Source organism: Prunus dulcis, chromosome 3 (genome assembly GCF_902201215.1).
Source record: "Prunus dulcis chromosome 3, ALMONDv2, whole genome shotgun sequence".
Taxonomy (NCBI): Eukaryota; Viridiplantae; Streptophyta; class Magnoliopsida; order Rosales; family Rosaceae; genus Prunus; species Prunus dulcis.
The window spans coordinates 22109164-22232357 of NC_047652.1; the positions used below are offsets into that span (position 1 = coordinate 22109164).

The 123194-nt window shown below is 38.1% G+C and overlaps 16 protein-coding genes and 2 pseudogenes across 20 annotated transcripts in view; 11 read left to right on the forward strand and 7 right to left on the reverse strand.

The window, feature by feature from the left end:
• Nucleotides 1–6994: 6994 nt before the first annotated feature.
• LOC117623271 (cullin-3B-like) lies at nucleotides 6995–10897 on the reverse strand. Its single transcript, XM_034354182.1, has 2 exons — nucleotides 10154–10897; nucleotides 6995–9185 (listed from the first exon to the last, which is right to left on the reverse strand). The coding sequence occupies exons 1-2, from the start codon at nucleotides 10312–10314 to the stop codon at nucleotides 7145–7147; spliced, it is 2202 nt and encodes a 733-aa protein (XP_034210073.1). The 5' UTR covers nucleotides 10315–10897; the 3' UTR covers nucleotides 6995–7144.
• Nucleotides 10898–15327: 4430 nt separating this feature from the next.
• On the forward strand, nucleotides 15328–17504 carry LOC117623272 (40S ribosomal protein S9-2). Its single transcript, XM_034354183.1, has 3 exons — nucleotides 15328–15450; nucleotides 16152–16533; nucleotides 17107–17504. The coding sequence occupies exons 1-3, from the start codon at nucleotides 15423–15425 to the stop codon at nucleotides 17291–17293; spliced, it is 597 nt and encodes a 198-aa protein (XP_034210074.1). The 5' UTR covers nucleotides 15328–15422; the 3' UTR covers nucleotides 17294–17504.
• Nucleotides 17505–19717: 2213 nt separating this feature from the next.
• On the reverse strand, nucleotides 19718–21749 carry LOC117623273 (tubulin alpha chain-like). The gene is made up of 4 exons (XM_034354184.1): nucleotides 21470–21749; nucleotides 21141–21375; nucleotides 20664–21034; nucleotides 19718–20580 (listed from the first exon to the last, which is right to left on the reverse strand). Exons 1-4 carry the CDS (start codon nucleotides 21560–21562, stop codon nucleotides 19927–19929), a joined length of 1353 nt encoding a protein of 450 aa, XP_034210075.1. The 5' UTR covers nucleotides 21563–21749; the 3' UTR covers nucleotides 19718–19926.
• A 4332-nt stretch (nucleotides 21750–26081) lies between these two features.
• Nucleotides 26082–33364, forward strand: LOC117621127 (ABC transporter B family member 19). The gene is made up of 10 exons (XM_034351432.1): nucleotides 26082–26637; nucleotides 26739–26793; nucleotides 27019–27194; nucleotides 27712–27912; nucleotides 28168–28427; nucleotides 28522–28838; nucleotides 28930–29153; nucleotides 29255–30074; nucleotides 30205–30446; nucleotides 31975–33364. Exons 1-10 carry the CDS (start codon nucleotides 26392–26394, stop codon nucleotides 33181–33183), a joined length of 3750 nt encoding a protein of 1249 aa, XP_034207323.1. The 5' UTR covers nucleotides 26082–26391; the 3' UTR covers nucleotides 33184–33364.
• Nucleotides 33365–41652: 8288 nt separating this feature from the next.
• LOC117621258 (transcription factor PRE6-like) lies at nucleotides 41653–43166 on the forward strand. The gene is made up of 2 exons (XM_034351628.1): nucleotides 41653–42058; nucleotides 42693–43166. Exons 1-2 carry the CDS (start codon nucleotides 41939–41941, stop codon nucleotides 42846–42848), a joined length of 276 nt encoding a protein of 91 aa, XP_034207519.1. The 5' UTR covers nucleotides 41653–41938; the 3' UTR covers nucleotides 42849–43166.
• Nucleotides 43167–46195: 3029 nt separating this feature from the next.
• On the forward strand, nucleotides 46196–49710 carry LOC117623480 (binding partner of ACD11 1). Of its 2 annotated transcripts, XM_034354475.1 has the most exons (6): nucleotides 46196–46401; nucleotides 47278–47405; nucleotides 48080–48155; nucleotides 48361–48471; nucleotides 48932–49331; nucleotides 49507–49705. In XM_034354475.1, the coding sequence occupies exons 2-6, from the start codon at nucleotides 47290–47292 to the stop codon at nucleotides 49563–49565; spliced, it is 762 nt and encodes a 253-aa protein (XP_034210366.1). In that variant the 5' UTR covers nucleotides 46196–46401; nucleotides 47278–47289; the 3' UTR covers nucleotides 49566–49705. The 2 variants fall into 2 exon arrangements, with proteins under 2 accessions (XP_034210366.1, XP_034210364.1); XM_034354473.1 differs by having other exon boundaries at nucleotides 48932–49710.
• Nucleotides 49711–52238: 2528 nt separating this feature from the next.
• On the reverse strand, nucleotides 52239–54480 carry LOC117620594 (uncharacterized protein At5g39865-like). Its single transcript, XM_034350710.1, has one exon. The coding sequence runs from the start codon at nucleotides 53869–53871 to the stop codon at nucleotides 52510–52512; it is 1362 nt and encodes a 453-aa protein (XP_034206601.1). The 5' UTR covers nucleotides 53872–54480; the 3' UTR covers nucleotides 52239–52509.
• A 5724-nt stretch (nucleotides 54481–60204) lies between these two features.
• LOC117622274 (homeobox-leucine zipper protein HAT7-like) lies at nucleotides 60205–62401 on the forward strand. The gene is made up of 3 exons (XM_034352882.1): nucleotides 60205–60616; nucleotides 60748–61154; nucleotides 61701–62401. The coding sequence occupies exons 1-3, from the start codon at nucleotides 60496–60498 to the stop codon at nucleotides 62091–62093; spliced, it is 921 nt and encodes a 306-aa protein (XP_034208773.1). The 5' UTR covers nucleotides 60205–60495; the 3' UTR covers nucleotides 62094–62401.
• Nucleotides 62402–66235: 3834 nt separating this feature from the next.
• Nucleotides 66236–71598, forward strand: LOC117621114 (probable serine/threonine-protein kinase PIX7). 3 transcript variants are annotated; one of them, XM_034351414.1, is made up of 6 exons: nucleotides 66236–67169; nucleotides 68510–68847; nucleotides 68968–69103; nucleotides 69995–70134; nucleotides 70214–70337; nucleotides 71005–71598. In XM_034351414.1, the coding sequence occupies exons 1-6, from the start codon at nucleotides 66986–66988 to the stop codon at nucleotides 71520–71522; spliced, it is 1440 nt and encodes a 479-aa protein (XP_034207305.1). In that variant the 5' UTR covers nucleotides 66236–66985; the 3' UTR covers nucleotides 71523–71598. The 3 variants fall into 3 exon arrangements, with proteins under 3 accessions (XP_034207305.1, XP_034207306.1, XP_034207307.1); XM_034351415.1 differs by having other exon boundaries at nucleotides 69998–70134; XM_034351416.1 differs by having other exon boundaries at nucleotides 70214–70353; nucleotides 71005–71273.
• A 410-nt stretch (nucleotides 71599–72008) lies between these two features.
• LOC117622508 (3-dehydroquinate synthase homolog) lies at nucleotides 72009–74779 on the reverse strand. Of its 2 annotated transcripts, none has more exons than XM_034353200.1 (10): nucleotides 74660–74779; nucleotides 74286–74555; nucleotides 73864–74030; nucleotides 73636–73734; nucleotides 73441–73509; nucleotides 73222–73362; nucleotides 73023–73112; nucleotides 72736–72903; nucleotides 72400–72484; nucleotides 72009–72286 (listed from the first exon to the last, which is right to left on the reverse strand). In XM_034353200.1, the coding sequence occupies exons 1-10, from the start codon at nucleotides 74715–74717 to the stop codon at nucleotides 72159–72161; spliced, it is 1275 nt and encodes a 424-aa protein (XP_034209091.1). In that variant the 5' UTR covers nucleotides 74718–74779; the 3' UTR covers nucleotides 72009–72158. The 2 variants fall into 2 exon arrangements, with proteins under 2 accessions (XP_034209091.1, XP_034209092.1); XM_034353201.1 differs by having other exon boundaries at nucleotides 74654–74761.
• A 664-nt stretch (nucleotides 74780–75443) lies between these two features.
• Nucleotides 75444–78048, reverse strand: LOC117622510 (aldose 1-epimerase-like). Its single transcript, XM_034353202.1, has 5 exons — nucleotides 77671–78048; nucleotides 77453–77502; nucleotides 76566–76689; nucleotides 76349–76456; nucleotides 75444–76234 (listed from the first exon to the last, which is right to left on the reverse strand). The coding sequence occupies exons 1-5, from the start codon at nucleotides 77852–77854 to the stop codon at nucleotides 75600–75602; spliced, it is 1101 nt and encodes a 366-aa protein (XP_034209093.1). The 5' UTR covers nucleotides 77855–78048; the 3' UTR covers nucleotides 75444–75599.
• A 2287-nt stretch (nucleotides 78049–80335) lies between these two features.
• LOC117622002 lies at nucleotides 80336–82553 on the forward strand (annotated as a pseudogene).
• A 532-nt stretch (nucleotides 82554–83085) lies between these two features.
• On the forward strand, nucleotides 83086–85270 carry LOC117622754 (polyvinylalcohol dehydrogenase-like). The gene is made up of 3 exons (XM_034353521.1): nucleotides 83086–83737; nucleotides 83887–84490; nucleotides 84638–85270. Exons 1-3 carry the CDS (start codon nucleotides 83163–83165, stop codon nucleotides 85073–85075), a joined length of 1617 nt encoding a protein of 538 aa, XP_034209412.1. The 5' UTR covers nucleotides 83086–83162; the 3' UTR covers nucleotides 85076–85270.
• Nucleotides 85271–87292: 2022 nt separating this feature from the next.
• On the forward strand, nucleotides 87293–103624 carry LOC117622003 (annotated as a pseudogene).
• Nucleotides 103625–103772: 148 nt separating this feature from the next.
• On the forward strand, nucleotides 103773–106186 carry LOC117622946 (polyvinylalcohol dehydrogenase-like). Its single transcript, XM_034353764.1, has 4 exons — nucleotides 103773–103879; nucleotides 103962–104449; nucleotides 104935–105535; nucleotides 105632–106186. The coding sequence occupies exons 1-4, from the start codon at nucleotides 103790–103792 to the stop codon at nucleotides 106085–106087; spliced, it is 1635 nt and encodes a 544-aa protein (XP_034209655.1). The 5' UTR covers nucleotides 103773–103789; the 3' UTR covers nucleotides 106088–106186.
• A 640-nt stretch (nucleotides 106187–106826) lies between these two features.
• On the forward strand, nucleotides 106827–111321 carry LOC117623390 (translation factor GUF1 homolog, mitochondrial). The gene is made up of 12 exons (XM_034354346.1): nucleotides 106827–107284; nucleotides 107703–108453; nucleotides 108629–108785; nucleotides 108898–108952; nucleotides 109247–109314; nucleotides 109390–109494; nucleotides 109595–109666; nucleotides 109835–109948; nucleotides 110101–110241; nucleotides 110320–110379; nucleotides 110467–110676; nucleotides 110857–111321. Exons 1-11 carry the CDS (start codon nucleotides 106934–106936, stop codon nucleotides 110630–110632), a joined length of 2040 nt encoding a protein of 679 aa, XP_034210237.1. The 5' UTR covers nucleotides 106827–106933; the 3' UTR covers nucleotides 110633–110676; nucleotides 110857–111321.
• Nucleotides 111322–111484: 163 nt separating this feature from the next.
• On the reverse strand, nucleotides 111485–113392 carry LOC117623391 (probable WRKY transcription factor 72). The gene is made up of 3 exons (XM_034354347.1): nucleotides 112856–113392; nucleotides 112595–112708; nucleotides 111485–112450 (listed from the first exon to the last, which is right to left on the reverse strand). The coding sequence occupies exons 1-3, from the start codon at nucleotides 113375–113377 to the stop codon at nucleotides 111686–111688; spliced, it is 1401 nt and encodes a 466-aa protein (XP_034210238.1). The 5' UTR covers nucleotides 113378–113392; the 3' UTR covers nucleotides 111485–111685.
• Nucleotides 113393–120616: 7224 nt separating this feature from the next.
• LOC117623143 (plant cysteine oxidase 2-like) overlaps nucleotides 120617–123194 on the reverse strand; it is a 3391-nt gene continuing 813 nt past the window's right edge. Inside the window, exons 2-5 of the mRNA XM_034354013.1 lie at nucleotides 122448–122566; nucleotides 122192–122354; nucleotides 121251–121469; nucleotides 120617–121143 (exon numbers count right to left, since the gene is read on the reverse strand). Of these exons, the coding sequence (XP_034209904.1) occupies nucleotides 121019–121143; nucleotides 121251–121469; nucleotides 122192–122354; nucleotides 122448–122566 (626 nt within the window). The 3' untranslated portion in view covers nucleotides 120617–121018. The remainder of the gene's footprint in view (nucleotides 121144–121250; nucleotides 121470–122191; nucleotides 122355–122447; nucleotides 122567–123194) is intronic.

Sequence of the window (123194 nt, forward strand, 5' to 3'; positions counted from 1 at the left end):
CTTAGCTTAGACCATTTTTCAAATAAACTTCAACTTAAGTTTTGTTAATAGATGTAGATAAGGCCAGTTGATTAGGATAGTGAATCCACCCTTTTTCCCAAAATTTGAATACCCCTCTTTGTAGGTTTAATTAACTTGGAAAACAATTAGGCTGTTGTGCTTGTGTACTTTGTGGTAGTGAGGTACAAATGACTCTACATATTCTTCGCATTCGCAAATTTTTAATAAAATAAAAACCTTGGGTGGGTGTCCACGGTTCATTTTAGGGTGTCCAAAGAATCTCTAAATTTTCAGTTTTGGAATTGGGTCTAGCCCCTGCAAAACGCAAGGATCAAAATCTCCATATTTGGGCTCATCTATACAATCCCCATGCCAATAGATGATGTTCATATATTTTGTTGTTATTATATCTGAACTGTCCGTACTATCATGCAAATTTTGCTTCTCGGCAGGCACCAATGCATGAATGAAACATGTTCGGTCTTCTTCTTCTCCTTCTCTCATCGAGATGTGAGCATATGCTATTATTATTATTATAAATACAGTGTTGTTCTTCAGTCTTCCACAAACCTCCCACAAAAGCATGCTCTCACTCAAAATTAAAGAGGCTGTAGATGAGAGTTGCAGGAAGCTGAACCTATTCATTGTATCCAAAGCCCAAAACCTTTCACCCCTTTTAGCATATGGCTCTCCTCTCTCAAATTCTCCAACACTCCATTGCTCTGTTTAAAAGTCGTATGTGAGAATTGGAGGGGACTAAACAAATTACAACCTCTCTATCTCGATGAGAAACTCCTAATTTGTTTAGTTTCCTCCAATATCTCATTTCCGGCATCTAAACTAAAAAAAATTCTCGGTTATTACTCCATTTAAAAGCCATAAGTGAGAGTTGGAGGAAACTAAACAAATTAACCTCTCAATTTTGTTTAATTTCTTCCAATATCTCATTTCCGACATCTAAACTGAAAATTAGTGGTTATTTCTCAATTTAATAGTCGTATATGAGTGTTGGAGGGTACCAAACAAATCAGCATCATATTAGTGATTACAATTTGTTTGGTTTCCTCCAACATCTCATCTCCGACTCCTAAAGTTTTATTGGACGTATGGGTGGCTAGATCCTGAAAAACAACATTGTGAGGGGAGAAAATTGCACGACAGTTGAGAGAATTTGTAATCCTTCCTACGGACAGCAATTGAAAAGGAAATGAAGGAACATATAATGCTGTGGACTCAACACTATCTGAAATCAGTTTAACTTTCCCTCTACCTAGAACGGGTACACCTCTACCATTTGCTATAGAAACTAGTGATGGTGTAGTGTAGCTTTCAAAATTGTATAGCTTTGAATATTGATTTGTCATGTGATCAGTGGCACCTGAGTCTATAATCCAAAAATCATGAGAATGACTAACATTTAGAGCAGTTGAAAGAGCACACATAATACCTGGAACATCTCCTTGAGGTACACGAGACTCAGCTAAGAATCCTGCAAACTGCCCAAGGAGAGCAGTTTGATTTTCTCCCGTCAATACTTCGCTTGTGCTTCCTTTTTTGGTGTGAAGATAGGCTGAGAATTCATTTATCAAGTTAGCCGGATTGGCTGTGAAGTTCATCAGCCCATCAATTGATGTAGCAGCAGCAGCATGGTTTTTGGTTGTATGTGATCTGGTTTGTGAGCCCTTGTAGTCTCTTGAAGGCTTGTTCTCAAACTTTGGCTTCAACTCAGGGTGTAATATCCAGCATCGATCTATTAGATGTCCAATATTATTGCAGTGTAAACACTTCAGATCTGGCCTTTTTCCCTTGTACACTCTATCTCCAGATGACTTGTGGTTTGTCACAAAAGCTCTAGCCTCAGACACACTAGATTTGATGTCAACATTCATGACTTTCCTACGTACTTCTTCTCGCTGGACAGTAGTGCAAACACTTGCAAATGATGGAAGTTCGGGGTTCATTAGAATATGGCTTCTAAGATCTTCATATTCAGACCCCAAACTTGCAAGCAAATGAAAAATTTTGTCTTCCTCAGACCTTTTTAATAGTATGGCAGCATCGATAGTATGTGGTCGATACATATCTAGTTCGTTCCACATATTTTTCATGCAACCGAGATGATGAACAAAGGATTTATCACCTTGTTGGATACTTGCAAGATTCCTCTTAAGTTGGAACACTCGAGCTGCATTGTTTTGATTGCCATACATATCTTTGACTGCCTTCCAAAGGGAAAGAGAAGATTCTGAAAAACTGAAGATCTCAGACAGCTTAGGATCCATGGAGTTAAGGAGCCACGACATGACCAGTTGGTCTTTGCACAGCCATGCTTCATACTCCGGAGACGAATCTTCAGGTGCCTCAATGGTTCCATTAACAAATCCGAGTTTGGATCTTCCTCCAAGGGCAAGAGTTACTGCTCTAGACCATGGAAGATAGTTAAACTCATTTAACAACACAGAGCACAGTCGTTGGTTTGGGTTGACTTCAGCTTCTGGAAAACTAGAAGGAGGTGCTGTGAAGCTTTCAGCTTCAGAGCCAAAAAGATTATCTTCTGCCATTATTGAATGGCATGTACAGAAGAAACAAAGGAAAAAGAAATGGAGATAGGCCGGTTAAGGTTCCAGCTCTGATACCATATGGAAAACGATGGGAAGAATATTTTCTTTCATAGTACTTTTGTTTACAATATTACACATGTATATATGAAAAAGCTAGGAAAGGCTAAGGTTCCATTGAAAATTCGCTGATGGAATTACCAGGCTTCAACTAAGAACACTTGCAAAAACATTTACTCTGATTTATGAAAGAGAAAGGAAACTGGTTCGGCCAAGAATAATTGCGAAGGCGGAACAAATTGAAAAAACACAGCAAGCCTCAGACCACAGCTGAACCTCAGGGAGAGAGATAAACAACATATTTGAAAATCCATCACCCTCACGAGATCAAAGCAAACTCTACACAGAATTTTGGGTCCCCAACAATCCTTGGTCAATAAAACCATTGAAGCCTTTATAAATTTTTTGAAGAATTACAGATTGTTGACATGGAGGATTCACAACACAACACTGTAAAATTTATATTTTAAAAAATAAAAGAAAAAAAGAGAGAGTCTAGCCGCCCGGCTGTACTATTTATATATATATATATATATATATATGTTTTTAAAAAAGGATCCGCCTAGCTATTAGGTGGTCACGTGTCAAAAATACTATAGCTGCGCGGCTATACTATTTATTTATAGAAAAAGGACCTGCCTAGAGAATAGGCGCCCACGCGTTAAAAACAGTATATACGTTTTGGCTATACTATTTTTACAAAAAAGGGGAGTTATAGCCGCATGCCTATACTATATTTTGAAATAAACATTTACAAAATCAAGTATAGCCGGTCGGCTATACTTCGGCTATACTATTTTTAAATATATATATATATATAAAACTCGAGTATAGCCGGCTATACTATTTTTAAAAATATATATATAAAAACTCGAGTATAGCCGGCTATACTATTTATAAAAAAACAAAAAGCCTAGAGAATAGGCGTCCACGCGTAAAAAATAGTATAGGCGCTTGGCTACAGGTTTTTAAAAAAGGAGAGTATAACCGCGCGGCTATATTATATTTTAAAATAAACATTTACAAAACCAAGTATAGCCGTCTGGCTATACTGTTTTTAAAAAATAGAAAAAACCCAGCCGCGCGGCTATACTATCACCCACCTTATGTTCAAAATTTTAAAGACAAATATCCCATTGTAAAATGACTTATGGTCGTCATCAAGCTTGCCAATGCGCCCATCAAGTCTCTTCTCCTCATTTGTGACTCCAAATCTGAAATCGCGAATCAAGTCAAGTTGCCCAAGTAGCTAATCAACCATTTGCTTTGAATCCTCAAACAATGGATGATGAATTAGTTTGTTTTAGAAGATTATATGGATTATATTAGGGACGAAAGGCAAATCCCATGACACTAATCAGTGGAGAGACAACACAAAACCTTTGATTAAAGAATATAAGGATTTGCAGGGAAATAAGAAAAGAGCACCTAAACCTAATAAGGAGAAAGCATTAATATCCAATGGATATCCACTTTTTTTATTCACAACAAAATTAAATTAAATAAAAAGCGGATTAAGATAATGATTATGGAGAGCACATTTGCACCATATATATTGATCAAGATTTCACATGCACTTTTAATGAACATGAACGTGCAAATGGCACAAGTATCATACAGAATTCAAAGCTTCACGAACCAAGCTTAAAACCAACCCTTGGTCTCTCCTCTCGGCCTTCCTTAAATAGTTCCCACAATCACATGTGGTCATGTTCGGTGACTAGAATTGGATTGGAAAGGATAAGTATTCTTCATTCGTACTAGTGTTCTGGGTTTATATGGTGACTTCCGGGTCTTGAGTTCAAAGTCAAAAGGTTGGAATAATGAGATTATGTATCCCACATTATTTTTTCGTGAGATAAACTATCATGCAAAAATACACATAATTAGATTATGATGAAATTATCTTTTATCATATCCACATTCATTTTTTTACCACCAAGCGTGATATTGAATTAAAATAATCCAATCTCACTACTTATCCTACCCATCAAACAAGGCCTATGAATTGTTGACACTCACAACATTAAAAATCAGCTGAAACCTCGAGAAAATGCTTCTCAAAGTCGTCTTGGTAAATAGAAGAACCCAAATCCACTAACAATTTTATAATATTTCTCATCAAGCCTCTGTCAATTACTTTGTCACTCCTTTATCCATGCACAAGCTCAACAAGTGTATCCAAAAGCCTAGCCTGAGTTTCCTCCACAGGTTCAACCCAAGCAATATGAACAAGGGGTTTTGTGAATAACAATATTTCCACGGGCAATAATGGTAATTCAGATACCAACTAAACTAAAACAACTGGAAATTCTGTTCAAATTTGGTTTTTTTTTGTTTTTTTTGTTTGGGTTTTTAATAGAATTAATTTGGTTTTGAGTTTATTTATAGTACAAGTAGTCTGGGTGGGTATCGTTAGCCTATTGCAAAATGCAAAGACTTGAGATTTCCATGAAAATGTTGCACCTCACAGCCACGGGCCTTATAAACAGGACGAGGACAATCCCTCCCTGCCCCAATAGATCCCATAAATTTCAAGTCAGCCCAAAACTTCCCCACAGGGTTTTACCGAGTCTTATAATTTTGTTTTAATTTGTTGTCTCTGAGATTTAGGTTACATTATACGTATATTATACCGTACGTACATAGTCTATTATATCTGTACTGTCCGTACTATCATGCAAATTTTGCTTCCTGGAAGGCACCAACGCATGAATGAAACATGTTCGGTCTTCTTCTTCTTCTTCTTCTTCTCTCATTGAGATGTGACTCGTGAGCATATGCTAATTATTATAAATACATAGTTACTCTTCAGTCTTCAACAAACCTCCCACAAAAGCATGCTCTCACTCAAAATGAAACACTCCATTGCTCTGTTTAAAAGTCGTATGTGAGAATTGGAGGGGACTAAACAAATTACAACCTCTCTATCTCCATGAGAAACTCCTAATTTGTTTAGTTTCCTCCAATATCTCATCTCCGGCATCTAAACTAAAAAAAATTCTCTGTTATTACTCCATTTAAAAGCCGTAAGTGAGAGTTGGAGGAAACTATACAAATTAACCTCTCAATCTCAATGAGAAAGTCTTAATTTGTTTAATTTCCTCCAATATCTCATTTCCGACATCTAAACTGAAAATTACTGGTTATTACTCAATTTAATAGTCGTATATGAGTGTTGAAGGGTACTAAACAAATCGGCATCATATTAGTGACTACAATTTGTTTGGTTTCCTCCAACATCTCATGTCCGACTCCTGAAGTTTACTCCCACACGTTAAGCTCTTGATAAATCCTAAACTCCGTTGTTCGTCTCTCTGGCGTTCAACTGTTGTCTCAGGCTTCTAATGCTTTTTTCAGTTTGTTCAGTTTTTGCTGAGATTATTCTTTAGTTGGATCAGTTTCTTTTTCTGGAATGAAATAAAAAATAAAAAATTTCGTTGCTGGAATTACCAGGCTTCAACTAAGAATATTTGCAAAAAGATCTATTGTATTTCTGAAAGAGAAATGAAACTGGTTCAGCTAACAATAATTGCAAAAGCGGAACAAATTGAAAGAACACAAGAAGCCTCAGACCACAGCTGAACCCCGGGGAGAGAGATAAACAACATATTTGAAAACCCTCACCCTCACGAGATCAAAGCAAACTCTACACACAATTTTGGGTCCCCAAGAATCTTTGGTCGACAAAGGAATTGAAATAAGTGGTATTTACATTATAACATAGGGAAAAATGAAGCCTGTACAAAAATTGGAAAGAATTACATACGGTTTGACATGGAGGATTCACAACATTGTTAAATACTTGCCTTGCTTCGGGTGGATCCTCAAACTGTTTTACTTTGTCAATTACTCGAAGTAAGATTTCACATAACGAAATTGGAATTAGGATGCAAAAGTTTTCCACCTGGTTATAGGGATGAATAGTCTCCATCTGCGAGTTCATTTTTCCTCTGGTTTGTTTTAGAAGGCGACTACCTCACTTAGGCCGACAGTGCAGGATCTGCTACCCAGCATCGGCATGAAACGGTATTCTCCATGAAAGATTATATCAAAGATTTCATATGCACTTAATTCTCCATGAAAGATTATATCAAAGATTTCACATGCACTTAGTTAACACGAACGTGTATCATAGAGAATTCAAAGCTTCACGAGCTAAGCTTAAAACAAACCTTTGAGGCTATAACCCAAACATGCCACAAGGTCTGTGAGACGAAGCCATGGCAATAATTTTCATTAGCCCAGCACTGGATGAGGGCAAATGGTATAATAGTGATCAAAATTAGATATATGAGGCAGAATATGATTACTTCCAATGATTTCCGCATTTCCATCCATCCGACTCAGAAAAGTTTAATAAACATGAGGGGAGATTATGCAACAAAGAGGCATTAATTGAACTTCATTCGAATCCACCCAAAGCCCGTAATGATCAAAGAACAACATTCCAACTAACCAAATGTAGGATTACAGGCTTGTGCCATAAGCAGCCATAACAAAATAAATCAAAACATACTGTTTCTTCAAGCAAGGTACCTGTACAATTTTCTATCTGTTTTATCCCTCTCCAAAAACTCCCGCTCAATGAGGGACTCGATTCGTTTCTTTATTACAACAGGGTTTGGCAGGAATCGCGCCTGCAGCTGTTTCGTGACCTCAGCAACGATATTATTGTGATCCAGTACACGCCTTGACTTCATGATCCTCACAATTGCTGCCTCAATCTGGGGCTTCCTGTCTTCCTCTACTCTCTGCCTGGTTTCTTGATTTTCTGGTTCAGACTCCCTTTGCGCAACCACAGTACCTATCTTTACCTTGAAGAACTTGCTTGTGAACTTGTCATTAAAGAAGAAGGCATCGTCCTCAGCTATGTCCTTGCTCATTGGCTCCTTCCGAAGAACATTCTTCCCTTTAACACAGGCCAGAGATTGCAGACACCTCTTCAAGTCAGAGGCTGGTATCTCCGTAGCCTGTTCAATTTCCTTATAGGTCAACCGGTCAGTGTTGTTGAATAGCATCAGCACGCACATCTGGTATGTGGAAACATTCAGCTCATGCTTCTGGCCCTTTCCAAAAGTCGTTTTCAAGTCAGCTGTACCCATATTTGTTTGCCAGGACAATCTCCGCCCAGTATGGGTCCCAAGATAATAACTCTTGAACTTTTCACACACCCAAAAAATTTCTGCTGGAAGGTTGCACGTGGCACTTGGCTGAGTAGGCCAGGAACCAGTTGTGAGGACCTGAACAGCTAGTGTTGGGCTATCACCTAACTGATGTCCAACGGCTGAGTAGAATCCATGCATTGTATCCTGAGAGGTCTTCATATCAGTGAACATACCCTCCAATTTAGAAGTGAATTGATATCCACACTCTGTTTTGAGCTTAACAATAAGACTTCTTTCTGCATCATCAGAAACAGTTTTCCCAGAAAGAAGCCTCTTTGCCAAGTGTTGTTTGTAATACTTTTCAAACACATCTTTCTCTTGAAGGTAACGGAAAAGCATCATCACCTTGTCCAGTACAACTTCTACATCCTCCTCACTGACCCCTCTTAATCCTTTCCGAAGCTTGTCATCCACAAACAGAGAAATGAATTCAGGGGACCTGGCATTCAAATTAATGAAGTATTCAAAAGAAGAATTTAGAGCATTCTGGAATGTCTTGTCATTGTTAAATGCCAAATTGATAACTTTGTCATATTTGTCCTTCAAATCCAGGAGACGCTGCACGAAATCTACAGGATCCCTTAATCTTTCTGGGTCAGTAACTAGCTGTTTGCCAGTATCTCGGATGTAAGCAGTCATGACATCTCTGACTATCACAAGTCCGTTCTGCACCCTGCGAAACAAGCTATACATTCTTCCCAAGTCATCATATTTGTCATCCACAAGCATATTAACTAAACCTGAGCTCTCCATATGAACTAGTCTGTTCATGTGACTTTCGATCATCTCCTTTTCCACCACATTTGTTATCTTAGCTTCACTTCTAGCATCCAAGTAATGGGACACTCTCTCCATTTCTTCCATTAAGCGTCTCTCAGCCTTCTTTAAATAGTTCCCACAGTCACATGACTCTATGAACTCTTGAGACTCACAACGGTAAAAATCGGCTGAAACCTCAAGAAAATGCTTCTCAAAGTCGTCTTGGTAAACAGAAGAACCCAAATCCATTAACATTTTTATAATATTCCTCATCAAGCCTCTGTTAATTACTTCACCACTCCTTTCTCTATGCACAAGCTCAAGAAGTGTATCCAAAAGCCTAGCCTGGGTTTTGCTAGAGTGAATTACAACATCCCTCCACAGGTTCAACCCAAGCTCATGAACGGGGGTTTTGTGGGTGCTTGGGATAAAAGTCCTGTCCATGTACATCAATATGTCTCGAATCATCTGCAATGCCTTGTTATGTTCTGCCCATTTCCTGTTCAGCTCTTCCAAAAACAACTCTCCCTGAGCAGCTTCAATTGATTTAGATATTTCTTTTAGATGATAAGTCATGGTTGTCACCAGACCAGAGTAGAGTTTCTCTCCAAATTTGTGCAGCACCATATTGTAGGCATTCCTGAATGTATGCAAATATTCTTAAACATCAGAAGCATAAAGTTTCAAGACGTGAAAGAAACAGTGGTTATAAAGTAAGATTCAAATGCTCTTGCAAGTTATCTTGCACTGATGAGATATAACCCATTGAAAATGTTACTTATTCCAACTTTTTCTACCCACTTTTTCCCCCCAACCTATGTGACCCAAAGTATACACACAACATCAAAGCATGCACCCAAAGTATGCACAGGATCATTCTAAAATCATGAACTACAAAACCCTTTGTGACACCAAAAAACAGAAAGGAAAAACAGAAAAATGATAGGGAATCACCCAAGTAAAAAAAAGGGGCAAAATTAAAGTGCAGAAAGTAAAATGCATGACAGATAACCATCAAATGAACAAGAAAGAAATAGAAGAGAGAATAGTAACATTCCCAAGCATGAATGAGCACAAATTGTAGAATAGAACAGATATCCTAGACCCCTCATGATCAACTGCAAAGATATCCTAGAAACCTTGTGATCAACTGTAAAGAATCGATATCCTAGAAACCTCATAATTGAACTTTGGAACCAAATATGCCTACACTCTCCAAGATATTCCAACTCTTTAGACAACCTAGAACCATGCACTTTCCTACCATAAAAACCCACTCTAAGCTCTCACCCTATCAATATGCAACAAGACCATAAGGCCATCAGTTAGACTTAAATCAACATATAATCTGAAAAATGGATCAGCGAAAATAAAACAGATGAAAAAGCAATTCTGCACCCGGAAAGTAACTTAAGAGTAAGGGGATCAAACTGACACGAGTTACTAAAAACAGAGCCATCAAAACCTAATAATGCTCAGAAATAAAGTTATCCAACCATTTCCAACAGACCCAAACAAAAAGTGACCTTCGAATCAGTTTCATCAATACTTCAATACCCAAAAATAGATCATACATACATATGCTAGGTGTAAGCAAAAGTCACAAACCTATAAAGCTCTTCGAAGCTAAGCCCGCTAGCATTGTGATTGTAAATTTCGTGAATCGCATGCTCCAGGATCTTCCAGGTCTTCTCTGCGTACTTGGGATCAACCACGACCCGATGCTTGAAGGCCTCAATTTGGAAGTTCCTCTTCTTCTGAGCACTCATTTCACAAATTTAACTTATCGCAGGTCCTAAATACTCGATAAAACCGATCCTCAGTTTGAATCGAACCTGAAAGAAGCTTCGCAAACCCTCAATCCAAAACCAAAAGACCCAATTGAGATTGAATGGTTTGGGTTCGGTGAGAAAACCCTAGCGGTTGACCCGAATTTAGAATACGATCGAACAAAATTAGAGCATGAGAAAAGGGTTTTGGAGCCCAAGGGGGTTTGAGATGAAGAAATATAATAAAATTAGGGTTTCGGAATGAAAAGGGGGATGAATCAGTGGAAATAAAGCATAAATTGGGGATGATGATACCGGGGAGGAAAAGAGAGAGAGATAAGAGAGAGAAAATGACGAAGGCTGTATTAAAATATTGCACTTCTAAGAAGTTGTTTCATTATTTCATCTTCTTTCTTTTTCTTCAGTACAACAACTCTTTTCTCGTCTTTAGGTCAATTTTGATTTGAAAGCAAGCACACTGAGAGAGAGAGAGAGAGAGAGAGAGAGAGAGAGAGAGAAATATAAAGACCATTCAACCCCCACTTCCCCTTCAGTCTAACCCTGCAAATGGATGGGCTCTTTTGAGAATCCAACTCTAGTAACGTATACATGTGGGTCGCCGCCGCTCACTCGCCTACCCACAGGAGCTAAAAATTTCCCTCTTAAAACACTACGAGAAACTCTTTCTAACTTTCTTTTTTGGGCCTTTTCCATTTTTTGCTTGATATATGTCATTTTTCTTACACTTAAAACAATGTCATTAATATATTATATAAGTTAACTTTTGCTTTCCAACTTCACCCTTATTAAATATATTCAATTTATTCAAAAAAAATTCACAACTTTTTTACCATCATTTTTTTTTAACGTCAATTATTTTTTTCAAGAAAATGTCTAATTTTTTCAAGTCCCTTTTTTTTAAAACACAAAGGACTTTTTTTTAATAGTAAAATATCTAAACCCTTTGTGTTTTATAAATTTAAAAAAAAAAAAAACCCAAACATTTCCTCTTTAAAGTATATATTTTCTTTTAAAAAAAATTGATGTTAGAAAAAAATTAATAAGATGGTAAGAAAGTTCTGAAATTTTTTTGGATAAATTGAATACATTTAATAAGGGTAAACTTGGAAAGCAAAAGTTAGCTTATATAATATATTAATGACATTGTTTTAAGTGTAAGGAGAATGACATATGTCAAGCAAAGAAGAGAGAAGGTCCAAAGGAGAAGGTTAGAGAGATGGTTGCTAGCATTCCCCAAAACACTACCAGCCTCTCCCCAGGCACTTCCGCGTTTGTAAGAGGCTTTTTTTTAGAAAATTTTAAATTTATTTTAAAATTAAAAAAAATAATAGGTAGTTGTGTTCCATAAAAATAGGATTTATTATCTTCTTCTTCTTTTTTTTTTAATTTTTTTAAATATAAAAAAGTATGAATTTATCATGTTATCCTCATTTAATTAATCATTTCAATTCTTAGTGTTTGCATTAATCAATGGCATTTTTGACAGGACCCGAACCAAATTCCGCTTTGGAATTCCAGTCGAACCCTGTACGTGTCCGACACTTGGCAAATGTCGGGCACAATTGACCTAATTGCCCTTTTAATTTAATTTTCAACCTTGACTTCTGCCGAAAATTCGGCAGAGTCTCCCCTGTAATTTGCTCAATCCCAAAATTTCCACCTGTCAGAACGAGCAAAATATCCACACAACCAACTGCCAGCACTTCAATATACATGCCAATAGTTCCATTCTCACCCTAGGGCAATATATCAGAGCAATTCTAATAGTTTACAGAGAAGTGAATCTTTTTACAAACCAACACTTTTGTAACAAGAAGGCGCGGAAGGCAAGATGGCCCGGTGGTGGATTTCCTGTGCACGCTACAGCCTGGGGGAGCAAAACATTTGAAAATGTGAGTGGACAAAAATAAAGGTTCATAAAATATCCTAAGAATATACTAACCCCCATTGTAAAAATATAGTTGAGTAAAACTAAATATCTAAACTACCTTTGAAGCATATTAAAACCAACGCAGTTACATATTTATATAAATATATGCAATCGTATTCAAGAGCAATAAAACTTGCATGAAAGCACTGAGAATCCAAACTTGCATAAAAACACTGTAATCAAATTTGCATAAAAGCAATGTACTCAAACCTTGCATAAAAGCACTGCAATCAATTAAAACTACCACTCGGATGTACCCCTGTAGTTCCATCAATTCCCATGGCAGGTCTCGGCGACACACAGTCTATCCGAGCAAACTGGCAGGATACAGGGGATTATAGTCAGCCTGATCCGCTGACAGGTCTCGGTGACACAAAGTCAACTCGAGCCGCAATGGCAGGATTCAGGGAACCGTAGTCAGCCTGATTCGCAATCCTGGCAGGTCTCGGTGACACAAAGTCAACTCAAGCCGCAAATCCTGGCAGGTCTCGGGACACCAAGTCAATCCGAGCCGCAAATCCTGGCACTCACGGTCCGAGCGTCCCCGAAACTCGTGAGGCAAATGTCAAGTGCACTGACAAAACTGAGGGTAAACTGGATGTCCGTAGACATCTGCATAACTGAGGGTAATAACCATAGATGGGTACTCACGGTGGTTTAAAATATATAACATTTCTGGAAAATCTGCTGAAGAACTGAATTTTTATTAAATCAAGAACTCTGAGAAAATATAATATATAAATATTATAATATTTTCTGAAAGATCTGATGAATAATTGAATGTTTATTAAGTCAAGAACTCTGCTATCATCAGAAAATATAAGGTTTCTAAAAATCTGATAAATCTATGCATTTCTGTTAAATCTGAAACTGTACTGCCACTTTGTCTGATATAAATCTCAGACTCTGCTCTCTATAATTCTTTAGCATAGTTAACTAAGCAGTACAAAGATAAAGACATTTGGCTTCACAAACCATACTAGGAAAATTCACAATCAATTAAACTTATTCAAGATCAAATAATGTAGTTCATTTATATAAAATCATTTATAAAAGAAAAGTCCACTCACTCCTGGTCCGAGCTAGCTAGACTTCCTGTAGGTCTCTTCTGCGGGTCTGCCTGGTCCCGGATGCCTGGGTCGACCGAAATGGTGGCCGGAGGAGGGAGATCGACGGCGTTGAAGTTTCGGTGACCTCCCGACGGTTTTCTGCATTTTTCGGCCAGCACAGGTCACGTCGCCGGCGGGGAACGGTCGGGGAAGGAAGAGGACGTCGTCCCGGTCGTTTTGGTACCGGCCCAGTCCACAGCCGTGGTCGGTGGCCGGAGATACGAAGGAGAGAAGGGACGGAAGCAGGAGAGGGAGGGAGGTCGGCGCGAGGAGAGAGAAAGCTGAGCTGTTTTTATAAATCCAACTTCGAAATATTTACGGTTGTGCCACTGAGACTCTTTTGACCATACATCTCTCGTTACAAATTTGGGCCCACTACGTGTCTACGAACTCATTTCACCGTGCTCTACGCAAAGGTGTAAGTGGAATTATCAAATTCCTTCTCAATCAAAAAGTCACCTTTCTCTTAATAAAATATTCCGAGGGCAAACTTGTCTTTTCGCAAAAATAAAATATTCCTTAATTAAGAATTTTAGGTTTGGGTTATTACAATTTTCTAGTATTTTGAATGTTTCACAATTCTCTGACTTTTGCTTTATATATATAGTCCTTCTACTTTTGTAAACGTATATATATATATTTTTTTGGTCAAGAGCTTTTTTTGTTTTTTTGTAAACGTATATTTTCCATTTGGATTTTTAGTTTACTTTTTGGTTTACATCACAATCACAAGAAAACACTACTACCAATTAACTAACAGCGAATATATAAATACATCCATACACAAATTATACACATTCTACCTAATTTCTTTGCAAGGGAATAAAATAATGAGAATAACGTGTAGAGAGAACGAGAAGAAAAACACGAGTAGAGGAGTAGGGCATTTGCAATGGAGACAAAGATGATATAGCTCATATTGGGCCATTTGGATGAGGAAAAATAACTCGAAATTTAATTAAAAGTCAGGAATTTAAGAGGAGAAATTGACAATTCCCTTGTTTGGTAACTTAAGTACGGAATTTATTAAATGACATGAGGAAAAAATCATGGAAATTTGGGCATCAAATTCCCGAGTTTAATTTCCACTAAAACATGCGTCATTTCACAATTTTCAAAGTGTAATTTACAAAATTCGACATACCTAAATTCAAACACTGAAATTTTCAATTGCCCGAAATTAAAATAATGGAAATCTAAATTCTGTCATTTTAAGATTCTATGTAATTTTCATTTCTTTCATTCAAATAGAGGGTTAGAGAATTTATGACTAAATATGAAGAAGATTGTTTATCATGAAGTCTTTTTTCCGTTCAAAAAATAGTTGGAGTCTAATATTTTTGTTAGTCACTCCCAAAGTAACATCATTGTCACTCAAGCCCCACTGCAACCCAAGTCTCAACCTTTATTTTGTCATGCCTTGACCTTTTTAGAAGGCATTTTATCAAGCAGTTTGATTCCATTTAGCAAGACTGTCCAAATCAATAATATTTTTTCGTAAAAAAAAAAAAACTATATCAATAATATTTTAGTGGTAATATATAGATGAGATAATAGCATTTCACCACTCTTATATATGCATCCCTGCAAATGATAACATTCTAATTATCTTAGCAAGAAAAATATAATTAATACCCAAAACTAAATCACAGATCAAACAATTTTTTTATTTATAAATTTTGAAGAATTAGTATTTGCAAACCTTTTTTTTTTTAATTATTCACAATGATTAAATATTCTTGTAGGTGGCTGGACATTGCTTGACTCTGTTGGACCCGAAGTCCAGAAGAGGCAGGCGGCCCAACATGAATTGGTTATGACTGAAATGGGCAAAGTCCAATCAAAGGCAAGCACCTTCTACATCGAAGCCCTGCTTAGACAGAGTGGCAAACTTGTCATTTCGGCCGTGTGACTAGGGTTTAGCCATTTTAGGGTTTGCATATAAAGCAAAACATTGTCCCATTTGTTTCGCCCTCTCTCATCACTGCTCGGCAGCTCTCTCTCTCTCTCTACGATCTTTTCTGGATCTGACCTAAGGCTAACCAGCCATGGTGCACGTTAGCTTCTACCGCAACTGTAAGGCTATCACTTCTCTCTGCATCTCGTATGTATGGACCAATTAGGGTTTTGAACGAGATGTTTAGCTGTGTTTGTAATTTGATTACTTTCTCTGCGAAGGATTTGAGTTGATTAATTTTGTTATTGCAATCGGAAACTGTTTTGATCGGTGCCTTTTGATTTTGCCCAGTTGAGTTTCCCATTGTTTTAAAATCACCATTAAACTTTTGCTTTCGACCAAAAGAGTATATTTCAATTCGTTCCAGCTTCTCAAGCTTCTTGAGCTTCTTATATAAATTATGTTGGAGTTATTTATCCTAGATCTGATTTACAGTTTTGTTATCGACTACTGAGTGTGAAGCTTTGTCTGTTGGAAGAGTAAAAGGCGTAAAATCAGTGTATATGAAATGTCTTAGGTGGGTGCTTAAAAGTATACTGTCTTTAATGATGAAATGGATTTTGGTGAAATTTGTTTGTTAATCTTCCTAATGATAATCCATTTCCGTGTTGTTTCCTGTAATCTGAGAATCGGTATATGTTTGAGTATAAAAAAGAAAGTTGCAGATTATGATTTTGTTCTTGCCAATATTTATTATTCATGAGTGATAATGAGAAACCTAAAGAATGTTTAAAATTAGGATATTGTTCTTGCCAATATTTGTGATTGATGAATGATATTGTGTCTAAGAAAGTGTTTATATTATAATGGGTGATATCAGACGGGAAGACTTTCAAGAAGCCACGACGTCCTTATGAGAAGGAGCGTCTGGATGCTGAGTTGAAGCTTGTTGGAGAATATGGGCTTCGATGCAAGAGGGAGTTGTGGAGAGTTCAGTATGCTTTGAGTCGTATCCGAAATGCTGCTAGGGAACTTCTTACTCTGGATGAGAAAAGTCCTCGCCGTATCTTTGAGGGTGAGGCACTTCTTCGCAGGATGAACAGGTATGGGCTTCTGGAAGAGACCCAAAACAAGCTCGATTATGTTTTGGCATTGACTGTGGAGAACTTTTTGGAGCGTCGGCTTCAAACCCTTGTGTTCAAGACTGGTATGGCTAAGTCCATCCACCACGCTAGGGTGCTTATAAGGCAAAGGCACATCAGGTATAAACCTTGTTTTCTCAGAAAGCTTTTGTAATCTTCTCATTTTGCGTGTTTCTGGTTTTGTTCTCTATATATAGAAGCAGCTGTTAACTGGGCTGATAAAGATGATCGACTGTGTTCTGAATGACCTGTATATTTGGTTCCTAATGATGCCTTAATGTTTTATGAATGACTAACAATTTTTCGTCTATCGGTTTCGGAGTGCATTGTATTGATCACATGTACTATTTGAAATACAATAGTACATTTGAATAGATCTTGGGAGCATAAACTCTTGTTGCGATTCCCAATCTGACATGTGTACAAACTGTTGGATGGTTGCTGTATGAAGCTAATTGAGGACTGTCTGACAACCCACACTATCTTGAGTAGCTTGTAGATTGATGTTTTTTTTTACACTTCTCTTGGTTATTGTCTGTGTGATTATTTGGGTTGACTTTGTCTGCTGTTGTTGGGACATGTTCAATGACTATGTTCTTGTTTGTTTTACGTGATTAGCGATGTATGCTGTGTACTTAGTTTAATGTAGAAGCTGGTACTGTTTATTGTTTAATTCACTTGTTTAATTTCCAGGGTTGGAAGGCAGGTTGTCAACATCCCATCTTTCATGGTGAGGGTTGACTCCCAGAAGCACATTGACTTCTCAATCACAAGTCCCCTTGGAGGTGGGCGCCCCGGAAGAGTGAAGAGAAGGAACCAGAAGGCAGCTGCCAAGAAGGCTGCAGGTGGTGGTGATGGAGACGAAGAAGATGAAGAGTGAAGTGGATGAGGCCTCAACTTAGATCGTGCTTTTATTTTATGTGCTCTTTATTTCATCGTTAGTTTCTTTTACTGACTTCACAGTCTGTATTGTAGTGGATGGTGGTAAACGTTTCCTGTTCTTGTTTTATTGCGCCTAGAACTCAAATGTTTTGCTTTTAAATACCTTAGTAATGAATTTTGTGGTGGTAACTTGAGAGATTTTTAAGTCCTGTCCGTTTTCATCTAAAGTCGTGATCTATTTTTATTTGCTTAAAATCCCCGTCAATTATTGGTGTCTTCATATTGATGGAGCTCGCCTTTGTAATTCTGGAGCTCTCTTTCTGGCTCATGCAACCTTTTAAAATCAATTAGGATCACGGTTGTAATCAGAAAATCGACTTTGGTAAGGCTACACACCACGTGTCTGCTATTTAATCTGGTCCTCCTAATGCAATTACAAGTGCAACTCATCTTCACCACGTTTTGTCTTTAAATATTAAATTAAAGATTTCTAGAGATCACAGATGTGGAATGTCTCGGTCGATGGGGTAGTGAGTTGCTCTTCCTTTTACACAATATGAAAAGAAAAGGGGAGCTTTAATCCTAGTGGCCATGCAGATTCCAGACGTTGAAGCTTTTAAATTTGACTCAACCCTCTTCAAATTCCACGCCACTTGTCCCAGAAATCCCCAACCAAGCCTAATACACGGCTATAAATAAACCAAGTGCCACATTGAGACCACTTAACGCAATCAGAACAAGAATACAACAACTACTACTAAATCAGATCCTAATTTTTTAGGACAGCGACATATCCAATATTGTTTATACAAATGAGCCTCCGGACTTAATTAAATTTAGTGATTAATCACCCTAGTTCTAGTGACGTGGCAAGCAGCCAGTGAAGGGCAAGGGAAACCAAGTTTCCTAATCGATTTCCTTACAAAACGGGAACGGCCTCGTCCTCCTCATACAGATGATGACCACTCTAAAAGAGGCCGTTAGAGCTGTCTCTAAGTCGGAGTTTAAACTAACCATGTGATACCCTCATTTCTCTCCACCATTCTTTACACGTGTCGCCCCCTCATAAGTTTCCCTCCTTCACGTAACCAGTCCCTGCTCGCAATAAAAACTCAGATCCCCAACCAGAGCTCTCGCCACTGCCCAAACCGCGCCGTATTGCTCAAACCAAATCCAAACATGATGACACTGCGCCCAAACCAGAAGGAGAACGACGACCATCGGGAGATGATGGAGGAGGTTCAGCGGAGCTTGCTTTTCGTGTCGAAGCCCAAGGCGTGTACGGAGCAGGAGGAGATGGAGCAGGACAGCGGGGGATCGTCGGAGGAGATGGAGTCGCCGAGGTCGGTTGGGCGATGGAGGCGGAGGGCGAAGAGGGCGGGCTGCGTGCATAGCCAGATCTTGAGAATTAGGGAGGAGGATGCGCATCTCGGCGAGAGTACCAGTTTCGGCTCCAAAGATAATCATCATAAGGTTGCTCATGCCGTGGCTTCCGGCATGGACGTTGTGCTCTTCGCCCGGCCCATCTTGCCTTGCTCGCCCCTCAAGAACTCCGTCAACGCTTACCACTAAAAACTCTCTATATTGTTCAGGTATTCTCCTTCTTTCGATAAAATGATTGATTAATTTATTTTGTTACGGAGAATTCTTGATGATTTCGTTTTTCTTGTAAATCAAAGAAAATTGTTCTTGAATTGTTAATCGTATTTGGGATTTTGATTTTGGAAATACATGATTCAAAGGACATTTTCAATCTGATCAAAGGACGGTTGGAGTTTTTTTTTTTATAGATGAAACTTGGATGTGAGCTTAAGAATTTCCAACTTGTTTTGAGTCCAAGAAATTCCTCCAATCGTCCTTGTTTTTTCCTTGTACTTTCTCAGCATCCAAACGACCTTTTCAAACTTTTCTGTTTATATCTCAGTTTCTTTGACTTTCTTTTCTATATTCTCTTTCCCTCCATTTGTCTCTAATATTCGCGCGAAAGTTTAATCACCTCTTTTCTTCCTTCCTCCTTTTGAAAGAGAATTTTAACTGGAACTTTCCACCTCCGAAGTTTTTGAATGGGTGAATGATTTTGATCGTTGGGCTGTCAAAGATATAGGCCTAGCCCAGATTTTTATTTGGACCTTAATGGGCTTTAAGCAAACGTTTTATTTCTCAGTTTATATCTCAATGGGCTTTCTTGTTTCTCTTTAGGAAGAAGCAGAGACCCCAGCAGCAATGAAGATGGAAATCCCAAGAAGACGAAGGAAGAAGAGTTCGGAGAATTGAGTTCCATCTTTCTTGACTTCTGTTTTTGGGTTTTTTTTTTTTTGGTGTGTGTACCCTTTTCTGGTAGAGTTAAGTGTAGTCGTTTGATCTACAAACGTTGCTGTACAGTTAACAAAATACATGAGATGATGATGATGTGAGAAAATCATGTCGCCCCTTTCCCGGGAAACAAACAGACAAACTCACTCCAAAATGCTTGCAAACATGGCAAATAAAAGAAATCATCCATCAATTAAACCTAAATTCAAATCTATTACAGGGTAGCTGATTGTAAAAGTTGCAACAGACCAATAAGTCCATTGGCAAGCAAAACCCAACAACAGCTTTGAAGATAAAAAGAAAATTAATTATCTAATTCTAATACTCGTCATTTTCATCATCTTCACCTTCAGCAGACTCAAGCCCAACTTCCTCATAATCCTTCTCAAGAGCAGCCAAGTCCTCCCTGGCCTCCGAAAACTCCCCTTCCTCCATTCCCTCCCCAACATACCAATGCACAAACGCCCGCTTTGCGTACATCAAATCGAACTTGTGATCGATCCTCGAAAACACCTCAGCCACACTGGTAGAGTTGGAAATCATGCACACAGCTCTCTGCACCTTGGCCAAGTCACCGCCTGGAACGACAGTAGGAGGCTGGTAGTTGATGCCACACTTGAACCCAGTTGGGCACCAGTCCACAAACTGGATGGTCCTCTTGGTCTTGATTGTGGCCACAGCAGCATTCACATCCTTTGGAACCACATCTCCTCTGTACATCAAGCAGCAGGCCATGTATTTCCCGTGTCTTGGGTCACATTTCGCCATCATAGAAGCCGGCTCGAAGGCGCTGTTGGTGATTTCCGCCACGGAGAGTTGCTCGTGGTATGCTTTCTCGGCTGAGATGACCGGTGCATAAGAGGAGAGCATGAAATGGATTCTTGGGTAGGGAACCAAATTGGTCTGGAACTCTGTCACATCCACATTGAGAGCCCCATCAAAACGAAGAGAAGCAGTGAGTGAGGAAATAACCTGCACCAACAAAACCCAAATTCCTCAATCTCATTTGCAAGAAACTCACAATAAAAAGTATCAAACACTTTCAGTTTTGATACCTGAGAAACAAGCCTGTTGAGGTTGGTGTAAGTGGGTCTCTCAATGTCAAGCGATCTACGGCAGATATCGTAGATGGCTTCGTTGTCGAGAAGGACAGCCACATCTGTGTGCTCCAAGAGGGAGTGAGTGGACAAGACGCTGTTGTAAGGCTCAACAACAGAGGTTGAGACCTGAGGAGATGGGTAAACGGTGAACCCAAGCTTTGATTTTTTGCCATAATCAACAGAGAGCCTTTCCAAGAGCAGAGAACCAAGACCAGACCCAGTCCCGCCTCCAACAGCGTGAAACACCAGAAACCCTTGAAGCCCAGTACAGTTATCTGCAAGCTTCCTGATTCGGTCTAGGCAGAGGTCCACAATCTCCTTCCCAACTGTTCAAATGACAAATTGGCACCATAATTTGTCAAATTTTCATACATTAATTTAGAAGGATTGAAATTGAAAAATTGAAAAAGGGGTTTGGTTGAAGATTGTTACTTGTGTAGTGGCCTCTGGCGAAGTTGTTGGCAGCGTCTTCTTTGCCACTGATGAGTTGCTCTGGGTGGAACAGTTGACGGTAAGTTCCGGTCCTCACCTCATCAATGACGGTGGGCTCAAGGTCAAGGAACACGGCGCGAGGAACGTGCTTTCCGGCCCCGGTTTCACTGAAGAAAGTGTTGAAGGCATCGTCTCCGCCGCCCACAGTTTTGTCACTTGGCATTTGGCCATCAGGCTGCAAACAAAAAGAAGCCCCAAAATTTAATTAAGACAAGGAGATGAACTAACCCAGAAAAGCAAGGGAGGTTGAAATGAGAAAAAAGACGGACCTGAATGCCGTGTTCAAGGCAGTATAGCTCCCAGCAGGCGTTACCCACTTGGATCCCAGCCTGACCAATGTGGATTGAAATGCACTCTCTCATTTTCACTCTGGTTTTGGTTTCTTGTTTGTGAGAAAAGGAAGGACCCTAAGACGTATACAAAGACGTCTGGGCTGAACAAAGCAAGTGTTGCAGAGAATGAGAGGGAGTTTGAATTTTGAGAATTTGAAATGCGAAAGGGAAAGTGGGTTGAGAATATATAAGGCCAATAATGCCAAGGAATTCGGGTGTTTTTCAAATTTCGAAAAAAAAAAAAAAAAAACCAGAGTGGTGGGTTCCAGCTACATGTGACCGTTGGTTCTCATCAGTTGGGTTTGAATTTGAAATTTGAATTCTGAAGCGCCAGTATGAACTAGCTCTATTGGACTTGGGCTTACCTATTAAAGCTTTCAACTTTCAAAATCAAGTCTCTTGGTCTGTTTGGGTTTTGGGCTGGCCCTTTTGCCCATTTTATTTTGAAGCTGAATATGGACACAAAAAATGGGCTCAGCTTGTGATGGATTTGAAATTTTCTTTCCAAACAGTAAATGATTTCCATGGTTCCATCCAGTTGATACTGTACAATTTCGTGTAATATGTTGATACGATCGGTACCAGTACTCGAACCTAAGACCTCATGATTTTTTGGTTACATCACATAGCCAACAAATTTAAGAAATCGGCATTTATACTGTAATTTGGTTGAGAATTTGCACATTTAAAACTTCAATATTTTAAAGAATGCAATCCAAATCCCATAGCTTGAGATTTCATCCTCACTAGGGTAACTGTAAGTTGCTTTTTCTTGGATTCTCTCTCCTAAAATCCAAAGACTGAAATGGGCTTCAACTGAGATACACATGACAGAGAGCATCATTAAGAAGATGGAAATTTTAAAAAATGTAATGTATAGCCCTCCCTACTAGGCTTTGCCTGTATTTACTTTGCGGCCTAATGACCATTCATCACCACCACAACTAATAATCATTAAGACTTTGTGAAAAGTAAGTAACATTATTGGATGCCATTGATTCATTCTCTTTTTCGTTATTGGGTCCATTAAGAGCTATGATGCACATGCTTTGTTTACTCCCTAACAGTTTGTATATGTACTTTACAGACATCCTGGAGCATAAACCATGCTTACAAAACTTTACAGAAAGTTTTTGAGCCCATGCTTGTGTTCTTCTGTTTCCAGCTGTGAAATACAATACTTGGAAAATATACCACAATCGAAATAATGGGTGCCTAAAGTAGAAGACTGGTGACATGTTTACTTACTCGGTGTGAGGAAAATCATCAATTGAAGACAATATCAATTACCCTAAATCGATCCATCTTGGTTTGGTTATTAACTCTATTTGGTCCACTGCATTTATTTGATTTTCTATTTCCCCCAAGAAGAAAGTAGAGGGATAGTGCATTTTTCCATACCAAAATTTCCAAACAGATAGAGTTTGGACTGTTGGATTGAGTTGTCAATCTCATGAGTCTTGACCAGCCCTTATCTCTAAAAATTGCCTAATTTTTATTTTGTGTTTGAATCATTATTCGCAGTTGAACAAATAGAGTTAGAATAAGTAAGATTGTGAAAGTTAAGGGTCCCCAGAGTGTGGGTGCTGAGCAGATGAGATTTTGGCTTAATGGACCACTTCACTCTTTTTTTCCATGATTTTCAGGAACTCATTTGACTATTAAAAATCTCCATCAACAAACAGTCTGTCTGTATTTCTTCCTCTGCTTTCATGATTTAAGATAGCCTTTTGAAGCATAAAGCTGTCTTTAAACAAGAATGATTCAATAAACAATTCAACGGCTCATGTAAATTCAAACCCATTTTTAATTTCTCAGAAAACAAATCTCCGTTCATGTAATGTTTAACCATGTTCAATACTTAATGAGAGCACAGGTTCCAAAATGTGGTCCAGCTTAGACTCTTGCTTCCAGATTGTGGTCCTTAATCTCTCTCTTCCTTCCTAGCAGCTTCAACTTTTGCATGCTGGCTAGGATATTTAAATTCAAGAAAAAAGCAGCTGATTATTATTAGTGACATTTTTTATTGAGAGGGGCGACAATATACTAAACTTACGGATGTTAGAATTCGATTCCAGGACGTTGATTGGAGGAGCAATTCTCCAAACAACTACACTAGTGGATCCTTTGCATTGCTCGTCATTTATTAATATGCTAGAGAGAAGTGTTTAATATAAGCTGAACCCTAAATTTTAGAAGCATATCACATGCTTTATACGCTAAGTTAGCGTTAGCAAAACATACACTAGGACAAGAGTAGTTCACCAAAACGGATCTAATGTCCCCAAAAGGAGCTACAATGCGACCAAAGCCACTTCAACTCCTAGCAAATAAATCCTTTCGGCTTAGAAACACTTGGGGCTATGTTTTAGTTTTATATGGTTGCTTCCAACGCATTAGCCAAACCTTTGTTAGACCCATTGGGGGCTCAAAGGTTGCACAAAATACACTCGAGTACTGTTAAATGAAATGACGAATTTGATAAAAACTTTTTGGAGCCCACCCAGTTTTTTTCTCTCTCTGAACTTTGATTTAAATTGAGAACTTGGCTAATTAGATTGTTGGATATGTCGTTTCTTCTTAAGGATGACAGATCATATAATTTGTTAATATGAATAGGATGGTCTTTAGGACAATTCATTAAGCATTGTCCCTTTGTGATACTTCTTTCTAGTATAATATGATTAAGGTTGATGAATATGTTTCATAATTTTGTATTGTAACTTGTGATTTGTCATCACTTGTTGGGTCAAGATCCTAGATTTCAGTTTGAGTAACAATAACTAGTGGTGTGTTAGGTTAAGGAGTTCAATCAAACCGTTCAATGTTGAGGGGTTGATTGATGAGATGGCTATCTTATTATAACATCTCACATATTAGATATCAGACCGAGTCATATTTTGAGAAATGAAAATGTTTGTTGGGATCGTTAAATAAATTGAAAGATCCGACCCAAATTGTAGTGTGAAATTTGGGTTCCACACAAAAAGGAAAAAGAGGATAATTGCATCTCAGATGTGACTTTAGACATATCAAATGCAGCAAATGTGACACTGATATTACAGATGATACTACTTGAGGTAATGGACAATGGAGATTTGTTAAAGAAGAAGCTGATGGTTCATCACTCACTCATAGCACCAAAAGTTTCACACTTTGATCATTTGGAGTCTTGGATTTGCCACCTCACCTACTCCTAACGTGGCAACCATCCCATTGTACCTTACTGCAGCAGACAAAATATATTTAGCTTTACTTATTTATTTATAGAGACCGCCAAATTAATGATGATTTTCAGAGGCCAAAATGATAATGGAATGCACAGAAAATGGGTCCATGTTAATAATCTGTAATCTTTACTTTACCAAACTATATCAGGGGGTGCTTTTTCCTCTCTTTTGAGCATTCATAACTGGCTGCACATTACCTTTCAAGGCCATGTCTCCAATTTGCTTTTCTGCAATTCATCTTCTCTTACCCAAGTTTTTAACTTTTTTTCTTTCTTTTTTTGGATGAACCCAGAAACAAATTGCAAGATCAAGTTAATTAGACTTTCCTAATTTATTTTTAAGACTGGATTGGAATATTATCTATTCCAGCAAATGTTCTTAGATTTCATACCCTTATGAGAAGGGGAAAAAATCCAGTAATTGAAAAGGACTATTTGAACTTGAAGGGAGAATTGTTGGGACGTCTAAAGCATAGAAAAGGACGGCAAAGAGACACATGCAATGCCAGTCAAAAGGGGTGCTTCCACGAATATGGAATAATAAACTTATTTATGTGCATACCATTGTAAATTTCATACAAAAACATGGAGAAAAAAAGTATTTTCCAGCATCTTAAATCTATGATATTATCATTAATCTGACCAGAATTCCTTCTCTAATTGATCCAAAATGTCCTTTTTGATAATAGTTTTCTTAGATATTGAGAAAAACTCGCATACATGAACATAAACTGTCTCAAAGAGCAGAAAGATTTGTATGAAACAGAAATTACACTGTTTTGCTATTATGAGTCAATCACAGATTATCACAGATAAAAATTATCCCGTATAAGATACTCTAATTAGACAGAATAACAAAACAGTATTTCTCCTCAAAATGGACTGAGGTAGCAAAGAAAGTCTGACGCGCCACTGCTTAAGATACATTGCAAATGCCAAATATCTGTCAATTTTTTGATTGAAACAACTCATGTTTAGCACGATTCTTATTTTCTTTTGACATTTTGAAGGAAAAAAATATTGAAAAGTCTGAGATTAGAGAAAATGCATATTAAAAAAATATACATTTATTGTAGCAAGAAACGAGGCAACCCCAAGTTTCCAAGTAGGAGAGTAGGACACACAGTGCAACACTGTTAACCAGATTCCTCATCTTAACCTGGATCACCATCAAATACAGTAATTTCAAAACCGCAGTTAAATCCCACATATTCTAATACTATATAACACCACCCATACACCTCTCTCTCTTCAAACTCATTTTCTCCACCTTCCTTTGACCATTGGTCCAACCAACCTACACACACACACACACTCTCTCTCTCTCTCTCTCTCTCTCTCTCTCACCGCTTTTCATTTTCTTTCCGGCAAACGAAGCTGTGTGGAGAGTCTCGGGCTGATCAACCAGAACAAAACGACATTGACAGTTCTTGAAGACAAAAAAGAGAGAAAACAAAAAAGGGTTCTTTAGATCTCTCATCTTAAATGTCCAGTTGACACTTCATAAGCTCTGCTCGTATCTCTTCTTTAATTAAAGGCAATGAACCACCACTCACTTTAAAAGCTCGGTTCTTTGAGTCTCTCTGCTCTGCTTTTTATCCTATCCCATTGGAAACCAAGCTGAGCTACAATGGCGGAGACCACAGAGGCAAAGACATTGCCCGAGGCAGATAAGAAGAAGGAGCAAAGCCTTCCCTTTTACCAGCTCTTCTCTTTCGCTGACAAGTATGATTGGCTTCTCATGATCTCCGGGAGCATAGGAGCAATCATTCATGGCTCATCCATGCCTGTCTTCTTCCTCTTGTTCGGTGAAATGGTTAATGGGTTTGGCAAAAACCAAATGGATTTGAAGAAAATGACCGCAGAAGTAGCAAAGGTTAGCAACCCAGTTGTTCATTTCTTACATTTTCCAAGATTTCATTGTGATTTCTCAGATCCCAGATCTGATTTCTTATTGGTGATCTCGTGTCATTGCAGTATGCTCTGTACTTCGTTTACCTTGGTCTCATAGTATGCTTCTCATCCTACGCAGGTAAGACTTTAGCATCAAAATTTCACTTTTTAAAATCTTTTCTTTATGGGAACCTTGCTGGTCTTTGGATCACACTTGTTGATCACATCGCACCGGTGATTGGTCGCTTTGCCCACGTGCACTGCTCCCCTGTTTTTCTGATTAATTAGTCAAACTGCAGTCAACTTAACTGGTTGAATTCAAACAGTTTAAGATTAATTAATTTCTGTGTAATTTTTTTTGCAGAGATTGCATGCTGGATGTACACTGGGGAAAGGCAAGTGAGCACACTGAGGAAGAAGTATTTGGAGGCAGTGCTGAAACAAGACGTGGGTTTCTTTGATACAGATGCAAGAACTGGAGACATAGTCTTCAGTGTCTCAACGGACACCCTTTTGGTCCAAGATGCCATTAGCGAGAAGGTTTCCCGTTTTGCCATTAATACTACATCACTCTTTTTCCGCATTCCTGTCTTCCCCCAATTTACCATTTTGGCTCTCTCTCTCTCTCTCTCTCTCTCTCTCTCTCTCTCTCTCTCTCTTCTCTCTACTAACTGTTTTTGTGCTCATTTTTATTGTCCCATATGGAGCAAATCTAGTGTTGGGTAGTTTTCCTTTGGATGGTGGTGTTAAATTTTTAGCAAATGCTTATCTGGGTTACAGGGGTCGTTGGGCATGCATCATGGAGGGCCCCACCTTTGCTTCGTGCATTTCTTAAAGCGCACGTTAGCCAACACTAGCTTAACGTGCGCGGCCCTCTATTATTATTCCTCGATGCATTTTTTCCGATTTTTGATTTTCCTTAAATGATGATTATGAAAGGTCATATCCAGTAGGTGCATGTTAAGTTTTTTCATTACCAATTATCTTGAAGCCCTTAAATAATAGTTCTGTGAATATTTTGTTGGTGTTGATTTTTGGGGGATATTTGTTTTTTTAGGTGGGCAATTTCATACACTATCTTTCAACATTTCTGGCGGGGCTGGTGGTTGGTTTTGTATCAGCATGGAGGCTGGCGCTGCTGAGTGTGGCTGTGATTCCAGGGATTGCTTTTGCCGGGGGCTTATATGCCTATACACTCACCGGCCTCACCTCCAAGAGCCGCGAGTCATATGCAAATGCGGGGATTATGGCTGAGCAGGTGAGTTTTTCGTAGCCCAAGTTTGTGTCATTTTTTCTTTCCTTGATAAAACCCAGTGTGATATCATGGTTTTATATGTGCAACAGAAAGTTGTTTGCTTTTTTATTTTTCTTTCGAAGTTTCCTTTAAAACAACATAACTTAGAGTTTAGAGTAATTTCTAGTATGATATTAGTTCTAAATGGTCTGTGTTATGACTCATGAGTATGATAGTGTTGTGTGTGGCTCTAAAGTTGTTTCTCTGTGTGCTCCACAGGCCATTGCGCAAGTTAGGACAGTTTATTCATATGTTGGTGAAAGCAAGGCCCTCAATTCCTATTCGGATGCCATACAGAACACCCTGCAGCTTGGTTACAAGGCTGGAATGGCCAAAGGTCTGGGCCTAGGGTGTACCTATGGCATAGCTTGCATGTCATGGGCACTTGTTTTCTGGTATGCCGGCGTGTTTATCCGAAATGGGCAGACTGATGGTGGGAAAGCATTCACAGCCATTTTTTCAGCCATTGTTGGTGGCATGTAAGATTTTATTCTGAGAACTTTCGTTTTCTTCTATTCTCGTTTTCAGATGAATAAGCCTTCTTGATATTAATAATACACTTGAATGTTACAGGAGCTTGGGTCAGTCATTTTCAAATCTTGGGGCCTTTAGCAAAGGTAAATCAGCTGGATACAAATTGATGGAGATTATTAAGCAAAAGCCCACCATAATTCAAGACCCCTTGGATGGAAAGTGCTTGTCTGATGTTAATGGCAATATAGAATTCAAGGAAGTAACCTTTAGCTACCCTTCAAGACCAGACGTTATCATCTTTCGGAATTTCTCAATCTTCTTCCCAGCTGGAAAGACTGTTGCTGTTGTTGGTGGTAGTGGTTCTGGGAAAAGCACTGTTGTCTCTCTGATAGAAAGGTTCTATGATCCTAACCAGGGTGAGTAAGATAATTTTCTCCTATGGAGATATTGAAATTATATGGAACCTTGATGAAACGGATATGCTAACAACTCTTGTGGGCTTAGCAGGGCAGGTGTTGATTGATAGTGTGGACATAAGAACACTGCAACTGAAATGGTTACGTGATCAGATTGGCCTTGTTAACCAGGAGCCTGCACTTTTTGCAACTACTATACTTGAGAACATTCTCTATGGAAAGCCTGATGCAACAATGGCTGATGTAGAAGCTGCAGCCTCTGCAGCCAATGCTCATAGTTTCATCACCTTGCTTCCCAATGGGTACAACACTCAGGTTTGTGTTAGTTATTCCTCTAAAAGTACCTTGGCTATGTATAAATGCAATGCATTCCTCCCCCTCACAACATTTTTAACCAAATGCCAATGCAAATTCAGGTAGGAGAGCGAGGAGTTCAACTATCTGGTGGGCAAAAGCAGAGGATTGCAATTGCCAGAGCTATGTTGAAAAACCCAAAGATCCTCCTTCTGGATGAGGCAACCAGCGCACTTGACGCAAGCTCAGAGAGCATTGTTCAAGAAGCTCTAGACCGTCTCATGGTTGGAAGAACAACTGTAGTTGTGGCACATCGCCTTTCCACCATAAGAAATGTTGATAGCATTGCAGTCATACAACAAGGCCAAGTTGTTGAGACAGGAACACATGAAGAACTGATTGCCAAAGCAGGCGCCTATGCCTCATTAATTCGGTTTCAAGAAATGGTCGGTAACAGAGACTTCAGGAATCCATCTACACGTTGTTCACGTTCGTCACGGCTGAGCCACTCATTGTCAACAAAGTCTTTGAGCCTTCGGTCTGGCAGCTTAAGGAACCTAAGCTACCAGTACAGTACCGGTGCTGATGGGCGGATAGAGATGATTTCAAATGCTGAAACAGACAGGAAAACTCGAGCTCCTGATGGCTATTTCTTCCGGCTTCTCAAGTTAAACGCTCCTGAATGGCCCTATTCAATTATGGGAGCTATAGGATCAGTACTGTCCGGGTTTATTGGTCCAACATTTGCTATTGTAATGAGCAATATGATTGAGGTTTTCTACTATAGCAATCCTGCCTCCATGGAAAGGAAGACAAAGGAGTATGTTTTCATTTACATTGGAGCTGGCCTCTATGCTGTGGCTGCATATTTGATACAACATTACTTCTTCAGTATCATGGGAGAGAACCTCACTACCAGAGTGAGAAGGATGATGCTTGCAGGTTTAAAAAAAAAAAACTTGTCTTTCTTCGGTTTACATCATAATTTGCAGCTTAAAGTTTACTTTTTTCTTTTGAGTTGTTGTTGTGGTCTTTGTAATTTGATTCTAATAGTTACTTCTTCTTCCTTCAGCAATCTTGAGAAATGAAGTTGGATGGTTTGATGAAGAGGAGCACAACTCTAGCCTTCTAGCAGCCCGATTGGCCACAGATGCTTCTGATGTGAAGTCAGCAATTGCTGAGAGGATATCTGTAATATTGCAGAACATGACTTCACTCCTCACTTCATTCATAGTTGCTTTCATAGTGGAATGGAGGGTCTCTCTGCTCATTTTAGCAACCTTTCCTCTTCTAGTGCTAGCCAACTTTGCTCAGGTACACTCAGTCTCCTCCACTCCCTTTAACTTGCCCCATATTGCAAGATAAAAAAAGTTCAAGCCTTTTTTCATTTTTTCTTCCAAATTCTTAAAGCATCACCAAGCCGTGTTGCTTTGAAAAATGCTAGCTTTTTCCTCTGATGGGTTGACCCAAGTCCGGCAATGGCATATGGGTTTAGTCTCAGATTTATAATATTTTATCTAGAGTTGTCAGATGTTGCATCTCCTTTTACATCTATGGAATCTTTACTTCACTTCCATCCTAGCATTAAACGACAAGAGAAAACTACAACGTGTCACCACACCCTGCACTGCACGTGCTTCCTCCGAGTCTTCTGCACATTAATTCTGGGAAAATGGTACAGAAATTAAAATATAAAGCAAATAAAAACTCTTTACAACAGTGAAGAAATAGAATATAGAATATCAAGGATTCCCATGATCACCCATATTAGTACATTACCATGCTGCTAATTATCAAGGGAAGCTCTCTAAAGTTCACATTTTTCTTTCTAAATGTTGAAACTTATAAACAAAATTATCCTGATGTCCTTATAAAAGATTATTAAACGAGTGTCTTGTTGCTTATCTCTAGACAGCATGGCCCTTTTCTTTCTTTGGTTTTATTTTGTAGCAGGTGTATTTGACTCTTTCTGCTTTTTCTCACTGTTTCCTTTTTCTGTTTGCCTCTGTATAATAAATCTAACCCACGAGCTTACACTGCACATTACAGAGGAACAGTATATATCAGTTCTTCTGTCATATGTGTCTCAATTTATAGGCCCAAGTTGAAGCTTTATACTTGTTTATTTTCTTCTATGTGTATGAGCTGTGGCTGCTTTTTTCTTTTTCTTTCCTTACAATTCACTGAATACACCCATGTGATGTGATGAGAGTTACAAGAGACTCTATAGGCCCGTGATCACATTATTTTTTTAGTTTGGCAGAGATAGTGTTCAACTTTTCTCTGGCAAATTGTAGGGTGTTCACTGTTTGAGCTGTTTGAAAATTGCTAACTTGCGCCTGGTGCGCTTTGTTTGTGCACACGCCATTTGCCTATCTTGTCGTTTTTCTTTGGCATGAGAAGTTGGGTTCGTTTTCAAAATGCAGTACAGAAGAGAGCCTCTGACTGTTTGTTTGTTTGTATTGTCTGGAACAGTGTTCTAAATTTTGCGCATGCTCCATACACAGTGAATAATGAATAGACCCATCTGACTAAGAACGTACCTTGTGTCTACTATATTGACGTCCTTGTCCTTTTGTGTAATATATTGACGTCCTCGGCCTTGTCCCTAAACCCTATGTAGCCCCGGGGGCTCTTTAGTCTGGGCCTACAACTCACTGAGCCATGTTTTGTTTGCTTTCCACCAACTAATCCAACAAAGAATACGATAAACTTTAATTAAATGGAAGGCCAAATTGTGTTCATTGTAATTTGCTAAAGAACCTGATCATATGATGTTATTAGTCCATTTGAATAATGTAGTTTACTAACTGTTGAATCTGATATTTTGTGCATTGCCCAGCAACTTTCTTTGAAAGGGTTTGCTGGAGACACTGCCAAGGCTCATGCAAAGACAAGCATGATTGCAGGGGAGGGAGTGAGCAACATCCGAACAGTTGCTGCCTTCAATGCCCAAAACAAGATCCTCTCTCTCTTCTGCCACGAGCTCCGTATCCCTCAGCTTGGAAGCCTTCGCCGGAGCCAAACTGCCGGCCTTCTATTTGGCCTCTCTCAGCTTGCACTGTATGCCTCTGAGGCTCTCATTTTATGGTATGGTGCCCACCTTGTCAGCAAAGGTGTCTCAACCTTCTCCAAAGTTATCAAGGTTTTTGTGGTCCTGGTTGTAACAGCTAATTCAGTTGCTGAAACTGTTAGCCTTGCCCCTGAGATTATTAGGGGTGGTGAAGCTGTTGGTTCAGTCTTTTCAATCCTTGATAGTCAAACCAGGATCGACCCGGATGATCCCGAGGCGGAGATTGTTGAAACAATTCGCGGTGAAATTGAACTTAGACATGTTGATTTTGCCTATCCATCACGACCTGATATCATGGTCTTTAAAGATTTTAATCTGAGAATCCGCACTGGCCAAAGCCAAGCACTTGTTGGAGCTAGTGGTTCAGGAAAGAGTTCTGTGATTGCATTGATTGAGAGGTTTTATGATCCCATAGTTGGGAAAGTAATGATTGATGGCAAAGACATTCGACGTTTGAACTTGAAGTCTCTCCGGCTAAAAATTGGTTTGGTACAACAAGAGCCAGCCTTGTTTGCTGCCAGCATTTTCGAAAACATTGCCTATGGCAAAGAAGGGGCAACTGAAGCAGAAGTAATCGAAGCAGCTCGTACTGCCAATGTGCATGGTTTTGTTAGTGGATTGCCTGATGGCTACAAAACCCCGGTTGGGGAGAGAGGGGTTCAGCTCTCAGGGGGACAGAAACAAAGAATTGCAATAGCAAGGGCTGTGCTCAAGGACCCAACAATACTTTTGCTTGATGAGGCCACAAGTGCACTTGATGCTGAATCAGAATGTGTACTACAAGAAGCACTCGAGAGGCTTATGAGGGGCCGCACCACCGTGCTGGTTGCCCACCGTTTATCGACGATCAGAGGGGTGGACAGCATTGGTGTGGTGCAAGATGGGCGCATTGTGGAACATGGTAGCCACTCGGAACTGGTGAGCCGCCCTGATGGGGCTTATTCTAGACTGCTGCAGCTACAGCATCATCATATATGAGAGAAGAGTTTTTTTTGTCAAAAGCAGCGGCATGCATGGCCTTGTTGGGTTGTTAAATTATATTTGTCCCGTTAATCTTATCCATCCACCATTGTTCTTTTAGTTGTAGATATGGCATATCAATCTTCTGAACAATTTCTCTAATCTCTAATGGAGTAGCAAGTATTATATTATCAATATCTTTCCTGCATGTTATCAATGTCGGTTGTTGGGATTTAGCTTTCCTTTCTCTTAGCACTCTTCTCTTAACTTTATGATATCACACCCAAAAGCAACCCTCCAAAAGAAAATCATTAGATCCCTTTGGGAGAAACTTCCCTCAATTCTGCTTTTCCCATTGCATGTGTTTCCTACCATGATCTTTTTCGATTGTAGATAAGCAGACCCTTTTTCTTTTTTGTTTCCGAGGACCAAGGCTTGGAGAGAAACTCCACTTAACACAATAATATGTGAGATAATTTTTTTACGTGTCATTATGTTATTGGTCGGAAATAGCAAAACAGTGATATCCCAGTGAAATCCCGTTACATACATGCACTTTGGGGACAGTTAAACACCAACAAAGTGCAAGGTTATCTCTATATGATAAAATGGAGACACATTCATTTGTAGCAGATGGTGGTGTGAGGGACAAGTGTTATAAAGCGTGAAGCTTAAGAATGTGCTCCACTGATGGCAATAATCAAATACTGCATCTAAAGTAATTATTATTTTTCCTTCTATTAGTGAAGGACTGAGGGCCCAACTTTGTACAATTCATTGAGTGATGAATTAGTGGGTTTCCAGGAAAATATCCAACCCAGATTCAAACCTTGAAGGTGAGGCCACCTTCTACTATTCTCATATTAATCTTAAATCAATAATCATAATGTTCCGAAAAAAGAAAACAAAAATGTGCTATAACATATATGTACTAGGCTCTGTCACTGTTAAAAAGAAGGCTTTGAAAGAAGGGCAATACGATTAGATGAAGAGAGCCGGAGGAATGGAATGGGGAAGGGAAAAGATTACATGCATTGATCACATCACTTCCTCACTGGACAGTCAATTATATTCTTCCTGCAATCTCTTTTTATGCAAGGGGTGATTATATCTGCTGCATATCTGAATGTGGTAATATTTTCAAGGTCTCGTAGTTATAATGTACACTTTGTTGAATCTCTGAAACGATAGAAAACAAGAGAGAAAAAGACACGAAAGAAATAAAGGGTTAAGAATTTTTATGCTTTTCTTTACTTGTTATATAATTTGGATGTAACAAGTTGAGACCAGAAACAGAAAAGGACATGTGATGATGGTGAAAACGAAAGTGATAATGGAAGGGAAGAAATTGGAAGGTAGCTTCGGCAGGCTCTTTCCCTGTTAGATTCTTGGGGGTCCCTTTTCTCTGTGTCATGTTTCTGCTTCTGCTTCTGCAGAAAGAGGGTGTGAGTGTTTCAGTGTTGACTGCTATGCATGGCAAAAGTCTGACTCTGGAGACTAAGCTCTCAGGGTCCAGCCCATTTTTCAGGCCGTACCCTTTTTTTGTTGCTTAGGCCAACTGGAGGATCTCTTCTAATTGCCAATGCATGTTCTTATCATGCAGTGGGTCACTTGGATCTGGACCCATTTTTAATGCTTTTCCCTGATTTTTTTCACCTTTTTTTGGGGGTTCACATTCTCTTTTCTTTTCACCTTGAAAAAGAGAGGCTGTGCCAAAGAGATGCAATATACTAGTTGTAGATTTGTAACAGGTAAAGTTTTGATGATGCAATTTTAACAAATCACTGTTATATGCCTCTTCTTAAACATTTAATGAATGCAATTTTGCAAGGGGCTCGTCAAGTGATTAGGAGTATTTATAAAGGTCTTAGGTTTGATTCCTCCTTACCCTAGTATCGCTTGTATAAATAAATATTTAAAATAAAAAATTGGTGCAATTTTAGACCCTGTAGAGCTCTTGTTGTTGGGGTTTCAAATTTTCAATAATGGTATTGAGATATTAAAGAAGTTCAGGTGGGCAGGGCAGGGCAGGGCATCCATAATGATAACTTTAAAATCTGTGTAGAAGATAATTGATAATGCCATATTCATGACCTGTCCCATGTCTGTGGAAGGCCATGGCCAACCATACACAATTGTTCAATAATTGTAATGAAAGTTGCACACAATCCACATAAATAAAGAAAGATAAGCATGCGCTTAAAGATTTCATTCATGCAACAAACATAACAAACCTATGCTACCCCATGCTTTAATATTCAATTTTTTGCCCTGATCCTCAGGTGAACAGTGCAAGGATAATGTGGCTGTGCTGTCCCCATGGCTAAACGTGTTGCAGATCATCAGAGAAACAAAATGTGTGCTTCAAAATTCAATTCTTTCTCAACAATTTCTTTCCCCCAACTAGTTTTTTCTTTCTCAACTGTAACATTGCATCTTCCCATAAAAGAAGTATATGAAGGTTGGTTTTCTGTATAACAAGAAAGAAAATTGCTTGGCAGTAAAATAATGTTGAGCAAGGCTTTGGTTTGTGAAGGACGAGTAAATCTGCCATGCAGAAGAGGGGAGTTTATATAATAAGGGGCTGTTTTTGAGGCGGTTCACTCCAACAGTTCAATTATAACTATGCATTGAATCAAACGACTATTAAGAACCTGCTCATTATAACCCCTCCCTCACAATAACTCTCATTTTAGCCTCCCTATGCAAAGGAGGCATGGTTTTGTAATAGGCTAACCGAATATGATAGGTAGGCCTATATTCTGTACATTCCAAAATCAACCCTTTCGGAATTTGAGTCTGGTTATATCTGTTAGTAGAGCCCAGAAGATCAAAGTTACATTCTTTTCTGACCCACCAAATTGGGTTACCTTTTTTTCTGGCCTATGGTTTGAACCCAAAATTAAAGCCTATCTCTACCAGTAAGTTACAAATTGGTCTGCAGCTTTTCAAGCCATGGTTGTGGGCTTTTAACAGCTCTAGCTCTCTCCTTATGTTTTTGTTTGTTGACATTTTCTATTGAGATGGGCGATAATATACTAAATTCACACTTACTACACGAATGCTATGACCTTTTTTCTAGCTCTCACTGTATGTCAGTTTGTAATAATTGAAAAGAAAAAAGAAAAAAGGCAGAAAGAGTAGCCAATAATGAATCAGTGGCATAAATCTAGGCCTAGTTTGAATTTGCAGCAGTTTATGTCTCTGCTGCAACCACACATTCAGTTATGTGTGTATATGATTCTTTCTGATTCATTGCAACTGTCATTATTGATGTTTAAACTCAACGACTACTGCATGCGCATTTCAAGCGTGCCATTCTTTCTTTCTTTCCTTTTCCTTTTTGGGTGGTCAAATTATTTCTGTCTTTTCAAGTCTATATTGCATTACATTGACCATTGACCATTGTTCCACTGATCATGCATCCTAGAGAGAATTCAGATAACCCCCACCAAAACAATTCGTTAATCAGTCACTTCCTCATGGAAACTTCGAGATCTGCAAGGCTTTTTCAACTTAGTCGGCAAAACAACTTAAAAAGAAAGAAGAATTATTTAAACATGCATGTCTTTAGGTGATCAAGCAATGAGTGCTAGCTGGTAAACTCTGCATTAACTCGTGATGAAGAAAAGTAGGATTTAGGTGCATCGTGCTAACAAGAGCCTAATTAGACATCATTAATTATTTGTTGGAGATTCAAAAACTATTCAGTACTGAAAGCAAAGTCACAAATCAAATCATTTATATGAGTTTGGACTTGCAGATATTCAAAATTAAGCACTTTGACAAATTCATTTGTGAGTAAATCAAGGCATGAATTTGTCGGAGACTCATGATCACCTCTTAACTAACAACAAACTCAACGAATCAAATGGAATCAATCAAGGCTTGTATATTAAACAAAATTCCTCTGATATGAAGTGTGTACTGCATGCTTATTAAGTCGCGCGAGTGAGAACGCGTGCAAAGAAAATAGTATATATATATATATATATATATATATAAATTTCAGGAAGATTCATGAAGAACTATATCGGATAGAACAACCCATCATTGAAGTTTTGGGTTTAAACCTAATGTCCTTTCCACATAAAAGCAAGACCCCAATAAATAATACAAAAGTTTGAGAAATGAAACACATATGCCCCCAGCGGACCCCAAAAATTGGCAACACCTTATGAATGAATGGGGGGACCTCATAGAGTGAGTTATACGGGTCATCACAAGGAGCATAATGATTTACCAAAACAACAACACGAAGATAAATAGACATAGAGATTAATATAAAGGAGCCGATTTTGCCTCAAATGAATCTCTCCTCTTGCGGTCCATTAAGTAAAATGGGGTCATGTACTTCGCCCTCATTTTTACAGCAACATCACATGCAGCATGTATATATAAGGACAACACATTACAATCAATGAGATAAAGATGTCGATGCACAAGATACAAAAACATTCATATATGGTGGTCAATTTTCTTACCTTCTTGTAATAATTAAGCCATGTGAATGTGGTATGCCTAGCATCAATATTGTTCTTTATGTAAACGGCATCTGTACTATATGTGTGTGCGCAGTAGATTTTGTGCATATATATGCAGTTTTCCCGTAAGTTATACATATATATACCAGTTGATTGGAGATAGACAAATGCTAGAAAATTCACCTATCAAACTTTCTTTGGTGCCAATGTGATATTATACATTGTGAATATATAATACACTTCGGTAGTATTCACTTGATCAATTGTTATTCAAACTGAGAACATGATGTGCATGTGTGAGAGAGTTTAGCAAAAGAACACCTCTTTGTAAATTGAATATATATATATATATGTGTGTGTATGTATATATGTAGCACATGGAGATTAGAGATCTAGAAACATCAAAGATACATACCCACACAACACAATATATTTATCCCAAATATTGTTTCGTTGGTGGGTGCCCGAAATGATCGTTGTTAAAGATATTGCTGGTGGTTGGCTAAAATAGAATTTGGCTATTGGAACACATGCGCATAAACACACAACACAAACACAGAGGCTCACAGAAAGGAGAGCAGAGGAGGAGGAGGAGGAGGAGGAGGTGGAGGGGTCCTTGCAGACAATTAAGGGTCGTCTAATTTTATAGTCACACGTGACAGTGCTTGACAAAAGCCTGGAAATTTCACATCTATGCCTGTTTTAGGAACCCCCTCCACGCCAACACCCTCTCGTGTATGTACTCAGGTTTAAGACATGCCACGTGGCATGTCGTGTGTGGCAGGAAATGCCATGTGACCACCCCGTGGAGAAATTGTAGAATAGGACTGTATTACCATGTCAGCTTGTGATACTCTCATTTAAAATTTATCATGTGTCATTTTTTATATATTAAAAAATATAAGTTTTTACAATTGGATTTAAAACTTCTTTTTTATATTCATAATAAAACTAAAGAAAAAATAAATCGAAAAAGACAGAAAAGGACAAAGAAGATGCCGGAAACCACCTCACACCCGACCCAACCCTTTACCCAGCACTGCCGCCCCTCCCTCTCCTATCTCTCTCTCTAAAACTGCAAGGTGTCTTGAACCCATGGAATACCACCTGCAAGATAACATAAGCATTGAAAATGGGTCCAATTTTATTCAATTACCATTAACACCCATCTCTCCCCTCAACCTTTCTCAAATCTGATAGCATATGTCAACAAATGAATAGATGGGTCTTTGGTAGCCACCAAAAGGGTGAGAAACAAGGATTGGGGTATGGTTAATTTATTGAATTGCGTGAGAAGGCCACAAGGAAACAGAGAGAGAGAGAGAGAGAGAGAGAGAGGTGGTGGCCAAGGGATGGTGTCTCTTTCCTGATTTTTTTTATTTTCTTAATTTTATTTCTAAAGATAAGAATGAGTTTCTTATCCAACTGTGTAAAAAAAAAAAAAAGCTTACTTATTTTGAAAAATGACAAGTGGCAAATTTTGAATGGGAGTATCACAAGCTACATGGTGGTACAGTCCCATCTTATAATTTATCCACCCGCTGGAGGCTTTGAGCCTTTCACAATTAATCCAGTTCGTATGCTAAATGTTAAGGTCATCTCCAGTCATAAGGCTAAATGTTGTCCAAGACTAAAAATTTATCCCTCCAAAATATTAATTTTTTTAAAAATAGTGCAGGGCTAAAATTTTCCATCTCCAGCCATGCAGGGCTATATTTTAGGGTCCTACTAATTTTATTATTTTGAGAAAAACTATGGTATAACACTCATACATTCCACAACTATGTATTATTTAATTTAATTAAACTACTATTTAGAGACAATATTCCATATATTATAAGATTTTGTGTCCACGTGGCACATCTTATCCTGAAAGAATCTTAATAATTTTTCGGACTGTGATTTTTGAGTGACACGTGTTGAATTTTGTTATAATTTTTTCTTAAATAACATGAATTGAAACATTTAAAACATTTAAAAAGTATATGTGAAAACATGAATTGAAAACATTTAAAACATGAATTGAAAATATTTTAAACATTTTAAAACGTTGAAAACATAATTTTTCGGGCTCCAACAGTCATGACCAGTAATTTTTTTATAATTTTTTTCTTAAATAACACGAATTGAAACATTTAAAACATTTAAAAAGTATGTGTGAAAACATGAATTGAAAACATTTAAAACATTTTGAAACATTTAAAACATGAATTGAAAATATTTTAAACATTTTAAAACGTTGAAAACATAATTTTTCGAGCTCCAACAGTCATGACCAGTAATTTTTATAATTTTTTTTCTTAAATAATACGAATTGAAAACATTTAAAAATGTGACCACACTTTATAAAAATATAAAATAAAAAAATAAAAAGGATGGGTTTCAATGGTCTGACCTCCAACGGTCATGACCATTAATTTCTTTTATAAATTTTTCTTAAACAACATTAATTGAAAAACATTTAAAAAGGCTTATATATATATATATCCAACTAACATCATCGATGACGTCAACACTTTTAATGTTGGCTATTTGGATATGTATTTCCACGAGATGATTCGTGTTCTTACCCACACTTGATAATTTATCTTCTTCAAAAACACATGGGGCTCACAAAAAATTTGGCCTAGGCCAAAGCTGGGCTACATGTGGCCCAGTTGGAGGGCTAAAAGGCCAAATGTAGCCCTCCAAATTTAGTCAAAATTTTGTTTAGCCCATGACTGGAAATGAGTTTTACATTATTTTAGGGATATATTTGGGATATAGCCCATTGCTAGAGATGGCCTAATATGCTATGCACTCACTTAGTTATTTGTGTCCTAAATGAATATGTGCAAGTGACATGAGAAGTGAGATATATAGAGTAAATATTTACTTCATTAATTATATATTTTTTGGGTGAAGTTTGTGATCCTTAGAGCACTTCCAGCGGTTAGATGTGGTCTGAGTAGGAGAGGGCCTAAGCCCCAAGCAGAGGTTCTAGTGCGCAAATGCAGTCCGGCAGCTGGTTGGCTCCACAAACTTAGGCAGGCCCAAAGGCAAGAATAGCTTGGGCTGTTGCTTGGGTTTGCTGACGTTAGCGATGACGTTAGCAACGAAAATTTTTTATTAAAAAAATTAACATTTTAAAAATAAAAATAAATACTTAGTCATATTCTTCAGTTCCCACACCAAAATTGTATACAAATTCCTCTCCTCATATCTCATGTGAATAATGGTTGCCAAGCCTTTTGCAAGGACTGCCACTATTCACGTGAATAATAACAGCCCTTGCTCTTTGCCATGACAAATGAGTGAAAATGCTCTTACTATTTTTGGTATCGTTTTATAACAGTAGAGATCAACTGAGTATTAATATTCATAATTAGCACTTGCATAATGCATATGAGAATTTGATACGATTTTCTTGGGAATTAAGTAGAATATATAGGTTCAGCTTGTGTTAAAAGGCAACCACAGCATGCCAAGTAGTAGAAGAAGAAGAAGTACCTGCTGCGTCTCTCTCTGTTTTCTCTGGTGACTGCCCTGAAACATAGGAGTTGTGGCTGAAAATTCAAAGGGGGTGAACGTGGCAAGAGGCCATTGGTGAATAAAATTCAGTGACATAGTTTATGAAGTAGAGAGGATCAGTATCCTATGATGATCACATGGTGTTGCGTATTGCGACATGTACATGAAGGGCCCACATTGTTGGCTCCAAAACAAACACATTTCTCCAAGCCCACTTGAATTCAAACCCCAACTTGGGAGCACACACACAACAAGTCTATGCCCTCTTTCTCTCTCTCTCTCTCTCTCTCTCTCGCTTAAAATACCAGGTCTAGTACACTACTTTCTCCAACGCAATTGTCTTCTGCACATCCAACATCGCTGTCTAAGTTATTGTACGCCTTCTCTCTCTGCTCGTTTTCCCTTGTGGTCCTTCCTCTCTTTACATCTCTCTTTTCGCTGTCTGGGGTTATAAATTCATATATCTTATTTATTATATATATATATATATAGGACTTGTAGTACTTGGTCTTTCTGCTACTAGCTCCTCTTCTTCTTCTTCTTCTTCTCCTCCTTTTGATCTACTTCTTCTCCTTCTTTTTCCTCCTCTCGAGTACTTTTTCCTCACAAATTGGCTCTTGCGTACGTGGCCACTTACCTCTTTTAGGTTAATATTTCTCCTTCCCAGCTAGCTATATATGTATATATATTAATATTAATATATAAAGCCCCGTAGCCAGTCTGATCATCGATCTCTAAAACCAGCTGTAGCTAACAGTGTAGATATATAGCTAGAGATCATGTCTAGCAGAAGGTCGAGGCAGTCTGGAACTCCAACGATCAAAGATGACCAAATCATTGAACTTGTCTCCAAATTGCGCCAACTGGTTCCTGAGATTCGTGATAGGCGCTCCGACAAGGTAACTAAACTACTCTTTCTCTCATATATCATATATCTTTTAGAATACAATAAATGAGTGAGTAATTATGAGAAGTGCATGCCTTTTGTAGAATGCGATTAACAGTTTCATATATATATATATATATATATCATATATCATATATAATTGGGGTTAAAAATTTCTAACAACCCAAGTGCAGGTAGATGGAAACTGTGGGGAAGAAATAATAATAACTTTAGGGTATATCATGGTAAATGCACCACATGCACTTTGTAATATTGTAGTCAATTTGGACTGTTCGAGTAGTCTAAACTTGACCCGGACATCAAGGACTTGTTACATTTTCCATAGGACCTAGACAAAATATATAGGTTTCTTATTGACCAAAATATACTAAACAATGTCATGGTTGGAGTTGGAGTTGGACCGTTTACCACTAAACCTCATTATGTGTCATGTGGCATGTGTGGTCATATATATATGTAGAAGGTGAAGAATTTATTAAGCTATATGTATCGTATAGTTCAAGGAGATAGTTGAGAGTTCGTAATAATTTGTGAAAAGTTTGTTGTAGAAATATTAGAAAGCCAGTAGTTGTGGCGCTAATTGAGATCTGACTTTTGATTGATATCATGTCGTGCAAGCTCTGCAGGTATCAGCATCTAAGGTCCTACAAGAGACTTGCAGCTACATCAGAAACTTACACAGAGAGGTTGACGACCTAAGTGAGCGGCTCTCTCAACTACTCTCGACAATTGATGCTGATAGCCCGGAGGCCGCCATAATTAGGAGCTTGATTACGCAGTAGATGATCAGCTACATGATGATCATCAGACCCTTAATTATATATTTATATATAATTGTGTTTTGATGATGAATTTATATAGTTAAATTGTGTTCATCTAGGTTATCTGGTCACCCGATTATTAAACAAGGCCAGTTAGCCAGGGTACTCAGCAGTATTGTATGTATTTAAAGATGTCCTGTCCTGTCCTGTCCTGTGTTGTTAATTAGAGCGAGGGCCTAGTAATATGTATTCAAGTTTGTTTAATAAATTAAGGAGGACTTGGACTACTATAGCAAGTCTTTATGCACTTGCTAGGCTAGCTTCATTTCATTGAAACTAGAAAATTATATCTGCAATAATCTCTTTCTTGCACAGTACACTTATCCCACTTACCCACTTGGGTTAAACCATTTGCATGGAATATTATTACTTAGCTTGCCAGTTTTAATATCATAAACCAACATTTTTCTTGACCGTGACACAGGGAGATCAAAGTGGCCAAACCAACAAGTCACAAAATGTCAGCACAACAGCCACCAAATACTCACGTGAAAATAATTATTATAGGGCCAGCGATTCGAACTATGCAGAGTGGATTTGGATGTGCAGATTAAATTAGGGCTGCAAATCATCTTGGTTAATTGGCATACAAACTCTAGCTAGCTAGTCTCTAGAAAGAAAGAAAAAAAGTATGTGGATCGATATCGAATATATTATCTTATCCTCATACGTACGTATCTTAATAATCTAGATTGGATATTGTCAATGGGATCATACCATATATACCATAATAAAAAAGTATGTTTGGCCTAAAAGATCAGTGGGTCTCATATTCGAAACCCTTAAACTCCCGTTTCTGTTTGTATGAATAAGGCATCTATCTACGTCCTCATCATAAGGGATTCCGTAAGGTATTTTTCTCATGAGGTTTGTCGACATGTGTTTGTGTGAGGACGAAAACAACTTTATATATATGCCATACGGTCGCATTGCCTTCCAAAAAGTCCCTTGTCGAATTATGTACAACGTCAACATGACTTACAGTTACAGCTGATATGGTGGCATTGCCTTCCAAAAAGAATCTTGCCCACATGCCCATGCAGCTAGCATTCTCGTTCACCAGTCCGTATGAACATGTACTGCCCAGGATAAATATACATATATGTATATGCAGTCTCGTAACAATTTTATTTGAGAGGCATCCTTATTAACGATGCATAATAACGCTCACATCTTTGACTATGAGGATTTTTGACAAAAACCTAATTTTTCACATGAACCACATCGATCCATCTATAGGGATCGACCTAACCTATGTCAAAGTTGGGCAGGACAGTAGTATAAACTGGGAGTAAATTTACCTCATGAATTTGTATCCTTTCGTTTCCCCGGAAAACTTTATATCCTTAGAACATGGACTAGCTATAGCTAGTTATTTGTATTGGACCACTCATTATGTTAGGCAATCAACTCTATGGATGACCACTCTTTTTCTTTTTGCTTCTTTTGCCATCCAAAATAACTTCCGTCTCCACATATGAATGTTACAGTTCATACCAGAGTTCCACATGCATAGATGCATCTATATTTTCCTACTTGTTATGCATTTAGTCAAGCAATAGGCCCCAAGTGTAAAGTGGTACCACAAGAACTTGAATCCAGGACCATTTAGAAGCATGCAAGAGGCATGAGCTAACAACCATTGCTTACACCCTGATAAGGTCAATATATCTGAAAAGGAAATATATATATGACTTTGACCATTCATCGAAGGGAGTCGTCTAGAAACTGTTAGCTGTAAGATGACAAATATATACAGTATATGTCAGATGCAGATGTGGATGATTAGGAGAGGGTTTAAAGGATATTTCCCTCGCTCAACAAACATGATGAAGACACTAATTAAATCAACCTGCAAAGGTTGTCAACGTTAAAAGGAACATTTATGAAATCCATCGAGGAGATTGTCTTTATACTTACGCAACATCCCATTACTTAATTCAAATTATTCACAAAACCAAGGAACTAGTTTTGTTTGATTGCTAACAAACAAAGGAAGAAAAAAATATCGCAAGAAAAACTTGGAATGTACGTACAGAACTCGGCTTAGTTATATAATTGGGAAGGCGTATGCATCGTCTATTTAAGTTAATGAGAAGTCATTATGCATGTGATCATGACTATATATTCATATTCATATTCGTCAAACCATCGACCTCTCTCAGAGACGCCTCAAATTCTCGTGGAAAGCTCAACTAGAATTCTCCCTTCTCCACATCACATTAACCCCAGACCATCACCATCACCATCAACTAGATACATCACGAAGCACGATCATAGTGTGCATTGCAAGTCATGAGTCCACATATGAGCATGTTACGCAGTTTCTTATCTTGTTCAAATTGTTTTCTCCGTCTACTGTTTTTGATGTTTAACGGGCCAACATATGTATCCACAACAAGTTACTAAAAATATACCAAATTAACTCATTATAAAGGTATATCGTCCCATGTAAGCAAGGGCGGAGCCAGGGGTGCCTAGGGTGAGCTCCAGTACTGCTCTGTTTTTTTTCAAAATGGGCCTATATGTGCATTGGTCCATTAAGTACGATCAAAACTTTGACCAAAGAAATAAATAAATAAAAACAAGCCCAAAACATTGTCTTCCTCCCTTCCTCTCAAAAATGGGTTCCTCCTTCCTTCCCCTTTCTCTTTTCTCTTTTGTTTCTTCTATCATTTTTGTCTTCTCTCTCATTTTTCTTCTTTTCTTTCTCTTTCTTCTCTCTCCTTTCTTTTTTCTTTTTATTTATTCTCTCTCTTTTCTTGTTTATATATTACTAATGATATATGTTTTATTTATGGTTCTCACTGTATTAATTAGCATACCCAAAAAAATAATTTGGTTTTCATTGTTTAAATAGATCTTTCATACCAAATTTGTTTTTAAGCACAATCCTATAAAAATTCATGATTCCGCCATTGTATGTAAGTTGAACCACCTCCAACTAAGTAGGGATAATTACCACTAGACCAACAACTAATTGACGTTGGTGTTATATGTTTGCTTGTCATCTAAGAACTTTGGGGAAAAAAAAAAAAAAACATCATAATGAGTATGACACATAAACATAAGAAATAGCTCAACAATGTTTAGTGCGCGCCTTAATTTCTGATATTTAAGACTTTCTAAAATCACACCATTTTTAATTTTGCGGGGCATGTATGAAAAAGTTATAATTTCGCGGGGCTTTTCACTAATTTTGTCTTCTGAGTGTTTAGGCGGTTGGACCTTAACCAATACGCCACCGTTCTACTGAATCATTTCATTTGTGCAGCAACCTTTACCTGTTTTTGTTATTTATTTTCATTATTATTATTTTTTTAAAGGACCCTTTTACCTTTATGATTATCCTCATCCTAACTGAAAACTAGATTCCCCGCCACTCGGATCATAGAAATCTCCGACGGCGGCTTAAAGGGATAAGCCCCACGCCACGCTCCTCCAACGACAGTTCAAAACCACGCTCTTCTTCTTCTTCATTGGAGCTTCTAACGCTCTCAAAATTCGACAACAGGTATGCAAACTGTAATATTTCTCAAGTTCACAAACTTTTCTATCTGGGTTTTTCAGTTCACTTAGTTCCCATTATCAAATTAGCTTCAAATTCGTTTATTTTTTTTCCAAATTATCAATGACTGAATCATCAAGTGGCTTTGACTTGGTTAATCGCGCCAATTAATCAAAAGACATTAGCACTGTGTCTAAAGTTTGTCACTTTCCCACTATCTTTGGCTTTCTTTGATGCTTATAATACAAGTTGACATTGGTTCTTAGGAATTTGTAGGAGACTGTGTTTCTATGATGGTTCTGAGGTGAAAAATCCTCTCTTTCTTTGTTTCAGAATTATAATCCGAAATTGTGCATATTAATGCTGCGTTAATTGATGCGCAGAACATGCTGTTTTATAGCCACTTAATGCAGGGCCTCTTATAAGAGTGGCTGAGAATCATGCAGGGAAACTGCATAATTGCCTTGGAATGTATCTGACTTTAGATGGGTTTCAAGTTTTTAACTTTTATTTTAAGGGTGATGTATTCAAGTTATCATTGGATTGGAATTAAACTTCATGGTTTCACTAGATGTTAGAAGAAGCATCCAATTGTCTTTTCTTCTGTTTTTTCCTTTTAATTTGATGTAGGGACCACTGAGGGTTATGGGCCTATGGCGTATGGATGATCCTTACATGTGCAATGCAAGCAAAGCTTGTTCGAACATGATAATGCCTTCTATCTATTTCTGATATTTTCCTTATCCCTTTCGTTTAGTCCTCAAACCTTACTATGAAATGCTATTATGATTCCAACCAAAACGAACCAAATGATTCTTAGATGACCATTTATGTTTATAAGCCGGTTTTTAGTATCCTCTCAATCCAGTTTTTTATTCCCAGGGTTTCAGGAAAATGTACCCTGGTGGTTACACTGCTGAAGTTACAAGCTTATCCCCTAAAGCTACTGAGCAAGATGTTTATGACTTTTTCAGTCATTGTGGTGCAGTTGAGCATGTTGAAGTCATCAGGTATAGAATTCTTCTTCCCTTGCTTTTAATTACTGACAATGATTCCATTGTTCTGTTTTTTATTTTGCACTGAATCTGGAAAGTGATTGTTTAGTGATGATTATATATGGGGTTTGTCCACCATAAACTCATTGAGTTGGTCAGAAGGAGAAGGTCAAAAGGAAAAATGCCTTTTGTGAAGCCTCTTTAACTTTTTTTAATCTAGAATTAAGTAATTAAAGAAATAGAAGTCAGCATCATAAACAATGGTATATAATTTCGGTTTTCCACAAGTTTAGAAGTCATCATTTTGGCTATCAGGTGTGCTCATTGCTGTGTTTTCTGTGAACGGAATCTTCATATTCATAATGGCCTCACCATAGCAATGGGATCATAAACTTTAGTTTGCATGAACAACAGTGGAATTACTTTTAGTAATTCAGTCAATTCCCATTTGATAACTGACTGCTCTCGCTAAAAAAAAAAAACATGCTTGTGAAGAAAAGAACAAAGGAAAAATTTGAGCATCTGTCATGAGAAATCTTCAAAACTGAGACAACAGGTCCTAAAGATCGAATATGATAAGTCATATGCTTCCATGAGTTGTACAATATTTCACCCGATTCATTCATTCCTTTGAAATTTCTTAATGAATGTGTATTTGATTGGGAGAATGCTTTTGTTGTTGGGAACAGATCTGGTGAATATGCCTGCACTGCATATGTGACATTCAGAGATGCATTTGCTCTACAAACTGCTGTGATGCTCAGCGTAAGATGCGTTCCCTGAATTATGATAAATGGTGATTCATAACTTTTGACTGCTTTTGCTTTAACAAAATGATCACTTTTTCATATGGAGTTGAAATGCCTTGTCTGAACTAAATCCAAGGATGAACCTTAGTCCCAGAATGCCCCGGATGTTTGACATTGTTTGTTCACTAATTTCTCTTTCCGTCCTTGTTTCGAAATTCCAGGGAGCTAGCATTGTAGACCAATGTGTATCCATAACACGCTGGGGAAGTTATATTGATGAATCTGATCCTTGGAACAATCCATACAACCCTGAAGGCAACACTAGCTCAATGGTATGCAACCTACTACTTGGATTGGATTGGTTGAAGGTTAATTACAGTACAAGCTTACACAACTAGAAGTTAGAAAGACGGTAATATAGAAAATTTGGATCAAATGTGCAAAGGGTCGGCCCAAAGGTAAGCAAAGCCTTGTCTTGGGCCCCCTTCAGACAATTGAACAAAGGCTTAAACTCTACTAAAATATCAGTAAAATTCTTATCCAGGCCCAAATAAGGCGAAAAGAAAAAACAACCGTTATTTTTCCAAAAATTTACTTTCAGAAAAATTAGAAGCTCTAACGTGATTTCAATTAAGAGATTGTGTGGGTGGGGGTGAGATTAAGGGTGACTTTGGAAAATTTTGAATGTTATGTACCACTTAATTATCCAAACCTGGCTTAATTATCAAATTGACTGTCTCAATTGCTAGTCAAACTTTTCATTGTTTCTTAAATCTTGTATAACATTATCAGGCTTTTCACACAAGTGAGTTCGTTTCTACTCCTGGAGAAGCAATAACAGTTGCTCAGGAAGTTGTCAAAACAATGGTAGCCAAGGGATATGTTTTGGGCAAGGACGCATTAACAAAGGCCAAAGCTTTCGACGAGTCCCATCAAGTCTCAGCTACTGCAGCAGCCAAGGTTTATGAGCTAAGCAATAGAATTGGGCTCACTGAGAAAATCAATGCAGGCATGGAAGTTGTTAAATCCACAGACGAGAAGTTCCATGTTTCTGATATCACCAGATCGGCCGCAACTGTTGCTGGAACAGCAGCAGTGGTAGCAGCCACAGTTGCTGGGGAAGCAGCTGTGGCAGCAGGAAGCGCTCTAGTCAATAGCAGCTTCTTTGCCAAGGGAGCTCTGTGGGTTTCAGATGCATTGACTCGTGCAAGCAAAGCTGCAGCTGATTTGGGTTCTCATACCAGTAAATAACCAACGTTCACATTTGTCTTGTCTATTTTATGTCTTTGCTGGGGAAGCAGCTGTGGCAGCAGGAAGCGCTCTAGTCAATAGCAGCTTCTTTGCCAAGGGAGCTCTGTGGGTTTCAGATGCATTGACTCGTGCAAGCAAAGCTGCAGCTGATTTGGGTTCTCATACCAGTAAATAACCAACGTTCACATTTGTCTTGTCTATTTTATGTCCTAGAAATTTTCTTTGCAAATAAATAGGCTTTGAAGTAAATTGTGATCTAATAGATGGCCTTTCAAAATGGTTTAGAAACAATCTTGCTGGTTTTTCTTTTGACCATGTTATCTGCTTTGACCATATCATCTCATTGACCAGTCTTGGAAGGCAAGCATTCCCTGGATGATCAGCAACTATGGCTTGACTCTCATTTGAACAACCAGAATGTTAATCTTTCAACCATAAAACAAAGACAATGGTTGTTACTTTCATAATTAAGGTTTAAGCTTCACAACTCCCACTGCCTGCCTCCCATTAACTAACTTCTAATTTCTTTATTTGTTTTATTAATAGTGCCGTTCTTCACCTGCCAACCGATCAGTATATACTTATTCGGCAAGCCCAAGTCTTTGCTTCCCAACGACCCCGTAATGTTCTAAAGTTGACATTATGTTTTTCGGCCGACATCTAAAGCCAACCACCAGTGCCCTGCACATCTTCTAGACTGCTATTTGCTAATTCGTATCTTCAGAAAGCTACCTTTTTGCCTCTTCTTTTGGGTATATGCCTTAATGCTCAGCTCCGAGCACGGCAATAACACTGTTTTGCTTTTAGTTGATAAGATCCCAGCTTTATTTAGAAAGCTACCTTTTATTTCCTTTTCTTTTTTTTGGGGTTTATGCCTTAATTCATGACATGCTCAACTCAATAAGATTGATTAACCGAAGGGTTTTTAGTTGGTGAGATCCTAGCTTTATGCCCATTACTGATTATGAACGCACAAAAGCAGACAAAGCATCCACATGACTTTCTCCTCTACGCTTTGTTTGGTGTTAGGGAAAACGTATATTGTAAAACATGGCGGTGTAAGAGTCCCATCATTGAAATTATATTATACAACTAAAAGGCTGGGAACTGGTTTGCCCTTTTTCATATGGCTATCACTTTCCAGAGAACCAGCCGAATATGTGGCAACCAAAAATATTGATATTGATCCAACAACATTATATGAATAGACTTGAACATCTTTCAGTCTCCCTTTACAAAGAGAGAAAAATAGTGAAGGACAATGTGCTGGATCACACTGTGGATTAGATCAGTTAACCAAGGAAGTGAGTTCATCCCCTTAAATTCAAGTTCGAATCCCCTTTTCGTAATTTAAATTAATGTACGCTTATAACATATAACAGAAAAGAAAAAAAACCCAAGTGGAGTAGACAGAGGGATGGACCACAATTGTGTAAGCCATGTATATGTAATGAACCCAAATGCAACTTTTAGATAATGTCTTTACCCCAAAAAAATTTAATGGGACTGTTTTTTATTCAGCAGTACTACTAATGACATGTTTTCCACAAGAAACAGTTGTTTTCATTGGTCTTTTATCCTTTTCTCTTTCCTTTTGGGCAACACATAGCACATTAATGGCCTCTATGGGTCTATCTCTTTAACAACCCAAATCGATATGATTTGATAAGATGGAGAGTGTCACTTAGCCAATTGTGATTTCTCCGATTTGAATTTGGATACCGAAAAAAACCCATTAGTTTGGATTATGTAGATGTCCCTTTGTGGCACCACCATTTGTCTATGGCACCTTGCCATGATAATATATTCTGCCTAGTATCTTGCTTAATTGGTATGAGCCGTCCTGTCTAAGTCTAATTCATATATAATAAGTTGTCTGCGCCTTGGTTTTTTTTCACCAACTCATCAGCTTCAGGTGACATTTCAAGTCTTTTTTAATCAAAGCTTTAGATAAAGAGGACAATTGTTTATTTGTAGAATCTAATTTCTCAGAAACTTTATTGAAGGAAATAATAATACATTAGTTTGCCTTTTTTTGGGGATGTAAAGTAGGTTTCATGCCCTACTTGTATTTTCCTTGTCAAGACCAAAGACGGTGGATTGACCAGGGCACTATCGAATTTTGTTCACTCGCCGACATTGACCCTGATAATTTCTTTCTTTCTTCACCTAATTTGCTTGGAATGCATCAACATGTTTGATGACCCTTCCCATCTCTGAGATGGTTGAAGCCAACTACTACTATATAGAATACACAACACAACCATAAAATAGTATTGAGTACAAATTATATAATCAGTCAACAACATACTTGAATTTCATACCAAACTAACACTTCTTTCTTCTATAATATATGTACTGTCTACTGTGTCTGTGCACATACATATTACACAGCCGTCCATGTATGGAAAGATGTGCCCGCAGCACTAACAGCCTATCAGTCTAGCACTTTCTGCACTACCCTTAAGAAATTACATTATTTTTCTGCTAAATTAAATGATTTTTTGGGTGTCCTTAACAGACCTAAAGGAAGAAGTTGATGGTCTGCTAGTACTTGTATAGCACGGGAATAACTTTGTTTTGTTAATTCCAATCAATTACGTTCTGTTGCGTATGATAATTTTTTCACATGATAGATAGTAATTGGTTAGAAATAGCACTCCCGTGACATGCAAATTCTTCTCTTTTTATAGTGACTGTATTGGCATCAAATTTAAGTGTGGCATGCAATTAGAAAACAAGGTTTTCAAAGATTATGGTGGTGTGTGCATACAACAACTGAAAGAAGAACAAATAGCTGAGAATACAGGGCATTTCATATGTGCTCTTCAAATTCTTGTAGAGGATATATAGTATTACAATACAAGGCTTTCTCATTTGTTTTCTTCTTTGGAAACAAAACTAATGGAAATTATACAGCCTTCATAGAGGTTGAGGGGACCTGCTTCTGCCTGCTTGAAACATTATTCACTGTTTCCTATTGCAGTTTTTTTTTTCTCTCATGAAATGGAATGTACCAAAACTCTATACTGTACAACAAACAACTCACCAAGAAAGAAACCCAAAAGAAGCACAACAAAAGGGTCAAAACTAAGTACCTGTGTTTAGGCCACAGAAAACTAATAGCAACATATTGGACAACGGATTAGGCCATTTTCATTACAATCTGGGCACCGTTGGAACCCCGACTCACCCTCCTCTGCTTCTTCCTCCTCTTCTTCTTCATCTTCTTCGTCACGATCAGCATCTTCATAATATATTTTACAGCTCCCTGAACATGTTTCACATGGCACAAACCTTATATCCCCACAAGCATCACAAACTCCAGCACCTCCAGCGCCGCCACCATCCAATCTTTCACAAGATTCAAGCAACTTCTCGAGCTTCCCATCTTCGTGCAATTGCCGAATTTCATCAGCTCCACCAATGTACTTGTTTCCCAGAAACACTCTGGGCAGGGTAACCCCACTGAACCCATCTTTCAAAAGCTCCTTCAGCTCCTCCTTAAACCCCGAATGCATCGAAACGTCTCGCTCATCGACCCGGACCCCTACGCCCTTCAATATCACCCTCACATGGCAACAGTCCTCGTACGTCTTCCTTACACCTCGGAGGCTCGTGAAGTACAATACAACCCTGTCCCTGTCCTTGTTGTCCTTTACCTTGCCACAAGGTACTGCATCACATTCGTACTCTGTAACAACGCCATTGCAGGCCAAAGCCGGCTGCTTTTGGACACCCAACTGTGAAAAATGAAAAGGGTCGTCGTCGGATTTGAGCTCCGATAACGATTTTCTGAACGCGGAAATGACTTCGGGATCAAAGTCAGAGATCAAGGAATTGGAATTCACACGATCGTCTTCTGTGAAATGAAGCCACATGGGCTTAGGTGACACGGTACCGTTTTCGTGTAGCTTTGATTTGGGGCGATCAGCGGGGGAAATGGGCACTGGACTTGGGCTCCTAACAACATCAAAAGAGAAGCTCCGAAGGTGATGAGCTGGTGACCTGAAAGGGCTTATGTCTTCAAGGCCTTCCATTAGCTCCCAAGTATTGATCGTCTCGGGCTCGCCCGGGGGTGTCCTGATTGGTGTCCTGGGTACAATTTTTGGGATTTTCTGATCGATCATATTAGACCATGTCTTCGCTTCGATTAGTCCCATTGAAAATTCCTTTTTGTTGTCCTGCACATTTTCCTTTCCATGTTCATGAGTTTTGTGACCGTTACCAATTATGTTCTCCTTGTCGATGTGATCATTGCCATTAGCAAATCTCTTGGCCTCGAGGTGGTGGTTGCTTTGAAGGGAGGGATCGACCTTGAGAGAGCCCAAGGTGGAGGAGGTGAGGGCAACAACATGGTAGCTATCGCCTTTGGTTTGAGGTGGGTGGTGGACGTGCATTGAGTAGCTTCGGGAAACTGGAGAATAGGGGCTCTGGCAGTGCCGGCATCGTGACTTTTGCTTCGAGTTTGCGCAACCCATCACCCCAAAACGCAAAACCCACCAATTTGATTCAAACAAAGAGACTTTGATCAAACAATCAAAAGGGTATTTTGATATGGGATTTGGGAATCGGAATAAAAGAACATTCTTGGGTTGTTTTGATGAGTTTGAAGATCCAATGAATTGGGAAATTGTTGGGTTAGGAATCTTTCTTCTTGTTCATGCATTTATTTTAGTAACGAGGGAGACAGAGACAAAGACAGGGGTAAACGAAAGCGTTGAAACTCACATTAATGAGGCAGAGAGCTCGAAACTGCGCAAACCCAGTTGGGGGATTGGCTTGAATTAATTATCATCAACGACGTCAAGGAGACCATCAAGGAGCCAATCTGCAAAAGGCCTTGCGAGAAAACGACAAAGGAAGGAAGGCTGAGAAGAAGACGAAGGAGCGGATTTCAGAGGTCCTGGAATTTGCAGTCCGTGAGGCAGAGGCCAACGAATTGAAATTCAATAACAAAAGGGAATAAAGTTGTGAGAAAATACGGAATTTCAATACAAAAGTCAAATAATGAGAGCGAAGACCATTTCTTTATTTCCCACTCTCTGTCTCTCTAGAATGAAAAACTGCAACCGGGGTTGTGGAAGCAAGAACCCACCTTCTCAAAAACAATGTGTAAATATATACGTCTTTTACTTGGTAAATAATTTAAAATAATTACCAGAAAAAACCAATAATATATGTATATATTACAAAATGTAACGTCAACGAAATAGTGTTTGTTTTTTTTGGTGGCTAAACGAAGGAAATAGTAGTTGCATAGTCCACTAGATCATTTAAAAAAGAAAAATGGACAATCAAATAGCGGGATTTATTGCTTGAATGGCTCTAGAAGACTGAAGTCGGACGAGGGTAGCAACATTCGCTGCTAGACTTAGGCTTAGAGTGTGATTTAATTTAAGCGGAGGAATTGTGGTCCCATGTGTTCTTGTAAATTTGAAATTACGATGACTGATATGAAGGATGTAACAATTCCCTCTAATAATAGAGTAATAGAACATAACTTTTGTCAATGGGGGTATAGTCCCATAGGAAATGACTTTGACTTGTAGACTAGTGGTCTCATATTCGAACCTTAACATTTTCTCTTTTTTATAGTTTAGACTATCGTTTGTATAAAATAACAACTTCTCCAAGACCCCCATGGTAGAGGTCGACTCTTTAGCTTAGTCTGATTCGGTTATGCGGATTCTACTTTTTAGCTCTTCTGACTCTGGTGTCGCTGACTATTTTTGCTAATTAGTTTTTCTAATCTCTTATGGACTCTCAAAGAAACAAGATATTGGGAAAACTTCAGTTTTCGTTTTTTAAACCCTAAACCCTAAACCCATATGACTTGGTTTTTTCAAGTTTTATCTCTATTTGATTGTTTTGAGTTTGCAATCTTAATTTAGATGTCTATGCTATAGTTTCTTCGATCTTGCTGATCGTTAGTGGAGGCGCATCTTGTCTTAATATTAATGTTAAATCGCTCTGTTATTGTAATGACCATTTGTGGCTACTGAAATTTTTTTTTTTTTGGTTGAATTATGAATTCAATATATGAACTTACAAAATATTCACATTGGAATATTATAAGAAAGTTAATAAGAAATGATAAAGGTATTTTCTGTTTATTCGTCAAACACTATGGTCTCGTTTGATTTATGGGAAATGAGGTTTAGGAATGGGAAATCAATTGCTTTCCGATGTTTGGTAAATTCAAGCATAAAAAATCGTTGCATTGCACATGGAGAGGGAGTTCCGTTCTCATTCATTCGACTAGATTGAGCGAGAGATTGAGTGTGAACAGCTTCCTATCAGACTACTAGTTCAGTCTATAATCCTCATAAAGTAAGGGGAAAAAAAGCCATTCTCCCCCCTTGAGTTTTGTTTTCCTCCTCATGGAAAAGTTTAGAAAAATGAGCCAACATTATATACACGTTTTTCTTAACCATATTGTCCCTCATTAACAATTTAGAAATACAATATAGCATTAAATACATTATTTATTTATTTATTTCATATGGGTATAATTGAAAAATTAAATCAACTTTGTTTTACATTCCTACACAAACCAGACATGTGAAAGAAAATAAAGTGGTATTTCTTAGTTACTTTTCTAAGATTACCAAATATGAGAAGTGAATCTCCAATTCTCATCCCTTAAAAAATGACACAATAAATAATTTTCTCTCGAATTCTTTTTTTGAACCAAACGTGACCTAAGGAGATTTGGATAAATGAATAAGAAATGATAATGGTATCACCATAATTGCGAGGGAATTTGTTTTAATTTTACAGCAAGGACCAGTGCATGGGGATTGGCTCTAATTATTACACAGGCATGGTGATTTAGCACCGTCCATGTGATGGCACGTGGACACTTCTTCTTTGCAGTTTCCAACACCACAGTATTGCCAATCGAGTATAAATTTGTAAACCTAATCGCTTTTCATAATTGCTGCAACCGAACAAGGATGCAGTTCATTATGCTTCAAAATTAAATTAAAAGCTAAGGTTTTGGTACCTACCGGAACAGTAAGTTGACTAGTACAATTAAGTACGTCTGTTTTTTATTTAAAAATGAAAAATCAATAATGTGTCTGTATTATTTTCCTTTAAAAAAATGTATTGATATATTATTGATAGATTTTTAACAACATCATTACGTATTCGTTTTTCAATAAACACGAACAATTTCTAATAAGGCGAACATAACTTGATGCTAGCAACAACATGCAATTGACGTGCATGACACTCCCATTAAACAGAAATAGAGGAAAGGAAAAAATAAGAGAGTTTGGATAAACAATTTATAAGTCCGAGAATATATATAAATGATTAAAATAGTAAACACATTTCGAAAGAAAGAATCATAATTAATTAACTATAATGATTAAATTAGTGAACTTGGCCACATTTTGTGTGGGTTTGAAATCATGGAGTGGGTGAGTGGCTTCTTGGATGGAATGTTTGTCTGCCGAGTTGTGCTTCTTGTTTAAGTTCATGGCTTCCTTCCACTATCCTCCTAGTAAACCAGGGCCTGATAATAAAATATTTTATAATGTGTTTTTGGGGAAAATTGAATTTCGGGGTAGACATTTTGGAGCTAGATCGGATGGCTGAGGCTATCTAGTTGATCTAATTTTTGAGATAACAATCAAACCAACTGTTTACACGTGTCTTGGACCCCCAAATTGCATTACAATAATGTTTGTATAGAATGTTGCATGTTGCTGTTTAGATAAAGTTCATTCATCTTAATCCTTCCTAATTGGTACCTTTGACCTCTTATTCTTCAATTCCATCGTTTTTGGTGGATTTACTCAATAAATTTATGTGTATCGTTTTTGGGAGAATAACTCAATTACTCTTCAACGAAATAATTTTAAAAATTACTCGTTTTTAGCTAGAGCGGATATGCTCTGCACTTGAGTTCGAATCTATCCTTTCCTAGTTTAGATTATATTAAAGTAAAATATTATTTATATTTTTAAAAATTAAAGGCATGTTTGGTATTCAACTTAAATCCAACTTTTTAAGCTCAAAAATATAATTTGAGTCCAAAACAAAGAAAACCAGTTTGGTAGCCCTAGTTTTAAAAACTCAAACTCAAGAACAACTGAAAAACACCCTAATTATTAAAAACAAAAAATATATGTTTTTTAAGGTTTTTTTTCTAACAACCCACAAGGTCTCAAATTTTTAAGATTTGAAAACAGTTTTTAAGTTGTATACCAAACAAGTTTTTGAATCTTAAAAATATATTTAAGAACTCCTCATTTTTAAGAAAAATAAAAGTTTTTGAGTTTATTATTTGAATAGGATACTAAACGTCTACTAAATTTGTTCTAATATTATTGTTGGTAAGGGTTTTTTTGTTTTTTTGTTTTTTGGTGGGGTTATCAGTTTTGATTGGCCATCAAGATAACCTTTAGACCAGCCCACGTGAAGCCTGATATAGCTGGGCTTTTAATTAGGGCATTTTAGGGATAATTCTAGAATTCTAGGCCAGATTGATGCTAGCCCAATATATGACGTAAAATGCTCATAAATGTGCTTAAACTTTTGCGGAAATGCTATAATGAGGCCAAAACTTTTAACCAAAACAAGAAATGTTCAAACTGATACTCGGGCCTGGGCCTGTTCTAATTTTTGAGTTTTAATTTGGTTTTCTTCTTGCTAGCCTGCTCTAGATCTTTAATTTTTCATTTTTATATACAAACGATATTTACAGAGAGGGGAATTCGAATTCGGATACAGAATGGGGAGTACATCCGCTCTAACGAACTTGACTAAGTCCCTAAATCTTTTGTTTATAAAAGCATATTTAGATGGACTAAAATGTGCTTCGTATTCTCTAGTAGAATGGAATTGGTTTCATCTTCGTTTTCTTTTGTAATAGAATTGAGGTGAATTACATTTTAATTCTTTGCACATTGTTTTGTGAAGATGATGTACCTGAAATTTTTCTTGACCCCCATGGTAACCAGAAGATTTAGCCTCTTATGGAATCTCAAAATCTTCCTATACATACAGTCAAATCCATTCTGGTCCTGTGCATGAATTATCAATTTTCTTTTAAAGAAAATAGAATGATCTACTTTTTCCTTATTTTTCCAAGTTGTGTTTGTTATACTGGTTCTCTCTCTCTCTCTCTCTCTCTCTCTCTCTCTCATGTTGGTTTTAATTAGTGGATGCAAAATCAGAATAAGCTTTCAAATATGTCTATTTTTCTTTCCCATCTAAGGGTACCCCACCGCCCCCCACCTGTTTAGGCTGAATTCACTTGGATACCCTTGTTGTGATGCCAACTGATCAAGTCTTTTTTTTTTTCTTTTTTTCTTTTTGTGACATTGGATGAAAGGGTCCCATCAGATTAAATGATATGATTAAAAAGTTTGTGTATCCAGAACCAGAAGTGAACAATTGAGAGAGAGAGAGAGAGAGAGAGAGAGAGAATGAGCAATAAATTAATATTTCATGGGTTGGAGAATAGAAGAAGCACCATAAGTTAACATATTTGAAGCATTAAACTAAACAACATGATGGTTGAAGAATCCCCATCACAAAGAAAGAAGGGAAGAGAGGAAGGGAAGTTGAAGCAGGGCACATGGAAACAGGAGCCATGTGGGGAAGATTCAGAGCCACTTTCTTTAATTTATTTTTTAAGTGAGCAACAAAGGAATAACATGGATCCACCCTACTCCCAAGGGGGGGTACCCTCTAAACTTCTAATAAAGGCATGTGATTGTAAGAGGAGCTTTGTTGTAGGCCAGCCCAAGGATGTACATCTGTAGGCTCCAATTCCTTCGCCCCACAAAACCCACACCAATTGCCTATCTATTCCCCCCTTCTTCACTTAAAAAAAAAAAAAAAGATTTATAGCTCAAGTGGTTAAAAGTATTTACACATATATCTAAAGTCTTAATTTCGTTTCTTCTCTCTTGTAATATAGACACATACTCTCAAACTTATAGCGGTAGGTCTTAAATGACACATACAAATCCCATCCATTGTCCTTTTGAAAGCCTATCTGCTAAGCTTTCAAACCTGAGGATGAGGGCGCTAAGGAGTGGGAGAGATGCCCTAATTTCAACCAACATGGAATCTCATAATTTAATAGGTCTACAAATTAAGATAATCACCCTACGCAGATTAGTGTTTCTTATAGGCACTAGGCAAAGCAGATGAGCCTATTTATATTTATCCACTGCCTCTACTTATTTATTATTAAAATATCTACCATGTATCCATTTGAGGTTAAAACTTGTTGGCTTTTATACAAATATACCATGCTAAAATGAATTTTTATAGTAACTATGTTTCAAATCCCGAGGTGACACAAGAACAGCTCATATATAATATTACATATAACTTTGATACCAAAATAACCAAAATTCTCCAGCAAATGCCAGAAACCCGAAATGAATGAATGAATGAATTTGATAATGCAAGGTCCACGAAGAAGATGAATGTTAATTTATTTGAATGACTAAAAACATATATAGTTAGCTATTTGTGTTGTCCACTATTTCTTTCCTTGGATTCTGGGTTTTCATGTTGCCTAGTTTCCTCATCACACATGATGTGATCTTTCGATGCATGTGGGAGGGATGAAGTCTTTGATTTTTCATGTTGCCCTGTTTTTCCACTAATAATATTTTCATTAATTAATCTCTTTGCTTTACAATAATTCCCGTTAATTAATTTCCTTTAAATTATTTTTTGTTACTCTCATTTGGTCTGTGGCATTATTTTTTGTTAACCCCAGCTGATGATTTTCTTTCTTAGTATATTGAGAGAGAGAGAGAGAGAGAGAGAGAGAACTTGTGTATAATATTAGAGGGAGAGCTTTCGTGGACCCATCCTAGGATATGGATCTCTCTCTCTCTCTCTCTCTCTCTCTCTCTCTCTCACCTAAAAATCGCTGTCTTTCAGTCTGTGCACCCATCTCACCCATCCCCTTGTCCTTCTGAAAGCCCTGTCACCATGAAAGTGAGAGCCAGAACATAATCTAAAGCCCTTCCTTATAAAATTTGTGTCAAAAAGCAGAGAGTACCTATTAGCCTATTAGGAAGCAAGCACATCATTCTTTTGCTGCATGAATTCATACCATTGACATGATGGCCTTCCCACCTTGTCATAGTTTCATGTTCCAAACCCATGAAGATCCTGACCTCCACCTTGCTAATTCCTCCTCCCTCAACAACCTTCCCTCTTGCCCACCTCAGCACTTCCATGGTCTCTCCTCTCTCCCTCTCTCTCTTTCTCTCTCCTTTTCATATTTATTTTCATATACTTTGGAAGCAAATCATGGGTTCTTTTTATTTGTGTAATTAATTATTTGTGTGGTTTGGTGTGGGGTCTTGCAGGTGGTGGAGTGCCTTTTATGATGAAGAGATCACTGTCATTTTCAGGTGTTGAGAACAATAAGTGCCATCATCATGATGAAGTAGGACTGCATGGAGGAGGAGAGGATGATTTGTCTGATGATGGATCCCAGATTGGTGAGAAGAAGAAAAGGCTGAATCTTGAGCAGGTTAAGACTCTTGAGAAGAGCTTTGAGATGGGGAACAAGCTTGAGCCTGAGAGAAAAATGCAGCTGGCCAAAGCTCTTGGTCTGCAGCCAAGACAGATTGCCATATGGTTTCAGAACAGGAGGGCCAGGTGGAAGACCAAGCAATTGGAGAAAGACTATGATGTCTTGAAGAAAAAGTTTGATGCACTTAAGGCTGACAATGATGTTCTTCAGGATCACAATAACAAGCTTCAGGCTGAGGTAAGTTTTCATACAGTTCCTTCCACTGCAGATTGGTTTTCTTCTTCCTTCCTCCCTCCCGCTTGATTCTCCTGGGATTTACACAAGATCAGTTTGAAGTAGATAGAATGATAATTAATTTTTCAAAATTTAATTAATTAACTTGGTATTATAAATAATATCCATAGGATCAGCATGGATTATGGTGCATTATGATTACCAGGACATCTTAATTCCAGTGGCTGCTGGAGCTCTTGATCCAATGCACATAAATATATAATTACTACCAAAAGTCATTGTAATATTCCCTAATTTCTCTTAATCAGTGTCAGTCTGTCTGTCAGATGTGCATCTGATGAACAAAAGTATTTTAATTAATCTTACTTACTTGCTTACCTGCTTGCAATTTTTTAATGTTTATATGTTTGATATTCAAAAAGTTCCATTTTTGTTTTTCATTAATTGGTTGGAAATGGAAGACCTTGCATCTGAGAGTGATCATCATCAGTTTTTAATATCACAATTTCATACTTAATCTTGATTGCTTGGGTTCAAATTATGCTGCAGTTATTGTCTATGAAAAGCAAGGATTCAAATGAAGCTGGGCTTAATAATAATCTCAAGAAAGAAACTGATCAGGGTTCTTGGAGCAATGGAAGTGAGAACAGTTCAGATCATCATCATCATCATCTCAACCTAGATATTTCAAGAACACCAGCAACAACCAACAGCTCACCATCTAATTCCCAGCAGATAAATGGAAAAAACCTCTTCCCATCCTCCCTCAGACCTACAAGCATAACCCAACTCCTCCAAGGGTCATCATCAAGATCAGATCTTCAGTGCCTCAAAGTTGATCAAATGATTCAAGATGAAAGCTTGTGCAGCATGTTCAATGGAATTGATCAAGAGCAGCAGCAAGGCTATTGGCCATGGCCTGAGCAGCACCACTTTCATTAATTGAACCAACCGCTTCAGGTTATTCTCAAGCACCCATTATCCAGTTCTGCCAAGGCTCAATGATCAGACAAGTAATCAATTAAACAATTAGGAAATTTTCCTATGAGTTTTAATTATTAATTTTCAAGTTTTGGCTGCAGATTTTGATTGATGTACAGAGTTCAATATTTATGCTTCATCAATTTCATCAGTTGGGCTGAAAACCAGTAGGGGAATTGATTGGCTCTGAATAATACACTTTCAAGTTTCTATATCCCATACTTTTAGTGGATTATGTGCTAATTATATTAGTTTGCTGGGTTGGATCATATTAAGAGCAGTGCTAAAATATTTTATTTAAATTAAGATATACAAGTACATGTGCTAAGTGAGTGGATTTCCAGCTCTGGCATTCAGCATATGGGACATGAAATAATATCAAAAGGATTCTCTCCCTGCAAATTTTCATTTAAAAGAAAGAAAAAAAAAACTGTTGTTGTTGCTTTGGAATCATGATGTAGTAATATAAAACAATTTCTATATATGGAATTGCTCTGTGAAGTCAGTTGCAGTGATGAGAAAAAAAGCTGACTTCATGTAGCAGAGAGAGGTGATGAAGATTAAAGCCTTAAAGGAAACTGTGAGAAAAATCTCTGTGGGAGGTTAAGAAGGGAAAAAAAGAAGAGGGTTGAGGTAGATTCTGAGCACACATTCCAAGTAGAAAGAAGCCAGAGAGGTGGGAGAAGAAGAAAACAAATCAAGTAGTGGAGGGGTTTAGGAAATGGTCACTGTAAATATATATTTGAGCTTTTGAAGGTGACGTTTGTAAATTTCCCTCTGACAATCGAGAGTATCTAACTGTGTACTCTCTCTGTAGCATATATATCCATGTGATCTACTGCCACCATATCCTATTATCATTCAACTTCAAACACACCATCTCTCTCTCTCTCTCTCTCTCTCCCCCTGTGCATATCTGTGTAGAAAACAAGAAACATAGCACAGCAACATTCAATTCTTTATCATATGAACAAAACAAGCATTTGGGAGTAACATTACTAATTAATTGACCACATCCAGATTAGAACAATTTTTCAAAATAAATGTTTAAATGAAATATTGAGAGTATTGTCTCATGTTGGGAAATTAAAATATATTAATACTTTAAATGATATTGAGTTATCTCTCCATCCACAATCAATTGGTATTAGAGCAAACTATTCATGTGTCAAGTTCAACGATCACATTACCCAGTATATATTATGCTACGTATTTGACTTAAGCGATACTAGAAGTGAGAGCAATGGTGAGTTACTACAATGAGCCACTTTACTATATATATATGTTTTAAGTTATACACCATAGAAGTACTGTCGTGATCTAGTGCATCATTTGCTTTAACAGAATTTGATAGGAATTTGAATGGCCAGCTTGGTGTTCAGGAGACCGAATTGATCATATCAAATTAATTAATCAAATAAAAGTTACAACAGTCAATCACTGACTAGCCAAACTATATATATAAATAATAATATATGTTACCTGCTGTAATAATAGTTAAATTTCAGCAAAAAAACCTTGGGACTTTCGTACAACAACCTTTCAGGCATATATGCGTGTTCGACTGCATTAACCCCAGCCTGCCTTCTTATTACAGAGTGAGTTATATATATATATATCTCAAGTACAAGAGGCCCAATTGTACACAGTCCATGTGAATCTGCAGGCTTTTGTCTCCCTCAGTTAGATCATAAGAATCCTGTTTCGTCACATGTTTCAAATTCAGCTGCGAGACACCCTACATCTTAATTCCATACCCTCATCATCAAATTTTATTTTTTTCCTTCTTATTACTGTTATATATATTGGAAGGAATCGAACCCTTGAGTTATTGTAATCTCTCCCTTGCGGCTTAAACTAGCACGAAAGCAAGACTTATAATTAATCTGCACAAAATTTGAGCATACACAAAAGAGAGACTTATAATAATTTGGGGATGAAATTGAGCAGAGTTTCTGCAGCATGCAGGGAACTTATCGGATATATGATCATGTCATTTTGGATATCCATGCGTCTCAAAATTGTTTATGGTTCATGAAATCATCATAAATCATGAGCTTGCTGACAGGGGTTTTGAGCAAACACATATAATATAGCAGGCGATGATTGAGGATTTTGGAATTGCACCAATTGCCTTGAACACCGCGCTGCTTGCAGGAGCAGTTGCATGCATGTTGTTTGCTTATCATCTCCTCAGTCGAGCTCATATATAATATAGTTTTTTTTTTTTTTTTTTTTTCCCTGCAAGAGCATGTTTTGGAGGATTGAGATTGAAGGAGATCCACAAATTCTCATTAAAATACTCAACAAAGATATTCAAATTGCAACTTCGAACCATTGTTCCAGGTATCTTCATATTTTCACTCAATTCCAATTCGTTTCTACTCAACATACAGAGAATCCAATATGTTAGCTACTCAACATACAGAGAATCCAATATGGGTTTCTAATTTTTCTAGTTGTATTATGCTTAGATTAAAGATTGATTTGTAGCCAACACTTCCAAGCGAATTGTCTCAAGTTCAAGCTCCCATGACACCATGATAGTGTGTGTGTAAAAAACTCCATCTCCTTCAATGCCTCGTTTGTTAGGGAAGACTAGATTAGACTAGCAAAATGCCTACATTTAATGTGCATTCAAGACATAATATGAATAATGTTGTCTAATTTTGAGGAAGAATGGGGACTAATTTTTTTTTTTTTTTTAAATGGTGGAATTAAGAGGGATAAGTTTTAGTCATCAACCTCTTATGAATAGTCTTCCTTAATCCTCAAAGTTAGACAACAATATACATATTATGCCTTGAATGTACATGAAATGTAGGCATTTTGTTAGTCTAGTCTAATCATCCCTATCAAACAAACTCTTATAGTTTAAACTATCAAACAAACTCTTATAATTTAGACTATCGCTTGTATTAGAAAAAGAGAAAGATTGATTTGTATGGTTTAAGGATTCACAGAGGATTAGTCTTTTTAAAACTTATAGTAGCTAAGTAAAATGGGGCAAAGCCCTAAAATAACAAACAAACTCCAACATGGTGTGACAAGATCCGGGAGAGTCTAGGAGTTTAAAGTGAGGATGCTATTTGAAGAGGCCAATCCCACCATTAAAATATTTAAAATATTTAAGTTCCATGATTTCTTTACATGTGTTGATGGTGAGATTGCTTTCCTCAAATAGCTTCCTCACTTTAAACTTCTCATTATAATCTTTTCCGGCCAGATTCACCCATGGATAAGGGCCCTAAGAAAAGTGTAGCCCAAATCGAGTAGAAGAAAGGGAAATTAGTGAGTAGTTATGAAATTGGCACTATTTAATGGCATTAAACTAAATAAGATACCAAATCATTGATTAACCCAACTATTTTTTTTTTGGAGGGAGTTAACTATATAAAAAATTAATTAAAACATTACTATATCATCTACTATACTAATTTGGTATTTAAGCGTTACTGTTTTCAAATTAATGAAACACGTTTGGACCTTTTAGAGACAGCCCAATTAAAATCTGGGCCAAATAAAAACTAACAAGAAAAGGACGGTCTTGGGCTTTGCTTCTTGTAAATACTCCTCATAAAAAAATAAAATTATAAATGCAGGGCTAAAGCCGAAATCTATCTGTGTTGCGCGCGTGGCGCTGAAATTTGGTCGTGGTGGCGTTTGGTCTCGCTTGACAAAATCAACAACAAAAGTTAAACAACCCGACAGGAAAGCAAAAAAGGTCCTCAACAGCAAATAAAAAAGAAGGGCAGAAAGTTAGTAACATAAAACCAAACCACAAAAAGAAAAAGCAATAAGTTCATAAATAAAATAATAAGAAAAAAAGAAAGACAAATCCCTCTATCTATCACATTAGTTAGCAGTGATAACAAGACAAAATTAAGTCCTAATGAAACTAAAATCATGTAATCAAACGACATGTTGGGCATCTGCATGAGCACCACTTATCAGAAAAAAAACAATCCAATCTGGATTTACATCATCAATTTTGAGAAAAAATATAATGTTTTTTTTTCTTTTCAGAAAAAGAATTGGAGGTCTGGTTATTTAAGAGATGTGGCAGATGAAGATTAGCCAGTAGTAACGTAGCAGAGTGACAAGTGGGGAAGTCTGTATGGAAATCAAGGAACGTTTTTGGCTCACTGCCTGTTGTTTTACACTTTCCCTTTCTCTCTCTTAAGGCCTCAAAACATCCTCCTCATTCCTCACCCTTGTCCTTCACTCCTTTCCATGCTTAACGCACGTTTGTTCCTCTCTCTCCCTCTCTCACACACACACTAAACCACATTGTTCTTAGGTTTCTGGTAGCTTAACCTTGACGCGATTCTGTACTTGTCTTTGTCTGTCTCCATGTCTGTCTGTGCCGGTGAATGTGTGTTTGGTTAGCTGGAAACGAACTGATGATTTTCGAGTGCAAAATGTGTTTTTTCCTCTTTGAACTCGTTGCCCTCTGAGATTGGGTTACTGGGTTTTCATCGTTCTGAGTGCGACATTCTTCTCTGTTTTAGCTAGGTGGTCGTCCTTTTGGCTTGCATGTCTGTTTTCTTATATGGGTCTTATCTTATCCATTGGAGTGATTTAACGCATATATACTCGATCTCTCAACTTGGTTTTCGTGGTTTTGGGTTTTCTTGAATTGAAGGTTCTCATATCTGAAAAGGGTCTAATGCGTTTTCTAGAATTTTGATCATTTGGACAGTTTTTCTTCTCTGGGGTTGTTTTTCTATGTTATTTGTGTCATCTTCATTTTGTTCACTTGGTGACTCTGTATCAAAGGGGGTTGAAAGATTGTTTTTGGTGAAATTGCATATCTTTCACATATGAGGGGTTTAATTTAGGGTTTGTATAACATGGGATTAGGCCCTGATGCTTTTCATGCTGGAGCTTGGAATGTGGGAAAATCAAAGGGAAAGAAAAAGAAAGATGATGAAGATGAAATGACAGGGTGTTGGATGAAGTTTAGGCTCATGGGAGGATGCGTGTCTTCAAGGACCAAAGTGGATAGCTCTACAAGTGGAACTAGCACACAAGATGGTATAATTTATTTTCCTTTAAGTTTTGTTTCATTTCTCTATGTTTTCCTAATACCCTTTCTCAATTTTTATGGTCTTATTTGTGGATTTTGATTGATTCCTTGGCAATGCCATGGTGTGATTATTATATAGCATGTCGGCGCGCCATGCATATAGATGTTTTTAAAATTTGATTCATTCGTTGGTTTGAAAGCATGTTATCTTATGCATATTTAGCTCATCAATCCTCATTTTTTCTTCATTTAATACTGTGGTCATATAAATACGTTCTCCTGTGATCATATCTGTTTTTGCACTGTTTCTGGGTCTTGGTTTTATCCAGTGATAAGGTCCCATTAGTTGCTAGTTTTTTCATTTCTTACTTAATCGAGAATGGCCAGGAACTTTCAAAAGTTCAACCATGAGGTGTTCACATTTTAAATTAGAATTGCAAAGAATATCACAACTTGCATAGATATTTCCAGCATGCTGAATTTTGACTTTTAGCATCGACTTTGATTCATGTTTGCTGAATGCTCCCCAAAATAAGGATACAGAGCTAGTGGTTTTGGATAGATGCTGTGCACGTGTTTGTTTGACTATGCGCTATATGAAAACGGCTAGTTTATTCTTTGACTCATGTTTGCTGGATGCTCCCTATAGTATGGATACACAGGTAGTTCCCTTTTGTTGTTTTCGATAAATGCTTTGCACGTGTTAGTTTGGCTATGTGCTATATGAAATGATTACGATTCCAGTTTTTGTGGAGGATTTATTAAGAGCTGTTTTGACAATTAATGCATCTTATGTGATGAGATGTGTTTCTGTATGCACATTTAGTAACGGAAAATGTTAGTCTCAATTGTTCTCCGCGTGCATGTGGGCAACTGACCGAAGCAAAACTCTTTCATAAAAGTAACATAGGTGGGAGGCTGTGTTACCTGTGTTCTTTAAAGTGATTAGCATGCTTATCTTTCGCAGTGAGTGCTCTCATCATGGGTCAGCTACTTATTCAAATAGCAGTTTAAATTTTTTTACAATCTTCTAGATGTTAATCTGCACAAAATTTCAGTATATACACAAAGTATGCTGCCCATAATGAGAAATATTAGACAAGGAAAACATTTAATAAGATACTCACATTGGCAGAGCATTATCTGTCAATGAATTTTGCTGCATTAAATACCTTATCAATGCTTTATAAATATGTAGATATACATCCTGATGTTCATCATACGGGAAGAGAATTGTTTGTAATTCCCAGTCGTGCCACATTTAGGATATGTCACTTCTCTTTATAGGGCTAAGCTGGTTGTCTTAAATTGTACCTGATGATTTAATGTGGTATCGTTTGTGAACCAGCGGAAAGTAAATGTACAAATGACTCCATCAAAGACCAGCCAGCTGCTCCAGTTGCTTCGTCTTCAACCACTAGCAACACAGAAAGCACACTGTCCACTCCCAAGGCAGCTGAGGAGCTGAAAGTTGCTTCTCAGCTTCGAAAATTCACCTTTGATGAGCTTAAGTCAGTGACAAAGAATTTTAGACCTGTGAATCTTTTGGGCGAGGGTGGCTTTGGTTGTGTATTCAAAGGCTGGATCGACGAAAATGGAACTGCTCCAGTAAAACCTGGAACTGGGCTTGCGGTTGCTGTAAAGACTCTGAACCATGATGGACTTCAAGGTCATAAAGAATGGCTGGTATGGCGCGTCATTATCAGTTTTTTTTTTTTCTTCCCATTACCACTGATTAGGACTATGGGTATTTGTTTCTTCACTTCCATGCGTGAGGGATAACCTTTTGTCTTTTCCTTGTGGCAGGCTGAAGTTATTTATCTTGGTGACCTACTTCATCCTAATTTAGTCAAACTATATGGCTATTGCATTGAGGATGATCAAAGATTACTTGTGTATGAGTTTATGCCTCGGGGAAGCTTGGAGAATCACCTCTTTAGAAGTATGTACTGAAAACAATATCTCGTAGAAATTTGTTTACCTAGAATTTGGTCTTCCTTCTGGCATTTTATTTTAGTCATTTTTATTTTTGGAGGTACCATGAAATCTGAGTTTACTCTAAGAAAGTGGAGGTAACTATTTAAAGGCCTACTTTAGTTACTGCTCAAGCATTGGAATTGTTTTCTGTTTCTTTTGTTTTTGTTTATACTCTCTTATCGGTCACTGCACTTTATGTTAAATACTGTTCCTCCTCTTCATGCTCTCCTTTCCTTTGTTTTGGTAATAAGCCATATATTTTTATTTTGGCCTGAAGAATTATGTTCACCTGTAATGATATTTGAACTATTTGACTCCTGCTGAATTTAGCCTGTGACAGCCTTTAATGTGATGATGAAGGCTGTAAGAATAATGGTGGTTGTATTTTTTGGTGACTATGTTTCCAATTAGTATTAGCGTTTAAGTGTGGATACGCATTTAGCATGTGTTTTTGCTTATTATAACGTTCTCCAAAAGTGCTTTCCATAGGAAAGGAAAGTTTTTATGTTTTAGATGCTATTTGTATGCAAAAAGTGATAAAACAATCTTAAATTTTAGTTTGGAGGTTGTGTGACCATCTATTTTGATTTAATTAGTAAATAAAAATAGGGGTTAATACTTACTAAAGTTGGATGTGTGCCACCATTAAATGTGGTGAGGTAGTAAGCCTGTTTGTCTCCTTCAATGCTTGGGTTCCACAACTGGACAAAATGCCATGAGATGTTTCCTAGAAAAACAAAACAAAAACCAAACAAAGAAAGTTGGATGTGAGCGAGAATCTGTGCTGCTGCCCATAGTAGATGATTTTCTAGTTGATGATTCTATTATGCTTCAGTAATAGTTTTGTTGCCCATAGCAGGGTCCTTGCCGCTTCCTTGGTCTATCCGAATGAAAATAGCTCTTGGTGCTGCAAAGGGTCTTGCCTTTCTTCACGAGGAAGCTGAAAGGCCAGTGATTTATCGAGATTTTAAAACATCTAATATATTGTTGGATGCGGTGCGTTACGAACTTCAAGTTCAAATGTCTTTATTTTGCCCTGATACCTATTTTTCTAATCAATAGTTTACTCTTCCAGGATTACAACGCCAAGCTTTCTGATTTCGGCCTCGCTAAAGATGCTCCAGAGGGAGATAAAACTCATGTCTCCACCCGAGTGATGGGCACTTATGGTTATGCAGCCCCTGAGTATGTTATGACAGGTTGGTATCATAAACTGTATGTATCATATTTTTTTTGCCTTACTGTGTCAACAGTTTTACTGCATCTTGTTATTATTCTTTGTTGCTTTCATATGGAATTCCTTGAACCCAGACCTGATAAATCTGGCACTCTTTCATAGGTACAAAGTATATAGGCAGTCTTAAACTTAAGGTATGATTATGTCATCCTGGTAACTTTTTCTTAGTCTACCCTCCACCTTCACCTTTGCCCTCACCATTCTGTGCCCGACTGCCTGACTCTTCTAGTAACTGCACCCATCAACTTTATTAGATACCTGTTTTATAGACAATGTGTCCCCATTAAACTCTGCCTGACAATGAAGAATGACAAGGGAAAGAATAAATATACTACCATATGCATGCTACAATAAATATGACTGCTTCCAGCTGCTAAATTTTTGCTTATTGCAGCTATGGTTATTTTCTTATTTACTTTGATGTTCAAGATAGGAGGGCCTCCCATGTTAAATATACTCGCATCTGTATTATGTATTTTAACCTTAGCATAACGTTAGATTCCTCCAGGTCTCATTTGCTTCTCAACTTCACATGATATTATATGTATACGTTTGTATTGAAGTCTTCTATTATGCTTCAAGGGATTTTTGTAACTCATCCAAGTATAACGTGAGTTATCTTCTATCAGGACATCTTACTTCAAAAAGTGATGTATACAGCTTCGGGGTGGTTCTGCTCGAAATGCTGGTTGGTCGAAGATCAATGGACAAAAACCGACCCAATGGAGAGGTTAACTTGGTTGAGTGGGCACGCCCACACCTTGGAGATAGACGAAGATTCTATCGACTAGTAGATCCTCGACTTGAAGGCCGCTTCTCAATCAAAGGTGCCCAGAAGGCACTTCAGTTGGCTGCCCGTTGTCTTAGTCGTGATCCCAAGGCTAGACCTCAGATGAGTGAAGTTGTTGAAGTGCTGAAGCCTCTACCCACTCTCAAGGATATGGCATCTTCCTCATCTTACTTCCAAGCCTTGCAAATAGAGCGGCCTGGCTCCAATCCAAATTCTCGGAATGGCAGTAGAGGGCAGGCTGGGGTTTCAAGGAATGGACAACCAACTAGAAGCCGGTCCTTGCCAAATGGTCCGCATGCCTCACCATATCACCTTAACCATCCTCACCGATCACCCAAACCTGTCGCTCAATCGTAAGATTGAGCTTCTGTGAGATTTCCATTTTGTTTAATCTTATCAGGCGTTATATTTTAAGGGCTAGGAGAGATTGGACAAAAAAAAAAGAAAAAAAAAAAAAACCTCAGTGGTAGTATTGAGCTCATTCCATTGCGGTCTTCGTAGAGATTATAGAATTTTGCCATCAAGCTTAACTTGTGCGGCTGGGAGGAATATATATATATATATATATATATATATATATATATATATATATATTGAGCATAGAAAATTAGCAAAGGAACATTTGCACCTTTCCATCAAATTGTGTTTTTAATTTAGTCAAAGAAAAGAACCTTGTAGCTGCTGCTTGTATGCGAAGGTCAAAATGGTTTTATATGTTGTCTTGTTACTTTGTTTTATCAACTATTTATATGTTTCTTTATTTTTTCCTTTTTTATTTTTTATTTTTTGCATCCCAATAGGACGAGTTTGATTGCATGCCACTCTTTTTTCTGGCTCAAATGCTAGAAGAACCAAACCTTGAAAATAAAAGTTGGGCTGGAGTAGAAACAGGGCCACAATATTATTACAAAAGCAACCTCAAGACCAAAAAATTGATCTAGTTATCACTTGGAAAATTCTCAACAAATTTCACCTTTGTGTCATCTTCGTTTCTTACTTCTCCACAATGAATTCTTGAATTTCAATTCCCGTATGCCGAGCCCCTCCCTGTAATCTAACTAAAATTTCATCTCCAACTTTAAGTGAAGTCACAGGAATGGCAGTGTTTTGCACTTCAATTCCTGCGGCAAATGTAAGTAAAAGTTCAACAACTGTAAGATGAACGGAGAATAAGGAAAACAATATAACTCAGCAAATTGAGAAACCAGTTACAGAGAGTGAGAGTACACTACACCTTTGCTGGGACAAACTAAGGCCACTGTTTCCGCATTCTGTACAAGGATGCTGTATAGAGTTTGATTAACTGAATCTCTCTGGAGCTGAAAAAAGTACAAATATCAACAAAAAAGTATATTAATCAGCGGCAAAAGTAACTAACTAGAAAATTATATTACCAGAAATGTTATCAAAATCCTCCGTGTTGTGAGGCGCACAATGTTCATAGAGGATTTGAGCTAACTTGTTAGTGTTGTTGATAGCAACTCACGTATCGCACATACAAAAATCAACACCAATAGGAATACAATTTAAGATCTTTTAATAACGCAATGTGATTGCAGCTATTACAGACCTTTGCCTCCACAAGGATTAGCGGTCTAGTTTCTATTTTCACACGCCCAACAATCGCTGTTCGTTGATGGCCTTTCTGATCAACCAGAATCACCTCTTTACCTGATTTCAACTCTGAGAGGTAGCACGTTTTTCCTCCTGGAACAGCAACATAGGCATGTACAGGTCCCTGTGCATTTCGCACATATATTTGGTAAAACAGACACTAATTGGGAGAATAAAAAAATTAAAAATTTAAAGGTCACAGTCCTTAAAAACATTTCCAGGGCCACTCTAAACCAAACTCACCGCGTTGACACGAAAAGGCCTGCTCGCAATGTAATTGGACTCCAAGCATTCCGAATGAACGAGGAATAGTCCCCTGGCAAAGGATCCAACCTTGAAGATAGTAAGAAACTCAGGCTATAAGAATGGTGAAATAACAGAGAACCAGCTCAATCACAATAGAGAGAGCAACACAATAACCGAAAATAGAGTTATAGCATACAAGCAGTCCTTCCCCAGGTCTCATGAGACTACAGAGATCAACACAAACTCGATCCCCCATTCCAGCTACTTGTACTGAAGTTACAGTGGCTTTGGTCAAGCTCAATATGTTGCTCACTTCATCTCGTCTGTCAAAATAATCCTGATGATATTAACCAATATAAGCAAAAGAAAAAAGCTTTCCATATGCCCAAGAAGCCCATAGCCAGTAACTAATCACCTTTAAGTCAAGAATAGCTTTTACATCCTCAACTTTTAAAACAACTCCACCCAGACCTTGCTCGAGGGCCTACAAACACAAAATAATGAACATGTACAGCGTTTAAGAATGCATAGAATTTAAGTGGTAGTTCAAAGTTCAAAACTGAAATGCTCATTCACTCGTCCTACTTTTAACACGTTTGATTTGTTGTACCTCAAAGAAGACTTGTGCTTCCAAAGGGGTTTTCGAGATGGCAAACACTGTTTTTTCACTCCCTTGAAATGCTGCAACTATATTCTCTGCAGGTATGACCTAAGCAACAAAAATCAGGAGCATAAAGTCACTCCATAACAAAAACAAACAAGATAGGTAAACCAGGAAGTTCGAGAAACAGAAAGAGAGAGTGACAAACAAAATTTTCCAAATCAGTCAGCTACAAACCTGCCAATCTCGTAAATCAACAACAACATTTTCCCCCAACCCTTTATCCGGCTGAAGCTGCTCTAACTCCTGGGGATTGGAGACCTCAAGAATTGTGGCAACACTTCTGTTCTCGCCATCAAAAATCGCTCCCTCTTGGATAAAGAGAGGATGTATCAAAGCAATTGCTGCTCACATGCAACACCCAAATCATCCAAAATGAGAAAATAAAATTCTAATGTAAAATGGCACTCCACAGAGCAAATCAAGCTTCTACAACAATATCAAATTCATCCAAAATCTCCAATTAGGTACACCCATAATTGTAAAGTTTTTGCATTTATCAAAATCTTCATTAATCAAAGCAAAAAACTTTAGTTTTATAAAGCATGAACCAGAAAAACCCAAAAACGTTTAGATTATAGAAGTTTGAATGAGCTTACAGGACCACTCATCGGCAAGTTCACGACTTCGAGAAGAGAAGATGAAGGTGTTCCAGCCTCTCTCCACAGAAGCCGTCATGACCTGCTTGCTCTCCGTCCACACCCACACCCTCTTCGACTTGCCGTACGTCCCTGAAGACGACGGCGTAGAGGAACCAAGACCAATACTTGCATAAGAAGACTTCTGGGCCAATTGGATTTCCTTAATACCATTACTAGCTTCCATTGAGTGTTTATGTGAACTAATCAATCTGCAAGTGTTCCATGTATCTGCAAAAATTAATCAACACACAAGGAGATAATGAAAAAGAATAATCACAGTGACAGAACCTATTGACTTTCTGATATTTTGACTGGCAGCGATGTACATTAACCTGTAGTAGGAGTGAAGCAGCGGATTCCGGCAACACAAGCAGAATGCAGCACAGCCATCTTTCTTCCTCTTCTATTGAGTCTTGGAGATATTATCGTCTACGCGCCAAGGACCGCAACTGTTGCTCCACAAGTCACACGACGTTTTGGTTTCGCTAATAAACCAGAATAAAGTGTCGTTTCAATGAGGGTCGACCCAGAACGAGTCACGGGTCAGCTTATGGCTTGTCAAACAAGCCCGTAGACTCAAGTCCAAAAATAAAATTCGAGTCCAGCCTTTCTAAGGTTGGGCCATAAAATTTTAGACCATTTATTTTAAGACTTTAAAATTCATTTTAGGTCATTTGAGCATCACAACATAAAGTTGGAATTCAATAAAGAACTGAGAATTCCAACTTAAGACCTTTTTCAATATTGGAAAGAGAAGTACCTACTAGATTAGCTTATTTGGGAGTGCTTCTAGAAAGACTAAAAGTGATTTTCTGATAACTAAAAGCGCTTCTAACAATGTTTGGCAGAAAAATTTAGAAGCACTTTTTGGAAAAACACTTGCTATATGTTTCTTCGGGAAACACTTGAAAAATTCAAGATTTTTATAATAAAAACGTTTTTACTATAAGCGCTTCTGAACAGAAGTACTTCCTAAATAAGCAATTCCAAACGAGCCCTAAATAGTTTCGATATTCCAACTTAAGTTGTTTCAATACTACTCGAGGTTTGAGCACTAGGGTGAAAAAGAATTATAGATATTCTCGAAACAAATATAGGATATAAGATTTTATCCAAAAACTAAGAAAATTATGAGGATGTATTTCAGCATGACATTTATTTAATTCAAAGGGCCTAACCTTACAAGAAACTCAAACCACAAAAGGTAAAACGATAAAATTTCCTCAAGATTACAAATAAAGAGTTATATGCACACTCTTCTTGTTATGAAACTTATGAGGCATATGGAGCTTTATTTGAAAACTTAAACAGCATATTATGCTTGTAGGGCTTTTTTGGAGTCACAATCGTTGAAGGAAAATTAGGGTGATTGACTGCATCAGGAAATCCTTGAGTCTCCAAACACAATGCTGCATGTGGTTCATACACAAACCCACCTTTTCCTTTCACATCCTTGAGAAAGTTACTTGTGTAAAACTGCAAACCAGGAGCATTTGTTGACAGCTCCAAAACCCTTCCAGACTTTTTATCATACACCACCGCTGCCGGCTTCAACTTGTTGCCTGCGCCGCCATCAAGCACGTAGTTAATGTCGTAACCGCTGGCCAGCTTGTTGATCCTACTGCCAACGGCTTTCGGTTTGAGGAAATCATAAGGGGTTCCTTTCACAGATGCAAACTTGCCAGTGGGAATGAGATGGCTGTCTACCAGAGTGATTTGGGATGCAAAGATCTTGATATATTGGGACAGAATATCACCACAGTTGTGACCACCAAGGTTCCAGTAGGTGTGTTGAGCTAGATTCACTGGGGTTGGCTTGTTTAGGGCCTTAGCTTTCATTTTAACACTCAATTGCTTGTCTCCAAGGAGAGTGTAGCTTACTGTGACTAGCAGATCACCAGGAAATCCTGCACAGAATATGTCACAATGAATTGGGTTTAAAAGCAGAATCCAAAGCCATAAACAAAACATGTATCTATTGGGTTACAGAGAAGAGGAGCGAAATGAAAAGTTTTGTGCACCTTCTTCACCATCTGCACTATGGTAGGTGAAGACAATGTGAGGAGCATCGCCTTCATTCTGATACTTCTGCACTTTCCAAACAACATCACTAAATCCTATAAGCCCACCTGAGAGATTCATTTAACCAAATAATCAATTTGCAGGTCTTGCATTTCTTCTGCTGGGTAAAGGAATGAAATTAGTTTCAAGTTAGAAAATGAGAGACTAATGTGTTACCATGAAGAACGTTTTTTCCTTCATTAGCAACTAGCTTGTAATGAGTTCCATTCAATGTGAATTGAGCTCCTCCAATTCTGTTAGCAACCCGTCCAACAATAGCACCAATGTATGAAGTATCATTCTGCAAAAAATTCGAATTACAAATCAAGTTCTAATTTCACGTGTTTACAGTCAGTCATGCAGTTTTTTTGTATTTTTTTAACATTAAAAAAATTTACTTCACATGCCATTTGGAATCTTGTCTTTTAATATACACAGAGGAACTAGATTTCAACGCCTTCAACTTGTTCTGCAAGATCATCCTTTTGTCTTATGTGACAGAAATATTAATTGATAAATTTTTTGCTGTGTGAAGTAGAAATGCAGGAACAGGAAGCTAATCAAACGCTCCTCATATGATTTACTTGAAAAGAAAAATACTCTTCCCAACACTTTCCAAATGGCCAACTTGGGCAACTAGGCTGGCCATTAGCCGATGTCCCCCAGATTGATTTCTAACCAATAGTGTAAGGATAATGCTTTCTGTCAAAATTACATTTTTGTACAGATAATGCTCCAGCAGTGTTAATCACAAGTTTCCAACTTTCCATTTGACCGTTAAACCATGTACATATCATGGTGTTCAAGAATAGATAGAGACCCTAAAAGCTTTTAGGCAATAGCTAATCAAATTCTCTGGGAGAATTATGTTTAAACACTACTAGGTATAGCTAGTCAGATTCTTTCCAAAAATGAAAATCCAATTACAATTGTCCCCCTTAGAGAGACACAGAGCAATGTGGATCCCTCATAGCAAAAACTTGAAGCTTTAGAACACTTAGAATTACCAATAATGCTTAAAACAAAAGAGAAGGCAAAAGTTTCAAAGAAAAGAGAAGATTCACCGTGTACTCCTTGATTGTATCGTACCCAAGAACTACATCAGCTAGCTTTCCTGAAAACAACAAAAAGGAAAAGAACACAAAACCCAAAAATAGGAAGAAAAAAAAAAGTTAGCACAAGAAAGAAACTTTTGAGGCAAAAATCAAAGTTCATAGAATTCAAGAAGAGCATATGATTCACAGGAGATTACAGATTATTATGAGAGAAGAAACAAACAAACCATTTTTGTCAGGGAAGACAAGGGAGATGATGGTTGCACCCCAGTTGGTGAATTTGACTGAAAGATCCCCCTTCTTGAGCTCATATATGCCAACCTTCTTCTCCTTTGGTTCAGAACCAGAAACATTGGCAAACCCAGAAGCAGCTAGGAGGATGAAACAAAGCAGCACACAAATTTTGGCCATATTTTTCTTGGCAAAGAATGAGAAAATGTGTGACAACAATTTAATGGGATGGGGAGAATTAAAGAGATTAATGGGTTTACATGAAAACAGTGTGAGAGGCAGAGGACTTTCCAAACACAGAGACAAGTCAGAGAGCTGTTTGGTGATTATGGTTAAGCTCTCAAGGTGTTTAGCCGGTTGTGTTGACTAGGTAAAGCTCACAAAGTGCCAAGATTCTTCATCGTCCAAATATGGGCCCCCAACTTGGACATGTTGCAAATTTAATAACAGGATTTACTGATTAATCATTTGGCTTTAAGCAATGATATGGAAGATAACATTGAATAAGATGACTTTCAATGACTTAAATCTCTTTTCAAATATATTTTCGAGTCTTAAACTCTGCTGTCATGTAATGAAAATCTTGACAAAAATAAGATTTTTAGATTTTTGGCTTTGCCTTTGATTTTGGGTGTACCGAGGTGTTTAAAGCTTAATTATGACCAAGGTTGGTAGGAGAAAGAAACTTTGTCTCAAAATCATCATTGCCATGCAATATAATACACAATTAAACATCATCATCGTTCTAAAAATTGCTATATGAGTTAGACCAGTTAACCAATGTAGCATCTGCTAACATCCATGTTTGAGTCCCCTCGAAAATTAAATTAATTTAGACTATTTTTCTACGTAGAGATTGAATCCTCTTATATCAATAACAAGGAAGTTGAGAAAAATAATTCAAACCACATGTGACATGTACAGAAACTGAACCATTGGGGGACCAAAGGGAAGTTGACTATTGAGCCCTGTAACTGTAAGCATGGACTAGGAGATAAATAATGGAGGGTGAGTGGCTGTCCAATTCTCCAAACAATGGGACAATTAGTTGGTTCTATACGGATATGCTTTCTTCATGCCAGTCGTTTGTGTTGTTTTGGGAAAGGTAGCATCCAATTGATCTCCTTTTTTGTAAATGTAAAGTTAAATACACCAACAAAATATTTGGCCCTTTTGGAGAGAAGGAGAAGAAGGGTTTTTGGGTGTGCCATTGCAATTTGCTACTGAGTTGGGTAGTGATGATGACGGTGTAGAACATAAGAAGAAAGTGTGAAGAGTGCGTGTGTTCTACCCTAGTGACACGTTTTATCCTCAATTGCAATTTGCAACTGAGTTGGGTGATGATGATGATGATTGTGAAAAACATAAGAAGAAAATGTGAATAGTGCGTGTGTTCTAGCCCAGTGACACGTTTTATCCTCAACTGCAAAAGGGGGACACAAATTGGTGCGAACATGAAGAATAGCTAATTGCCCTCCTAGATAACAAAGCACAATAAGGGTAGTATTTGCCTTTTCCGATTTCATATCTGCTAAGCTAATGCTTTAGCCTGTGTTTTGGCTAAACTGGGCTTTTCTTTAGTTTGGGTAAGCAAGTATTAACAGGCATACCAAACAAAACCTTAATTTCTCAACTTCTTTCCTCTTCTTTCTTTAGATTGAAGGGATGCTCAGGCTTCCTCTTTTTTCTTCTATTTTTTTGTTGTTGCGAGTTTTTTTTTTTAAGATCACGCATTTGTTTCTGTCTCCAAAACTCCACTTTCAAGGTCTTCGTCTTCATACATTGTCAAAATTGGGTGGGCTGACTCTCGTTATAAGCTTTGGGTCTTGGGGCCAATGTTCTTGGGCCATTCGTGGCAGCTGTGCTTTGTGAATCCATTACAATCCTTGTATTTTTTTTTTCCTTTGACAAAGTTCTTTTTTCCTTTAGAACATAAACAAATGATTAATAGTACCAATCCATTTACAATCAGACTCATTCAACCTAATTAACAATCATGCATGACGACAAGATATTATAGATTGAATGAACCATCCACACTTACTAATATTACAAGTATATATGGTTCTATTCTAGCTAGCTAGATAAAGTCATTTTGACGTCCTCTATCCATTTTCAAATGTCAATTCTGGGAGCCATATAATTTGATTTTTATGTTAGAGTTCACACAGCACATATCCTACAAAAATGCGACGATGTCATCTATTGTATATAGTAAATTAAACATCATAATTAAGCAACAATTCTCTATTTGGACAAGTTACCTAGATGTATTCAATCAAGCATGAATGTCATAAGCCCCTATGCCTTTAAATACGTGACTCATTAAGACGAGTTCCAAGTCTATATATAAAAAATGCTAGGGTCGATCATATCACATTTATATATCATTTTGTGTATCATCCTTCTAATAGAGGTGGACCTCATTATATTGGTGAGCTCTACTTCTAATAAAAAGATGATATGCAAATGTGGTACGCTTAGCATTGCTATATATATATATATATGTATAAATGAAGTATAGGGACTTCACTCATATATACGATATGGCAGCTCTAAGATTGATCTTTTTAGTTCTTTCTCTGTTCAACTTTTCTCTACTTACTTCCACAGCCAGTGGTGCAAATTCACATGAGAAAGCTACACAAAATTGGTTAAACCATGTCCGGAACCTACTACAAAGGGTTAGTCAGTCATTTAACTCCACCATTATTTATTTTTTTTACTTTTTGAATTTGACTATATATCAAAGTTGGATACAGTGAACTTTAATTGAGGGTTCCTATTCTTATAGTGCGTCCTATCACCTATTGTATTTTAATGTGTCCTCTTATCTTGGTTAATCTAATTTTTATGGAGGGGGATTCGAACTTATCCAAAGTTATCTAAACCCTCTAAACCAAGCTTGGCGGCTTTTGAGGTGCATGTTGGATAAATATTAGAGTGCTGCTAAACGAACCCTAAAATTAATTGAGTACACCCTACTACTAAAATATTTATTGAATTACTAATTTACACTAATATAAAATGACCAAAAAATATATAGTGAATTGCAAAACAAATATAATTTTAATAAGTACACCCTACTCACCATATTCAACCCTAATGAAAAGCATAAGCAAGAAAAATGCTTCCCTGATTCCAACCATTATGAGACTTGTTAGTGTTCAACAAAATTTAGGGTATCGAGGAAGCGAAAGAACCATGTTGGGAAACTTGTGGAGAATGAAATAGGTTTTTGACCCCAGAAAAAGCAAGAGCAGGCCCAAGAAAGTTTGGGTGAATGAGGGGTTGTCGATAGGGCTTTCTTCTTGGAGGGATGATTGTGAGCTTCCTAACGATTGTAACTCTACTATCATATCCTTTCTTTGGGTCAAAACATCATGGAAATTTATTAAAGATGAATAAGATCATTTACATCCCTACCCATTCTGGACCTGCTTGATCCCATACCTGATTACCACCCATCCTAGAAACATAGGCTACCACCTCATGTGCAGCTCTATTGCAGTGTTGTGTGTGAAAGAAAACACCACTTGGCTAATTAAACTGTTGAACTAAAACATGAAAATCAAATATGGTGTTGTGTGATAGAGTTTATTAGGGTCTACCAAGGGTATTTTAGTAGTAAAGTAAGGTGTACTTAGTTAATTTTATATTTTAATTAAAATATTAGAGTGTACTTAGATCATAGGATGTACTCAGTTAAATTTTAATGTTCGTTTAGCAGCACTCTAAATATTATCAGACTATATCAATTAATCTACTTTTACAGGACTATATACGTTGGAACGGCATCACTAGAAGAAACTCTTGGCGCTGAGGAATGTTGTACCTTCCGTGGCAGCTTTACCAAATTAGATGTCAAATCTGGTACCATCTTATGGCAGACCTTTGTGCTGCCCGATAATCATGGAAAGCTAGGGCAATATTCCGGGGCAGCTATATGAGATAGTAGTCCATCCATCGACGTCGATAGAAAACATGTATATATTGCTACTGGCAACATCTACTCAGTCCCTGAAAATGTAAGCCAATGCCAAGAAAATCAGAACAATAATAATTCAACCCTACCCACTCATCCAGATGCGTGTGTTGAGCCTCAAAACCACGGGAACTCAATCCTAGCCCTTGATCTGGAAGGTGGCGATATCAAGTGGTACCGCCAGCTGGGCGGCTACGACGTGTGGTTTCTTTCGTGCTTCGTTAATGCTTCAACATGCCCCACTGGACCAAACGTGGATGCTGACTTTGGGGAAGCACCAATGATGCTCAGGACCTATGTCAATGGAAGCAAACTAGATATTGTTGTTGCTGTTCAGAAAAGTGGGTTTGCTTGGGCTTTAGATCGGAATAACGGCAGCCTTGCGTGGTCAACGGTAAGTTGACTTTGCACTCACTCATCATCTACATTATCCTAATTTTCAATTTTATATCTGGTGGGATTACGGGAGGAGGAACTTGGGGAGCAGCTACTGACAAGAAAAGGGTGTACGCTAACACTAACATTGCTAACTCTGAGGGCAAAAACTTCACTCTTAAGCCATCTAACAACATAACAACCGCGGGTGGATGGGTGGCAATGGATGCTCGCAGTGGCAAAGTCCTATGGTCAACGGTCAATCCAAGCAACGCAACTTCGTCTGCCCCAGTTAGTGTGGCTAACGGTGTGCTATTTGCTGGGTCCACAAATCCAAAAGGATCCATATACGCAATGAACACCAGAACTGGAAAAATTCTGTGGTCGAATCAGACCGGAGCAACCGTGTACGGTGGCATGTCAATAAGCAACGGCTTCATTTACGTTGGAAATGGATCCCTAACTCCAACGTTCACTGGCGGCATCTCTCTCTTCGCCTTTTGTACATGTGTGACGTGAATGAAATGATATTTGTCACTAAATAAATGTTTATTAATTTAAACATACGCAAATCATATTTACATTTACTTTAATTGTTTAATTTATTAAACAATTAAACAAGATATGTATGACATAATTAAATTGTGTAAATGTGCCTTCAGTAGGACACTATAGCTCGTTGGAAGAAGTCTATAAGTTAACTTGTAGTGAATATCCTGAAAATCCCTTCCTTTAATTAGTCTTTTTCTTTCTAAATACAATAAAAGCTATCACAAATCAATGAATATAATAAATAAGAAATCATTCCGTATGGGTTTTTCTTTTCTAGGAATAATATTCAACCCTAATTTACAGTCACGGATGACGACTAATGCGTGCATATTGTTCTTCATTGTCATTGTCCAAATCAAGTGATGTGATTATATATCAACAAGCAAGCAGTTTTAAATTTGCAGATCAAAGTTTATTTCAGCATGAATGTTATTGTCATCATAATTAATTAACTAATCCCCTGTCTACCTAGCTAGGCCCTTTATATACTTGACCATTCAGTAAGATGAGCTCCAAATCTTTGCATCTTATTAGAGCATACATATACGTATATACGTACATATATACACAAGATACATGGCAGCTTTAAGATTGATCTACAACAATCTAATCCTAGCCCTTTCTCTATACGCATGTGGTCTACTTACAACCACAGCCAGTGCAGGAGGCCCTTCCCATGTGAAGGCTAGAGCTCAAAACTGGTTAAACCATGGTGGTGATCTGTCAAACAGAAGATATGCTGACAGAGAGACCAAGATCAGTCCTAAAACTGTTTCCAAGCTAAGCTTGAAGTGGGAGTTCTACGCCGGCGATGATATATCTGCAACTCCGGCAATTTACGACGATACCCTTTATTTTCCGAGCTGGAATGGGAACATATATGCTGTTAAGGCTTCCAATGGGTCTCTGGTTTGGAAGAAGAATTTGCATGCATTAACTGGGCTTAACGCATCTAGTTTTGTCGGTCTCAACTGGACAGTATCAAGATCGACGCCAACAATAATTGGTGGCCATGATCTTCTAATTGTTGGAATCTATGGGCCTGCTATTGTTATTGCCCTTGAACGGTCAACGGGGAAGCTCATATGGTCAACTATGCTTGATACTCATGAGGCAGGTCTTATTACCATGTCCGGAACTTACTACAAAGGGTTAGTCCAGGGTCATCACTAATTTCACCCAATTTTTTTAATTTAAAATTTGACTATATATCATATCAACTTTATGGTGTATATATATATACCTTCCTGTAATTTGCTTATTTTATTATATCTTGTTTAATAAATTTTTATTTTTACAGGAGTTTATACATTGGAACGTCATCGCTAGAAGAACTCGTGAGCGCTGAGAAATGTTGTACCTTTCGTGGCAGCCTTGCCAAATTGGATGCCAAATCTGGTACCATCTTATGGCAGACCTTCATGCTGCCCGACAATCATGGAAACTTAGGAAATTATTCTGGGGCAGCAATCTGGGGCAGCAGTCCATCCATCGACGTCCATAGAAAACATGTATATATTGCTACTGGGAACGTCTACTCAGTCCCTGAAAATGTCAGCCAATGCCAAGAAAATCAGAATAATAATAATTCAACCCTACCCACTCATCCAGATGCGTGTGTTGAGCCTGAAAACCATGGCAACTCAATCCTAGCCCTTGATTTGGACGGTGGCGATATCAAGTGGTACCGCCAATTGGGCGGCTACGATGTGTGGTTCTTTGCGTGCTACCTTAATACTTCAACCTGCCCTCCTGGACCAAACTTGGATGCTGACTTTGGGGAAGCACCAATGATGCTCAGTCCATACGTCAATGGAACCAAAAGAGATATAGTTGTTGCTGTCCAGAAAAGTGGGTTTGCTTGGGCTCTAGATCGGAATAACGGCAGCCTTGTGTGGTCAACGGTAAGTTGACTTCTGACTCACTTATCATTTTATCATAACAGTTCATAATTACTATCGGTCAGACATCAACAATGTAGCAGAAATTGTAAATTGTTAATCTATACAAATTAATCACTCCCCTTACATAAATGAATTCCAATTGTATAGGAGGCTGGCCCTGGTGGCGTTGCAGGAGGAGGAATGTGGGGAGCAGCTACCGACAAGAAGATGGTGTACACCAACATTGCTAACTCTGATAACAAAAACTTTACCCTAAAACCGTCTACCAACATAACAACTTGGGGTGGATGGGTTGCGATGGCTCCTGGCAATGGAAAAATCATATGGTCAACGGCCAATCCCAGCAATGCAACTTCTTCTGGCCCAGTTAGTGTGGCTAATGGTGTCTTATTTGCCGGATCCACAAATCCAGAAGGCTCCATATACGCGATGAACACCAAAACTGGAAAAATTCTGTGGTCGAATGACACCGGAGCAACCGTGTACGGTGGTATGTCAATAAGTAATGGTTGCATTTACGTTGGCAATGGATATAAACGTACATATATTGCCGGAACCTCACTCTTTGCCTTCTGCGTCACATAAATAATGAACCTTTGATTGAATAATGTTATTTTTCTTTTCAACATTGAAAGGAAGACGTGTCAAATTATTTACGAATCTACAAGTTGTTAGAAGGTGCGAATCATATTTGCATTATGTATCTACAAGCCATGTATCATGTACAAATCAACTTTAATTTGACGATCATTTAGTGCACAACTTGATGCTTGGTTGGTATGTTCAAGATACGACAGAATTAACTAAATTCTGAATATTTTCTCTGTTACGTTCCAGTACTATATATGAATTGTTCCATGATGTTCCAAATTTTAACTCGTTCCTCTTATGTTCCTCCTGTCTAAGTAAACCTCATATACAATCACGCATGACGACAATGCGTGTATAATAATCAACCAACCAGGTGTATGAAAGGAATAAACACCATCCACATGACCCTGCATAAAATATTTATGTTTGATCAATTCTGAAGACAGATAATTAGGTTGGATTTAGTACTGCTAAATCACAAATTAAGCTTATCATCAATTCAATTCTAGAAAGTCTTATTGTTAATTAAAGCTAAAACTCTTTTGCGTTTTCTTACTCAAATTAATTAAGATTACTCTTTTTCTTTTCTTTCTTTTCAAGTTTCTTGTATATATATGGCTAATTCCCTTTCACTTTTGGAACATATAGTTTCTCTCTATAAATATTGTATCTTTTGCATATACATCTAGCCATTTCAGGAAATCTTACATCATATACATTTCAATATCACCTTAATAGATGTGGAGTCCACCAATACAATGACACCTACCTCTATTGGAGAGGTACTTTATAAAGTGGTATATAAATGTGATATGACTATCATTTTTTTCAATGCTAGAAGAAGCCGACCCTTGGCCCTTTATATTGTCCTTGCATCTTGCAAGAGCATAAATATTATATGGTACTATAGGCTAGCTAGCTCTACCTCCTACACATATTTTACTATTGGTTAGTTAGTCTTAATTTGCTTGATATCATTCTTTAATTATTTTCACCAAATTTATCAGATTTTACACTCAATATCATGTTATATATGTTAAGAGTATATGAAATAACATATGTGGGTTAGGTCAGTTAGCCAAAATAGCGAGTTCGTTTCTTTATACCCAAATTCAAATTATCTCCCCGTTAGATAGAATTTAGAGTAAATTATCACTTCTATAAAACAAATTGTGTAAATGAAATAATAATACGTCCATTAATTAATCTACAAATTTTCATAATAAATTTTATTAATTTAGAAGGCCAAAATCTTGAACGGTTGACCGTTATCTGAAAGATTTGACTGACTTTTCCGCCGCCTTATATCTTGTGTTGTAGAACATTATCAAGTTGATATTACAAAACATTGTTAGCCATGTGTCAATGGTTTGTTTAAATAAATTAATCAGCAAAAGCTATTTGCTTTATTTTATTAGTAAATCTATATTCTGGATTATACTGTGCTTTGCGTATTCATAGTTTGATTATTGACTTTGATTTGTGTGTTCACAATTGAAACTTGACAGGAATTTATACATTGGAACGTCGTTGTTAGAAGAGCTGCATCACATGAAGCTCTCCATTCTTCCAACATGTATAAGAATAATAAAGCATCAGCTGGCACAAGCAAAATGACACATATTTGCATTGCTTTAAGCCCGTAATAAATAAGGGAAATGTACCATCCAGGTTGAAAAACCAAATCAACTTACATTTTGTGCACTACTTGTTGATGCTCACTTCTAACCTGCGAAGTAGATTATTCAGAGAGAGAAATTAAAAAAGGGGTAACTAAATTCAGTAACATTTAAACAGAGTTATAATATATTTAAATTCTGTGGTTTTCTACGTTATTGACTCAACAAATTAATATATTATCTAGACATCTTTCGGGATTTCAAAAAGTTTAGGGAAAGAGAGACTACCCCCTCCCAAAACCAAGGCATACCAAAGTCTCTTATCTAGGCATCTTTAAATATAGGAGAATCATGCATGACGATATGCATATATATAAATGTCAACCAACAATATAAATCTGAAGGGAATAAAAGAGGATTTTTCTTTTTTGGATGTATATTGAAGACAGATATCCATAGATAGATACATGTAAGCTGTGTGTATAATACGCAACAATTTTGATGTCAACTAATTGAACTCTATATTAAGCCGCCCTCTGGCCCTTTATATACGTGACACAATAAACCTCATAACATACGATACGAGATATACATGGCAGCTTTAAAATTCAACGACAATCATTTAGCCCTTTCTATATTCACCTTTTGTCTACTAACTACTACCACAGGCAGTGCGGGCTCGCATGAGAAGGCTACACAAAACTGGTTAAACCATGGCGGAGATTTGTACAATAGACGATATGCCAGCAAGGAGACCAAGATCAGCCCCGAAACAGTTTCGAAACTAAGCTTCAAGTGGGAGTTCTATACAGGCAGAGAAGTGTCTGCAACACCAGCAATTTACGATGACACCCTTTATTTTCCTAGCTGGAATGGATACATCTATGCTGTCAAAGCTTCTGACGGTTCTGTAGTTTGGGAAAAGAATTTAGAAACCTTGACTCACTAGTACGATTTAATATTTGCGCGACGAACAAAACTTCGTCGCGCAAAAAACATTGATGCGACGAAAAAAAAATTCCGACGCACAAAGAACACAAAACTAGCTCGACAAACATATTCGTCGCGCAAAAAACATTGATGCGACGAAAACAAAATTCCGTCGCTAAAAGAACACAAAACTAGCGCGACAAAAACATTCGTCGCGCAAAAAATCCATGCGCGACTTAAATTTAATTTCGTCGCGCATAAGTAATGCATTGGCGCCAAAATCTTGCGCCACGACAACAATCGTCGCGCGTGGACATATTGCGCGACAATTACAATCCTTCGTCGCGTAAAGATGGACAGAAAATTGGCGCGCTTTTTAAGCGGGGGGAAAAAACTTGCGCGACGAGAGACAGCTTAGCGCGATGAAAATTACCGTCGCGTAAGAAAACTAGGGTTACTTATTTTTGGCGCCAAAATGAAGGGTGGATAACTTTTTTTGCGCGACAGATTCAGATTTCGTCGCGAAATGTATTATGCCGGTGCGATTTTGCAAGACGAAATTTTTCACCTTGCGCGACGAAATTTATGATTTGCGCGACGATATTTTTGTGCGACGGAAAATGTGTGTCGTCGCGCAAAAAAGCAGATGTCGGCACAGAAATGCGCGACGGAAATGTTGTTTTGTGCGACGGAAAAGTGCCCTTTGGCGACGGCAGTTTGCGCGACGAAATTTCTTCTCCTTCGTCGCGCAAAATTCTTCTTCTTCATATTAGTATCTGCCATTGCAGAGGCAGAATGCAGAAATTGCATTCTGCCTCTCTCTCACCCCCCTTGCCGCTGCTCTGCTGTGAATTCAGTACGTTCGTTCATTGGGTATGTATTTTTGATAGTTAGTTTAAATGTATTAATGTAAATTCGTACTAACGCTATTAATTTTGTTCTCGTTAGGGGTATCTGTGATTAGTGATTAGTGATTAGTGGAGAACGATTGAGAAGGTATGTTATTGTAAAAGTTTGTTTGTTATGTTTGTAATTTTTTTGTGAAGTTATATGTGTATAATGTTGTGAAATTGTGCGTGACGTAGCACAATGTATTGTGATGTACGAAGTTAATTGAAATTAACTTCGTACTTTTATTTTTATGTTTAGTAACACGTAGTTTTCCGTTCGAGATTAGTTGGATTTCGTGCATGGATGTGTAAGGCATGACTGCGGTCCAATTAATTCTTGAATTGTCCCATTATTTGGACAGTTTGGTAATGCATAGTGTTGTCACATAATCTTCGACTACAGGATTAGGTTTCGATTGTGGAGATTTCGGTGTCATCTCGGTACGTTCTTCGGGTGGTACGTAGGTATTTATACCTATGGCCACTTCAAGAACTGTGTCGAGATGCTGCCGAAATTAATCCACGTCGAAATCTAATCTCATGTAACCGTAGGTTACGTGACAGGACTATGCATTCCCGAATGGGATAGGGCCCTTACCGGAGGCATAAGGTGACATTATAACTTCGTATGAAGTTGTTGTGATTGTTATGTTGTGATTGTGGTTTCAGGAATTATGAGCAGAAGGTGGATACAGAACCCGAATAGATGCGCAGACGAATACTTGGATGGAATCGAGGAATTTATTGAGTTTGCACGTAGACACAACCCGAGTGCAACTAGAATCCGTTGTCCTTGTAGGAGGTGTAACAACACGTTGTGGGAGACAATTGAAAATGTTGGATTTCATTTAGTAAGGAATGGAATGATTGAAACATATAGCATTTGGAATCTTCACGGCGAACAAGTAGACCATGCTTCGTCTTCAAATGCCCCAAGAGTGGACAATGTTGAACCTATTGTGGATCCTAATGATCAAGTCATGGGTATTATACAGGATGCTTTTCCATTCGCATCGACCAACATCAATCAGGAAGGGGAAGATGACGTGCCTACACCAATAGACAGTGCGGAGTTTGAGCAGTATGAAAAACTGTTAAAAAATGCCAACCAAGAGTTATACCCGGGGTGCGAGAGCTTTTCCGTTCTCACTGCCATTGTGGAGCTAATGCACGGAAAAATAAAGTATCGTATGTCGAACTTGTGTTTCGATTACTTTTGGGGGTTTTCAAGAGAATGCTTCCGACGGACAATTGTTTGCCAAAAGACCATAAACATGCACAGAAGGTGTTGCATGGTCTTGGATTGGGTTATGAAAAAATCCACGCTTGCAAAAACAATTGCATGTTATTCTACAAAGAGCATGAAACGTTGGATACATGCCCTATATGTAATGAGTCGAGGTTCAAAATGACATCCCAGAATAGAACAACTAAGATACCACAAAAAGTCATGCGTTATCTGCCCCTTAAACCTAGGTTGCAGCGATTGTATATGTCGACGCATACTGCCACAGACATGAGATGGCATAAGGAAAAACGGGTAGGCGATGATGTGATGCGGCATCCTGCAGATGGGGAGGCATGGAAAGAGTTCGATCGAACGTTCCCCGAGTTTGCTGCTGATCCCCGAAATGTTAGATTGGGACTTGCCATTGACGGATTCAATCCGTATGGGATTCTAAACCAACACCACAGCACTTGGCCGATTTTCGCATTCCCATATAATTTGCCGCCTTGGAAATGCATGAAAAAAGAATACATGATGATAACTGTTTTGATAACTGAGGATCCTGGCAGGTCAATTGATGTGTACTTAAGGCCTCTGGTTGATGAGCTGAAGGATTTATGGACAAGCGGTGTTCGCACGTACGATAAATCAACTGGGAGGATGTTCACTTTGCGGGCAGCAGTTATGTGGACTGTGAATGATTTTCCAGCATATGCAATGGTTTTTGGGTGGAGCACAAAGGGTTATATGGCATGTCCTGTATGCAAGGAAGATGTAACTTCTGGTTGGCACGCGGGAAAAGTTTGTTACCTTGGTCATCGGAGATGGTTGCCATGGGACCACGAGTGGCGGAAAAAAGATAAAGAGTTCGACGGGAACACAGAGCGTCGCCTCAGACCTAGAGAATGGTCCGGTGATGAGATCTTGGAACAGCTGAACCGTTTGGATTTTGCTCCGTTCGGGAAAACAGTTAGTCGGACTAGACCTTCTACCCATTTGAACTGGACGCACAAGCCTATGTTTTTTGAGCTCCCATATTAGTCGAAACTGAAATTGAGGCACAATCTAGATGTCATGCATGTTGAGAAAAATGTATTCGACACATTGGTGGGCACGATTCTAGATATCGAGGGGAAGACGAAGGACATGATCAAAGCTCGGCTTGATTTGGAAAGAATGGGCATACGAAGGGGTTTATGGATGAATAGGGACAGTGATAAAGCTAGAAGGGATCTTGCATTCTTTTCTATGAAACCGAATGACAAAAAAGAGTTTCTAAAGTTTGTATCGTCTGTCAAATTTCGATGTTGTTATAGTAGACGAGGAGGAGGAGGATTGGGAGACCGAAAGTGATGATAGCGACGATAACGAAAGTTATTATAGTTCAGATGATGAATAATTACATTTGTTCTAATTTTATTATGTTAGTGTACAGACTTTGTGTAATACAAATGTTTGAATATATATAGTACAAATATCCAAACCTTATATATGTGCACAACTCAAACTTTATTCAAATAAATTTAGTTATAACACATTTGTAAATCAATTTATCCAAACCCTTTTAATAATCATTTTTAATTTTTGTTTTTGACAAAACACATTTATAAAATGAAAATGATACAAATTTTGTTATAAAACATTGATTGATCAATACATATATCCAATCATTTTTATACAAAGTATGAAAACTATTGACAATAAACATTTTTCAAAACTGAAAACCCTTGCGCGACGAAGTGGACATCGTTTGCGCGACGAAGGAAAACTCGTCGTGCAAAGTTTGCGCGACTCAAAATACACTAGTCGCGTGAAGTTAATTAATTGCGCGACAAAGAGTCCCCCGTCACGCGCTAAAGTTTGCGCGACGATAAACATATGTTCGTCGCGCAATATATATTATTTTATAATATATATTATATATACACATATATATTTGAAATTGACGATCGAGTTAGAGTATTGTTTCATATAGGGTCCTGGAGTGTGGGTGTAAAAATTCATCAAAATCGGAGTTAAAATAACCGTTAAATCATGAGTTATCATTTATAACCGTTCAAAAGTTTTGTCCCGTTACTTGATCTCTGAATGTTTTTTTTTTTTCGATTTTTGGGGTCTAAGATCTCGAAGTACAAATAAACGAGTTTGACGGCTGGATTGCTGAAACAACTTTCGTAGAATGCGTTTGGCATAGCAACCATATATTCACAAACAATAACTAGTTTACTTATACATTCGTTAAACATAACATAACATGATGTCATATCACCCTAGTGTAAACATCTGAAATTGAAGATCAAATTGACCAATTGTATTCATATAGGGTAAAGAAAAGTAGCTGCAAAAAATTACACAAATCAGAGCTAAAATAACCGTTAAATCTTGACTTTTCATTTACAACCGTCGACAAGTTTCGTCCTGTTACTCTATCTCTGAATGTTTGTTTTTTTCGATTTTTGGCATATACGATCTCGAAGTGTAAAAAAACAATTTTGGCGGTTGGATCATGAAAACTAGTTTCGGGTTTAGGGTTTCTGCGGTTTAGGGTTTAGGGTTTAGGGTTTAGGGTTTACGGTTCATGGTTTGCGAGACGAATAACCTTGTTTGGTCGCACAAAGTGTGTTCTTCGTCGCGCAATATAGCCACAACTTTCACATTTCAGTCTCTCCCTCCTCGGATACTTAGCGAAATTTTTTTTTGGAAGGTTTTGCGTTACGCTGCACGTATGCGTCGCGCAAGAGTTCAATCTAGCCCCCAAACCCTAAACCCTAAACCCTAAACCCCAATTTTTTGGCGGCCAGCCAACATTACGCGACGAAGTTAGTCATTTCTGCGTCGCGCAAGAATTCAATCTCGCCCGCAAAACCCTAGACCCCAAATTTTTAGGCGGACTGCCAACATTGCGCGACGAAGTTAGTCATTTCTGCGTCGCGCAAGAATTCAATCTCGCCCGCGAAACCCTAAACCCCAAATTTTTAGGCGGACTGCCAACATTGCGCGACGAAGTTAGTAATTTCTGCGTCGCGCAAAAACTATATTTTAACATTGCGCGACGGAAGATATATTTTTTTCGTCGCGCATGGGTCATTTAAAATTTCTTGCGCGACGAAACCTCTTGTTCGTCGCGCAAAATCGAATAAAATTTCAGAAACCACGCGATGGCCTCCTTCTTCCCCAGTTTCTGAAAATCCTCAGCTCCGCCGTCTCTCTCCCCGCCGCCGCCGCTGCCTCCTACCCCGGTGGAATTGGACCGCGCTCGCGACGAAGGTGGTACCCCCGAGCTCCCCCGCCGTCACCGTCGAGCCAGCCGCCGCGTTTTCTTCGGTTTTGGCCGAATCTCCTCCGCCATGATTCTCCCTCCTCCGGCGACCAATTCCGCCACCTCAGGTATGGTTTCTGTCCTATTTTTCATGCTTTAGCTGAATGTTGGGTAGGATTTGTGAATTTGTTGCACTAGGCCGCTTAATTTGAAACCCTAAGTTTTGGCCGGATTTTGATTTTCAATTCCGGCCACTTCCGGCCATTTTTCGGGGTATGCCCGAGAACAAAAGTGGCTCCAATTGATGTTTTGAACCTAGGGTAGGAACCTTGGCCCTTAGTTTTAAGAATTTTCCGGCGATTGGTATCGCTTTGGACACCCGGGTGGGGCGGCGCGTGGGGCGGCGCGTGGCTGACTGCCGCCACCTGAATTAGGTCCTACTGCAATCCTGTAGTTGTCACGAGCGCATAGGTGTTTTCGGATTGGAATTTGGTTACCGTTTGCGTCTCGAATGGATTTTGCCGATTGTGCGATTTCTGGGGTTGTTATGTTCGGACCGTTGGATCGAACTCAAACTCACGTATGGTGTACCTTGTATTTCTTGGATCGTCTACGATTCGACGGATCGTGGATCGGAGTCCCGGATACTCCGAACTCGCAAACCCTAGGTCAATAATGTGAATAAAATTGTATGTGTTTTCATATATTTGTATATTTTATTAATTTGTATGTGTATTAATGAAATTGTGCAGATGTCAGACCTGATTACTCGTCGTAGGGCGGTGACGACCACGCAGGGTTCGGAGCCCCCGACTCAGGTGACAGCTGCTGCCACTGCTGCAGCATCTCCTGCCACTGCGCCAGCATTGATGGACCGCTTGGCAGTTGGACCTGCGGGGTTCCAGGCGCCTGCCTCATCAGCGTCATCAGTGGCGCAGCCTGTTAGCGCCAGGCGGCGTCATCGGCCCGCCAGCACCACCGACGCCACATCCACTGATGCGCCGGGGTCATAGCCAGGTATAGTTTTCCTTTTTCTCCATTTAATTTTATTGTTATTTCTTGTTTTTGTGTGTGTGTGTGTATTTGATTGTTCAATTTGTTTTTTATTTAACATTCATGTCATCCTTCTTTGCAGCCAAGAAGAACACCCGAGGGCCGTGTCGGCAGTTGAAGACGGCGAAGGTCACCCGGGTGACCAACAGTCGTATTAACATCGGATACGACGAGCGACATCGGGTTGCACTGACGGCGGAGTTGCATAGCTCCTTGGCCCACGACATTGGTCATGTCATTCGGAGCTATTGCCCGATGCAATGGAAGTCTTGGAAGGTGATGCCTGACGAGACCAAGACTGAGGTTCGCGTCTAGTTGTCGGTATGTAGGCCTTTTCATTCTTTTTCTTTCAAACGTTAAATTTATATTATTTAAATGTATGTAATTAATTTATTGCAGACGAACTACAACTTGGAGGACCTTGATGAAGAGTCGTTGGCGTACGTCAACAGACTCTTCTCTGAGAGGTACAAGCAATGGAAGAGCGACTTGCACCACCATTTTGAGGCGTTCGATGATCCGCAAGTCGCTCTTCAAGAGGGGTGCCCGAAAGAGCTTGAGGGGCGGGAGGATAGTTGGGCATGGCTCTGCGCTCATTTTCAGGCGCCCGCTTTTGTGGTAATTTTTTATATTTATTTTTATTTTCTTACTAATGTTTATTTACTTTTTTATATTTAATTTAAATTTCAACTAATACATTTTATTTTTTGTATAACAGAATAAAGCCAAAGTCAATAAGGGCAATAGGAAGAAGAAGACTCTTCTCCATCATTCGGGTTCCAGGCCCTTCTCCTATAGGATGGATGCCCGGCGTCAGGTAATAATAAAATAATTTTTTTTAATTTTTAATTTTTAATTATTTTTAATTTATTTTTTCGTTCTAATATTTTTCTTCTTTTGTTCAATTTAGGGAGGGTCCAAATTCCCAGAGATCGACGTATTTGGCGACGTTTATGTTCGACCTGAGAATGAATTGGCTGAGTCCCTTCATGTAAGTGTTATTTATTTTTAATTCTTATGTTACGCATTCAACTTTAAAGGTTATTATATGAATGTTTGAATTTATATTTTATGTTATGCTAAACAGACGACGATGGTGGAGAGGAGCCAGTTGGTTCTTCAGGAGTCCGCCTCCCAACTTCCTCCCGATCCTCCGATCGAGTCTGTGGATCCTCCACAGGATGCTGGGTTTCAGATCTTGACGGAGACATTGGATCAGACTCTAGGGAGGGGACCGGGGACATATTGTCGAGGGATGGGGAATGCCAGGCGGAGGGAACCCAGACCCCGTTCATCAGCGCAGTCAAACAGTCAGGTCACTGCTTTGACAGCAGAGGTGGCCTCTCTTCGGAGCCAGATGTCGGTCATTCTGCAGTCCCTCGTACAATCCGGCATTCCAGTCCCAAATTTTAATGTGCCGACCTCCCAGCCCGTCCATCCCGAGCATCCCCACCAGATGCCGGCCCGTGCAGATCCCCAGACCTCTGAACTGCATGTGCCAGACGATAATGTAGATTTTGGAACATTATTTGATTAGTTTTTTTATTTTCGTAATTATTTTTTAAATCTTTCTCTTGTAGCGTACATTTATTTTATATAATAAATTTGTTATTTACATAAATTTTTTTATGATTAAAATTTCAATTTATTACCCAAAAAAAAAAAACAAAATTTATTTTTTTTATAAAATAAAACAAAAGTAATATTATTATTATTATATATTAATTTATATATATTAATTTTGCGCGACGAACAATTTGTCGTCGCGCAAATTTATATATCCGAAAAAATAATGTTTTGTTTTTTTATATAAATATAATCATTTGCGCGACGAAATTTTCGTCGTCGCGCAAAATTCTTAGGAACGCATCGCGCGACGCAGTATACTGTCGCGCAAAATTTTACGCGCAAAGATCTTGTCGTCGCGCAGAAGTTTTAGGCACGTATCGCGCGACGTAGTCTAGCGTCGCGCAAAATTTTACGCGCCAACATCTTGTCGTCGCGCAATATTTTTACGAATTGCGCGACGATGGTCTCTTAGTGCCGCAAATGTCTACGAGACGTCTTGCGCGACGAAAACTATTCGCCGTGCATTGTTGTGGCGACGAAGACCATTTCGTCGCGCGTAATTTTGTGCGACGAACAATTTTGTCGTCTCTGAACCTTTTGTGTAACGAAGGGTGAGCGTCGCACACAATTGCGCGACGCATGAATAAAATCTGTCGCGCAAAGTCTTTCTTCACAACCTTTGCGCGACAGATTACGCGCGACGATTTTTTTGTCGCACTTTTGTTTGTGCGACAATATGTTAGTTTGTGCGACGAAATTATCTTCGTCGCGCAAATACTAAAATGTAGTGGTGACTGGGATTAATGCGACTGGTTATCTTCTTAATGTCAACACGACGGTCTCAAGATCAACCCCGACAATCGCTGGTGACGTTTTGCTCATCGGAATCTGTGGACCAGCTGTTGTTATTGCCGTGGAACGGTCAACGGGGAAGCTCATATGGTCAACCCTGCTTGATGGCCATGCGGCAAGTGTTATTACCATGTCCGGAACTTACTACAAAGGGTTAGTCATATATATTAGTTTTTAATTTTATCCAAATTTTAGGGTTAAAAAGTATTAATCCCTTAATTAGAGTTATATCTCAGTGTTGAACATGATCCTCAACTTGATATGGTGATAAATATATATTAGCAATATTGGTCAATGGTTAAAGAAACTAATCAACAAAAACTATTTTCTTTATTTAATGGGAGCTGAGTTTCCACTTCCCTTTTGTCCACTTACAATCCCTTTTGCTTTTTAATACTTTTTAATCAATATTGTTCTTTTATGTTCTTTCTCTTTCCTATTATGTCCTTACCCTACATTAAGGTTTTGATAATTTAAATTAAGAAATTTTAACAGCAATTTAATTTAATTTAATTTTTGAAAATCGATAGAAATGTAAGTATTTGTACTCCAAATTCTTTGTTTTTTTACCAAGTATGTGAGTACTATCTTTGTTGTAGTTAATAGATATGCACAGAGCAAGGTATGCATAATAGTCTCATATTTTTATTTTTTATATAATATTAGTAATTGATTATACATGTCTTCTCTTATTAAACGGAAAGGGAGTGTAAGGGTAGAATAGGAAAGAGAAAGAAAAAAATTGATTAAAAAGTATTAAAAAGCAAACGGGAGTGTAAGCGGAGAACATAGAAGTGAGAAAATCACCTCCCTGTTTTATAAGTAGTAAATTAACCTATGTGGTTCTTACATGGCTAGATATGCCAAATTCAAGAAAGTCAAATAATATCCATACATGGCATATACTCAACCTATTATATAATGCCATGTACTCGAGATATTATATTATTGAAACTTGCTATACGTAGATATAGATTTCGATTGTTAGTAGAGGAGCCTTAGATTATCTTAATTTTGATGTTAGATCGTTGTTGTAATGACCCTTTGTGATTAGTGGTTTTTTTGATTGAATTATGAATGCAATTTCAGAATTTCTAAAAAAAAAATCCCTTCGCTTAATTTGCAATTTCCATAAATATTTTTCAATTTATAATACTAACTTAGAAATTCTACAGCGGTTTTTACATTGGAACTTCGTCAGTAGAAGAAAGTGCCCCCATTGCTACATGCTGTACTTTCCGTGGCAGCTTTGCTAAATTAGATGTAAAATCAGGCACCATCTTATGGCAAACATTCGTGCTGCCCGATAATCATCAAAAGCGAGGGCTATATTCAGGGGCAGCAATCTGGGGGCAGCAGTCCATCCATTGATGTCCATAGAAGACATGTATACATTGCCACTGGGAACTTGTACTCAGTCCCTGAAAATGTAACCCAATGCCAAGAAAACCAGACCAATAATTCAACCATCCCCACTCATCCGGATGCTTGTGTTGAGCCTGAAAACCATGGAAACTCAATCCTGGCCCTTGATTTGAGCGGTGGCGATATCAAGTGGTACCACCAGCTGGGCGGCTACGATGTGTGGTTTGTTGCTTGCTACCTTAATGCTTCAAACTGCCCCGTTGGACCCAATGTTGATGCTGATTTTGGGGAAGCCCCAATGATGCTCGGAACATATGTCAATGGAACCAGGAGAGATATTGTTGTTGCTGTTCAGAAAAGTGGGTTTGCTTGGGCTCTGGATCGGAACAATGGCAGCCTTGTATGGTCTACGGTAAGTTAATTAGTCGGCTTTAAACATAAGGTGACATGCTGAGGTGATGCATCGAATCTAAATAATGAACCCTAAAATGGTTAGTCCCCTCTGTTGAAAATTGGCTCAAATGTAGAAGAATTTTGGAGTTGCCCATGTGTGTCAATGTTAGTTGCCCATGTGAGTCAATGTTGGCTTGCTATCTTTGTCAAAAATGGGTGGATTGTTTGGTAGCCATCCATGGTTGGTAGCCAACATATGAATAGTTTGAGTTTGCATTCACACTCTTGCATCTTTGGCTATAAATTGGAAGAAGATGGTTTCATTTGAAGCATCCACCAAGGATCTAACCAAGTGTTGAGTAGAAGAGAAAAATAGCAAGAAAGGCATTTTGCCAAAGAGAGAAACAAATTCTCTCTAGTTGTTCTTTGCTTTGTATCATTGTTTTCTCTTCCTTTGTGAGTGTGTGAGGTTGGGTGTATTTGGGTCTTTGGGAAATTGAGTGGTAAACACTATTGTATATCTCCATTGATTATAGTGGAATACTCCATCGTCTCCAAACTGGATGTAGGCAATTGCCGAACCAGTATAAATCTTGGTGTTGTTCTTGTTGATTATTTTGTTCAATTTTTTCTCCTGCCTGTTGTTATTTATTTTTCACTCGCAGTTGGTTGACGCTTCCGCACAACAAGTGGTATCAGAGCTCCAGTTTTTCGACTGGGGTTTCGTGGGAGTGAAAAATCTGTCGGTGCTACAGTGACGGGTGAATAGTGCACGTGAATAGTGTCGGTGCTACAGTGCTCCCGTGAATAGTGCTGTGCTACAGTAGCAGTGAATAGTGCCGGGCAGATTTGATGGCTGGAGAAAAAGTTGAAATTTTGAAGGAGAAGGAATCGACATCGTCTTCGTCGGCACCTACATCCAATAGACATCCAATTGCCAGTACAAGGTTAGAGGTTGATAAATTTAATGGCTCTAATAATTTTGGTATGTGGCAATGTGAAGTTATGGATGTGTTGTATCAACAAGAGTTGGATATGGTTCTGGAGGATAAACCAGAAGATATTGATGACAAGCAATGGACTCGAATTAATCTCCATGCTTGTGCCACTATTCGATCGTTCCTTGATAAGGAGTTGAAATACCCGTATATGAAGGAAACTTCTGCTAAGAAGTTATGGATGAAATTGGAGGAGAAGTATATGACCAAGAGCGCAGAAAATCGGCTCTTCTTGAAGAAACGACTCTTCCGATTTCAATATCGTTCAGGTATTTCTATGCATGAACACCTCAATGATTATAATAAAATACTTGCTGATTTAGCAAACCTTGATGTGATAATTCCTGACGAGGATAAGGCACTATGTTTGTTAAATTCATTGCCTGATGATTATGATCATTTGACAACTACTTTGTTGTATGGAAAATCCGAGGTGAAACTGGATGAGGTGTCTGCGGCATTGGTGAATCATGAGTGTCGTAAAAAGGAACAGAAGACTCAAAATTCACAAACCGAGGCACTCGTTGCAAGGGGTCGAACAGAGGAAAGAAAATCTGGGAAGCGGGGAAAATCTCGTTCAAAGTCACGAGGGAAGTTTCCTGCTAAAGATGAATGTGCCTTTTGTCGCCAAAAGGGTCATTGGAAGAAAGACTGCCCCAAATTGAAGAACAAGGAGAAGGAGAAAGTGGGTTCTGAAGCAAATGTTGCAAAATCTGGAGATGAAGATTTCGAGTTTGCTTTGGCTAGTTCATCTGCTGATGGTCACTCAACTGAGTGGATTTTGGATTCAGGTTGCACCTATCATATGTGTCCTATTCGGGAATGGTTTTCTAGCTTCGAGGAGCTGGATGGTGGAGTTGTTTTGATGGGCAACAATAATGCCTGCAAAACACAAGGGATAGGCAAAATCTGTTTAAAGATGCATGATGGAACAGTCAGAGAATTGAGTGATGTTCGGTATGTTCCGGATATGAAGAAGAATCTCATCTCATTAGGCGCTTTGGAATCCAAGGGTCTCAAGATCACCATGGAGGGTGGAGTTCTTAAAGCTGTGCATGGGGCACTGGTGGTGATGAAAGGTACAAGACGAAATAACTTGTATTTCTTGCAGGGTAGTACAGTTATTGGTGGAGCAGCTGTCACCGAAGCTGCTGACGCAGATAGCACAGACACCACAAGGTTATGGCATATGCGTCTTGGGCATGCTGGTGAAAAAGCGTTGCAAGGATTGGTGAAGCAAGGCTTATTGAAAGGTGCAAAGGCATGCAAATTGGAATTCTGTGAACATTGTGTGCTGGGTAAGCAAACTAGAGTGAAATTTGGCACTGCTATTCACCACACTAAAGGCATTCTAGATTATGTTCACACTGATGTTTGGGGACCTTCCAAGAATGCATCTTGGGGAGGTAGCCATTATTTTGTCTCCTTTGTTGATGACTTCTCTAGAAGAATATGGGTGTACACCATGAAGCGTAAAGATGAAGTCTTGAAGATATTCCTGAAGTGGAAAAAGATGATTGAAACGCAAAGCGGTCGAAAGATCAAGACTCTCAGATCAGACAATGGTGGTGAATATAAGTCTGATCCTTTCTTGAAAGTTTGTCAAGATGAGGGTATTGTGAGGCACTTCACGGTTAGGGAGACACCGCAACAGAATGGGGTGGCGGAGCGCATGAACCGTACTTTGCTTGAGAAAGTTCGGTGTATGTTGTCTAATGCTGGTTTAGGCAAGGCGTTTTGGGCTGAGGCGATTACTTATGCAAGCCATCTCATTAATCGGTTACCTGCTGCTGCGAATGAGGGCAAAACGCCCATGGAGGTATGGTCTGGTAAACCTTGTACTGATTACAAGTATTTACACATATTTGGTTGTCCTGCTTACTATCATGTCAGGGAAAGCAAGTTAGATCCAAGAGCAAAGAAGGCTCTATTTATGGGATTTAGCACTGGCGTGAAGGGATACCGACTTTGGTGTCCAGATGAGAAGAAAATTGTTGTAAGCAGAGATGTGACTTTTGATGAGGCTGCTATGGTAAATCAGAACAAGCATGAAGGTGAAATTGAAGCAACTAAGACCATGAGTAGTTCAAAGCGGGTGGAGTTACTGAAAACTCCAGTTGTTCCAGTAAGGTCTGATATTACAGACACTAGTCCTACAGTTGATTCTGATGAAGAGGACGAGGATGATGAAGAGGAGGCACCTACCCAAGAGCCTCCCCAGCAACAAGATTCTATTGCAATCAGAAGATCGAGAAGGGAGATTCGAAAGCCTGTTCGATTTACTGATATTGTGGCATATGCACTTCCCGTTATTGAAGATGATATTCCATCCGCCTACAAAGAAGCTGTCAGAAGTTCAGAGAGCGTGGAGTGGAAGAAATCTATGGATGAGGAGATGAAGTCTCTTCATAAAAATGAGACTTGGGAGCTGGTTCAGTTACCAAAGGGGAAGAAAGCAATTGGTTGCAAATGGGTTTATGCCAAGAAGATGGAATCTTTGGGAAAGGACAATGTGAGATTCAAAGCCAGATTAGTAGCTAAAGGATATGCTCAGAAGGAAGGCATTGACTACAATGAGGTATTTTCTCCTGTAGTAAAACATTCCTCTATTCGTATTTTGTTGGCTTTGGTTGCACAGTTTGACCTTGAGTTGGCTCAACTTGATGTCAAGACTGCATTCTTACATGGTGATTTGGAGGAAGAAATTTATATGTCTCAGCCAGAAGGTTTTAAGGTTGCTGGAAAAGAAAATTGGGTTTGCAAATTGCAAAAATCATTGTACGGCTTGAAGCAGTCTCCAAGACAATGGTATAAGCGATTTGATCGGTTTATGATCGGGCAGAAGTACACAAGAAGTCATTATGACCATTGTGTATACTTTCGCAAGCTACAAGATGGAACCTTCATCTATCTGCTTTTATATGTTGATGATATGCTTATAGCATGTAAAAGCAAAGTGGAGATTGAAAGGTTGAAGACTCAACTGAGTAATGAATTTGAGATGAAGGACTTAGGAGAAGCTCGGAAGATACTGGGTATGGAAATTGAAGAGGGAGATATTCTTCTTCAAAAGATTGGGACCGCTGAGAATCCTGCGGATATGTTGACAAAGCCAGTTTCGTTGCTCAAGTTTAAGCACTGCTTAGACTTAATTGGCATTTGTCAAAGTTGTTGATTGCCCCATGGGGGATTGGGAGACGACCATTGAGAGTGTTGCTTCGAGGTTTTGAGCCAAGGTGGAGATTGTTGAAAATTGGCTCAAATGTAGAAGAATTTTGGAGTTGCCCATGTGTGTCAATGTTAGTTGCCCATGTGAGTCAATGTTGGCTTGCTATCTTTGTCAAAATGGGTGGATTGTTTGGTAGCCATCCATGGTTGGTAGCCAACATATGAATAGTTTGAGTTTGCATTCACACTCTTGCATCTTTGGCTATAAATTGGAAGCAAATGGTTTCATTTGAAGAATCCAAACCAAGAATCCAACCAAGTGTTGAGTAGAAGAGAAAAATAGCAAGAAAGGCATTTTGCCAAAGAGTGAAACAAATTCTCTCTAGTTGTTCTTTGCTTTGTATCATTGTTTTCTCTTCCTTTGTGAGTGTGTGAGGTTGGGTGTATTTGGGTCTTTGGGAAATTGAGTGGTAAACACTATTGTATATCTCCATTGATTATAGTGGAATACTCCATCGTCTCCAAACTGGATGTAGGCAATTGCCGAACCAGTATAAATCTTGGTGTTGTTCTTGTTGATTATTTTGTTCGATTTTTCTCCTGCCTGTTGTTATTTATTTTTCACTCGCAGTTGGTTGACGCTTCCGCACAACACCCTCTACTTATGTAAGAGGATAAATGATTTGGTATTGTATCTGCAGGAAGCCGGCCGGGTGGCATTGGCGGAGGAGGAACTTGGGGAGCAGCTACTGACAAGAAAAGGGTCTACACCAACATTGCCAATTCTGATCGCAAGAACTTCACCCTGAAGCCATCTAGCAACATAACAACTGCGGGTGGATGGGTGGCAATGGATGCTCGCAGTGGGAAAGTCCTATGGTCAACGGTCAATCCCAGCAACGCATCTTCTCCTGGCCCAGTGAGTGTGGCTAATGGTGTTTTGTTTGCTGGATCTCCAGATCCACAAGGATCCTTATACGCAATGAACACCAGGACTGGAAAAATCTTGTGGTCCTATGAAACCGGAGCATCTGTGTATGGTGGCATGTCAATAAGCAATGGCTGCATTTACGTTGGAAATGGATATAATGTTAGTTTTGGAGTTGTGCTTGGATTTACTCCTGGAACCTCACTCTACGCCTTCTGTATCACATGAACTTTTATCTCTCCTCCTTTCTGTAACATCATAATAATAATAATGTAAACCTTCTCTACTATTTGGAATAAATTTTCATATTCTGTAAATGTGATCAGTAATCTATACGATTAGTGATTAATAAATGTCACACTTCTTGTTACTCCAAAAATTATAATCCTATAAATAGAAATACGCCAAAATTTTAGTCCCCTGCATCCTGTGTGAGCACTTCAAGCTTTCACTTCGATGGCGCCTGCAGGATCCTCTAACAATCTTTTTCTCCTTTCTCTGTGTATGGTTTGTCTAGTCATAACACCAAGTGCAGGTTTCAATATTGTAAGCTTCTCTCTCTCTCTCTCTCTCTCTCTCTCTCTGTTCAACATTAATACTGGTTTCACAACTTGGTTGTTGGTTGCAGTGGCGTTCTGCACAGAAGCACAAGGCTGCAGCCCAGGATTGGCTAAACCACGGAGGAGACTTGTACAACAGAAGATATGCAAACAGGGAGAAGAAGATAAGCCCTGCAACAGTTTCCAATCTCAGTTTGAAGTGGAAATTCTATGCAGGAGGTGACATAACTGTGACACCAGCCATTGTTGACGGCACTCTCTACTTCCCCAGCTGGAACGGCTACCTCTATGCTGTCAAAGCCTCTGATGGTTCCTTGGTTTGGAAGAAGAATGTGCAGAAGCTGACCGGCTTTAACAACACTGGTTTCATCCTTAATGTCAACTCCACCGTGACCCGATCGACCCCAACTGTTGCTGGTGATCTGCTCATTGTTGGGATCTATGGCCCTGCTTTTGTTATTGCTGTGAAAAGGTCCAATGGAAAGCTGGTCTGGTCTACCAGACTTGACAACCACACCAGAGCTTTTATCACCATGTCCGGAACCTATTACAAGGGGTTAGTCAAACTTAAAATCTACCTTCTTCTTTTTTTTTCCTTTTTTTTCTCTCTCCTATTTTGAAGTTTCCCTCATAGACATTATGATATGAATTAAATTGTGAGTCAGTCAATGGAGTTACTTGAAAACAAGTTCAAGTTAGGGACAAGATAAGCTACACCATGTGGGTCTTGGCCATTTATGACCTGCTCTGGTAAACAAGAGGACTTTTTTATGCTCCACCTGATAATTTATTCATATTGTAGTTTCTGTATGTGTTAAAAAATATAGAGATATGCTAGACTTTTGGCAACTTGACATCCGGGTCTTTGATTAATTTTATGAAATTGTTTCAATCCTTCCAAAACACCCTTTTGTTTTGTGTGAAAACTGAGAAAAGTCACGTTAACTCTAACCACTTGCTTAAAGTATTACTGCATCTATTGTAATTTTATGGTACCCCATTTCAATTTTCATAATCTTATTAGTATGTGCTTGTTTGCAGGGGTTACTATGTTGGAACATCCTCTCTAGAAGAAGGACTCACCATTGAGCAATGCTGCACCTTTCGTGGGAGCGTCTCGAAGTTAGATGTTCGAACAGGAGCAATCTTATGGCAGACCTTCATGCTGCCAGACAATTTTGGCAAGTTTGGAGAGTATGCTGGAGCAGCAATATGGGGAAGCAGCCCTTCCATTGATGTCCCTCGGAACCTTGTCTTCATTGCCACTTCAAACCTGTACTCAGCTCCTCCACGTATAATTGAATGCCAGGAGAAGGAAAACAATCAAACAGTGCCTTCTCACCCAGAGGCCTGCATTGAGCCTGACAACCACTCTGAATCCATTGTAGCTCTTGATTTAGACACTGGCAAAATCAAATGGTATAAGCAGCTAGGGGGCTATGATATATGGTTCGGTGCGTGCCATCGACATTTGGACCCAAGGTGCCCGCCTGGACCTAGCCCAGATGCGGATTTTGGTGAAGCACCAATGATGTTAACCACATATGTCAATGGGACTAAGAAGGATATTGTTGTTGCTGTTCAGAAAAGTGGGTTTGCTTGGGCTCTGGATAGAGATACTGGTAGCTTAGTGTGGTCTACGGTAAGTTTTCTAGCAGCACAATTGAACTAAATGGAATTGGTCTTAAATTTCTGTCTGAATTACATAACAAAAACTGAACAAAATGCTTTGATATAGGAAGCTGGACCAGGAGGGCTAGGAGGAGGAGCAATGTGGGGTGCAGCCACAGACGAAAAAAGGGTCTATACAAACATAGCCAACAGCCAGCACAAGAACTTCACTCTGAAACCATCCCAGAACAGCACAATTGCTGGTGGATGGGTGGCAATGAAGGCTCGCAGTGGTAATATCATATGGTCCACGGCCAATTCCAATGATGCTACTGCTCCTGCAGCTGTTACTGTGGCCAATGGTGTTGTTTTCGGAGGATCCACGCACCGGCAAGGACCGATATACGCAATGAATGCTAAGACAGGAAAGATTTTGTGGTCATATGATACAGGAGCCACTGTGTATGGTGGCATTTCAGTGAGCGATGGATGCATTTACCTTGGAAATGGTTACAAAGTGTTTAATGGATTTGTCAACCCCAATTACACTGCAGGAACCTCGCTCTTTGCCTTCTGTGTTTAGGACCTACCAATATCCCCACCATGTAATGTTTTTACCTTTTCTCTCAGTTGAAATGATGTACCAATAATAAGAACATTCATGAATCTTCTGAAGTTACTAAAATAACAGAAGATGCAGAGCATGCCAACAAAAGTTAGAGCAGTTTTCATCAACTTATAATTTGCTTGAAATGCTTCCCTTATTACAAGACAACATATCATCACTGACCTGGATTTTGATCCATGCCTCAAAAGTGATGGGCAAATCTCAGCGAAACCTCCCTACTTTTAAGAAAATGCTGTGGTGCGAGGATGTCCAGTATAGCCGCCCGGCTATACTATTTAAAAACTGAGTATAGCCGCGCGGCTTTACTATTATTAAAAAAATTTAAAGAAAGAGCCGGTAAAGCCCCGCGGATATACCATTTATTAGAAATTTTTTTATTAAAAAAGAGCCCGGTCAAGCCGGATAATATTTTGAAAATTTTTTGAACCCAGTATAGCCGCGGCTATACTATTTATAAAATTTAAAAAAAAACAAGAGGACCCGCCTAGCTTCTAGGCCCCAGACGTGTCAAACAAGTATAGCCGCGCGGCTATACTATTTATTAAAAACATTTTCAAAAAAAAGAGCCCAGTAAAGCCGTTCGGCTATACTATTTTTTTTAATTAAAAATGAGTATAGCCGCGCGGCGATACTATTTATAAATTTTATAAAAAAAAGGAATTTGGATCCAGCTACACCAGGCCATTCACCAAAACAATCGAAACGACGACGTTTCACGAGCATTCTGTTACCGAAAATTCTGAATTTTAGCGTCGCCGCAGTGCATACTCGTCTCTGCTCCACAGCTCGTTAAACCCTCAAATGGGTTTTCTTCGAAGAGCTTCGAAGACCCTGAAGTCATCCAAGTACTTGCCTTTGTTGCAAACCAACTCTAAATTCAGCCCAATATCTAGTCTTTCCAGACGGAACCCACTTTACAGTGAATTCAGTTATGGCCATTTTGGACTGAGCCAAGCGTTTTGTTCCCATTCTCGGAAAAACAGCAAAGACAGTGACATAGATTTGAGCCAGTATCCCACTGAGAGGATTAGGAACTTCTCGATAATCGCCCATGTCGATCACGGAAAATCTACTCTCGCTGATAGGCTTTTGGAGCTCACTGGGACTATTAAGAGAGGTCATGGTCAGCCTCAGTACCTGGACAAATTGCAGGTATATAAATCTCTTATGATTGTTTTGTGTAATTTGGAGAGGGAGGGAGGAAAATGGTTGTTTTTTGGAATGTTTGCTTGCTTTGAGTTTCTGCATTGAGGATATAAGTATGTTTCAATCGTCTGGTATATGGGATTTGTTCTTCTTGTCTCTGTCGGCACGATAGTCTGGTTTACTTGCTATTTTTATGCATAAGTTTAAGTTTTTATTTATTATCTTTTTGGTTGCATTTGAAGCTCTTGCCATTCTTTTCTCATAGTTTAGGAATGAACCCGTGTCAGCATGTCTCTTACTCTTATTCAACCAAAGGTTGACAATGGATATCCTTTTACAGCTTCAGCTTGTAGATGTTCATTGCGGAAATTGTTTGTTATTGTTTCTACTTTATATGCCAGACATTTGATTTGGGTTTTCTTAGGTGGAGAGAGAAAGGGGAATCACTGTAAAAGCGCAAACAGCTACCATGTTTTACAAGCACAATTTTCATGGTGCAGACAACAATGGTGACCATGAAGAACCGAGTTTTTTATTAAATCTGATTGACACGCCTGGTCATGTGGATTTTAGCTATGAAGTATCAAGATCCCTAGCCGCCTGCCAGGGTGCCCTTTTAGTTGTTGATGCCGCCCAGGGTGTTCAAGCGCAAACTGTTGCAAACTTTTATCTTGCCTTCGAATCTAACCTGACAATAATACCTGTCATTAACAAAATTGACCAGCCAACAGCTGATCCTGATCGTGTTAAAGCTCAGCTAAAATCAATGTTTGATCTCGACGCCAGTGATGCTCTTTTAACATCTGCCAAAACAGGCCAGGGTCTTGAGCAAGTCCTTCCTGCAGTCATAGAGCGCATTCCACCTCCTCCTGGGAAGAGCAATTCACCTTTGCGCATGCTTTTATTGGATTCATACTACGATGAATATAAAGGAGTTATATGCCATGTTGCAATTGTTGATGGCATGTTGGGCAAGGGGGATAAAGTTTTATCTGCAGCAACTGGCCAAGCTTATGAAATTTTGGATATTGGAGTCATGCATCCTGAGCTTACTCCTACAGGAGTTCTCCATACTGGACAAGTTGGGTATGTTGTTACGGGCATGCGTTCGACCAAAGAGGCACGCATTGGGGACACACTTTATCATAATCGAACCATCGTTGAGCCCCTTCCAGGCATGTGCATCACTTTTTTCCTTTTACTCTTTTTTTTTTTTTTTTTTTTTTGGGCTTCTGCACCATTTAGGTAGTTTTGTTTCTTGAATCTCCTTTAACAGAAGAAATAGAAGTTCAAGAAGGAGTACCAAAACCTCCTTCACTTTTATTGTCACTGATAGTGTTCAACCTGTAGGGTTCAAGCCTGCAAAACATATGGTATTCTCTGGTCTTTACCCCGCTGATGGATGTGATTTTGAAGAACTCAACCATGCAATTGAGAGACTGACCTGCAATGATGCCAGTGTATCCGTTGTCAAGGAGAGTAGCACAGCATTAGGTATGGGTTTTAGGTATGGTATTCACGACTAATAGCTTTTCTTTTTAACTGCACAAATAAAGGATTTTGCATTCAATAAGCTTCATATGAAGTAGACATGTTATGCTTACTGTGTTCAACTACAGGTGTGGTTTCTTAGGATTACTCCACATGGATGTTTTTCACCAGCGGCTTGAACAGGTAACCAGATCGTAGTTTTATTTATGGATATGTTAAAGAAATTTGCTTAATGGAGGTATCACTTCTGTGCGAGAATGGCACAATATAAGAGTTTTGTTTTTTTTCCTTCATTCATAATAGAAATCTATAAGAGACTTTTCTTAATACATCAGAATGAAAGATATACACTATTTTTCAGTGGAATAATTTTGTTAAGGAAAGAAATGTTATTAAAAACTTCATGATTTGCGTGTTTCACAATTTTCTTATGGTGATTGGCAAAATAAGAATTCATGTCTCTTTTATGAATAATAGGAGCATGGAGCTCATGTTATTTCTACCATTCCAACTGTTCCTTATATTTTTGAGTATTCTGATGGAAGGTATGTATTTAATGATATCTTTGTAAGATTTTCTTCTCATATGGTGTACCAAATATAATGCTGGTTCTCTTCCAGCAAAGTAGAAGTTCAAAATCCTGCCACATTGCCCTCGAACCCCAAGCAACGAGTAACAGCTTGTTGGGAACCTACAGTTCTAGCTACCATCATTATTCCTAGTGAGTAAGCTCTCACACACCCTTAGCATTTTTTTTCCCCCTCTCAACGTTTGAGAGGCATTTATTCATCCAGATTCCAGAAGTAATTTGTTCTCCAATTGAAGGTATTTAGGGGCTGTCATCACCCTCTGTTCTGAGCGGAGAGGGCAGCAGTTGGAGTATTCATTCATTGACAGGTAATTCTTCAATGATCACCAAGCCATGTTGGCCCTATTTTTTTGAAGGGTTCACCTATACTCATATTTCATGAAAGTGGATTACTGTTTTTCATATGATGGTGTCTTTGCTTAATATGAACTCATCTGTAATTGAGATGCTGATTCTTTGTAGTCTGATACATGCAGTCAACGAGCCTTTATGAAATATCAATTGCCTTTGAGGGAAATTGTTGTTGACTTTTACAATGAATTGAAGAGTCTTACATCAGGATATGCATCATTTGATTACGAGGACGCGGAGTAAGTTTCAGCACTCATCGTGTCTTTTAAGGCTCATTCTCGCCTGCCTTCCTTTAATGCATGACTCATTAGGAATAATAAACAAGAGGCGACTGCTTTTTTTTATGTACTGATGGTTATTTGCAAATTCTTCGATGAATGTATAATGACAGATATCAACAATCTGATATGGTCAAACTTGATATCCTTTTGAATGGACAACCGGTTGATGCAATGGCAACAATTGTTCATAACTTGAAGGCGCAGCGTGTTGGTCGTGCACTGGTGGAGAAGCTGAAGAAACACATAGACAGGTCTGTTTATCTATACAAAATGGTAATTTCGGATTTTTTTGTTCTTTTTTAGCAGCTCAAAATGTGGATTCTGAGCAGGCAAATGTTTGAGATAACGATACAAGCTGCAATTGGCTCAAAGGTTATTGCAAGGGAGACGTAAGTACTAGTTAAATTTTTTTGTTTGTCATGTTATAGCTCTTGAAACATTTACCGTTCAGCTAAGATTCTATATGTTTGTGTTAGGATTTCTGCCATGAGAAAAAATGTTCTTGCTAAGTGTTATGGTGGTGATATCACTCGAAAGAAGAAGCTGTTAGAGAAGCAAAAAGAAGGAAAGAAGCGAATGAAGCGTGTCGGTTCTGTTGATATACCTCAGGAGGCATTTCATGAACTACTGAAGAGTTCATAGAAAAAAGTCCAGAACAGCAGCGTATGTTTGTAACCGCCCAATTGGTACTTACTGTTTCTCCTTTTATGTTCCTTTGCCAATAGTACGTTGTCAAATTTATTTATTTTGGCGTTTTACATACATGACACCCAATAACTGGCTGTAGACTTATAGTTTATGTGGCTTATGTTAGCCACTCTTCAAAAGCTCAGTGGCTAATCCACTCCTTGTTTTTGGGATTTCAGATGAAAGATTATTTTGGCTAACCCTCCACGGTGAGGAAATAACTGGGTAAGAGGAAGCTGTTGGGACAGAAAAAGAAAAAAGAAAAAAAGAAAAAAAGGACAGATGTGCATTGGCTTTCAAGGAGGCTGTCTCAAGATTTATCAAAAGTTAAATGTAGAGAAAAGATCACATGTCCGATCGTCGATGATAATTATTTTCTCCTCATACATCACACAGAATTGAATTATGATACCTTAGTGTTATAGATTCTGATAAAAAACAATGTCTTTGTGGTTATTTGATGGGAATTGAAAGCTTATATGGAAAAGAACCCTCTTGGGATGGAATTTTTTGAATTTTGTAAGTTCAACTCTTATCCTATGATGCATACATAAGATGCCTTTTATTATAGATAGTGAGCCGTTTGTGTGCTCTGCAACACCACATCTGCAGGAATATTTTATGTAAATTTATGTTTTGCTACAGTCAAATCTCTTATTTATATATCCAGTATCTGCTGGAAATGTGCTGTAATATTTATCGCCAACTAGTCTTTATCATAGTTTCAGAGCACTGTGCGCCTGTAAACAAACTTCTAAATTTTCATTACAATAACCGAGGATAATGTTCTTTTGTCTGGCATATTGTTTTGCTATACTATCATTCCGAACCACAGAATTAAACAAAAGTTTACTTGATCAATGGTCGAAGATTGATAGTTTGGCAACACAACATGAGTGACTGCCCCGCTGCAAAAGAGAATTTCCAGTGGTTGATATCATAATTTATAAGCTTGTATCCCTGATAGCAGAAGTAGATGTAATCAGGGAAATGACAGTGGATCGCGTTTCACTTTTGAGAGTCTGAAGATGACAATCTGTTGAAAATGCTCGGTGTGCTGCATCCTTTCCCGTTCTGTATCAATGGATTATGAGAAGTAAACTGATGAGCAGCTTCACTCCACTTCAAGTGGTGTCCTAATCTTTCGCCTTCGCCTTGGTTTCGATGAGTAGCAGCACCACCTCCAACCATGGATGAAAGTGCTACGGCAATTACTGATTTGAAATTAGGGTCTGACGTGATTGCCTTGGTTAAAGATTCTGTTAAAGACAACTGAGAAGAAGATTGCTGATTCTTTTCTGCATAAGGTTGATCTAGATTGAAGGACCCTTTGTCAAACGGCAGTGAGCCATATTTAAGGTATCCATTGCCCCTACTGTTGGGCGAAATGTTGGACTCTGAGGAACAAAAGCTGAGGCTTGAAGGGAATGGGCAAGCTGAAGCAAAGCTAGAAGACAACCTATTCAAATGGATCTGTGAAGAGGATGGAGAGGCAGTGAGGTCTAGAGTGATTGTGGGGAGCAAAGGGTTGGAAGATTTGGGCAAGTAGAGCTGGTTTGTTATTGAACTATCAAAGACACCAAAATCTGATCCATTGAGTAGAGTGGCTGTGGAACCGAAACCCGGCTGAGATGTGGAGGAGCCAGACAATAGCATGGAAGCTGCCGCAGCGGTGGTGGAAGCCATGGAAGAGGCTGTGAATGGAAGTGGGTGGTTGTGGGTTCCTTCGTAGGTGGTGATTAAGATGGACATATCCTCATAACATCTTTGCACCTGAAATCATGTGCAAAAGGAGTAAACATATATATTAATCAATCTTTCAATTTCAAAAACATAAGGATCTATCTATCTTTTCAATCATATATTTTCATAATATTATGAAGATATATGATTTTGTATATACATTTGGGGACCAACCTGCTTTCTCACAGGGCATGCTGGTGCAACTGTGCAGCGGTAGTATGCTCGTGGGCATGGATTTCCTTTTGCAATCTTCTGTCCATATTTTCTCCATTGGCATCCATCGTTCATCTGTATGAGGAAATCAAGTATATATTGATCCTAAATTAAGTTAATATCTTTAAGAAACCAAAAACCCAACACACATGTACATAATGAAACAAAAACAAAAGCAAAAGCATTGTGAGAAAATAGATTTATAACAAGAAGAAATCATACCGTTGGGGTATCGCATCTAACTCTGACGGAAACCCTAGCTCTTTTTGCATTGGCCTGCTGTGGAACTTCATCATCTTCATTTCTCGTTGTCTTTGGTGTTTTACTTGATGGAGGCAAAGATTCTCCAGCTCCAGCTTCTGAATGATCCTTGGGCTCTTCCAAACTAGTCTCCTGAGGTTTTTGTCTACGCACAAGCTCCATAGGCAACTCCATTAATTTAGAGTTAGCTAATCCAAGAGTAAGGTTGGCATTCAAGTCTTCATGATCAACTTGTACAAGTTTGGTGAAGTTGGTGGTATTAGTTTCATCATTTTTGGGCTCCCTTGGACTTCTTCCAAGGCAAAGAGACAAGAGCTGATTGGGTTCTTCGATTCGATGAACACCAACATCAACATTTGTAGCTTTCTTGGAAGCCTCTTGTCTAAGGATGTCGAGAAAACGACATTGGAGAGACTGGTAATCCTTCTCCATATGCTGTAAGGTCAATTTTAGTCTGGCATTTTCTTCTCTCACCTCACCCATTTCAGCTCTAGCATTTTCAAGTTCACTCTCCTATATATCCATCATATAAAACAAAACGAAATACTTAACAAGGACTCAGAATCAAGATTAAAAGATATGTATTAGAAATTTGAAGATATTAAAAACCTGTAAAGGAAATTAAAAATTAATTAAAATTATTAACAGTAGCTAGCAACAAGTGATCACTGATTATATCTGGTAATGGACAGTACATAGAATGTGAAACTATGCATGAACAGAAACTCCATAAAATATATAATTAAGAAAAGTACTCAAAATTTTAAATAAAAAAAAAAAAACTGCGATTCTTTTCAGAAAACTAGTAGAATTTTCAAGACATATACATCGATCTCTTTCATAGAAACTCAGTGAGAGGTATTCATATTCAGTAGTATATTGAAGAGCAACCATATATCTCATGAGACAACATGGAAATTAAATAGAAAAACATCATTAATTTGCAACAAAAGAAGAGATTATGAAAGTAATTACTTATTTTAAGACATATAACTTTCTTACCTCCCGACCGTAAATCTCTTGATAGCCAACAGATTCATCAACTTTCTTCTCTGGGGCTGTTCTACTATTAGAGTTTGGCATTCTCAATTGCCTTATAATTAGCAGATGAGTTTGCGCTCTAATTACTTGAACATCTCCATTAACTTCTTGCAAAACAACTTAATTATAAATAATGGTTGATGTGTATAGCAGATGACAGATGGGGTTATAAGCCGTATGACTTGTGAAAAAAAAACAAATTTGAAACCCGGTAATCATCTGTTGTCCATTACGCAGCCACACAAAAATTGTCAACTCTGCAACCCAGTTTCTTTCATTTATTTATTACTTTTCTAGATTAAACTAATAAATAAATTAGCAAGATTTTAATAGTTTCAACATTTCCACAGTTGATGAACATATTAATGAGCTTCCAGAGAGCTGAATTTGCGGGAACCGTGTGTATTATATGTAGCAGTACACTACGTCTTTGAAGCTTCGTACAAGGGAGACATCACATGCCTATAAGAGTCAAGGTATACGTTTTTAAGTATGTATAGGTATGACCTTCTAGTATTAATGGTGGAGAGACAGCCTCACTAAGACGGAAATTTTTTAGTTCACACCAGCTCATGGTGTCAATCCATTCATGTTAAAACACGTGTATTTATTTATTAATATTATAATTTAAATTTATTATATATATCATCCACTTCCACTAATATTATAATACGTGAATTAATAACACTACGCGACAGTACGACTGTTGCATCCCAAAATTTTCCCAATGCGATGATATAACCAATTCATTGTCGGCAGTCAATACGCTTGTCATACACGGGAAGAGACTTCACTCGGCTTTCCATTGCATAATTGCATTGACCAGTTTGATTGTATATGGAAGAAATTTTTGATAATTATTATAGAATTTGTTCTGTATGAAAAGGCTCTATGTAAGATGCAGTTGTTATAGTTGGTCCACACAAATAGCATACCGTGCATGATCTTCTATCAGATTTTTCAACTTTGTAGCACATCCATTTGTAGATATATTCATTCTGATCAGAAAAATAACTTATAAATGTATAATATATGATTATCTAGTCTTTGTTAAATGTATTCATTTCGTATAAATTTTATGTTAAACTTAGTTTATATCATTGATCCCAAAAAAAATAAATAAAAGCTTAGTTTATAGTTTTTTAACTCTTTTTCACCAAATTTTTTTTTAATTATTTTTGATAGAGGACCATAGTATTTTATTGATAAGAGAAACATAAATAAAAGCTTATATGGTGTCAAATATGAATAAATCTTCTCAAAGTGACCAAAAACAACAACAAGTTGAATTGATTTAAAGAAAATTATGCACAACCCACAAAATAATTAAAATCCCTGATTCAACAATAAAAAACATGCTTACTTAAATCTACAATACCAATCCACCACACAACGTCATAAACGCTTACTCCTTTTCAAATTCTTTTAATTACTTATCTCGGGATCTGAGTAGCAGGACTGGTAATAATTGGTTTGCATCTATGCATACAAATCTCATCCATTAAAGATAAGACATGTTATTATATATGCATGTGATTTTTTGGAAACTGTAACCCCAAAAAAAAGATAATATTGATCTTTTGAAACTTTAAGATATGACTGTTCAACTGTTGTATTATAAATTAAAAGGATCATGGTCAGCATGATATATAATTATGATTCTTAAATAAGGAAATTGTTAAACATATCTTAAACCAAGTAGTCTTGGACACACATGACTTTAGGGCTTTGTATTTTAATTAATGTACAGTAACCATCCCAAGATCATAGTTTATAGAAAGGAAAAAAATAAATAAATCCTATTCCCACTAGCAGATCATGAATATTGAATCCTGCAAATATATTCATAATTTATGCGAAGGCGAAAAATTGCTATAGCTCAAATTGCATGAGAGGATTCTGAGATGAGAACAAATCAAAGTGCATGATCGAAAATTTGACTAAATGAAATACAATATATAATGAATGATGCAACTTCTAATATCACCGAGGTTTTTTATGATAAAACTTCACACATACTGGATTTTGTAAGTGATTAAGTTAATGACAATATCGGTATTGTTAATAATGAGTTGCTTACTCGTCCCTCTGAAATTTAACACATACATATCAAAAATCGACTTTTACATATCTTTTCAAGGAGTGCTTAATTTTAATTCATTATCATTACCTTCCTCATCCAAAAAGTAAACAAATCCCCCTACAAAATAAAGGGCAATATGTCCTTATTTGTGACTCTCGCACCTCCTAAAATTAATTAAGAGTTATATATTTTAGTACCTGGTGATGACTTAACCCATATATTTTAATGCAGATCTTGTGAAATTAATAAAGTTATTAGAGATACTATATAATTATTTAAAGGTGATGGCTTTTGAAATAAGAAATCGTCATAGCATAAAGGCATGATGTCGTGAACTTTGGTATAACGTAATTAAGGAGCCATTAACCCCTTTAAAAATTAATTAATAAGTAGTTTTGATGAGAAGGGAGATGATGATCAACGACTGGAGGCGCCTTTTCAAGGTGTTTAGGTATGTCGTGGATTAATAAGTCTTTAAACAAGTTTATCATGATGAGTGAGTTTGTTGTGGTTAGCTCCTAGCTAGTTAAAAACTTTTAATGGGTGCGGTCAATGGTAATAATACATTTTTAACGGCAGCCAGCCCCTCGGCCATGAAAGAAGTAGTAGTAGAAATGGAAGCGTCAACAGGTCTCTTTATCTTAGTCTTGCTCGTAGGTGAACATGAAAGTTTACTGGCAATTGCATTATGCATACAAGAATTGACTCTCTTATATTTCGGTGATGGTTACAGAATAATATTATAAACTGAAGAGAGAGAGAGAGAGAGAAGAGAGAGAGAGAGAGAGAGAGAGAGAGAGAGAGAGAGAGAGAGAGATGGAATGAGAGATTGCGGTCCACACCACATGAATCAGTTTGCATTGCTTTGTCAATACATGAGATTTTTTAGTCTAACTAGTCGCTGTAGGAAGAGACTTGAAGGCCAAGTGGTGCTTATTATATTCTACTAGGTCAATGCTCTGAACTCACTAGCTATAGCTATTGATTTTTTTTTCTTTCTTTTTTTTTTTTTTAAAAAAAATTTAGGGGTAGATTAGCTACTCTGACCATCAACGTCAAGGTAGACCCACAACCTTGAGCCGGAAGAACTTACACGTGGCACTCAACTGTCATCTGCCACTAATATGGATCATGTAGGAAATTACAAATCGCGAACCAACGAGGAGTACTGGCAGCGAGACTCGAACACTGATGAGACTACACACAGTGCAAAAACCTTAACAACTAAACCAACCTTCGTTGGCTATAGCCATTGAACTTTGATCAATCAATTTCATGGCCTTGTTTAGTGCTAATGATATTTTATAAGTACTACTAAACGAACCCTAAAATTAACTGAGTACATTTTATGACATCCAAATATTTAAATCAAAATGTAAAATTAACTAAGTAAACCCTATTTAACTACCAAAAATACCCTGATGCATACACTCTAAAAAACACATCTCCAACCCAAAGCACTCAAACACATCTCATACCCCTTTAACCACAAAGTCTATACTTAAGCAAAAACTCAATATTAAAATGCAAAAGTAATACTCATATTTAGCCCAAACTAGCTTCACCTAATGCCTTGGAACCACATGTAAATACGTTGAATTGTATTGAAGCATAAACCCGATTCCCAATAGAAAATGCATTTCACAGAACCATCCACTTTGACAAACTATTGGCTTATAAAAGATCCACCCCCTCCTTGTAAGGTAATGTATCTCTGTTAATAGTGCTTTTGGTAGGACACATAAGAAATTTTACCATAAACCCAGGTGCTTCCTCTGGGTATTCATCTAGCAGGTCTTATCCAACTATTTTGTTTATTTCATCATCCAAATGCTGCAACAAACGGTTCTGTAATTTGAAACCATTATTGGCACTCTAATGGCACCCTTAAACTCTCAAACATTAATTTCTTCCGAGCAATGCTGAACAATAGGGAACTAATTCATTGGTCCAATAAAATTGACATCTTATTAGACAAGCATATATCATCACGACTAAAAGATCAACAGAACCCATAGATCGCAAGTACTCCAACCATAACCACCAACACTATCGATTTCATCACCAGCTCAGGCCGCATCACTCCCATCCCCTGGAGGCCACACCCAACCCATTCTTCGTTGTGCCGTACACCGCACCCATGCTTGTGAAAGCCATGGTTGTGTGTTTAGTTGTGTGCAAGAATCTAGATAAAGCTGTATTAAAATTAGAGTGTACTTATTACAATTATATTTGTTTCACAATTCAATATATTATTTTTGTCATTTTATATTATGATAAATTAGTAGTTCAATAAATAGTTTGGTAGTATGGTATATTCGGTTAATTTTAGGATTCGTTTAGCCGCACTCTATTTTATTAAGCAAGGAATTTATTAAAATAGTGATATAAGTAGGCAGATTTTTATTTCTGGGCTGTAGTAGTTCTGGTCTCAGCCCGTCAATATTTTTATGGGCCTACGTTAAGATTTTGCACCTCAGAAAAGAAGAGAAATGTCAGAGGTGGCAAATGTTCTTTCGGACTCAAAGGCATGATAATTGGGTTGACAATATGTGAACCCTCCCTTTGGTTGGGCCATGGACACACACACACGGGGAGTTTTCAAAGTGTTTTTCTCGTAAACTCTTGTTTTATCAGTCAGTTTTGCTTTGCCAAAACATAATAGCAATCTTCCTAAGCTTCTTCCTTCCCCTTGGCCTTGGTCCCAAATAGCTGAGTAAATGAAGGCTGGTGCTGGTGGTGAAAACGATATGAGGTCGTATTGAGCACATCGTCCGTCCAATCCTCTCAGTCTCAGGTGTCATTGCAGACGCTAGCTAGTTACAGAAATGTATGTAGTGTAGAAGGCCATGCATGCCTAATCTTGGGCAGACCCACCACAGAATCCATGGGCAGAACAAAGTATTGTCGTTCAAAAACAAAGTATTATATATATATATATATATATATATATATATATAATGGAAGCAGAAAAGGAAATAAGAAAGGAAAAGCCATGACAAAGAGGGAGAGGTGAGGGCATGCATCATGCATGTTAAACGTAGCTAGGGTTTTGATTGTGATGGCTTAACATTATTGTTAGGTTATATGAAGGAGTTTACTCTACTTTTTAATTATGTCATGTCGGTTATTCTGTTCAAACAAGACTGCATACACATAAAGATATACGTACGTATGAGGGTCGGAGTCCTTCCTTATGCTATATTTCTACGATGCACTATGCATAGGATAGGATATATATATATATACGTGACAGCTTCCTTCCTTTGTGAAAACAATTCAATGGAAACTTCTTCTTGTTTCTTTCTCCAACGAAGGCAAAGGCAAGGCACCCGCGCGCTTCTTTCCTTCAACTTCAACTTGTCTTTGTCTCAAAAGTTGCAGACGGACATTCCGACACCCATGCGCTATACCTATGCGTGTGTATATATATATATATATCCCAAACTCAATTCCAAAGGTCAAAATACGACAAAGCAACCACACAGGCGTCATGAGATCACCATCTCTTCTTTCGACATATGCATAATGCAATGCATGCATTGCCCCCACAAAACAACTACTACAACTTTTGAGGTTTAACGATCCAGACCTACGTCACGTCGTTTATAGCAAACTACACTGTACACCCAGAGGCGGATCCATTAAGGCGCAAGGAGGTACTGCACCTCCTCTCGCCGAAAAAATTATTGTATGTGCTTCAAATTACCCATTTGCTCAACTGGTGTACATATTACCTTATTTCCATTTCCAACATTTAAGTAAATGTCTTTATCCTTTTACTTTAATTTATTTTTATATTACTTCATTTACTTAAGTTTACAAAGTAAATAAGGAAGTATCCCCCATTTGGATTCAAATAAAAATACCAGAAAATCAAATTCCTACCAAATCAAAATATGACAAATATGTTTTAGTGCAAAATACGATTTATGCTAAAAATAATGGCTCATTAAGTCAATATATACTCCATACTAAAATCCCATAAAATTAAATTTTCTTATTTGATGTGTAAGGAATAAAAGCCGCCAAAAATTATCTTGAAAAAATAATTATTCCGAAAAATCATTTTTCATACTTAATCAATTTTGCACCTCCGCTAAAAAAATTATGAGTCCGTCATTGTGTACAACTCCCTCTTCTCTCTCTCTCTCTCTATAATCTATATATATAAAACAAAAGATAGAGAATGATAAAACATTCAAAATACCAGAAAATGTCATTGGTTAATTCAAATATTAAAAATTAAAATTATTAATTAAATAAACATAATATGATAAATTCACACTTTTTTATATTTAAAAAATTAAAATAAAAAAAATTCAGATAATAAATCCTATTTTTATAGAACACAACTGCTCATTATCTTTTTTAATTCTAAATAAATTTTAATTTTTAAAAAAAAAACTTCTCACACAGGAGTACGGAGAAGCTAGTCAGCTAATAATAACTAGGCCGCAGAACGCGCACTCATTTTCCTCTCGCCACAAAATAAAACATGGGGTATCCCACCAAAACCAAACTCTCTTTTTTATTCTATTTTATTTAAAAAACATTTGAAGAACGAGAAATGATATCATCAGAAACTAGATAGATGCGGCGGAAGGGGGTTAAAGCCAAGCCAAGTATGAAACAGAGGGTGCAACCAAAACGACAGTTAGTTGTCTCATCAGTGCACTTTCATCCTCATTTCCAGTGCACTTAGAACATTTCTATTCGTTGTTGCTTTTTCTTTTTTAGTTATTTACATCAACTGTTGAAAAAAAAAAAAAACCACCAAGTGAATCATGTCCCACGAACAAGAAGACAAAAAAGAAAAACGACATACAGAGCAAAAAAGAAAACAGAACAAAAGTACTGCTGCTGCCCTCAATTAAGCAGCCACTGACAACATCGACGGAAGCAACGGAATGGTGACGCGGATGGATGAAATGGGATGGCGATGGAGATGGAGATGGCATGGCGATGTAGACAAGTGAAAATGGAATGGTGAGATCAGATCAATTCTCCACTATTTTGGGGCCCCTGTACTTGGCTCCATCTACAGCTAAGTCGTCCGGTTTCTCTATCTCTTGAAGCCAAGCATAACCTTCCTTCTCTTCTTCAGCCACTGATACTCCATCAACTGAAATTCCAAAACAGAAAACCACACAATCAAGATTCTCAAACTTACAAAAGGATCGATCGGCTCTCATTCTCCGTTGGAAAGAAAAATCTAAGTGAAGTTGGTACCTGAGAAATGAGAAAATGGGAAATCAAGGTAGTATTGGCAGTGTCGACCATCGGGATCAGAATATGGGGGGCCGAGCACATCAAGCACCGCGCATGCTGTCACTGCTGTGAAGCAGTGCATGTTCCCTCCATCAGCTGGATATAGGATGGAAGTGTTGCAAGGAGCAGTAAAATCGGCATCAACCTTAACTTTGGCCAAACGAACACCAGGAGGGGTAGCTGCATAAATGAAAGCACTTCAAACTGTTAACTTATTGTGGCAATACAGAGGGGAAGCTTTCTAAAGAAGAATAATAACAGTACCGTAAAGATAACACTCAAATGAAAACTGACTTGAAAGATCTTCCCAAGTGACCGAATATGATTCCTAGCACAGCATTCTTAAAGTTGCTATTAAAACTGATGGTCCTCATCACTTGGTTTTACAGGAAAATTTGAAGCATTCAAAAGTCATAATCATGAGCTAATAGTCTAATCTAGAGATCCCATAAGCAATTACACTGTACCTAACAGATAATAGGTCCAAAAGATAGGTAGGTTGACTTTTTCGTGAAGGCAGATCAGCATTGCGTTAATGTCAAAGTTTTATATAGAATTAGCCACTTTTATTTCTCATTTTGAGAAGTTATTATCAAGGAAATTTAAAATTTCTGACAGTTCAAAAATAAAATCATCCCATAAGACTTTCTCAAGGAAGATGCTAATCTGGTCCATAAAATGTACCTGCTGCTTTGATTTACATTGCGCAAGAAAGGTCGCATCGCATTATGTATTTAGTCTTTGTTTAAGGCTCATTTTTGCAGCAAATACCAATCAACGCCAAACAGAAACGCATAATCTAAGCATAATGCTTTAATGACTGCTGGTATGCATATCTATAATTCAGTCTGTAATTTCTATCCACAAGGTAGAATAGTACAACCTTTAAAGAAAGAAATTACCTGGTGAAGGATTCGCACTTGTGGATTTGTCCTCTGGTGCATCAGCCACCCAATCATATGACTTGATATGCATGGTCCCAAAGAGAAGTTTACTGAAAACCGTCATTCCAGGGTGATTATGAAGGGGAAGGACACCTGAAGGTGGCAAGCAAAATATCCCCATCTGCATATAGGTAATGCAATATAAGAACAAAATCAAAGGTGGAGTGAATTTGCGTCATACATTGCATTAAGTACCTCAAAGAAGCTTACTTACTGAAAATTTTTCACACTCGTGAAGGTGCAGGTATGTTATTGCCGGGGTTCGTCTAGCTACTGTCATCCGGAAGTACGGCAATTCAGGAGTGAGGCCGACATCAGCAGGTTTCATGGCATCTGCATCAAAACAAGCCAAGCCTATAAGCCACATTGGATAGATAGTACATTCTTTTTGGGAATAAATTCAAAGAAAATAAAAAAAAAAGGATCGCGGTCCTTTCAAAAACATAAATTGATCAGGTTAAATGCAAACAACACTCGAGTTAAGCATAAAAAAAACAGAGTCCAGCTGTAAAGATATGAAACAATATGTACCGGTACTGCCACAAAACATTTTTTTATACAGCAAAGTTAGGCCCCAACCCCGAGGATGAATATATACATGCACACATTGGTGCATGTATGCAGCCGCAAAACTGAAATGCATGTACCAATATGCAACGACAGATAATATGATTAAAAAAAACAAAGCCACTGGCAGATAACAGACAGACAGCCTTCAAGATAATTCAAATTCCACACACAAGATTGGTACGTACATGTGAAATAGTGACAACCCACGCCGTCATTACCATCAAAATTGAGACGCACATATCACAAATGACACTATTAGACACGAAAATTTGGTATCTTTGACAGAGAAAATACAGCTTAATGCAATCTAAAAGCAACAGAACAACAACGGATAAATAAAAAAGTTAAGCGATTCTCAAACGGTGAAATTATCACATAAAACCAACATTGA

Coding starts and splice junctions, on each gene's coding strand:
- LOC117622508 (XM_034353200.1), bottom strand. CDS start 74,717: ATGGCTGTGCTGCATTCTGCTTGTGTTGCCGGAATCCGCTGCTTCACT. Junction 73,363..73,440: donor AAGCTATTCTTGACTTAAAG/GTGATTAGTTAC, acceptor TAATATCATCAG/GATTATTTTGACAGACGAGA. Junction 72,904..73,022: donor GGCCTTTTCGTGTCAACGCG/GTGAGTTTGGTT, acceptor CGAAATGCACAG/GGACCTGTACATGCCTATGT.
- LOC117622754 (XM_034353521.1), top strand. CDS start 83,163: ATGGCAGCTTTAAGATTGATCTACAACAATCTAATCCTAGCCCTTTCT. Junction 83,738..83,886: donor TCCGGAACTTACTACAAAGG/GTTAGTCCAGGG, acceptor TTATTTTTACAG/GAGTTTATACATTGGAACGT. Junction 84,491..84,637: donor GCAGCCTTGTGTGGTCAACG/GTAAGTTGACTT, acceptor CCAATTGTATAG/GAGGCTGGCCCTGGTGGCGT.
- LOC117623271 (XM_034354182.1), bottom strand. CDS start 10,314: ATGAGTGCTCAGAAGAAGAGGAACTTCCAAATTGAGGCCTTCAAGCAT. Junction 9,186..10,153: donor AGCTTCGAAGAGCTTTATAG/GTTTGTGACTTT, acceptor GCATACATTCAG/GAATGCCTACAATATGGTGC.
- LOC117622274 (XM_034352882.1), top strand. CDS start 60,496: ATGATGGCCTTCCCACCTTGTCATAGTTTCATGTTCCAAACCCATGAA. Junction 60,617..60,747: donor CCCACCTCAGCACTTCCATG/GTCTCTCCTCTC, acceptor GGGGTCTTGCAG/GTGGTGGAGTGCCTTTTATG. Junction 61,155..61,700: donor ATAACAAGCTTCAGGCTGAG/GTAAGTTTTCAT, acceptor ATTATGCTGCAG/TTATTGTCTATGAAAAGCAA.
- LOC117623272 (XM_034354183.1), top strand. CDS start 15,423: ATGGTGCACGTTAGCTTCTACCGCAACT. Junction 15,451..16,151: donor CGTTAGCTTCTACCGCAACT/GTAAGGCTATCA, acceptor GGGTGATATCAG/ACGGGAAGACTTTCAAGAAG. Junction 16,534..17,106: donor ATAAGGCAAAGGCACATCAG/GTATAAACCTTG, acceptor TTTAATTTCCAG/GGTTGGAAGGCAGGTTGTCA.
- LOC117622946 (XM_034353764.1), top strand. CDS start 103,790: ATGGCGCCTGCAGGATCCTCTAACAATCTTTTTCTCCTTTCTCTGTGT. Junction 104,450..104,934: donor TCCGGAACCTATTACAAGGG/GTTAGTCAAACT, acceptor GCTTGTTTGCAG/GGGTTACTATGTTGGAACAT. Junction 105,536..105,631: donor GTAGCTTAGTGTGGTCTACG/GTAAGTTTTCTA, acceptor GCTTTGATATAG/GAAGCTGGACCAGGAGGGCT.
- LOC117621258 (XM_034351628.1), top strand. CDS start 41,939: ATGTCTAGCAGAAGGTCGAGGCAGTCTGGAACTCCAACGATCAAAGAT. Junction 42,059..42,692: donor GTGATAGGCGCTCCGACAAG/GTAACTAAACTA, acceptor CAAGCTCTGCAG/GTATCAGCATCTAAGGTCCT.
- LOC117621127 (XM_034351432.1), top strand. CDS start 26,392: ATGGCGGAGACCACAGAGGCAAAGACATTGCCCGAGGCAGATAAGAAG. Junction 26,794..27,018: donor ATGCTTCTCATCCTACGCAG/GTAAGACTTTAG, acceptor TTTTTTTTGCAG/AGATTGCATGCTGGATGTAC. Junction 28,428..28,521: donor TCAGCCATTGTTGGTGGCAT/GTAAGATTTTAT, acceptor TGAATGTTACAG/GAGCTTGGGTCAGTCATTTT.
- LOC117623273 (XM_034354184.1), bottom strand. CDS start 21,562: ATGAGAGAGTGCATTTCAATCCACATTGGTCAGGCTGGGATCCAAGTG. Junction 21,376..21,469: donor GCCTTGAACACGGCATTCAG/GTCCGTCTTTTT, acceptor TTTTGTTTGCAG/CCTGATGGCCAAATGCCAAG. Junction 20,581..20,663: donor TCAACAGGCTTGTTTCTCAG/GTATCAAAACTG, acceptor TTGTTGGTGCAG/GTTATTTCCTCACTCACTGC.
- LOC117622510 (XM_034353202.1), bottom strand. CDS start 77,854: ATGGCCAAAATTTGTGTGCTGCTTTGTTTCATCCTCCTAGCTGCTTCT. Junction 76,457..76,565: donor AGGAAAAAACGTTCTTCATG/GTAACACATTAG, acceptor TGAATCTCTCAG/GTGGGCTTATAGGATTTAGT. Junction 76,235..76,348: donor TAGTGCAGATGGTGAAGAAG/GTGCACAAAACT, acceptor TATTCTGTGCAG/GATTTCCTGGTGATCTGCTA.
- LOC117620594 (XM_034350710.1), bottom strand. CDS start 53,871: ATGGGTTGCGCAAACTCGAAGCAAAAGTCACGATGCCGGCACTGCCAG.
- LOC117623480 (XM_034354473.1), top strand. CDS start 47,290: ATGTACCCTGGTGGTTACACTGCTGAAGTTACAAGCTTATCCCCTAAA. Junction 48,156..48,360: donor AAACTGCTGTGATGCTCAGC/GTAAGATGCGTT, acceptor TCGAAATTCCAG/GGAGCTAGCATTGTAGACCA. Junction 48,472..48,931: donor AAGGCAACACTAGCTCAATG/GTATGCAACCTA, acceptor TAACATTATCAG/GCTTTTCACACAAGTGAGTT.
- LOC117623391 (XM_034354347.1), bottom strand. CDS start 113,377: ATGGGTGAGGTGAGAGAAGAAAATGCCAGACTAAAATTGACCTTACAG. Junction 112,709..112,855: donor TTAGATGCGATACCCCAACG/GTATGATTTCTT, acceptor TTCCTCATACAG/ATGAACGATGGATGCCAATG. Junction 112,451..112,594: donor CATGCCCTGTGAGAAAGCAG/GTTGGTCCCCAA, acceptor ACATGATTTCAG/GTGCAAAGATGTTATGAGGA.
- LOC117623390 (XM_034354346.1), top strand. CDS start 106,934: ATGGGTTTTCTTCGAAGAGCTTCGAAGACCCTGAAGTCATCCAAGTAC. Junction 108,454..108,628: donor CATCGTTGAGCCCCTTCCAG/GCATGTGCATCA, acceptor TTCAACCTGTAG/GGTTCAAGCCTGCAAAACAT. Junction 108,786..108,897: donor GCATTAGGTATGGGTTTTAG/GTATGGTATTCA, acceptor GTTCAACTACAG/GTGTGGTTTCTTAGGATTAC.
- LOC117621114 (XM_034351414.1), top strand. CDS start 66,986: ATGGGATTAGGCCCTGATGCTTTTCATGCTGGAGCTTGGAATGTGGGA. Junction 68,848..68,967: donor AAGGTCATAAAGAATGGCTG/GTATGGCGCGTC, acceptor TCCTTGTGGCAG/GCTGAAGTTATTTATCTTGG. Junction 70,135..70,213: donor CTAATATATTGTTGGATGCG/GTGCGTTACGAA, acceptor TTACTCTTCCAG/GATTACAACGCCAAGCTTTC.